Genomic DNA, 144,179 nt, shown 5'->3' on the forward strand with positions numbered 1-144,179 from the left:
CTCAATCTTGTTATTTTCTTGCAATCCAAAGCATCATGATCCTTGTTGGTTATAAATCTTTAAGTTTTCTCTTTCAACTTATCACTCCATCCTCAAACCCTAAGTTCTTTGTTGAACCAACAACCATAGCCTTAGCTCATGAATTCAACTTAAAGCCATCTTCTTTGTTCATGGAGGAACCACATCTGGCACAAGATCAAACTTCCACTTCCAACATAACCAAAACCCTAACTTCTTGAGAGGAGAAATAAAGAAACCAAACTTAAACCAAGCTTCCTTAAGCTCAAGAGATCACAAGGAAACATAGTATAAAAGCTTACCATGGAAGGATGAAACTTTAAGAAAGATTGGTGGAGAAGAAGGAAGGAGGTGGCGTGAGAGAAGAGAAGAGAGAAGGAAGAAAATTCTATCCAACATAGAGAGAGAAAGATAAGAAGGAAATGAGATATTTTATGCCCAACACAAATAAATATCCTTTCCACATGAAATTACAATTATGCCCTTGCCTCAAGCGTGTTTAAAACGACTCCGATACTTTTCCCGTATAAAGCTGACATCTCATAAAATATTATCCATTAACTTACTTTCCATGAATTTAATTCCTCAGGCACGATCAACGGGTAATATACCGATACTGACAAGCAGGATATTACATGTTTACTCAAGCTGGTAATATACAATTCTCTCCTCATTTATACATCACTAATGTTTTGTATTCTCCGAATTTCAAAGTCAGCCTTATCTATGTTTCTATATTGTATCAATCTTTATCTTGCACAGTTCAGCTTTCACTTACAAATGTGTTGTAAAGGATCTGAAAACCTAGCAGATGATTGGTTCGGGGTGAACATTGTGATGGTCTTTAAGAAGTGCAAATCTCATCTCATGTTCATGTCAGTTAACATGTTTTTACTTTGCTTAGTCCTTGTAGTAAATCCATCAATATACCTTGTAAATCTAAGAATATTAATTCTAGTACTACTTTTTGTTTTTTGACTAAGAAGTATCTAGCGGTATATTTGGTCCAAAATTTGAACCAATTACACCAACTTTTAACTTATTTTTGCTTAATATCAAATCCTGCAATCTGTGTAATGAAACATTAGATTCCCTATGTTTGAACTTTGATGGGATTGTGCCAGTAAAGTTGTTGAAATTGAAAGCAAGACACAGAAGAGAAGTGCAGTTGAATATGCAGTCACAATGCCTCCAATCAGGCTTTCCAGTTTCTTAATGCAGTAGAGAATTTTCAACAATAATTAATTGAGTATAAGTTGCAAAGATTGTGCTGAGCATAAGCATACCAAGTTGAAAATTTTGTGCAATCATTAAACTTGCATATGTAATAAAATTGAATTTACTTCCTGTTGATTCAAGCCATAAATTAGTAGCATCCATCTAACTACTTTAGAAGAAAAATTCAGACAAATTGCATTCCTTTGATCCTTGCACAATGATCTTCCATTGAAAAACAGAAAATAGCGAAGTTCAACATAAAATATAAAATATGTCAGTGTATACTCGAATTTATTGTTTGTAAGAACTTTCTATGGTTACAAGTTGATGAAGGAAAAGGTAGTAGATTATAATACAGTAAAAGAATTGAATTTTGATATCTGACACAACTAAAAAGAAAGAAAAAAAATCTCATTCCAATTAATTTGATAAGATCTGGACATCAGGATCAAAAAAAATTCATGTAGGCAAGTCACTGTTGCAAACCAATGATATGATCCAAAAAAATCATATTTGGTCAATTACCGAAAGAGCCTCGGGACTGTTTTCTTAAAGGCTTTTCCCTCAAGCTTTAGTCGTCTATATGCTTCTCTCAGATGTGTTGGCCGAATCGGTCCAGATTCCCTCCTTTCCTTCATAATTGTTCTAGCTGCAAAAATAATAACTTTGACTAATGGAAACAATGCACTGCAACAATTTTACCTTGGAAACACTATGTGCAGGAGTATTTACTATCCTATAATCATTTGCGGTTTTCTAATTCTAATTTATTTATTTTAAAAGAAAGCGTGTCATGTTTGTAAAGGGAAACTATAAATTAATCTACCTGTTTCCACAACTTCACCCACAAACATTTTTGCAATCCCTGATACTACAATCGTAATTGGCTGAGAGACTGTCTGGGTCCCAATGATGTTTGCTAATACCTGCTTTGAGGCAACGAAGAGAGAATAGGAAACTTGTGAGCAATCTTATCACACCATAACGTAAATTATTCATGCAAATTGAAGTGTAAAAATGGGAATCTGCAATCTACTGTAGAAGCACATGAGTTCAAAAGCAGCATCAATGCACAAACTAACTTGACAGAAACCATGGTTGACTAATATACAAGGAGAACGCGTGAATAAATTTAGCTTAAGCAAATATATGCAATGGGAAAAAACCATGGGATCCCTACCATATAAATAACCGATCATGTGGACGCAAAAAACTGTATTCTGTTTTCCAAAACCAGAGAAGATCCAAAACGAATTGTAGCTCTTTATAAATAATCTGAACTCAACATTTAAAAATTTCATATTTGACAGAGTTATGCGTCTACGATGGTATAGGGATCATTCGAGTCCTGACATTATAATTAATTTTTGCTCTAATCAGTTTGGGAGAAAAGAAAACAGAATGTTGAAGGTCAATTCATGATTTCATGTTGAAGGACACAGTATCAGCCTAGCCGAGCATCAAGTAATAAAGAGATTAAACATGAAATCACCTAATAATGTGTTTGTTTTATATTCTGGGAAGAAGTTGTTCACTGATTTATTTTCAATTTCCCACAACAGAATGTAAATAAAACAAACACATAGGACTTTTCCACAGTGAGCAAGTAACTTTAGAGTTTAAAGTAATATTGATCATTGATGAATAATCAATGATTGATATTATTGGCCCCATCATAACAAATCAATATAACAATCAATGCTTTTATCACTTTACTATCCTCATGGCCAAAATCAAAACAACCAGGTCTTAAAGACAATTGTTAGTTTCATTAGTTTCCTCTAAGAACCATCGAACCTGAAAGCTCTTTTATTTAAAACTCATTCTCTAACCTCAAAAACTCAAATATACACAATGAACATTTAATCCACTCAACAAAACCAAGCTAAACCTGAACTATTAACACCAATTATTCTACAGCCCTATATCTGATACATAGTATGTGTGCATTTACATCGGTGTTGTCAATTGCGAATCACGGAAATAGTGATTCATTCAATTTCCACTACGCAATAGTGCTATAGCAACCTATAGCCTCTATTTCACAATATTTTGGACTAAATAGTGTATTTTGGAACAATTGTAATTTGTTCAAATTCCGGTAAGCAATAGCTCTATAGCTGCTATTAAGCAACACTTATTTACATTGACGTCGCGGTTTCCATTCTTTCTCTGTTACTTGCATTTTATCTTCATTTCTACTTATTGATTTTAATCAAAAAAAATCACTTTCTTGCTTATATGCTCTTTCTATCTGATACACCATCATCTTTAACCTGCATCGTTCGTTTACATTGTTTTATGTTTTGATAAGATGCATATTATTATTTACAATATGTTGGCTTCCTTTTATCATTTTTAATGCTATCTTATTTATTTGGTTTGATTTTTATAAGCTGTCTAATACTACTACTAACTAAGTTCTTTAGACATTTTCCTAATTGCCAATGCTGGTGCATCTAGACGAGGAATAAGTATAATATTATAATTTATATGAACTTTTAACTCTGGTTTTAATTCAAAACGGTTACTAATATGTTGCAACTTTTGCTGTAGAATGATGACAATAACCCTTCAAATGGCTATGAAAAGTTTTAGCTGTTGTACTATGAATATAATCTAAGAACTTCAGTAATTTTTACTTTTCATACATCATATCACTTACTTTATATAGCATTGTTTCTTAACTATTTTCCACAGTCATATGAAAGGTTTCCAGGTTTGTTAGCAAGGGAATATTTTTAAGGGTTTGCAGCATTACAGTGCTAAGTGGCAACCAAATACAAAATCACATAGATAAGACAGAGGTAGAAAAAATTGTTTCAAATTGTGGTCCGCAACCATAATTACGACCACAATATTGTTGTTGCGGTAACCTTCACAACAACATTGTACCGCAAGTGTAGTGTTATCTTCAATCACGTGTATGGCTGCATCGTAACTGCATAACACGGTTTCGGCCATGTTGGTTCGAACCTTCTCACCAAAAATTAAAATTTAGAACCCCAAATCCCAATTTGTTTTAGATCTAATAAAAAAATCTTTACTCTAACGGTCTCTCAAATTGTGTATCTCAAGCACCTCCTAATCGGTATCTACAGGGGAAATTGAGACTCTGCTATGGTGGGTAAGGTGGTGCCACTTTAAACAGTGTCATGGCACGACGGTGACAATTTATATTGTTAGTAAAAATTTAAAATTATTTAACACAGCAACAGCTGCAATGCACAATGCACGTCGCAGCAACTACAATGATCGAAATTGCCACGACCGAAACCGCAATTTAAAACCATGATTATATAAGAAAAAACAAAATAGTAAAAGTGAACAAAAGATAATAAACTTACCCGTGTCATTTTCGCTTTTTGGAATACAGCCCTACGAAATGACTCATAACGACTCATTTGTTCATCAGTGAATGGTGACAGAATAGAACTACGTATCAACAAGAAAAAAAAACAACAAAAAAATTAGGGTTTGTAATATGATAAGAAAAATAACATGAAATTGAAGAAAATAATGAAATTAGTGACAAACTGCATCTTAGCCATTTTGTGAGGATCACCAACAGCACGAAACTTAGCGAGTTCAACATCCATATTATCTTCATCTTCTTCTTCATCTTCTTCATCATCTTTATTACTATTATTATTCTTGGTGTTATTAGTAACAAACTGCATCTTAGCCATTTTGTGAGGATCACCAACAGCACAAAACTTAGCGAGTTCAACATCCATATTATCTTCATCTTCTTCTTCATCTTCTTCATCATCTTTATTACTATTATTATTCTTGGTGTTATTTGAGATTGAGTTTTTCACGTGAACGTGTTGTTGTTCATGATGGATGTGAGAGGGTAGTGAAATCAAGGAATTGGAATTTGGGTTTACGGGTTCTGGTTTGGTTTCGATTGGAGAATCTGGTGGTGATTCTTCGAATGCAGCTTCCAATGGATCCATTGATTGCTTCATTCTTGATCTTGATCGATTCTGTTGGAAAGTTGTTATTGGAAGTGAAACTCTCGCTGGGGTATATCTATACATACATAATAATAAAAGCAAGGTTAGTTCTTTGGCAAGTTTGCCATTTGTCAACAAATGAGAGTCTTTACTATTTTTAAAGTTGCTATTAATAGTAACATTTCCTTAATTATGTTTTAATTATTTATTTATTTTATTTGTTAAGTATGAATTAATTAAATAAATATTTAAATTAATTTAATCAGAGTTTCAATGTTATATGGAGGATTCAAACCGGGAGAGGATCCTCTCCAGTAAAATTACCTCCTGTTTTCTCCTGTGAAATAATCTTGGCCATTCATTCCTTTTAATGACACCTTAACACATCTTAGCCCTTCATTCATTTTTTTTTTGGACAAGTTCGTTCATTTCTCTATTTCGTTTCTTTTCATTCGTTTCATTCCTTCCTCACAGCCATTCCTTCACGATCTTTTCATAAACCCATCTCAACCTACTTTCCTCCCAAACCCATCTCAAAAGCAGCGACACAATAGTAGTGACGGTGGAGAAGTGTGGTGACACCGGCGCACCACAGCGGAGGTTGTCCTTCCTTCTCTATTTTCCATCTTCCTTCAACTTCAAAATCCTTCTTTCATTATGTTGTGCGGGGACGGCGGCGGCGTACCACGACGGTGGATTACATGATTATGTACTGACAGTGAATACTAATTTGAATTTTATTTCAATTCCAATCATTTGAATGGATTACATGATTATAGTGATAATTTGAAAAAAAATCTTAATTTGATTACAATGATTACAGAATACTAAATTTCAATTCAAGTCATTGTTCTCATTATTTTTTGTTTGAATTGTTTATGATGAGATTGGTGAATTGGTGAATTTGAGTATTTGGATTTGTCCCTTATTGCTATTGTTTTCTTTGCCTGAGTTTTCCCAGGTTGAACAAATTGAAGGTTTTTTATATTTACAACTCTAACTTAATTGGTGAAATATCTTAAAGAATTGTATGTGCTGTTATGGAAGAAGATGAAGTTGTTTCTATAATTTCCACATAAGCCAGAACGTGAAAAGGAAGAAAAATGAAAATGACACATTAAAATGAATGAAGGGCTAAGATTTGTTAAGGTGTCATTAAAAGGAATGAATGGCTAAGATTGTTTCACAGGAGAAAACAGGAGGTAATTTTACTGGAGAGGATCATCTCCCGATTGAAACCGGTGTTGGGTTAAAATTGTTGTTTTCAAGAATGAGTCAACTTTTTTTTTGACAAACAAGAATGAGTCAACTTGAAAAAAATGCTGATATTGAACCTTCACGATGCATGCAATGTTCAACATCTCAGTTCTCCCACTGAATGCTTCCTTTTTCCCATGTGCTTATATATTTTCTAACGGGAATGTTCAACCTTTCAAATCAGGTATTCCTCATTCTTTCTCCATTTTCTTTTATCTTATCTTATTTTCATCTTCATCATTTTCTTTTACTTATGCTTTCTTCTCATTATTTGCTTTTGCTATTTTTTTTTATTAGTTTAATTTATAGGTGAGCATATTTCAAATTGTGAAATTTTTCATTGCTGTTGGTATTATCGTGAGTCATGGTTTGTCTCTTCTTCTTCTCTCAGTTTCTTTCCTTCTCTCAATATTTTTCCCTAAATGTAACATTAAACCAAGAAGAAGAACCGTTATTTTTCCTTTTTTTTTTAACAGCAAATTTTATTGAAGAATGCTAGATCCTGAACAGGACAAAACGAACATGACAGCAAATTTTATGAGTGAGACCTCCTTTAATTTTTTCTACAAATGCTTCACTGACTCTATGCCTATTATGCTTTGTTCTTATTTTTTCTTGGTTTACTGATTTGATTGTTGCCAAAGACATGAATTTTTTACGTTATAAATCTAACTAGATGATTGCCTCCCATCTTCACTGACTCTATCCTTGCATGATTTTTTTAATGGTGTGGTCTGATTTTTTAATGAGGGGTAACCTTGGCGCAACTGGTAAAGTTGTTGTCATGTGACTGAAAGGTCACGGGTTCAAGTCCTGGAAACAGCCTCTTGTGTAAAACAGGGTAAGGCTGCGTACAATACACCAAATGGTGGGACCCCTTCCCGGACCCTGCATATGCGGGAGCTCTAGTGCACCGGGTTGCCCTTTTTTAAATTAGTTGTTTCAAAATTACTTGGATTAGGGGTATGAAGGGTGAATATAGAGTTTGAATTTGCAAGGCTATATAGAATGTCACACTGTTTTTAGGTTTTACGGACGTGGGGTTTCAAAAGTATGAAATAAAAATGAAGTGTTTTGATAATTGCTTATATGGAAAGATTGTGTATTCAGATTAATATTCTTCATGAATGTTCAATTATATTGGTGATATCTAAGTATGATATTATAGGTCATTCAAATTTACTTTCACAAGGAAAGCAAAAAAATTACTACCGTTAAATCAGACCTTCCAATTGATTAGGCCCAACTCTGAATTTTGGCAGTGATTGTTCGGTTTTGGTCATAATTTGATGATATAGTTTTGCCTTTTTTTTTTTTTTTTATAGAAGTCTTGCCTAATTAAAATTTGTTGTTTATGGTTAATTCATTTTGTGTATGTTCTTTTTTTTTTTTTTTGGGGTATAATATTTTGTGTATGTTCTTTTTCCTGTTTATGGCAGCCGAGCATTTTTGACAAAGATTTGGCTTCTATGCATTGTTACCACGAGAATCCGTTCTTAGCAAACATTTGGAAATTGAAGTAAGATTATGGTATAGTTGGATTGGTTCATCATGTGCAACTTTAGTTTTCTTTTCAACATGTGTATATAGTGTACAATTCTCTTTTTTTTTTCTTCGTAAAAACGGCTTAATTCAATTGAAATGGAGCCTTGGTAAAATGTAATTTCACATGTTTTCATCTTCGTTTTTTGTATATCTTCTTCTATCGTTGTAACTTCATCTGTCTTTTATTTTCCAGATACTTTTTTAATTTTTCTGATGGGGTATGTTTTGTTTTGACCGTTTGGTCTAATATGCTTGGTACTTTCTGAGAAAAAAATTCTTTTTTTTTTTAGCAAAGATAAAAAAATTTCTTGATGATAGGAGTTTTTGACAATGTGGAGGAAACGCGAAACAAATTTATTGATCATATTGAAGCTTGAAAATTAATCATGTAAAAACCCAATCACATTTTCAACGTGTGATAAGAATTTATACACTTCATTTGGTCACACACAAAATGTAAACATGTTGGAACTTCCAAGTTAGTTTAATTTTAATTTTACTTTGAACGAAATTAGTTTTAAATTTTGTTTTTGGTAGTGTTACAAAGTAACGAGGCAAAAAAAAAAGAAAAAAGAGGGAGATGAAAAACTAAGTTCCAAGCTTATCTCTGAGAATGAGAGATTCCATATCAGGCGGAGGACAGTTCCAACTATCAGAGCACCTTGCATGTGATCCTTCCTTAGCCATAAAATCTGCACACATATTTTGTTCCCTAAGAACATGCACCAATGTTGTATTAACATTTCCATGTAAAGCATCTCTAATATGAAGGATGACAATAGCATAAGTGTGTAAGGTATGATCACGACCATCAATAATCAGGTCAACTGCTTCCAAACAATCACTCTCACAAATAATTTTGACATAGCCTTTTAGACTACAAAAATCAAGACCTATCTGGATAGCACGTAACTCCGCTAGTAACACATCACCTCCAGCTTCATAGTGAGAAAAACCAGCTATCCAATCTCCATTGTGGTTGCGGACAACACCACCAGCACCTAAACAACCCAAATCTTCTAGAAAACTACCATCAATATTGAGTTTAAGTGTACCTTCCGGAGGGGGGATCCAATGAGCTAAGAGGCGTGATGAGTGTGGGTCCAAACCAAGATTGGGATAGTAATAAATGCATTCATCATGTAACAAAAAGGTCTTTTGCACCACATCTTGAATACGCCAATGTTGATCCTCAAAAATAGTATTGTTTCTCCAACACCAAGCATACCATACTCCTGTAATAAACAAAAGGGTTAATTATGTTTTTGGTCCCTACAAAATGGCGACCTTGTAAGTTTAGTCCTTACTTAATTTTAATAGCATTTTTAATCCCTACAAAAAATTTCTGCACTCAATATTAGTCCTTACTCAATCCAAATTTGTTTAATTTATGCTTAAACTCTTAAGTTTTTCAACAATTTTTTACAGGCGTGTTAAGAACGTTATTAAAAGGTCCTCCGAAAAAAATATCGCAAAAATTTGATTTCTACGTCCATATTTTTGTTACTTATATCTTAAACTTTTGTCGTTTTAAAAAATTCATATTTAATTTATTTCATGTTAAAAAATTATAGATTTTAGTAAATGAACCGTTCATAGTGTTCTAAACTTGTATAAAAAGAATCGTTAAAAAATTTAAGAGTTTAAGGATAATTAAACAAAATTTATTTTAGCAGGGACTAAAATTATAAGTAATTTTTTTTTTGTAGGGATTAAAAATGCTATTAAAATTAAGTAAGGACTAAACTGACAAGGTTGCAATTTTGTAGGGACCAAAAACATAATTAACCCTAAACAAAATAGCGGAAGTACTCTTTGTCATCTCATGAAGCCAAACTTTAACATCAAATTCAGAGAAAAAATTATTATAGCGCCCCATATTCAAGCGGAGCCAGAGCTCTCTAGAGTGCGGACAATCACGTAAACAGTGAAGAATATCCTCTATGGGTGAAGAGCAATGGGTGCAGCTTGGAGAAGCTACCATGTTGCAATGATGCCGACGGGCATTAATAGGGAGGGCATTATGAAAACAAAGCCATAGAGAGTGCTGAAGTTTTGCTGCTACTTTAAGGCGCCAAAGGCAATTCATGTTACAATTCACATTCCAATTTCTATTTTGTTGAAGAAGCCAATAGTATCCACTCGAGCAAATATATTCACCTTTCTTTGCATGTCTCCAAGTCCACGCAGCTGATGAATATATTGAACAATATCGGTTGGTATCATAGTGGCAAGACCTTGCAAGTTCCACCTACCTTCCTCCCACACATCCTTCAAACACATAACTGAATCACTGATGTTAACAAATGAGACCAATTGACAGAGGGGGCCGAGTTGTGTCCAGTCAATATTCCAAATCGATGAGTCTCCTGAGCCTACACGAAAACTATATCCTGCAGTAAAATTTGTAATGACATGTTGAATACCGCACCAAGAGATTGATGATTTATTATGTTTCTTATTTATCCATAAAGACGTGTTGCCCATGTATTTATGGGAAAGAACTTTCACCCATAATTTATCTTTATTATGAAGCATGTTCCACACTAACTTCCCAAGCAGAACTAAATTAGTAAGTCTAGCTTCACGAATACCTAGGCCACCAAAGCGCTTAGGAGTTGTAACCATATTCCAATTAACATAAATTAGTTTTAAATTTATGCTACTTATGTATGGCCCGATTATTTTCCTCTCAGAGAGGCTGCTGAAGAAGTTACATACATAAGTGATGTGCAGAGATTTGTTGCAATGGGACTAAATAAAAGGAGTGAAGAATTCTTTCGACGCAGTATATGCAACCCAAGGGAGAGTGTTCCCTTCAGGAAGAAAAAAAAAAGGAGACAATAGTTTAAATAAAGTTTGACAAGAATATAATGACCATGTAATTTACGAAATTTTCCCTAAAATACTATGTAATCTAATAATTTATTTATAAATTTTTATAATGTATGTTTCTTTCTTTTTGAGCAATTATAATGTATGTTTCAACAATAAAGCAAATGTTATATTTTTGAGGGGAACATTAAAGTATTATTATTGTAAAAAAAAAAGTATTATTAAATTCCCCTAAATCATTAACCGTATTATCATATTTTATTCCGTGCATTGCATTTTTTTAAGGGAGCATTTCATCTTTTAACTGTTGTTTTTTTATGGGTCTTCTAAACTTTTGTTATTGTTCCTATTAAATTTATTTAGATATAGGATGAAGTTTATAAATCCTCTTATTTTTGTGTTATTTTTCATGATCTCAATGTTTTATTTCAAATTTAACACATTTTGAAATATACTACCTCCGTCCCTAATTATAAGACCCTTTTGAGAAAATTTTTTGTCCCTTTTTATAAGACCCCTTTGCTATTTCCAACTACATTAATTATTTCTTTACATACATGCCCCTATTTATTATACATCTTTTTCTTCAATCAGCAATAAATAACATGTTGAAAACATAAACCAACTCTCTCTCATAAAGGATAAAATTGTAAAAACAATAGTAATTACAAACATATTTAATACAAATATCCATTATCCTAATTCTCGTTATTTTTTCAAAAGGGCCCTATAATTAGGGACGGAGGTAGTATAAACCATGTAGTAGGATATAAACCATAAAGTATTTTATTTTTAATTTTAATTTAGAAACAATTTTCCCCGTGCGGTCCTGGGTATACACACTAGTGTGTGTGTCTATATATATATATATATATATATATATATATATATATATATATATATATATATATATATATATATATATATATATATATATATATATATATATATGTTGTGCGTGGCTTCTTAGGTAAGGCACTTGTATCGGAATCCTGCTCTTTACCCAAACAGTATTGCTCAGTCCCAAAGTAAATTACCTATATACACTTACGCATGTTAACTCACGCCACGCAAGTTAACATGCGTTAGTTATAACGGTAACGCAACTTAAGTTGCGCAGCGTAACTTAAGTTGCGCAGCGTTACTTAAGTTGGTTATCACCAACACAGCAACACAGAACCTCCATTTTCAACTTTTCCAAAAACGAAAATTTCACCCCCAAATCCAAATTTCACCATTCTTGCGCCATTCAAACCGAATTTCTTCCACAATATCAAGTAAGTGATTATTATACTACTTCTTTGCATTATTTTGGTTGAAATTTCGAATTTTAGTAGAAAATTAACATTTTTAGGTTTTTAAAAAAATTGTCTTGCATGTTAAAGATTATGGTTGTTAGTGATGATTTAACTTAGGAATTGTTGTTTAGATGTTGTTTAGAGTACAATGTGGTAGTTTAGCGTTTTGAAAATGCTAGATTACATAGTTGTTTGAAAAATGCACGCTACATGTTCGGTGAAATGTCTCAATGATAATTTTTTTGGTTTTATTGGATTGTTAATGATGTAATTAGTTAGAGTTATGTTTGTTAAAGTTGAGTATAGTTAATTTGACTGCAATGTGGTAGTTTATGGATTCAAATGACACTATCGACATTATAGTGTTGTTGTTGTATTGTTAAAGATTACACGTATGTTGCTGTCGAAATTATGTGAAAATGTGTTAAATATTTTTTGATTTTTGTGCAGATATGTCTGAGCAGGAGAGGCCTGATAGGCTTAGGTTAGGGAGGATGGCCCCTACTAGTAGTGCATGTAGGGAGAAGCAAGCACTACACCCTCCGGAGGGTCGAGGTCGAGGGAGAGTGGGGGCCACGAGTCTTGCTACTGTTGATGCTGCGGGGGCATCGACGTCACAGACGAGTGCATCCCAGCTTGTGGACCCGCCACAGTATCAGCATCAGTTTCAGGAGCTGGCTTATCAGGACCAGCATTATCAGGAGCAGGCTGGATTTCAGCCGGATTATCACTATCAAGAGGGGTATGAGTATCAATATCAGTTTCAGGAGGGGTATCAGCCCGAGCATCAGTTTGTCGACCCTCCTCCGCATCAGCATCCTGAGCAGCAGCATGCAGAGCCAGTTATGGAGGACGAGGATGGGGGCTTTCTAAGGGGGGCCTTACGAGTTGTCACTTTTACCGGACTTCGGTAAACACGTGGCATGCAAGCTTTGGAACGATAAAAGAGTAAGTATAATTTGCTTTATTTAATTTAATGATATTTTACTATTATGTGAAGTTTATTTTACGTATAATGTAGAATATTTATAGTTTATTATTTCATGTTTGTTTTACGTATAATATATATAGTTTATTCTACGTATAATATTCTACGTATAATATATTCTACGTATTTTTATTTATGAAGTTTATTTCATGTTTAATGATATTCTACGTATAATATTCTACGTATAACATATATATAATATTCTACGTATTTTTATTTATGAAGTTTATTTCATGTTTAATGATATTCTACGTATAATATTTTACGTATAATATATATATAATTTATTATTTCATGTTTATTTTACGTAGAATATTTATAGTTTATTATTTCGTGTTTATTTTACGTAGAATATTTATAGTTTATTATTTCATGTTTATTTAACATATTTAATTATATTTTTGTTGTATTTCAGTTGCAACCGGGTCGTAAGATGAAAGGCATCTCTCACGGGAGGAAACTGAAGCTTTCTTCCCTGTCCCTTCCAATGCCGGCAGATGCTAACCCTTGGTTCTGGGAACCGGTTGATAGATCGGGTCTAAGGCCCCTCCTTCTGACTGGGTACGACAACATCTCCCACGGTTTAGTGTGTGCCATGGCTGAGAGATGGCATCAGGAGACCAGCAGCTTCCATCTGCCTGTTGGGGAGATGACCATCACACTGGATGATGTTGCTTGTCTCCTAGGCATCCCCGAGGAGGATTTAGATCATGACGCAGCTATGGATATGCTGGTGACCCACCTGTTGTTTCCGGTGGAGGCTGCGGTTGGCTATGTGACTGATTTTGGTGCATCTGTCTCTTACACGGCCCTGAAAGACCAGTATGACTACCTGTTGAATAGGTGCAACCATTTGCTGGGGGAGGATTTATCAGAGGAGGAGGAGCAGGAGCTGAGTTGTATTAGGCCCGCCTGTATGAAGGCGTTTTTGTTGCTCTTGCTTGGCTACACCCTTTTTGCCGGCAAGAAAAGCAAAACCATTAGTCTGATGTGGATGCTTGCCATTCGGGATTTGGCTAACATAGGCACGTGGTCATGGGGCGTGATGGGACTTGCTTTCTTGTATGAGCAGCTGAATCTTACCTCAGACGCAAATGTTGGCTTAGTTGGTGGTTACATGAGCTTGCTTGTGGTAATATATTTTTTCTTCTTTTTTTAAGTTAAAAATAAATGTATAGTTTCTTGTATGACATGTATATATTTTGTCTCTTTGTGTTTGCTGGGATGGGTTGTAGCTCACTTCAAACATGTGGTTCCGAGGTCCAAATATGCAGATTACGACCGGGAGAACCCCTATTTGGGTAGATGGAAACCTCAAAGGGGGTTTGCTGATGCTGGCCACTTCAGAGGCTTGCTGGACTCAATGGAGCATTGTCATGTCACCTGGAGGCCGTACGAGCACCGACGAGACGTGACGCCTTTTCATGACATGTGCTGGTACTCCGGATGGATCATGGCAGGCAGTCAGAGGATGGTGCGTCACTTGTCGGAGCTGGTGCTGAGGCAATACAGACATGTTCAGAGGGTTCCCCGACATCCTGCTGATGTTATGCCTCTTGCCCCAGCAGATGTGGCTGATGCCTTCTTGGAGTTTGCTCTGCATGTCGTTCCCCACCAGCGGAGGGGTCGCCAGGTCCTGGACGACAAGCCTTGGAAGCATTCGGATAGGTACGTTAGGTGGTTTTACCGTGTGTCCCATCCTCTCATCGTCAACCCTGCTCCAGAGCCTGATATTGTCATGCCGAGACCTGTATACCAGGATATTCTTGTTGACCAGGAGTGGGCCAGACATCCTCCCGATCCATTGCAGGTCATCGGCAGCATGAGAGAGAGAGAGTGGAGCATGCGATGGGGATTCCAGAGGTGGTTTCTAATCCACTCTTCTTTGGCATTTTGGAGGGCCTCCGTACCGACTATAGCGTGTTTGAGCAGCAGCCGGTTTCGAGGAGGATGTCTAGGAGTCCACAGGAGGACCAGTAGTTTCTTATTTTAGGACTACATTTTATGACTTTTTTGGATATTTGTAGTATTTTCTCGACTTTTTGGTATTCACATTTACCTGGTTGTATCATATTTACATTTGCGCGGTTGCGCCTCTTTATGACATTTGCGTTAATTTTCGTTAAAATTGCATTTCTAAATTATTATTGAATGAATGCATGTTCTCTAAATTAAGAGTTTTGGTTGAATCAATGAATGCATGTACTGTAAACAGGGAATGAAGGAACAAAACAGTAGCTAGTGCCACTGTCATTCTGTTCTGGTGCCACTGTCATTCTCTTCTGCTACCAGCATTGCACCAGCAGCAGCGTGAGTTAAGTCACGCTAGTCTTAATATTGGCGTGAGTTAAGTTGCGTGACTAGGCATTGGCTTGCGTGAGTTAAGTTGCGTGACTAGCAGTACACCAGCAGCAGCGTGAATTAAGTCACGCAACAGATCCTAGGCATGGGCTTGCTCTGAACCATGGGCTTGCACTAGCGTGACTAAAGACACGTAGCGTAACTTAAGTCACGTGAAACTTTGTACTAGCGTAACTTAAGTCACGCTACGTGACTTAAGTTACGTAAGGTTTGTACTTGCGCATGTTAAGCTGCGTAGGGTCATATAGGTAATTTACTTTGGGACTGAGCAATATTGTTTGGGTAAAGAGCAAGATTCCGAATTCTTGTCTTTTACCCAAACAGTTTCGCTCATTCCCAAAGTAAAAGTCGAAAATGCCCCTACGCAACTTAACTTGCGCTAGTGCATTCTTTACGTATGTTAAGTCACGTTACGTGACTTAACATGCGTCAGTGTATCACGAACGTGACTTAAGTCACGCCCAACTACAACACTAGCGCAAGTTAACTTGAGTACGTTGGGTAGAAATTGATTTTATTCTATACTAATTCATTATTATTCGAAATTATAAAATAAATGCAAAAATAAATAAAATCGAAATTAATAAAATAAATGCAAAAATAGATACAAATATTAAATAGAACTCTCATTTTATTAATATTATTCAAATATTACAATAAGCAATACAAATATTTATTCCAATTAACTAACATACTTAATATTTATTTTGACCCTCTTCGGTATATGCCAATAGCTCTTGGGGGAAATAGTGATCCATCCTGTTGGGGAAAACGACATCCAGACCCCTTGAGGTAAATTTATATTTGGTTCCTTTTATACCCCCATGATGATTCTTTTTACCCACGGTAAAAAGATTTTGGGAGTAAAAGGAAGCAAATCGAAATTTACCTTAAGGGATGATGCCCTTTTCCCCAACCTAATGGACCACTATTTCCCCCAAAAGTCATCGGCATTTACCTAAGGGGGCTTAGAGACTAAAGAAGCCTAGAGACTAAAGAAGAAAATAAAAAGAAGAGAAATAGGGGGAGAGATAATGTGAGGAAAAGAGGATGGTTGGGAGGGTATTTATATGTGGTTTAAGGTCCAAAAACGTGTGAAAGACTAAAAAAAAACGTGTAAAAAACAATCAAAACCATTGATCACCGTCCAAGAAACGTTTGTGCTTCAGTTTTTAGCACCGGCCAACTTGCGCAAGTTAACTTGCGCACAGCTTATAAGGTGTGTGACTTAACATGCGTACAGTTTATAAGGTGCGTGACTTAAGTTGAGCATACCTTATAAGGTGCGTGACTTAAGTCACGCTAGTTAAGTAACGTTAGTTAAGTGCGCATACCTGTCGGAGAAAATTCGAATAAATATTCCGAGAGCGTGAATTCGAATAAATATTGCGATAGCGTGAATTCAAATAAATATTGCGATGGCGTGAATTTGAATAAATATTGCGTATCGAATAAGTAAATTATAATAAGTACACAACATTAATTCAAATAAAAATGGCGTATTGAATAAATAAATTCGATAAGTACACAACATTAATTCTTAGACAATTTTATTTAGATATAATTTCATCTACGTTACATTACATTGTGGTATCATTACATTACATTACGTAAAAGACATGTACGTCAACTATCATTACATTACATTAGGAAATGTACCTTCCAACTACAACAATTATCTTACCTCTGAATGGGGTCAATTCAAACTAGCTAAAAAGCAGGACTCCGGCATTCGTCCAGAAGTGTTATTGTTCCATTCCAAATGTTAAATTCTTATTGGTCTTGATTTTAAATGATAGTATCTAAGTGCCAACGGAATGAGGTCCAGACCTTGACACTTCGATACCATCATTTAAACGAAGCCAACAAGAAATTAACATTTAAAATGGAACAAAAACACTCCCGGGCGAATGCCGGTGTCCTGCCATTTAACTAGTTTGAATTACCCCATCCAGAGGAAGACAATTGTTGTAGTTGGAATGTGCATTCCAACTACAACAAATGTCTTACCTCTGATGGGGAAAATTCAAACTTGCCAAACAACAGGACTCAAGCATTTCGCTCAGCGTTCATGCTTTCCTTTGAAAAGAATAAAAAAATTTTAGGCTTGATTTAGATGAATGTATTCCAGTGCCACCGAAATGAGGTCCATTCCTTGACACTTAATACCTTCATCTAAACCAGCCAAACAAAAATTTAATCTTTTCAAAGGAAAAACATGAACGTTGAGCGAAATGCTTGAGTCCTCGCCGTTTGGCAAGTTTGAATTACCCCATTTCAGAGGTAAGACAAATGTTGTAGTTGGAATGCACCTTACCCTAACTAATGACGATCTTCTGGCGGAATCAAGTTGTTGATGATATCTTCAGTTGATCTCAGCAACGTCACCCGCATATCGATCCACTGGAACTTGGTGTGCTCCCAAAACATGCTCGTCACGTTTTCGTCGTTCTTTAACTCCACCCAAGTGAATGATACTCTCCCCTCGTCGAGCTTTGGACGTTTATACAGAATATTTTGCACCCTCCTTGTGTCTCTGGGGTTGACTCCTTGGTTGAATTCATTTAGTTGATCCTTGAGACCTCTTAACGTTACATCAAGGCAACGAACCTTCAACCTCTGAGTTTCTCCGCCGTTGAATTGTGCATGAACGTTGATCCACCCGACTATTCTCAAATCTACACAATTACAAATTAAACACAATCAATGAAAAACTCATTCAAACATTTCATCAAACACTTTGAGTGCAAATTATACATAAACCCTAAAAATGATAACTACAACATAAACATGCAAAGATCTAAATAATTAAGCAATATTACTCATTTGCATGTAACATTGTATCATATATTGCAAAAAACAAAATAACCAAAATTTAAACAAACCCTAAATCTAAAAAAATATAATCTAAGTGTAAAAAATCTAACATAATCATGCAAACATCTAAACATCATAACAATTAAGCACTATAAGTCAATTCTAACATTTCTTGCAAAAAAAATTAAAATTTTAACAAAACAATAAACCTAAAAAATTCTAGATTAAGTGAAATTTTTTATCATAACAACATAGTTTAAGTGAAAGCTTACTTGTTCTTGTTGTTGTAGTGTTGTTTGATTTGAAGTTGAAGGAATTTTGGAGTTGGGTAATTTGAGAGAAAATTGAGATTTGTGTGTGTTGTTTGATGAAAATGAGGCAGAATGAGGTTCTGCTTGGGCTAATAACATCACGCAACGCAACTTAAGTCACGCAGCGTGACTTAAGTTGCGTTAACATTACAACTAGCGTAAGTTAACTTACGTAACGCATGTTAACATACGTATGGGTATATTTGTATTTTACTTTGGGAGTGAGCAAAACTATTTGGGTAAAGAGCAGGATTCTTCCTTGTATCGTTCACAAGTGGGCCTACTGAGTCAAAAATAAGTAGGTCTTCAGTAGAATGAGATGATAGCTTCTTTTCACACCCCTTCCATCTCTCTTTTCTTTTCATACTAGTGAGCGTTAATCATAAAAGGATCTGTATGATTTTTTTTTTGTCAAGTAGTTGAGGTTTAAATTTCGACCACTGCATGTTGAAATGCATTGTCCTTACTAATTGAAGTATTCTCGGTGACATATGATATGGATTTTCAAAACGCTTTTTTTTTTTTTTTAGAAAAAAAGGATATTTTGTTAAATTTGAACATAGGGAAAAACCAATAAATTGTTTGGTAAAAATATGGACTGTTATGATCCAATTTCACGACTCTAATATGAAAAACTTGCTAATTTCCTTAAATCTACTTTTGTATGTATCACAACAATTATAGAATCTTTAAAATTGTATTGTAAAATTATAGAATTCTTGAATCTAATTTTGTATGTATCACAACGATTAAAGAACAATCATCTTTAAAATATCTTTTTTTACGGTTAATTTAAATTAATAAACACCATTTTATTTTATTTTATTTTGACAAAAGACATCATTTATTTGACCTTTACAATATTAAATAAGAAATAAAGAGATGAGTGTTCTTTCGGTCGCCATAAATACACAGACGGTTAGGGAAATAACTTACGAACAACATTTTGTGTGTTTTTTTTTTTGGATAACAAGAGGGTCTTAGCCGGAAAAAAGAGAGAACTACCGCTTAAGCGGGTAGTTGAAATACCAATAAAGTAAGCTTAAAATAACAAATTAATTTAAGCAGGACAATGCTCATATAACATCAAACAAAAACCTTCATCCCATGCCATATTCGCCAATGCATCGGCACATTTGTTTGCTTCACAAATTCCAAATCTTGATCTCCCACACCAACTCCAACAATCTTCTAATATTTTGCAATAAGCTCCAACCATCCACAATTCCTCCTTCCCCTAAAGCAAGTTTCGAAGCTACTACCCAAGAATCAATAAGAAGCTCCATTTTATGAAAACCACACAATCTAGCCAACTTCAAATCTTCAAACACCCTCCAAAACTCTGCTACATATGCACCACAAGCTCTCAACCTCTTCGAATAAGGGGTTTTGGGTTGATAACTCTCGAATATTGTTTTTTTGAGATAAAGAACAAATTAAGGGGTAAAAAGAGCAATCATATAGACTCAACAAACTATTAAAAAAGGCCCAAAACCTTTTGAGAAACTAGGCCCAAACTAACAAATTAATACGCGCGGGACACATGAAACAGAACTGTTGAAAATTGAAATGTGGCGGTAACTCTCATTCAAAGCATTTGTCGCATTGCGTAACAGAACAACACAACAATGGAAGATTCAGGAGCGATTCTCTCTCACATTTCATCTCTCAAGGAAATGCTCGATCAGGTACCTATTCTTCTCTTCGATTCAATCTTTCTTCCTCTTCATTCATTCTTCAATCTTGATTCTTGATAATAATTTCATTATTACTGATCAATTAGGTCAATGAAGAAATTGAATCTCATATTCAGGTCACACGCGAGATCGAATCCAGCATCGTCAAATGCGAAGAGATGGAGAATCATTTTGCAACTAAGGAAGCTGAATTGATCGGAATCTGTGGCGTTCTGCAGTTTGACACTGTTGGATTTGTAACTGTCACTGGTTAGAATTATTCACTTCGCATTTCATCTTCATAGTTTACCTTATATCATTGATTGTTCTGATTTGTTAATTAATTTGTGAGTTTATAGCAATATTAGATTAGTTCGAGGAATGCGTTTCAGATTATTGATCAAATTTTTGGATTATCAATCTAAATTTCTGATTTAAAATTAAGTAAGCTAATGTATATTATCCTTTATAGCAGCAAAACTTCTAATGAAATCATGTCCAACACCAACACAACACTAACACTGACACGTATAATTACATTTAATTATGCTTTTTTTCTTCAAATTATTATCGGTGTCGATGTGTCAGTGTTGTGTGTCTCTGTGTCAGAGCTTCATAGATATTATCTGAATGGAATGGAATGAAACAATGCTAAACCAACAATTTGATCTGTTAAATTGATTAATTAGTATTTTTATTTTTGTGTTAATTAATATATTAGGTTTTATTATTTGCTTACTTTTTAATAGCGTGGCATTTGAATTTTTAAGTATTTGATGCGCTTTTCATTTTAAAAACAGATTAAAATTAACTTTAAGAAAAATGTAATTGAGTAAATAGTATTTGCAACTTTTTGGATACTAAGAAGCAAACACAGCTTTTGTTTAAGCATGACAGGGGTTTTACAGAAAAAAGATTGTTTACTGAAATTTGGATTGTTATATCAAGGTTTTTGATGTCTTTATGATCGCATAGAAGTATATTTAACAATTATTCTCTGTAATATCGTGGATCATGTCATGATCGCAATTTAAAACTTTGCCCACGTAGAATTGCTTGAAAACATGGTTTTTGGATGATGCAGACCAAGTCAAATTGCATAAGTTCTTCTTTCTCAGGGACGGATGCACGTCGGCACTTGTGCAGGCTCATGCCCCCACTTTGTTTTTGATTTTCTTGGTACCCTTGCTATTCATGGTTCTTCACCAACAGTCCAACAGTAATATATGTGCAGTAATAATTATCAATAGGGTATAGTATCTCACTAAAACTAATGTGTTTGAGTTTTATTACCAATAAGCATATGCTTTTCTTTAATCTATTTTTATATCTGGTTACTTTTACGTTTTTCAACCTGTTATATTTATATTTCTTCAACATTTTGACAAATAACCAACTTGGTTTGGAAAATCTGAAAATGTCTTTAAATTTGAAGAAATCAGCATATGGAGAAAACTTGGCTAAAAGCTTGTGTGTCTAATAGGTTTCCTTGCAAAGATTAATCACTACTATGCGGCCGTGAATTCTTTTTAGTTTTTACATGTAACATAGTTATAAGAAAATATGAAGCTAGCTTATTTAACAATTAATTGTTCGGCGATTTTTTTATACTGTTTTGCTTATGGGCTGTATTACATTTTTTTCTCCATATTATAGCTGGTTTCAGGGAATCAGTGAGTACTTTGGAGAAGGAGTTGTGTTGTCTTAAAAACAAGAGGGACGATATGGTTAACAGAATGGATGAAAAACGGTATTCAAAGATTCTTTATTATCTCTGATTTTGTTTTAGACTTCACTACAAGTTAAATTTGCAACTGCTGGAATTATTTTTTGGGCTCCAGCAATCTCTAAAGAAAATAATACTGTGCAGTAAGAACTATCCATTTTTAACTTTTTGTTTGGCTTTAAGTTTGCCATATGTAGTATGCATTTATGTTATGGTACTTGCATAATAAGATGAAAAAAACTGTACCTGGGCATTCACATGTGATTAGGTCGTATGGGATGGGATATTTTGTTATATATAAGAATTACTATTTATCAATAGTGCGAGGATAGCTCCAAAGAACCTAAAGTTGGCCAAATATAATAATGATAGTACTCTCTCAATCTCATTTTAAATGATCTAATTTGAAAATGTGAAGTATTCACGTAACATATTTTGACAATATTTTTCTACTAATATATAAAGACAAATGGTAGCATATAAGATGTTGGATTTGTCTTGATGAATATTTTCAAAATATCAAATTTTTATAATTTTTTCTAATTGATTATTAAAGATATTTAAGATGTTGGATGGAGGGAGGTATTTTTGGTTAGTTCTCATGTCTCATTGTTTCTCATATGGCTACATGTTAAATGTCACCATAAAACAAACGTAAATATATTGTTGTGTTTCTGTTTGAACATGTGTCACTGTATTGTTTTTCTATTCAAATAGAAAAGGAAACAGTGTATGTTAGGAAAATAGCAAAAGATACTCCAACTCAGATATATGAATTTATCTCTATATTCTAATGTCACTGTAATGTACCTTAATTATGTAACATTTCAATGTTGCATCCTAATTTGATGACCGATTGATTTGTTTCCAAGCAGGGAAGAATTTACTGCACACTGCCTAGAATTTCAAAGAGAAATTGACAATAGAGAAAATTGTAAAGTGAGGACTTTGTTGGCAGAGAAATATTCACTTGAAAAGGAAATTCAACTCTTGGATGAGAAGAATTGTGTTTTGAAAAATTCGGTTTTGGCATTTGTAGAGGAAATTCTTGAAGATCTTCATAATTCAAACTCAGGTAATAATCTATGTATACAAGGAAGTAGGTTTTTCATGCTAGTTATTACTTCTATGTTTATATTATTGCACCATGCTAGTTATTACTTCTATGTTTATATTATTATTGCACCAAACCAAATAAGGATTAACATATATATAGAAGTTAGAGAAGTTAATGCTGCAGCCTAACCTTTCTATGCACTTCCCCAAACCCCCTACTGCAGCATTAGAAGCTGAGATCCAGAGCAAGAACTGGGAGAATGAGAGATTACTTAAAGATATCAATGAATTGAAGACTACAATGTTTTCAGCAATTGGGAGCAGTGATAATATACTGTAAATTCCTTTCTTTAAACAAAAGTTAATTCATAGTTCTGAAGTATGGTTTGTCAACTTTGCCAAATTTGGTAATTAATTAAGATGGTACATTATTTGTAAATTTGCAGTGATCAGTGTATTGTAGTTTTCATGTTCTGATGAAGTAGTAAGAATGGCAAATGAGTGTCAGAGAGCTAGTCCTTTTGGTTGATAAATAATTAGCATAGCTATGGTATCATCTGTCATATTCATCCCTGTGAAATTAAATTTGACCAGTTATATAGTACATGAAGAATCGTGACTAGCAAGGAAAATGTTAACTTCACATAATCCCAGGCGCAAGCCAAAGGAAAGACAGATTCTATTAGAAAAAATCTAAATATTCGGAAAAATCCAAGCTCCACTTAGAGGATATAAAAGGTTTGATATCATTTATCTATAAGTTGGTTTTAGGAGGATGAGTTACACCAAAGAAAATTAGAGTCTCTTAACTAAATTTTAAGATTAGAAAATATTTTTTTTTGTTGTAGTTTTTTAAAGTCAATATCAAGTTAGTTTTTTACACTTAAAAGGTATTAGATCAAACTTTATTGTTCATCAATGTATGGCCAAGGTTTTTTTTTTATGTGTGGCTTATGTTATATCTACGAAGTTTCCACCACTGTTTAGCGGTGAATAATCTCTAACAGAGATCCTGTTGGAGACTTAAAGTGGGTTCTCTCCTCCCATCTGACTTTTTTTTCATAAGCAATAATCAAGAATCGAACCCCTAACAACTTATGTATTAAGACTTCTATTAAAAAAAAACTAAACATTCGGAAAAATCCAAGTTCCTCTTGGAGGATACAAAAGTTTTGATATCATTTATTTATAAGTTGGTTTTGGGAGGATGAGTTAGACCCAAAGAGAAGTATGGTCTCTTTGTTAAATTTTAAGATTAGATGAGATCTTTTTGTAGATTTTTAATGTCAATATCAACATAGTTTTTTACACTTAAAAAGGTTAATAATATTATATCAAACTTTATCTTTCATCAATGTATGACCAAGATTTTTATTTTATTTTTTATGCGTGGCTTATTAGGTTATAAGTATGAAATTTCCACCGTAGATTAGCGGTGAATAATCTCTGTTGGAGATTTTATTGTGTACCTAAAGTGAGTTCTCTTCTCCTAACTGACTTTTCTCCACACGCAGTAGTCAGGAATTGAACCTCTAACAACTTGTTTATAGGGTTTAAATTTCTTACCATTATGATTAATTCATTTTTTTTTACAAACTGATTAATTCATTGTTGGTACCAAGAGTTTTGCTTGACCATTCACAAAAGTAAATGATATATTAAATTCATCAAAATAATTTCATCACAATGTTTGTTACAACATCTAGTCCATTGAAATGAACATGATATTTTCATTTATTTTTTTTTTACGGATTTTAGTTTTTATCTATGATTGTGATTTTGTTATTAGTAAAGATCTAATTTTAGTGTTGATTGTTGAAACGTTATTTATAGTAGACCATTCAAGATTATGTACAAAAATTTGTAACATAAAAATTGGTTCAACAATGTAAACAATTTTCAAAATAAATGATAAATTTTGACAACAAAAAAAAAGAAGATAAAATGATATGTTAAAACTTCAAATTATATTAAAGGACCTCTTATATGTCCTCGTGACTCGTGAGTATAGCTCAATTGATATGGACAATGCATAAAATATGCAAGGTCCGGGGTTCAAACCCCAGCCACCACCAAAAAAGAACCTCTTATAGTTGTCAATATGTCAATATAAAAAAGATTTGACGATAGTTTGTAAAGAGATACTTTTCATTAAAAAATCATTTTTGTAAAAATAAGTTAAGTCCAATATAATAGCATAGCTCCATCAAATTATCTATGCATTGAGTTTATAAAGATAAATCTCTTATAAAGTCAATAATTACAAGTAAATTGGGACTGTACATGAGGAAATGTTTTGTAAAATATCTGTTTCACATTAGAAAGAGATAACTCTTATAAAAGATTGCATAGTAATAATGAGTTAATTGCATTACAAAAACCATATAACTTGGAGTGGATGAAGGAGCTTGCATGCTGTTGCTCCATTGGTTTACAGGTGTAAATAACTGCAACTGGGTCCCTCAAAAATAGTTAAGTTTTAATGTCAATAATTACTAAATTTTCTCTTCTTCGTGGAGGTATATGTGTATGATCATTCCAAGCAACAAGCTCTTTTGTAGTGATGCAGCTTTTCACGTTTGGTTACAGTTGGCAATACAGGACTAGACTACCTCACATGTGGGTGTGGCCATAGACTATGGTCAAAATAAAGCTAGACTATTCATTTCATTTGCTTATTTTGAATTTGTACGATGATATAATGACAAACAAGAAAGTGTTTAACATCGTTCGTACCTAAAAAAGGCTCTCTCTTTTCATTTTCTAGGTCTTAATGGGACAAAAGTGCTCATTTTTGGTAGGGGTCTGGCTTCATTCAATTCCTTCCACAATCTTGCTTATTGAAACTATACACGCAATACATGTGGTGTCACTATCAATTCTTGTTTGGGACCCATATATGATAGGGTTTCTTGAATGACTTCACCTTCGGTTCAATATACTAGCGGTACCAAACAAAACTGGTGTTTTTTGGTGTGAATATGGTTTGATAATTGAACTCATTCATCAAAATTGTTAGGTTATATGGACCATTGGCCAGTCTTTGATTCTAAATTACAAGCATAAAGCACCTAAACATGATTGTCGTACAATACATACATCTAAACTCTTTTTTTTTTGATGACACACATACATCTAAACTCATACTTTAACTGTAATTGCACTTAGACCAGAGGTTGGCCCGGTGGTGGCGTAGGTTTAGGATCTCAAAGTGTATTTCTCTCTATATATTTCATGTTTGAATTTGTCTGAGCTAACAATTTATGTGTTGAATCAGTCTATACAAGTTTTGACCTGATTTCAATTGGTCTTTCAACCAGTAGACGGTGTAGTTGATCCTTTGAATTAGTCAATTCTTAAACCGAATATATCAACTTCAAAAAAAAAAAGACTTGCAGTTGCTAAGTTTGATATTGTTGTAGTTTGATATTGTTGTAGTTTTGATGTTATTTCCTTGTCTTATTATGGCTTTGCTATCCAAAAGTAGATGTGCTCCTTAAAAGTTGAAAAGTAGATGGGTTCTTTAAAAGTTGTTTAACTTATGTTTTTCTATCCAATATGAGCCTTAATTTTACCCACACTTAATATACCAACAATATTTTTCTCAAGTACGAGGTAATTTAATTAAGGGACTAGTTATGTAATTTAGCCAATAGTTTACTATTTTTGCTTATAAAAATAGTTTTCAAACCATTCCTACTATCCTATATCTAACTTATTTCTAATACTAATAACAATGTTAAGAAAAATTGCCAACCCTAATTCTACTACTCTTTGGCGCCAAAGATGCTTTGTTGTTATTGGTCCACATGATTTTGTAACTCACCTATTTACTAAATATTTCCATTTACGTATATTAATTCTTATATTTATTATGTAACTCACAATTTGAGCTTTGTAACTTTCCACTATCTATTCTTACATCTTTCAACTACATCTGGCTGTTTTTTGTACGATTTATTTATCTACAAGTAGTGCTAACTCATTCATTTAAAAAAATGAAAAAAAAAATAAATAAACGGTCGGTTACATTCCTATTCATATGTAAATAACAATTAATTATTGTTTGTACAAAAAAACAATTAATTATTGTAACTCCTTTTATTTTTATACCATCACTATAGGATGTGTCCCTTTACATTCCTCCACGTAAAACCTAAAAAAATGTTAGGCTTTAAATCATCTTAATTCCCTTATTTCCCTTTCACGTATATAACCAACACTAATCTCTCATACTCCTTTTTTACTCATTATATGTTGCATTTGATCATTTTCCTCCTGATCTTTTGGCTTTACCACCAGGTTTGTTGTTGATGTCAATGACACAAAGTAAGCTATTTTCTACGTTTTTTTAACCATGTTATTCAAGTGTTCTAATCTTATTGTATAATCTTTACTTTCACAGGCTGGGAGTAGTTAAAAACAAAGGTACGCATACCTTTGTGGATGATTTCTCTAATATGCTAATTGATGAGAAGGTATTGGTTGTTCCTCTTAAATTGACCATATGGTTAGGTTATGTAATTATCTATACTTATCCTCTTTCATTTGTATTGCTCAGTTTATTCTCTTATATGAATATGATGTTGTTTAAGAAATTAAGAAATTTCTTAGTTGTTTCAAGTGTTTATTTCTAATATTTTTCTCTATGATTCTAAGAACTCCAACTCAATACACATGAAGGTTACAAAGGAAATAAATAGGAAATCAAAGTAGAATGCATTTAGATTTGTACCAAAATAATCTCATGGTCAAGTAATGTAATTTCCTACTTCTTATGAATTGAATTGAGCGATGACAACTTATGTTAGTCTTAACATAATTCGTTGCAAGTGGATTTATCATGTAACATAATTTTCTACTTATTATGAAGTTAATTGAGTGATGACACACTAATCTCTCATACTCGTTTTTTACTCATTATATGTTGCATTTGATCATTTTCCTCCTGATCTTTTGGCTTTACCACCAGGTTTGTTGTTGATGTCAATGACACAAAGTAAGCTATTTTCTACGTTTTTTTAACCATGTTATTCAAGTGTTCTAATCTTATTGTATAATCTTTACTTTCACAGGCTGGGAGTAGTTAAAAACAAAGGTACGCATACCTTTGTGGATGATTTCTCTAATATGCTAATTGATGTGAAGGTATTGGTTGTTCCAATTAAATTGACCATATGGTTAGGTTATGTAATTATCTATACTTATCCTCTTTCATTTGTATTGCTCAGTTTATTCTCTTATATGAATATGATGTTGTTTAAGAAATTAAGAAATTTCTTAGTTGTTTCAAGTGTTTATTTCTAATATTTTTCTCTATGATTCTAAGAACTCCAACTCAATACACATGAAGGCCACAAAGGAAATAAATAGGAAATCAAAGTAGAATGCATTTAGATTTGTACCAAAATAATCTCATGGTCAAGTAATGTAATTTCCTACTTCTTATGAATTGAATTGAGCGATGACAACTTATGTTAGTCTTAACATAATTCGTTGCAAGTGGATTTATCATGTAACATAATTTTCTACTTATTATGAAGTTAATTGAGTGATGACACACTAATCTCTCATACTCGTTTTTTACTCATTATATGTTGCATTTGATCATTTTCCTCCTGATCTTTTGGCTTTACCACCAGGTTTGTTGTGAAGGTGAGAAAAACACAAGAAGGGGGGGTTGAATTGTGTTTTTAAAAATTCTTCGTTTCTCCTAAACAACTGAATACACTGATCAGAAGCTAGGTGAGACAGCTTCTGAAGTGATAATCAGAATCTAAATGCAGCGAAAAAAACAGAGAGAGAGAAGAAGAATGACACAAGGCAATTATACTGGTTCCTTCCACAATCCGGAAGTAGTCCAGTCCCCCTTGCACTTCCAAGGAGATTTCACTAAGAGTAATATCTGATTACAATTGCTCAAGCACACAAGCAAGAGACTTCCTTTGCTCAAGCACACAAGCAAGAGACTTCCTTTGCTCAAGCACACAAGCAAGAGACTTCCTAACTAAACAAAATTACACAGAAAATTGTTTAAGGTTGAACACTTGATATACAATCAGAGGTGCTCACAATACAAATCAGATACAGACTCAATGGACTTAAGAATTTCTAAGATATGACTATAAGACACAGAAATTCTAAGTGAATGCAGAACAATTTCAGCAGAGGTTTGGCACTTGTAAAAATGTTGTGAGTCTTTCGTTCAGCGTTCTTGCATTACCAAAACTCTAAGTCTTCACTCCTTTATATAGAGGTGTGAAAGAGACGTTGTGAAATTGCCAGCACACCAAAGAGTCGTTGTTGAAGCTTGATCTTTCACCAATGATATATTGCCTGATTTGGTTGTTGTCCTATGAAGAACAAATTTGAAATCCATTCCTTATCCAAAGGAACATCTATGCAGGCGAAGCTATATTCTGGAGCTGTTTTCTTGTCTTGTAGCGTGGACACAAAACAGAGTAGTGGAGAACGTGGTTGTACAATTCGTACAAAGTACAATGTCAACGCTTTCGTCCAAATTGCAAGCACAAGCCTTCAAACACCTTTGAAATGACCGTTGCAAAATTCCACTAATCCTTTGTTTGTGTTTTCGAATCCAATAGACAGCTTTTGCAATGTAGATTCTTCAATTCTTGAATCTTTTGCAAATCCAGTTGAGATTCAGCTTCTGGTGAAATGGCTTCTGATGAGGCAGCTTCTGATGATGCAGCTTCTGATGATATGACTTCTGCAGCTTCTGATGATGCAGCTTCTGATGATATGACTTCTGGACTTCTTGTCTTCAGGACCACTATTCTTACTTCAGAAGCGTCTTAACGTCAGGAGCACTATTCTTACTTCAGAAGCGACTTAACTTCAGGAGCACTTTTTCTTCTTTAGTAACAAGTTGCCTTCAGGAGCGTCTAAGCTTCAAATCTTTGTTGTTTCCTTTGCTCTTTATTTGCTCATTCAGAACCAATGATGATGTAACTTTGTAATTATGGTCCTGTACACTTGAACAAATATTAGCTAGTCCAATTTACAATTTTTAATACCTTGTTATCATCAAAACTCTTTAAGGTTTATTGTTAAACACATTTTGTTCCAACAATCTCCCCCTTTTTGATGATGACAAACAATAGTATTTAAAAATTGATCAATTGTTGTTAATCTAATTAACAAGTTGACTTTGGGGTTCTGAGGTTTGTAAGCTCAGAGTCTGAGGTTTGTAAGCTCAAACTCCCCCTGAGTCTGATAGTCTTTAAGGTGAGGTTTGTAAGCTCCCCCTAAGTTCTATCCAGGTTAATTAAATTCATTTTTCGCACAATAAAAATATCAGAGCTTTAAAAAATTGAATCATTGGAAGAATTAACTTATAGATAAGAAGAATGGTTCAATTAATTTTACTTGAATTTTGATACTCCTTCGTTCGTTCATAGCTTATACCAATAAGGTAAAAAAAAACTGATAGAAGTTTTTCAAAAAATTCAAATGCCATTAATGGGGCTCAGAGCCTTTAAATACTTGTCACATATACTCCCCCTTTTGTCATTATCAAAAAAAAATTGAAATAAATGTAAGCATAAAAGACAAAAGAAATATGAGAAAAACTCAAATAGAGAGAGTATAATAGTAAATTAACTAAATAAATTAGAGCAAAGTATATGAACATGAATATCCAATTATCAGAAGCAGCTAATCAGTCAGAACCAGTAAGCATTCAGAAGCAAAGAGAAATAAAACAAGATGGTTTCAGAAGCAAGGACTAAGAATTTAAAACAAACAACAAACAAAAATAACACAAATGTGTGCAACTAAGGGTTGGTTTGATGTTGTTTCTTCATCTTCTCCATTTCTTCAATTTTCTTCTGCAACAGTTCTTCAAGCTGTTGTTGCCTCTGGAGAAGAGCATGTTCCCTTTCCTTAGCCTCTTGCTGCTGCTGTGCCATCTGTTTCTTCAGAAGCTTACACAACCTTGCTTCTCTGGTCAAGTAGGCCGTTTCTGAGAAGAAAGGCTGGTTTGCCAGGAGCAGTGTAGAACTTCTTACTCTGAGACTCTGATTCAGATTTTCCATTAGCCTTCTGACTGAGGCTTGCTTGACTCTGATGCATTTAGCCTTGATCTCTTCAATAAGCTCAGCTGCCCGGTTCTGAAGTGATGCCCAGGAGTCTTCATATGCACTTGTGAGATCAATTGTCCTTCTTTGATCCACCAGATTATGCATTTGACTCAGGATTGTGAGAAGCTCAGCATTGATATATCCAGATTCCAGGATGTTTGTGGGTGGATGTTCAAGGGTTTCAAGATCAGAATCACTGATTTCCAAGTCTTGAACAGGGTTAGGAACTGGAATGGTAAAGTGTGTTTGTGTGTTTGAAGATGAAGGCTGGTCAGAGGCAATGTGAGTGATAGAGGTTGAGGCTTGAACATTGACTAGAGAGATGTCAACATCCATGGGAGTTGGTTCTGGGGAGTGTTCAGGTACATGTTGAAAGTCAGTTTCAGATGGTGGTTGTTGTGGTGAAGTTGATGTTTGAATGTTGAGTTGGGGGTCAATGGTAGCTATTGGTGATTGTGGGGGTGTTGTGGGTTTATGTGGTTCAGGTGTTTGTTGATGGGGGTTTTCTGAAACAACATTTTCAGAAGCAGCTGCTTCTGGAGTTGTTTCAGAGGCCTTTTCTGAGGTAAACTCAACATTTTCTGGAGGAATCATGTTGAGAGGTTGAATGTTAAGGGGTTGAGGGTTAAGGCGAAAGATAGTATCAATGACTCTTTCTCTCTGCTCAGCCAGTTCAGCCAACTTCTCATTAATTATGTGACCAACTGGTTCATAAGTAGTTGACTGAGAGGGCTTTTTGTTGGTTTTGGTTGATGTTGACTGGTTTTTTAATGGTTTTTGAAAAAGTTGGGCTAAGGGTATATCATCATCAGAATCATCAGAATCTGATAATGGTGTGGATGCGGAATCTGATGATATATTAATTACCTTCTCTGGTTCAGGATCAGAATCCTCTTTATCAGACTCACTGGTCATCAGCAACAGTTGCTTGGCTTCTGAAACTACAGACTCTTGTAGTTCAGCAGCAATTTCCAAGACCTTTTCAGCTGCTGCCTTCTTCTCTTGTAACTCTTTTAACTCCAAATCAGAAGCAGCTTGAGCTGTCAAGGTGATATGAGGAAAATCCTTGGTCCTCCTCAAGGCTGGCTTCCTCTTTCTTTTTGGTATAGCAGGTTGATCAAGAGAAATGCCAACATCCATGATCAACCTGGAATCCATGTCTCCAATATCTTCTTCAATTGATGGTACTGAAGAACCACCAATCTTGAGCTTGTCAGAAGCAACTTTTGCCTTCTTGACAGACTTTTCAACGTCCAGGTATTCTTCTGCAGACAATTTCCTCTTAGCTCTTCTGCCTTTTGCCAGAGGCACAGTACCTCCAAACATTTCCTCAGGTACTTCATCCAACCTGATGACTTTGTTGGTTGCCTCATAATGATCTTTGATGTACCTCATCTGCACTTCAATAGGATCCTTTTTGCAGATGGGTGGAAATTCTCTCATAAGATCAGATACAACAAGAGATTCACTTAAATCAGTTTGAAGTTTGGTGACTTCACTGATTAGCTTCATATTCAAGAGAGTATGAGCATTAATGAATTTTCCAGTTTTTGTGTCAAATAGTTGATCTGTGAAGCCTTGAGATTGACTGAGACTGTCCAAGACACCTCCTTGATAGAATATCTCTGATAGGAGTCTTCCATAAGGAACCCAGGGTTTATCCAGTAGCTGACTCTGTTTCAGACACTCTACCAAGTGCTTGAACATGTATTTGGGCACATTCACCTTTTCCTTCTTGATGAAGTGCTGGAGAAGGACCTTCTGAGCAAGATTTGGTTTCACACAGTCACCACATGGAAACAGGTTCTCATTCTGAATCTTCAGAAGCATCTTAGTTTCCATGCTCAATTCAGCATATTTCTTCTCCTTCTCAGAATTGTATATCACCAAGTTGGCTTGCTTTTTCCAAATGCGTTTTTCAGCAGCATCTGAAAGATCAATTCCAGAGTAGTATCCAGAAGCTGCAACCTTAAGAACATACTCTATGTGCCATTGTGCAATTCTTACTGGAATACCACAGATGCTAGACCTGATTTCATCTTCAACAAATGGCGCAAGACCCATTTCTTCTCTTGTTTTCCCTTCTAATTCAGGATACATTAACACCATCTGACTTTCCTCAGCTAAGGATGCCGCTTTGTTGTAAAATTTTGCTCTTACCCAGAAGTGTCTAACCAGAGCTTCGTATGTTGGTCCATTCAACATTTTGAAGTAATGCATGAGTCCTTGCTCTTCAAAGTAGCTTCTGATCCAACACTTATGAAAATCCAGAGAATCAAAATCCACTGGATTCTCTATCTGAACTTGCAAATCCCATTCTTCCAATTTCATGCTTCTTCCTCTGTAGTCATATTCAGGGACCATTCGTGAAGTAGATACTGAATCTTCTCGTTGCGAACTTGATGATGCCATTTGATGATTGACGAAGATTTGAAGAAGATGAAGATTTTAGGGTTCTAAGGTTGAGAGAATGCGCTTACTTCGCAAGAGGTTTGAGAGCAAATGTGTTTGTTGTGAGTGAGTAGTGTGTGAATTGACAAAGTGTTAAAAGTAAAACGATTGCAATTCAAAAGAGACAAACAAACATAACATTAATGACAAAATTGGGGGCGCGTGAAAAGTACTTTCAAAGCTATTAAATCATCATTGCCCTTTTTAGTTATACACCAACACATACAGGCCACGTAAGAAGTTCACAGAGTAACTACCAAGTTAGTGGGCCAGAAGTTACTTTTTAAAAGGTAACCTCCAACGTTTCCACTAATTCAACTATTCAGAAGCAACAAATCCAGCTTCTGGACTTCAGATGCTGACGTCATCATCAGAAGCGAGTTTTCCTCAGAACCTCAATAAAGAGCTTCTGATGGACTACCGCTTCTGAACTAACTTCAGAACCTAAAATCCTATTCAGGAGCAAGCAAGCATTTAATCAGATACAAAGTGCATGTTCAAATTTTTCTTTATAAAATCAAATCTTTCAACAGTTAAAGGCTTAGTAAATATATCAGCCCATTGATTTTCAGTATCAATGAATTGTATATCTAAAATTCCTTTTTGAACATAATCTCTGATAAAATGGTGTTTGATTTCAATGTGCTTAGCTCTTGAATGCAAAATTGGATTTTTAGACAAACAAATAGCAGCAGTATTATCACAATAAATGGGAATACTGTTAGCAGTTATCTGATAATCTTCCAACTGATGTTTCATCCAAAGTAGTTGTGTACAACAACTTGCAGCTGAAATGTATTCTGCTTCTGCTGTAGACATAGCAATAGTTGTTTGTCTTTTGCTAGCCCAGGATATAAGATTATCACCCAGAAATTGACAATTGCCACTGGTTGACTTTCTTTCAACCCTATCACCAGCATAATCAGCATCACAGAATCCAATTAGCTTATAATCTAAGGATTTCCTATAAAGGAGTCCAAGATTAGTTGTTCCCTTCAAATACCTGAAGATTCTCTTGACAGCAGTCATATGAGATTCTCTAGGATCTGATTGGAATCTTGCACACAAGCATACACTGAATAAAATATCTGGCCTAGATGCAGTGAGGTATAACAAAGAACCAATCATACCTCTATACAGCTTCTGATCTACTTTAGCTCCTTCATCTTCTTTGCTTAAGGTGCACGTAGGGTGCATTGGAGTGTTCATCACTTTACAATCTTCAAGTTTGAACTTCTTCAGAAGCTCCTTTGTGTACTTTGATTGATGAACATAGACTCCATCTTTGCATTGATTGATTTGAATGCCAAGGAAGAACTTCAGCTCTCCCATCATGCTCATTTCAAATTCATCCTGCATTAACTCAGAAAATTCCTTGCAAAGAGATGCATTAGTAGAACCAAATATTATATCATCAACATATATTTGCACAACAAGAATATCTTTCCCAAGGGTCCTTCTGAAGAGTGTAGTATCAACCTGTCCTCTTTTAAAATCATTCTTGATTAAGAAATTACTTAGTCTATCATACCAAGCTCTGGGAGCTTGTTTCAAGCCATATAGTGATTTCTTCAGTTTAAAAACATGGTCAGGATATTTAATATCCTCAAATCCAGGAGGTTGCTTGACATACACTTCTTCTTCTATGACACCATTTAGAAATGCACTCTTGACATCCATTTGATATAATATTATGTCATGATTAACTGCATAGGAAAGAAGTAACCTGATTGCTTCCAATCTTGCAACTGGAGCAAAAGTTTCAGTGTAATCAATGCCTTCTTGTTGACTATACCCTTGTGCAACAAGCCTGGCTTTGTTTCTTGTTACTTCACCTTGCTCATTCAGCTTGTTTCTGAATACCCATTTTGTTCCAATAATGTTCTTGTGCTGAGGTTTGGGTACCAGATCCCACACATCATTTCTTTGAAATTGATTCAACTCTTCTTGCATAGCTAGGATCTATCCATCATCTGAAAGTGCTTCATCAACTGTTGTAGGTTCAATCATTGAGATTAGTCCAATCATTGACTCTTCTTGTCTGAAATGTGATCTTGTTCTTCTTGGACTATCTTTGTTTCCAATGATTAGCTCCTCAGGATGTGAAGACTTGTGTTTGAATGTGTTTCTGGGAGGATCTTCTTGATGTGAGCCATCTTGTGCTTCATCAGAAGCAGGTTCATCTTGCGCTTCTGATGTGGGTTCAGCTTCTGGACTATCTTCAGATTCAGCTATCTGATCAGGTTCTGGAGTAGCTTCAGGAACCTGTATCTCTGCAGAACTTTCACCTTGCTTTGAAGTTTTATCTTCAAGCTCCTTGTCATCAAATTTAACGTGCATAGATTCTTCGACACAAAGTGTTTCTGAATTATACACTCTGTATGCCTTTGACCTTTCAGAGTAACCTAAAAAGATTCCTCTTTGGGCCTTGGCATCAAATTTCTTTAGGTAGAGCTTGTTGTTCAGAATGTAACATGTACATCCAAATTGATGAAAGTAAGAGATATTGGGTTTTCTTCCTTTAAAGAGTTCATATGCTGTTTTCTCCAAAATAGGTCTAATATAGATCCTGTTTTGAACATAGCATGCTGTATTCACTGCTTTTGCCCAAAAATGTTTTGGTAAATTGTTTTCATGGATCATGGTTCTGGCCATTTCTTGTAAAGTTCTATTCTTTCTCTCTACAACCCCATTTTGTTGTGGTGTTCTAGGAGAAGAGAATTCATGGAAAATTCCATGTTTTTCACAAAAAGCTTCAAATGGCTCATTTTCAAATTCTCCACCATGATCACTTCTGATTTTCAAAATTTTTGATTCTTTTTCAGATTGAATTTGAGTGCAGAAGCTACTGAATACATCACACGCAACATCTTTACTCTTTATGAATTTCACCCAAGTCCATCTGCTGTAATCATCAACAATGACTAATCCATATCTACTTCCATATAAGGATGCAGTACTCACTGGTCCAAATAAATCAATATGGAGTAATTCTAAAGGTCTTGAGGTTGAAACAATGTCTTTGGTTTTAAAAGATGATTTCACAATTTTCCCTCTCTGACATGCACCACAGAGTGCATCTGAATGATAGTCAATGTCTGGTAGCCCTTTCACAAGTTGTAACTTACTAAGCTTAGAGATTAACCTCCAGTTAGCATGTCCCAACCTTCTGTGCCACATCCATTTCTTATCATTCACTGATAGTAGGCAAATCACTTTCTGATCAGCCAGTTCAGAAAAATTGATTTTATAGACATTGTCAACTCTCTTTCCCTTGAACACAATGGATTTGTCTTCCTTGTTGATTACTGTACAGTTGGGTTTTTCAAAAAGCACATCATAACCATTATCACAAAATTGACTAATGCTCAAAAGGTTATGTTCAAGACCATCTACCAACCATACATTATTAATTGAGGTAGAGGAATTACCAATAGTTCCTGTACCTATGATCTTGCCTGACTGGTTGCCTCCAAATTTCACATTTCCTCCCTCTTTCATTGTTAGGCTGAGGAACATGGACTTGTCTCCTGTCATGTGTCTTGAGCAACCGCTGTCTAGGTATCATGCTCTTTGCTTTGGCACTGCTCTTAGACATACCTGCATCATTGACATTTTTAGATTTAGGTACCCATTGTTCTATGGGTCCTGGAAGGTTAGTACTTAAGGCTTTACTCTTCACTTCTTGTACCTTGTGCTGTGAGTTGGGTTGCTTCTGATTAACCATCTCCTTAGGTTTTGGTACTTCAGAAGCAGTAACTGTCTTCTTCTGAAACTTAGACTTCAGAACCCCAGATTTTGGTTTCACCAGACTCTGAGGAATAGGTTCTGATCTTTTCAGGATCCTAACCTTTGAAGTCTTGGAATCATATTTGATCATAGCCTTTGACTTAGAGTTCTTTGGCTTTGAAATAATCTTAGCCTTAGAACTAGAAGCTTCAGGTTCTGATTGAACAACAGTTTCCAACTCAGCCCCTTCTGGTACAAAGAATGTTTTCAGACCTTCCTTGATGCATTCACAACAAGACTTTAGATTGGTTTTCTCAAGTTTCACCTCTGGAAAACCAATTCCTCTGCCATTGTTCTTGTAAATGCTATAAATCATAGAAGCTACTCTGCTTCTGTCAATGCCAGATATAATGAAATCTTCAAGAGCAATTTCATGATTACTTAAAGGTTTTTCATTACACTTTTCTTGTAGCTTCTGACATAAGAACCTGAGCTGATCTTCATATGTTTTACACATGAAGTCAAAACCCCTAAGTCCTTGTTCAGAAGCTTTCAGATCCAATAGAGTTGATTTTTGCTGTTGTACCAAATCAGCATATTTTTCTTTTAAATCCTTCAACTCATTGGTTCTTACTTCAAAATGTGTAAGAAGTTCTTTAAGTGACTCAACAAGTTCATCTCTGGGAATTTTGGAATATACCTCGTTTTCATCTTCTGAGTCTGAATCTGATCCAGCTTCTGAAGTTGCTGTTGCTACCAACCCAACAGCTACCTTTGCATCTTCATCAGCTTCCTCTTTATCAGATCCAGATTCACTACCCAAATCATCCCAGGTTGCCATTAAACTCTGCTTAATCTGCTTCTTGAATTTGCTTGGTTTGAATGTAGACCTCTTTGATTTGTCCTTTGACTTTTCTCTTTGAAGATCAGGGCATTCAGCAATGAAGTGTCCAGGCTTCTTACAGTTGAAGCATCCCTTCTGATCTTCTTTCCTTGAGCTTCTGGAGTTACCCCTTTTGGCGAGAAACTTTCTGTTCTTCTTGGCCAGATATTGAAGTCTGTTTGAGAGCATGGCCATTTCAGCAGCATCTGGTTCAGAATCTGAACTTGACTGTTCTTCCTCTTCAGATTCAACCACTCTGAGAGCTTTTGATGACTTGCCTTTGGATGGAAGAGCTATTGATTTTCTCTTCTTAGTAGACTCATGTTCATTAAGACTTAACTCATGAACTTTGAGAGAACTAACAAGATCTTCGACACTTAAAGTGTTTAAATCTTTAGCTTCCTCAATGGCAGTCACCTTCGGTCTCCATCTGGCAGGTAAGCTTCTGAGAATCTTGCTTACATGATCAGAAGCAACATAGCTCTTCTTTAGAATCTGTAGCCCAGAAACTAAGGTTTGAAACCTTGAGTACATCTCCTCAATAGTTTCATCATCCTTCATCTTGAATAACTCATACTGATGTACAAGCAGAAGAGCCTTTGCTTCTTTGACCTTCTTGCTCCCTTCATAATTTGAACAGAGAGAAGCAAACATAGCTTTAGCAGTGGATTTGTCACTCATTTTCATGTACTCTGCTTTGGGTATGGCAGTGACAAGAGCTCCTCTGATAATATGATGCTTCTTGTAGAGTTTCCTCAGTTCTGGAGTATGTTTCTTTCTATCCACAGCAGCTCCTTCTTCATCAAGGACTAAATCACCAACACCATCTTCCAGAATATCCCATAATTCTTCATCTAGGCTCATGATGTAACTGTAAAAATTGGTCTTCCACCAAGAGAACTCTTCAGCATCTCCATTGAACTTTGGAACTTTTCCAACACTGGTTTTCTTACTATCACTATAATCATGTGAGACATTTTTATAGCTAGTATCACTAGAACCAGAACCATTAGGAGGAGGAGTAGTCATGTTTTTCTCAGATCTTTGACTGTTGCACGGTTAAGTGTTACACAACAGACCAGGGCTCTGATACCAATTGAAGGTGAGAAAAACACAAGAAGGGGGGGTTGAATTGTGTTTTTAAAAATTCTTCGTTTCTCCTAAACAATTGAATACACTGATCAGAAGATAGGTGAGACAGCTTCTGAAGTGATAATCAGAATCTAAATGCAGCGAAAAAAACAGAGAGAGAGAAGAAGAACGACACAAGGCAATTATACTGGTTCCTTCCACAATCCGGAAGTAGTACAGTCCCCCTTGCACTTCCAAGGAGATTTCACTAAGAGTAATATCTGATTACAATTGCTCAAGCACACAAGCAAGAGACTTCCTTTGCTCAAGCACACAAGCAAGAGACTTCCTTTGCTCAAGCACACAAGCAAGAGACTTCCTAACTAAACAAAATTACACAGAAAATTGTTTAAGGTTGAACACTTGATATACAATCAGAGGTGCCCACAATACAAATCAGATACAGACTCAATGGACTTAAGAATTTCTAAGATATGACTATAAGACACAGAAATTCTAAGTGAATGCAGAACAATTTCAGCAGAGGTTTGGCACTTGTAAAAATGTTGTGAGTCTTTCGTTCAGCGTTCTTGCATTACCAAAACTCTAAGTCTTCACTCCTTTATATAGAGGTGTGAAAGAGACGTTGTGAAATTGCCAGCACACCAAAGAGTCGTTGTTGAAGCTTGATCTTTCACCAATGATATATTGCCTGATTTGGTTGTTGTCCTATGAAGAACAAATTTGAAATCCATTCCTTATCCAAAGGAACATCTATGCAGGCGAAGCTGTATTCTGGAGCTGTTTTCTTGTCTTGTAGCGTGGACACAAAACAGAGTAGTGGAGAACGTGGTTGTACAATTTGTACAAAGTACAATGTCAACGCTTTCGTCCAAATTGCAAGCACAAGCCTTCAAACACCTTTGAAATGACCGTTGCAAAATTCCACTAATCCTTTGTTTGTGTTTTCGAATCCAATAGACAGCTTTTGCAATGTAGATTCTTCAATTCTTGAATCTTTTGCAAATCCAGTTGAGATTCAGCTTCTGGTGAAATGGCTTCTGATGAGGCAGCTTCTGATGATGCAGCTTCTGATGATATGACTTCTGCAGCTTCTGATGATGCAACTTCTGATGATATGACTTCTGGACTTCTTGTCTTCAGGACCACTATTCTTACTTCAGAAGCGTCTTAACGTCAGGAGCACTATTCTTACTTCAGAAGCGACTTAACTTCAGGAGCATTTTTTCTTCTTTAGTAACAAGTTGCCTTTAGGAGCGTCTAAGCTTCAAATCTTTGTTGTTTCCTTTGCTCTTTATTTGCTCATTCAGAACCAATGATGATGTAACTTTGTAATTATGGTCCTGTACACTTGAACAAATATTAGCTAGTCCAATTTACAATTTTTAATACCTTGTTATCATCAAAACTCTTTAAGGTTCATTGTTAAACACATTTTGTTCCAACATGTTGTTGATGTCAATGACACAAAGTAAGCTATTTTCTACGTTTTTTTAACCATGTTATTCAAGTGTTCTAATCTTATTGTATAATCTTTACTTTCACAGGCTGGGAGTAGTTAAAAACAAAGGTACACATACCTTTGTGGATGATTTCTCTAATATGCTAATTGATGTGAAGGTATTGGTTGTTCCTCTGAAATTGACCATATGGTTAGGTTATGTAATTATCTATACTTATCCTCTTTCATTTGTATTGCTCAGTTTATTCTCTTATATGAATATGATGTTGTTTAAGAAATTAAGAAATTTCTTAGTTGTTTCAAGTGTTTATTTCTAATATTTTTCTCTATGATTCTAAGAACTCCAACTCAATACACATGAAGGCCACAAAGGAAATAAATAGGAAATCAAAGTAGAATGCATTTAGATTTGTACCAAAATAATCTCATGGTCAAGTAATGTAATTTCCTACTTCTTATGAATTGAATTGAGCGATGACAACTTATGTTAGTCTTAACATAATTCGTTGCAAGTGGATTTATCATGTAACATAATTTTCTACTTATTATGAAGTTAATTGAGTGATGACACACTAATCTCTCATACTCGTTTTTTACTCATTATATGTTGCATTTGATCATTTTCCTCCTGATCTTTTGGCTTTACCACCAGGTTTGTTGTTGATGTCAATGACACAAAGTAAGCTATTTTCTACGTTTTTTTAACCATGTTATTCAAGTGTTCTAATCTTATTGTATAATCTTTACTTTCACAGGCTGGGAGTAGTTAAAAACAAAGGTACGCATACCTTTGTGGATGATTTCTCTAATATGCTAATTGATGTGAAGGTATTGGTTGTTCCTCTGAAATTGACCATATGGTTAGGTTATGTAATTATCTATACTTATCCTCTTTCATTTGTATTGCTCAGTTTATTCTCTTATATGAATATGATGTTGTTTAAGAAATTTAGAAATTTCTTAGTTGTTTCAAGTGTTTATTTCTAATATTTTTCTCTATGATTCTAAGAACTCCAACTCAATACACATGAAGGCCACAAAGGAAATAAATAGGAAATCAAAGTAGAATGCATTTAGATTTGTACCAAAATAATCTCATGGTCAAGTAATGTAATTTCCTACTTCTTATGAATTGAATTGAGCGATGACAACTTATGTTAGTCTTAACATAATTCGTTGCAAGTGGATTTATCATGTAACATAATTTTCTACTTATTCTGAAGTTAATTGAGTGATGACAACTTATATTAGTCTAACATAAATCGTTACATGCGGATTTCTTTATTTATATATATTGCGCCTTCTACAAGAGGAATCACATTTTGTATTTTTTTTAAAATTGGCAAAGACTTATTTAAAGAACTCCGATCCAAGCACAAGATGTTCCCAAATAATAGTGACGACAACTTATATTAATCTAACATAAATTTTTGCATGTAGATCTCTCTCTCTCTCTCTCTCTCTCTCTCTCTCTCTCTCTCTCTCTCTCTCTCTCTCTCTATATATATATATATATATATATATATATATATATATTGCTACTCACAAGTTGTTTTTTAATCATCAAATATATTTTAAAAGAACTCAAATCCAAAAACAAGATGTACCCGATTAAGAGATAAAGATATAAAAAAATATACTCTAGCAGGAAAAATAAAAAAACTCACATAATCAAAATAAGAAAGCTACTAAGTAACAAAAATAAGGAGATGGTGTGACGACAATTGAACAATTGTAGTTTTTTTTTTTTTTGGGAATTTTCAGGTGTGAATCACATATTCTATTATAAAAAAGAAAGATGTCAAACCACATTTGATTATAAGTTAAGTTTTTGAATAACAAAGCCAGTCATAAGCATAGTTCATATGATCCGAGAGAAAGACAAAGAAAAATTGACAAAGTTGCCTCACGGTGGAGTGGCTGTCCGAGAATACATTAGTCATGCTATTATTGGCCATTGAACAATGCATTCATTATATGCAATTTCTTGCAAGCTTCATTTTTTATCTATTGATGTTATGGTGTAACAAATTTGTGAAACTAATGTTTTAATTTGTCACAAGTGAATCTAAACTTATTTCACAAGACCGGTCCTAATATTTTTTTCTTCAAGGGAGACTGGTCCTAATATATGTGACTATCTTTTATGTTTGGTCATGTATGTATTGGTAAAATATTTCTGAAACAACTATTATCGCAAAACTCAAACTAATTTTTTTTTCTTGCAAGCTTCATTTTTTCTCTATTGATGTTAATAGGTAACTCCATGAAGTCCATCACATTTATTTTCATATATTATTTTTCAATGTAAATGACCCGTACGGTAGCACGGGTAAACGGTCTAGTTGATGTTTAAGCATAAAAACATCTAACAAATAACTTAGCTGACCTTTAAAGACTAAAAATATAACAAAAACTTAAAAAATATAAAACGAACAAAAAGCACAAGTGATCCTCAAATGATTAATGAGTTTCAATTTGTGATTAATTATTCGAAAGAACCCCACTTTAAATATTGATTGAAACTTTTTGCCGGTCTTTAATATAACTTTTATTCTCTTAATCGAATTCTAGATCATCAATGACTGGCAAAAAATATTATTGAAAACCAAAGATCTAAACAAAAAAGATTATTGTTTGCTTTAAATCAATGGCCTTAATTCACGTAGCACATTCCTTTTTTTTTAGAGGACGACATTCCCCACACACACACACACACACACACACACACACACACATATATATATATATATATATATATATATATAGGGTTATGATAGAAGACACCTTTTGTGAAGGTGTCTTTTATCAAGTTACTCTATGAGCATTTGTGAAAAGACACCAACTTACTTTTATGAAGGTGTCTTTTAACAAAGTTATAACTAAAAAGTGAAAATCACACCTTAAGGTGTGACTTGATAAAAGACACCACCAAAGGGTGGCTTGTAACAAACCCATATATATATATATATATATATATAGGGTTATGTTACAAGCCACCTTCTTAAAAAGTAGTGTGGTGTCTTTTATCAAGTCACACCTCAAGGTGTGATTTTCACTTTTTTAGTTATAACTTTGATAAAAGACACCTTCATAAAAAGTAGTTGGTGTCTTTTAACAAATGCTCATAGAGTAACTTGATAAAAGACACCTTCACAAAATGTGTCTTCTATCATAACCCATATATATATATATATATGATATAGATGTGATAACGTGCGCACGTCAATTATGACTGTTATCATGAAATAAATTGACTCGTTTTATATTACATTCCACATATACTTATAGCTGTAACTTGTATGTGATAACGTACGCACGTCATTGCCACTGGCTAGTAATGGCTCCTCCTAATGCATGGGATCCAAGTGATAGAAGGAAAATAACAAGAAGCTCCCTCACAGCCAAGGAAGTTGTGTGTGGTTTAAAAATTTGAAATGCTACACATAGAAGCAACAACAATAAAGGTGTCTTCCAACTCAGAGCCAGTGACTAGGAATGGCAAAACACACCAATCCGGCAATCCACTTCACCCACTCATTAATATTTTGGTTTTTTTCTTTGAAAAAATGTAGGTAACTTACCCATCACCCAATAGAAATTAGCCACATAAATAAATTTATAAGTTGAGTAAAAATTAGTTTGTGTATACCAGTTGTAAATTTACTCATGTCATTAATGTTCGTTTGTTAAGAACACATGATCAAGATTTTCTTTCGGCTATGATAATTGATGAAGATGTTTTCCCAATTTATCATAAGGTGTGTCTGGACTCTGGATGCAAGAAACTTTCAAGCTTATAATATACATGTATGATTTTGTTAGGGATTTTTCTTCTTTTAATATTTCAGGTGGACGAGATTAATTAATGTGGAGAAAGAGGCGTTTGTGAAGATTGACACTTAAGCCAGAAGACGTTTTAGTGTATGAGTGGGTAGGAGGAAAATATGCATGTGTGAACTGACAGATGTTTTTCCACTTGTGAAATTGATGACTTGGGCTTTTATTATGGGACAAGCAGCTTCAAGCAAAAGTGGTCAAACATGAGAAAATATATTTTGACAACCAACATGTTTTTATATCGTTTATGTTTGACACTTTTGACCTTTTAGTATAAGAAGTTGTTGGTTTCACAAAAAGTTCAAAGGATCATGCCTAATGTTCTCGTGAGCCTAATTCAGTTGGTATGGACAATGCATAAAATATGCAGGTCCGGGGTTCAAACCCTGGCCACAAAAAAAAAAAAAAAAAAAGATCATGCATAACAATGTTGTATCTCCCTTTTAAGACTATGAATGTAATATTTAAGATAATTAATTTTACCATAACAAGATCAACGACATAACTTATTATCTTTTTGCTTTACATGCACGTGTAAATACTCATTCAAATAAACTTTTTATGAATTAATTTTTTTAAAAATGCAATCTCAACCTCACTTTATATTAGTAAAGAGGACGAGGCAAGCCAACTAAATGTATATGATTGAATCTGAGAGAGTCTATCACCGTCAAATTATCAAGCTATTTATATTGGATAATTGAATTTAACTAATCAAATGTCAGATCAAACTCGTATAATTTATTTTATAAACAAATTGAAAATATAGTCCAACTATTTGAATGAGTCCAGAAAAATAACCTTATATATATATTTAACCTTTTATATTTCTATGGATCCAAATATTCAACTAGAAAAACTTTTGAGTGTTCAATAGTTTGTTTTTGGAAGTTAGCGAGATCTATTGAAATCCATTAGTTCAGAGTTCCATATAAATGGTTTGGCATTTAAATTGGGAATTAGTTCTCTACATATATACATGTAGGGCTTCACTTGATCTTATGTTCCCTTTTTTTCTAATTTACAAAACACTTTTTTATTTTGAATGATAATTTACTAAACACTTGTCCCCCTTTTACATATGCAGCTGGTCAATTCTAGTAATCTTAAATATGTCAAATAAAAAGGGGCCACATACTTCACCAAATAAAGGGGGCCACATATCTAGAATGACCAAATATATTCAAGTCATCACTAGTACATAGAGACATATGGGCATGCAGAGTATATGATGGGGAGCATATTTTAGAACTAACTATGAAAAATAGTTCATTTTGCGTAAAGATACTTTGGTAACAATTTATAAGTGTCAATTTGTTCATTTCAAAAGCACTTGCAATACTCTTAGACCTCTCGTTTAATGTCACGATAAGATGAGAGAAAAACGATAGGATGACTATAATATATCTCATATTTCAATCTAGGGTTTTATAATCAAGTTAGATATTATAACTTAATATTGAATTTTATCATATTCTCCATATTTAGTTAAAATCCATATCATTGATATGAGTAGGGTTAATCCATCCAGATATGGTAAGAATTTTATTTTAGTCATTTTACTTAATAAAATATAATTTAAATTATTAAAAAAATTATTGAAATGTAAATGTAAATATAAACTTTAACTAAATGAATATTATATTTAAAAAATATTTTTTCAATGAACCAAGAGTAGGAAAAACATCAAGGGGAGAGTGAGACATCCCAACTAGGTTGAATCCTCCCAAAAGCCTCTGCCCCATAACAATTAATCATGTACTTATCCTCCCACATGTGATTGACTCCAGAATGTCATGTTGGGTCAAACCAAAACCCCTAAAATACCAAACAAAACTGGAAAATTAAAAGAAGAAAACATCCTAAGGAAAACGATAATTTGATGATCTTCTATTTATTTGTTGGATTGTCATAATACATGATTTATATTATTCAATAGGATCTGAGTTATATTTAATTTACATTGGTTTCATACTTAATTCTTTTCAAACTAGGAAGTGACACCCTGGAATTTGAATTGATCTTAGGTAAGAGTTTATAGATTGACAACTTGCTTTAACCAAAATCGTTGCATAAGTGCTTTGTTTAAGGGTTGTAAAGAAATTAAGGATTCTCAGTATGATGGTTAGGTTCTAAGACATTTGTGTGAGTGTATGTCCTGATCCTATGAGCAAAATGACATTCAGACGTCTACTGTGTTTTACGAGTATAACTCCCTTAAATAGTTGAGGACCAACGTGACATTCTGGAGTCAATCACACGTGGGAGGATAAGTCCATGGTTAATTGTTATGGAGTAACCAAACATCTAGAGGGCTGAAAATCTCTGACCCACGAGGTTAACCATTGTTATATCCTTAGATCATATTTGGTACAGGGCATGTATTAATCCAACAAAAAGGTACACCCTCTGGTCACTATTATAAGCAAAAATTTACATTTCACATTCATTCAATTAATGATATATATGGTCTTTATTATAGACCACATACAACATTTAATGAATGAATCTAAAATGTTAATTTTTGCTTATATTAGTGACCGGAGGGTGTATATGTTATTCAAAGAATCCTAATTGTTGTTGTTAAAACATATTAATCAAATCTATTTACTTTTCACTGAAATTTTGCAAACTTCCCCCAATTTATAGCTTTTAAATATAAGTTTAGTAAATTGTCTAGTAAAAAACAACAATCAATGTCGAGATGATATACTTACTGTTATATTATTTGGAACGATTTTATGCACTTGCTAATTTTATCATCATATAGCTATCAAATGCTTTGATAGTCAAATTCCTCGAGAATATATATAAGAAATAACCAACAAAGTGATTTTTATGAAAGTATAGCACCATATGTTAATATATTGGTTATTCAAAATGTAATGTATATATTTTACTTTCATGCATCTGGTTTAGATAGCTCTTGAATAACCTTAGTATTTTAATTTATCCTTAACCATTTTATGGTTAAATCCTTTTGTAATGAATGCTATAGTTGTAATATGAATTATAAAATGTATTTGTTAATTTTTGGTAGATCGTGTTTTGTGTTTACTCTTGTTTGTGTCTTTAATTCCACTATTGTGTTTGAATTTTTTCTTTAATGTTTTTTATTTTGCTCTTCTTACATTTATATAAGAATGTCCACTCCCATCTCTTCATGATGAGCATAAAGTGGTATTTGTCCCCTCCCCTTTATTTTTCTCAATGAAAGTAGGTATTTGTGTCGAGAAAAAAGTCTAAAAAAATAGAGTTTTAGATCTCGATTTATATCACTACTATACATTCTTTTTCCTAAGAGAACACCTAACAACTTTTGGTTGCAAAACTCATTGACATAAAACACTTGGAATGCTTAGAATGTCTTTATGAGACTTAGGAGCTCTTATAGCTCCTGCTTAATGAACAAAACATGCATAATCATTACAAGAAAAATGACATTGCGCGGCAATTATAAGTTAAAGCGGCAACAATTCCAAATCCAATCGTCGATATTTTGCATCTGCAATGGTTGTAGATCATATGTCGCAAACCAACTTCATGATATGGTTCTGTAAACCGTCGTTCCAACCGTCACAATTATCAATATCTTTTCCTTTCAATTCTTTATGCACTTGGACGTTAATTTGTCCGTAAGTGAAATTTTGTTCGAGAGTAGTAACTAAGTATTAGGCTCTATTTAGATAAACAACAAAGTTAACTGCTTTTAATATAATTGTTTATGTATAAGATGTATCTATGATAAAAGATAAAATAAAGTCGAATTGTTTCCATAGAAACTGATAGCATTAACCAAGAGGAAGTAAATCGGGATAACGGATAACAGAAGATGCTAAAGTGAAGGGATTACGTTACTATCCGATAACAAAAAGATTAGCACAATAATTACTAATAATAGGAAAAGCAGTTTATTTTTGTTTGTTATGCTAAGAGTAATAATAGGGTATTTAGTTTCATATTTTATGTATAAATAATGCCTTAGAGATTTAGAAAGACATTAAGAATTATTTAGTGAAGAAATTTGGAGTTTGGTACTGACTCGAAGAGTGCAATTTATTTATATCGTATCAGAAACTATAAATTATTTTCATAAACTAACATGTCATAAAAATATCTTTGTGCCTGTAGGTAAAAATATTTATGCCCTAGATAAATACATTATGAAAACACGACTTCTAGCTTTCTCCATTCTGTACAATGAGAATCTCCCGTAACTTATTGGAGATAAGATTGAAAGCCCTGAACATCCTTGTTGGAAAGTAATAATATAATAAATTTACAAGGTTGAAAAAAAAAACAAAAAAATGAAAAAGAAGAGATAGAGAAAGGAGAGAGATAGAGAGAGTAGTATATTGTATGGTTTTAAACATTCCTTTCTTTTATATTATTGTAGCTTGGCAGAAGTAATGGGACCCAAAGTGTATCTCTTTGGTGACATCTCATATGATCCACCACAAACCCCACGTTTGGTTTCTGCTTTAGAGACCAAGGAAAGCCAAGAGCATAGGACCACCACAAACCCCTTTTATTGCTTTATTATATATAATCATCACCTCATGTTGAAACTATATTGCATTTGCATAATATTAAAGCACCCTCAAAAAAGTGATATATAGTTTTTGTGTTAGAAAGCTTAAAGAGAGAAACATTAATGGCCTATAAAGTACACAACATGGAGCAAAGAGGAAACAAGCAAAATTCTAAGATGAAGATAGAAAGTGAGACTATTAGAGTATCTAAAGGAAGAGTAGTGGGAAAAAGAATTGGTGCACTTCTTAAGGAAGGAAGAGGAAGGTTTTATATACTTAGAAGATGTGTTATAATGCTTATTTGCTCCTAAGATTAATATTAGTAAGTACTACTATTTATGTGTAAGTTTTGTTATTAGTTATATAGAGGACAGCACTATTGGACTATTATGTCACCCAAGTATTTGCACTATTGTATATTAATTACTTTATTCTAAAAAGAAGAGAAGTTATTATAATTGATGGTAGTTGATATAAAAGCTCTGCAAGGGAATTATTTTATTTTATTTTCGTTAAAATTTCTTCATATGATTATCAATTATTATAAAAACAAAAATTGAGCATAATATCTTACTCATTAACGTGTTTCATATATGGTGGCTAGGATTTCTTTCCATTATATATATAGGATTTAATAACATTTGAAAACTGTTATTAAATCATGTTATAATGTTACCATTTGAATGTAGTAACCTTTAGTAAGTGTTAGATAAAACGTAACCTAAGTTATTACAATGTTTTTGGAGCACTTTCGAAATTAGTAGTAAAACTTTTAATACTTATGAGAAGAAGTGAAAATAGAATGAGGGAATGCCAAGACGAACTAAATTGTATTAAGAGAAAGAGTCGTTGATTCTCATATTTTTAGAAGATGTGATATGAAAAGATAAACGAGATCGATAGTGAAATGAATGAAGGAACGCCAAGACGATTTAAATTTGTATTAAGAGAAAGAGTTGTTGATTCTCCTATTTTTAAAAGATGTGATGTGAAAAGATAAACAAGATAGTGATACGACCAAAATTATAGACTCGCTGTTTTATATTTAGCACATAAATGGGCATACAAATGAGTGGGAGAAATTGTTTTATCTTTCTAAATTTCTTTTATTTAAAACTCTTCACGTTTTTTTTATTATTTTAAATATTATTATTTAGATAGTGCCAGTTATAAATTCAGAATTCAATCAATGAAGGTTGACTCATTTCGTAAAGAGTTGACTCATATGCAAGGTCGTGGGTTCAATTCTTGTCACCGATATGAGAACATATTTAGTGGATGATATATAAGTATATTTGTAAGAGTTCGATGAACCTGGAGGTCTGTCTTGACTATGGTGAGCTCCCAGAACCCAAACACCTAAACTTTTTTTTCTTCCCATAAAACATAAATAAATTCAGAAGTCATGAACTCAAATTAGCTTGATTTGTTAATAGAAGTAACAAGCATCGTCTCTTAATCTAAACAATCCTTTTCTCATTATGAAAAGTTTCATGTCCCAAACATTATTTTATGTAAATTATTTACAATTATTAATACTTTTTCTTTATTAAAATTTTAATAACAGTGTACAACACTACTTCGAAAAGAAAATAAAAAAACAGGGATAGCACTTGTCATAAGTGTCTTTCTTCTTTCTCTTTCACAATATTTTATTGTTTCTTTGTACACTTGTGATATTGTGGTTGACCAATGTCACCAACCAGAATGTCACCCAAGTATTATCCAAAAAAACAGTGTACAACATAAAACAGCTGAAACATTTGTTTTTTTTTTTTTTGACAAGAACCTGAAACATTTGTTAATTCTATAAGAAAAATAATGAATAATACATAGCGATAATAATTTCTGAAAAAAATACAGAACGCTAATATGTTAAAAAAGTAAACAATTATTCATACTTTAGGTAATTTCTTATCACTCCCCCACTACTTCTCCCCCACCATATAGATATTTCGAATTCTATCTTTCCAATGGGTAAAATCAGGAAGAAGAAAAAAAAGAAAATGAAAAAAACCACGTTTTTCGGATATTAAAATCCGAAAAGTAGGTTCAGGAGCAATCGAAGGGTGTGATAAGAAATTCATAATTTATTCTACCTATTCATGTGGCCCAACCCACTCATTTATTTTAAGAAAAAACCTGGCACACCTAAAAAATAAGAAAAATTACTCTCCTCACATATGAAATTGCTCATTTTAAAACCGGTTCAATCACTTTTTAAGTCGGTTCAACCGATCTTAAATGTGTATGCCACTTATATAAGGGAATGAGCAAAAATAAAAGGGAGAAGGGCAATTTTCAAAAATAAGATTATCTATTCTACTTGTCTTCCATAAGACTTCGGATTTCAGTTGGGTGAGATTGACTCTTGATGATATTGATGTCTTTAGTGTATTTTAGATGAGAGAGAATAATAGATAAATAATTGAAATAATAGGTGAGAGAAAATGATTGGTTAAAAGAGAGAAATGAAAAAAAAACTCCAAAATCCAATCACACTCAAATAAAACTGACTTCTTCCTCCAATATAAAGTAATGGAACTGATTCTTTGATATACAAAATCATTATTTGACTGACTCAAATCTGTTGTGTAAAATTGATTTATTTTTTTTATTAAAAAAAAGAAAGAAAGAGCAAACTGAGCTTGCAAAGGCAACACCATGAGACAGAAGGATCCAAATCTGTTGTGCCAAATTGAATTTTAGAGGTTTTATGCAATTCAGATTCTAAAATCCGAACTGCATAGGGCGAGTGAGAACCTCATAGGATAGAAAAAGAAACAGTCAATTGATTATGTTCCCATTACTGAATCAAGAATTTTGCTCTCCACCCAGCACGTTTTGCTCGCACCCTGCAGCCATGCCAAAAATACCCTTGCGCAAGTTAACTAGCGCAAGTGTAAACTATGCGTTAGTTAACTAACGTTGCGTCACTTAAGATGCGCAAGTGTAAAACACTGCGTGAGTTAACTCACGCAAGTATTAAACAATCACGCTGGGATTGTTGTTGTCATCATAGGTGCATAAAAACAAAAGAACAAACTAGCCTTTTATATTATAATATGTTATCCCTTTCATACTATAATGTTGTGGTGTATTACAAGTCTTGCTGTCACATTTTTTATGCAAGAAAATTGATTCTCCCATACATGTGGCTTTCAATTATAGATTTGCATGCCAGCTCTTTTGATTCATGCATTTAATATTCATTGGCATGGTATTTAATATTCATTAGATGCTTTATCCACTACAAAGCCATGAATGCAAGAAACATGTGCCTAAGATGACAACAACAATTCCAACTTGATTGTTTTAAACTGGCGTGAGTTAACTCACGCGGGTAGTAACACCTGCGTGAGTTAACTCATGCTGCGTGACTTAAGTCATGCAGGGGTATTTTCGGAATGGCTGCAGGGTGCGAGCGAAAAGTGCTGGGTGTAGAGCAAAAATCCTGAATCAACGCATGACATGCACCCTACTTGGAAAAGGCCTGAGCTCTTCATTTTTGCCATAACCCAAATGAACATTCTAAACAATTATGTATGCAGCCAGCCATTGCTTACACTCTACAAGGATAGCTTACACTCTACCAGGATATAAAAATACACATGTAGGAATATCACACTAACTAGTATATCTTTGTGAACATAGTCAACAAACATATGAAATGTTACATTTTTAATACAACATTCCAGATTACAGAACAACTGTACTCAATAATTGTATGACGAACTCCAATAGGGATTCTTTAATCAGATAAAAGTATATGTGAAGAATTTATTGTTTGTTTCTGTTCCTTATTGAATAATGACTCCTGGCAAGTAAATAGAAGAGGGCCTGTGAAGAGGTATAAAGGACCTGAACCAAGGCTAGCTTCATTTCTTCACTGACTTTCATCCAAGGTACCCACCAGGCATTTTTCCAGTAAGAATTCCGCGTTAACCCAAGCATGGTATTTATCTGATAAAGAGATTAAGGAACTAGCTGCGAGAAATCATTCAAGAACATAAACTATGTGAAGTACTATGTGAAGTGTGGGGAATGGATGACAAAACCCAGGGAATCTAAGCAACAACTGAATCATGGACATAAAATTGTAATAAGTGACATATCCACCAACTGCAAGTACTTTGAAACAAATTTAGAATTTTTTTATGTTGAACATCATATGTGAGGCATAACAGACTCTGTAATCTTATAAATATGATCCCAACTTCCAAGCATTTTGGGAAACTAAGATCACTATCTCCACTTAACAAACACATTTTAAGTAGGCACATTGATCTCTGGAAATTGTGCAAATTTCACCTTCAATTTCTAAATAATACAAATTTGGGTCATAATTCCAATTCCTCACATGGAACATAACTAAGACTTGAGAAAACATGCTAGAAGTGTTGAATTTGTGATCCTGTTTGTCTAAATCAGGTGATTCTGTGTGTCTAAATCAGACTACACTCACCTCTATTTTTTTATTCTAACACTTCCTCCCAAGCTAAAGCTTAGTAAGATTTCAGCTTGTTACAACCGGTTGATGGAATGTAGAGAAAAGAGAAACAGCAGGGCTGTATCTGGAAAGTTGTGGTGCAACCGGAGGTGATTGTAGCAAAGACAAAAGTGTTCATCGGAGGATTCCGAAGGTGGTTATGAATATGAATCTATGATGGTTTTTAGGAATATGTCTCACCGGAGAAGGCGCAACTGGTTGTTTGTCTAGACATTGTCTATAGAGACAGAGCACACCTTGTTTGTGTTAATAAACCAATAAGTTAATGCTAAAATCAATTGCAATGACGGCTTATTAAACATAATTGATATGACAAATTTCTAATTGATTTTAACACTTCCACTCAAGCTATAACATACTATGCTTTACGTTTGTTACAAACAAAAAGTGTTAAAATCAATTAGAAATCAAATGTTACGATTTGTCATATCAATTATGTTTAATTAGCATTAATTGTAACTGATTTTAACATTAATTGTAACTGATTATATTTCTATTATAAGTATGAACAGAGGGTGTGCTTGGTCTAGACACACAACCATTCACACAGATCTACAATCTTTACATGGTATCAGAGCATGGTTCAGATTTTGCGAGCTTTCGTACCACTGTCGGCTGCCACTGAATTTTTTTCTAGGATGTTTCTGTAAATATTTTAGATCTATGTGAAGGTTGTTTGTCTAGAATCTCTAGATAGAACGCCTTGTTTGTGTATATAATAGAAATAGAATTAGTTACGATTAATGCTAAAATCAATTGCAATTAATCCTAAGTAAACATGACAAATCATAACATTTGATTTTTAATTGATTTTAACACTTTCCTCAACCAAAAGTTTATTATGTTTGCCATATAAAAAAAAATGTGTAACTGCAATTGTTACAAAAAATGTGTCATATCAAAAAATGTGTTGCAAAAAAAAAAATGTTAAAATCAATTAGAAATCAAATGTTACTATTTGTCATATAATTATGTTTAATTAGTATTAACTGCAATTGATTTAAGCATTCATTGTAATTGATTCTATTTCTATTACAAACATAAACAATGTGTGTTGTGTCTGACAAACACCCATTCACACAGATCTACAATCCTTACAGAAACTTCTTAGAAAAAATTAATTGGCGGCTGGCAGCACAACTTGCCACGAGCAGCTTCCTAGAAACTTCCTGGTGTACAATCCATTTCTATTACAAACATAAACAGGGTGTGTTGTGTCAATGATCGCCACTAGTCACATGATCAATACCTGATCTGGTAACATGTTGAATTTGTGATTCTGTGTCTAAGTCATACTACACTCACCTCTATAAATAATATAGCACATAGAAGAAATACAATAAATACTAATTGATACGACCTGCAAGTTCTAATCCTAATCAATTTAAATCCTAATATAAATATCAGGAATTGATTCTTTGATTCTAACAAGATGCATTTATCTAGCTCAACTAGCACATCCAATGCAATCTATGCACAGAGAGTTGTTCATAGAGATTGACATATGGATGAGTAGAGATACGAAAAGCTAAATATTCAATGGTAACATTAACTTGATAGAAACAAACAAATGAAGTAGGCTCACAAACTTAAATAATACAGTACGGAATAACAAAAAGGATACTGAATAGAGATGTGCAATCTTTTCCCACTGCCTTCATCAACATATCAACACCTGATTTTTCCCCAACAGGAAATGCATATATAATTTTAATGAAAACAGTAACAAGAGCAATACAATGTCATATATGAACTTGAAGATTGAGTTGATAGTTTTACCTCCAGGGTGAAACGTCATATATGGTGATATATTGTAGACACGGCCTTTCAATACAGTCCACATTTCACCTTCTGTTTTGTGCTTTCTAACTTCATCCATAGAAATTAGTCTCCTGTTCGACTGTCCTTTTAGACCTGGATCAACATACATGATGTTAATAAATTGCATTACCTCTTATTCTTAAAAATTGTAATGACACAAACTATTAAGTTCACAGAAACAAGTGATAATAAAAAACTTTACATATACTGTTTCCAACATAACAAAACAAGTACAAGTGCAAGTAACCTCTGATATATAGTTATGTACATATAAATGGTCTACAACTTTCTGGTCAGACAAAGGAGTACATTATAGTAATATACTATAATTTAGAAATAACTTGAACATGTGAAGAAGAAAATAAGATTTGTTTTTCTTTCAAAAGAAAGCTAACATTTATAAGGAAGAGTGGAGAGAAAAACACTTCCAATTGAGTGACTAGCAGAGCTTGAAACCAAAAGTAGGGAGAGCACATCCGTTAATTGAAGTGAAAAGAAAAAAGAATGGAATTAAGGGGCGGGAGAAGAAACAGGGAACACAAAAGTCAAAAGTAGAGAAATGAAAATCACACAGCAAAGGACATCGCATTCAAGGCACTAGGGTGAAATCAACCTTGGAAAGAAATATCCAAAAAAATATTTAAAAAGTGAGGGGAGCCCGAGCTCTGCTACGTTAAAACTAAGATTAAGATCAACCATTCAATTCCAGAGGCCAAATTTGGAGCAGAGAGCAAGGTAGTAAAAATCAGGATTTTACGTATAATCCGTAAGGGGAACATAACAACATAGTTGCATAATTCTCAAACATAGCTAAAACTAGACTCAAAAACAACTAAATAAAACTAAAGTCAGCACCTACATGATGCACTTAAACTAGTCTCGAACAACTAACCAGGAAGTCTCACGAGTTACTAAAACGGGTCATCTTGTTAACCCGAGTTACTGAAATGGGTTTCTCTGACCCACGATTTGAAAACGTTCCATCTTTCCTAACCCTAGAGTGCGCCGTCGCGACTTCTACCACTGCAACCAGAATGGCAGAATCCACTCGAAGATCGTGGATTTTACGATTAACGGAAGCGATTATATAGGATTTCATTTCACTGATTTAGGATTCTGGGTGTGGTCATGATCCTTCAAGGCAACACTAATCGTAAAATCGTAGGATCATACGATTAAAATCCTGATTTTGACTACCATGATTGAGAGTAAGTGTTATAAAATACATAACAGATAGCTTTTGCCAACAATTGGGATTAGATATTATTAGAACTTGGAGGTCATATCAACTTTAGTAATGGTATCATACTATCATAAGCATTGGAAATTGGAATTGCAAGTTTGTCCAAAAACTGATACATGCCACACATATTCATTTTTCAACTATAATAATCAACCAGTAGCTCTTAACTCTTTCAAGTATTGTCAACAATATGGTCAACAGAATTAGATGATTTTTTTTTAATAAAACAATATGGTCAACAGAATAACAGCACCTGCAAGGTCAGGATGAGTTCGAGTAAGCTTGAGCCAATCCATTTGACTATAACCCTTTTCAAAAGGAACTTTGGCCCGAACCGTTGGCTTTTTAACAGAACTCTTCTGTTCTGACAACTTCTGAGGCGAATCCTTAGCATCACTCTTGGTTGATTCGCTTGCTGTGCTAATTACACTGAAAGACAAAGAACCAATTGTACCCTCCTTTTTAGAGTTTGAAGAATCATTTGATAAACCATCCTTCCATAAGATACCACCATTATTGTTGTTACTACTGCTTGCATTTGAGGATTCTTCCTTTATGGAAATATCCGCGATTTCTGAAACAAGCTTGTTTGTTTCCACCGCAGGTGTACTCACCTACAAAGTCATTTTAAATTAGAAGAGCACATGGTTTTAGTTTGCAAAACCTATGAAGCACGAACACTCCTCGGATTAGGCGTGTCGTGTCTGACACATATAATTACATTGAATCATGTGATTTTCTCAAATTATTAGCAGTGTCACGTGTCACCGTCTGTGTCTAGTGTCCGTATCCATGCTTCATAGATAAAAACAATACATAATTCTAAATTATATCAAAGGATTTAAAGCTACATAAGTTACATACCGTATGTAGTGTGAATTAGTCTTATATTAATATCCAATGAAAATCTATTGTTTTTATACATCACCTAAAGTTTACTTTTGCAAGTGTAATTTGAAATTGATCAAATAACATAGAAAAACAGAAGTATCTTTAGTGCAAGAGTAAAACTGATTTACACCAACAAAATATACTAAGTAAACTCTATGACTCTATTTGGATAAACATCTTAATTAAGCGCTTATAGCATAAACACTCATCACATAAGTTCTTGTGTATAAGAAAGATACTCCTTAAACTATGATGTCTAAGCTACGATGCCCGGACACTCCTCGGGTGTCCTGATGTCGGACAGGTGTCGGTGTCGGACATCGACGTCGATACGACACCTATGATTACACTGAATTATGTCATTTTCTCAAATTATTACCGGTGTCGGTGTGTCCGTGTCGGTGTCCGTGTCTAAGATATTTCTACATCAAATTACACTTCCTGAACAAGTGAATGAGGGTAATAAAATGGAAATGAAAAAAGAGAGGTATGATACCTGACAAAAAGTGAAGTCATTATCACTATCCATTTGAAACAACAGCGATGAATAGGAAGAGGATCGGTGATAATAGTGGCGGAATCGCACGATTTCTGGCGATCTTTGAAGTACGATTGAAATTATTATTCGCGAATTGCGATTTTGTTACTCTCTGCTGTTTCGTGCCAACTAAAGGTCTCTGTCGTGTGAATTTCTGTCTGCCGCGAACAGCTTGTGCGTTTTCTTTTACCCTTTCCCCTAAAATTTGTTTGACCAATGTTTTAGATTGGACTTTTACAAAGGCTATTACTTTTCTCACTTGTGCTTTTCTCCCGTACGTCCAATTTATTTTAAATAAATTACACAATTTTTCCTTGAATTAAAACCTCTTCATTCTTAGGTTGAAATATACTCTCCTTCCATCTTATGCAAAACATATTAGAAAATATTTCACTCTCCATCCCTGAAAGAAGCTTGAGTTACATTTCTCACCACTTCATATGTTAAAATCTACGATTTCCTCCCTTGATAAGTTTTCTTTTATTTATAGTAATTTATCAACAAGATGAGGAAACTTGAAGTTAGGGTTTGAACTTGAGCAAGATGATGTTGAAGCTTGTTAGATGATGCAAATATCATGTGAGTTCTTAGATAGAACCTACCTATGGGTTTATGTGCTTAATTTTGCAAGGAAAACATGATTTGAGTTAAGTCTAGAAAAATAAGATTTTTATACCCTAGCCTTTGATCTTGCTTTGTTCATGTTAAAACTACCATGAAATATGTTTAATAATGTCAATATATGTATCTGGATGTTCATAGTGCATTGCAGGATCGAATTTGACGAGTTTTGGGTCAAAATTGCAAAATCAGCACCACAGGCCCGAAGAAACTGGCTATTAGCGAAATAATTTCGCTAATAGCGAAATTTGCCAGAAAAATCACGCCCCAGGGTCACTAATAGCGAACCCTTCTGTTTTGGCCAACATGCTTTTTGGCTTGTTGGCTTAATGTAGGGTCGGTTGTGCGTTCCGAAGCTTTTTTTTCATCGTTTTACAACTTTATGACCGCAAAACAACATCTAGGCAATGCGCATAACATCAAACGATTCTTAAAAATGAAAATCATGGTAATCTTAACATGTATGGCAAGAAAGGCACAAGAGAGTTTAAGCCGATTTATTCGGGTAGAGATGAACTAAGAAAGAGAAAGAATATAGAGCCTCGACATAGCTTGTCGAGAACTAGAAAGTTAAGCAAGAATCCTATGTAGGATAAGACGCGATGTAATTCACTTCGCATATGATTTAGAATGATATAGCAAGCAAGATAAGCCGTGGATTGATTAGTTAGTCTCTCCACTAAGATTAAGTATGAGCAAGTATGAGTTTACCGCTAATCGGTTCGATCAAGGTTCCGAGGTAAACAAGCAAGCATGAAAAGGTTTAACCTTCATGAACGACAAGACCATGACTAATATAATGTAGGTGGCATGTCTCTTGCTATCCACGCCAGGAGGATACAAGGTGTAACACCCTATTTCTAATAAGCGGTAAAACGCGCGAATACATCAGACATATTCTAGAAATAGATGCTACGTCTTCGAATAAACCACAAAACATACATGCATAAAGATCATGTTTACACAATATAGCAGCAGAACATACATATAATTCATAAAACATCTCCAAATATCAACATGATACAATTGTATCCTCCAAATCTCGAATAACAAAATATCTCAACAACTCCGAAATACATAGTCAAAATAAAACAACACGCAAGAACTATCCTAGATCAGAGCCCTAATCTAGACACTTGCATGAAAAAGAGGAACTCCACTCCTCGGCATCATCAAGCAAACAACTACTCCACTCCTCGGCATCATCAAGCAAACAACTAAGCATCCTGCACTCCATCTACCCGTCCATACAGAAAGGTAGGTGGTAAACCACTGAGGGTTAGCATTACATCATCATAATCCACGAAAAACATATATCATGAACATTGGAAATGAAAGAATATATTCAAGAATAACAGTCCATATATATATTCACAAGTATCCACATCACATGCATATTATTCTTTACCATCATTCCAAGTTCATCTCAACAAGTGTATCATACACATATCTCAAATTCACCTTGTCAATCAACAATTAACCCTCAATAATTCAATCCACAAATTACAGTTAGCAAATCAATCATCAAACACATTGCAATGCAATTCAATCCACCAACAGTTTATGCAATGATTCTAGACTCATCTAGATGCATGTGGTACCAATCACCTTCAGGTCGTCACCTTCGATGCAACAAAAACATCGTACTCACCTCAATTGGATATAAAATCGCCACCATCAGTCTTGGATATAAAATCCACCACCATCAGTCATGAATGCATGAACATATGACTCAACTACAAATGCATATGTTCACACAAACAATAATCACCTCACCATCACCAATACTTGTATATATGCAATCATCAACAATTCACCACCAATTTAACATATATACAATCACCAACAACATCAAAAATCACACAACAGGAAGTTGTCACATAAATACACCACCAATCATCTTCACATGACATATAACAATTCACCATAAAGGATTCACAATCAATTGGTTCTCAAAAGTCATCTTTAGTCAAGTTCGTCTCTCAAAATCACAACATTAAATTAATTGAACATTTAAGTCAAAACCAAGTAAACAAGCTCAATTGCCTATGCCTTGTATTCTCACAACCCACATGTGTGTGCAGTAGAGGTTACATAAGCATTTCATCGGCCAAATACGACGAATTCATAAAAATCACAAAGTTCGTCTCAATTATCATTTTTCAAAGAACTTCCCAATTTCTAAGTAAAACAAGTAGATTCACTACATCACAGTTTAACCACCTTAGTTGCACTCTTAAAAATCAAGTTTCAAAGATTAAAAACATTCCACAAGGATTGGGTCGACTTAGAACTAGTTATGCGGGATTTTCGACAAAACGTTTCAAGAGTATTCTCCCCATAACTTGCAAACCAAAAATCGTATTCAAGTCAAACCAACGCCCTTAGAAAGATAAAAATATTATCTACAATTTTCATGTTTGTACCAAAAACCAGTTCACGACTGAAACGAGCGGAAAAGATGCGAGAGTGCAAAATAGGAACCCTGTCCTGTGACAACTCGCCACTGCGAGTAGGGCTACTCGCCACTGCGAGTTAGCAGTTACTCACTGTTGCGAGTAAGCTTGCTCGCAGCTGCGAGTTATGACAGTTCAGTCTCGGGAAAAAGAGCCATTTTCACCCCAAAACCCCAATTTTGACTCCCCAATGCCCAAATTTGATCCCAAGGTTCATCCAAACATTTCTAAACATGAAAAGACACACAAATGCATATCAAATTTGTCCCAAAACATTCTCTAAACAAAAATCATCATTTGACCCATTTTCCATCAAACTTCAAAAACAACACAAGTTCATAGCAAACTTCATCAATTATGATTACCCAATGTTTTAATCATCAACAACAACACCTCTCAACAACAACAGCAACTAAACATCATGAATTCATCAACAATTCATCACAACAACACTTCATATCATCATTTTTGGACAAAAATACAAAGCACACATATAACCACAACTTAAGCATGTAATTTCATCATCAACAACTCAATTAACATTTAATCCACATACCCAAACATTGCATCAAAACATGTACACGAATTTACAAGCAATTAGGTTCAATTCAACAATTTCACAAAATGGGTAAAAAGAAAAAGATATGAATTATGGTTGAAATCTAACCCTCTTACCTCTAACACCAAGATTTTCTAACCCAAGCTTCAATTTAGCTCCTAGATGATGAATCCCCTCTTTGCCTTCTAACCCTTGTTGTTCTTCTCTCTAGCCTCTATCTCTTCTATTCTCAAATGAAATGAAATGAATAATGTTGTAAAACCTAATTTCACCAACAATTAGAGTTTATATATATGCTCTACTCAATTGGGCTTATCTCTCAAACCTTAATGGGTCTAAACCATTTCTATTCTAACACCCAAAATGTTACTACCACTTAACGGTAAATTATAACACTAACGGTCACTTAATGGTAATTAAAATAATTACTACACCCTCTCTAGTAACTTGGTAAAATAATACTCTTACTAAGCACTAAAATATCCTCCAACAAAATTACAAAATTACCCCTGCTCTCAAAATGACCAAAATGCCCCTAAGTCCAAAATGACTAAAATACCCTTCTACACCGAATTCTACACTTCCCAACCAAAAATACACACAGAGGCAAATAATCACATATAACACACATAAATAAATAATAAAATAAAACTAGCGAAAATCGGGCTGTTACACAAGGGGTTCTCATGATGGGAACGGTTCAAGCCGCAAGGGACCCGCATGTCATTGAGTAATCAAGATGTAGGTGTTCGTGTCTCTTGTTATCCACGTCAGGGGGATACGAGAGGTTCTCGACCCAAGGGGAACGATTCAAGTCGTAAGGGACCCGCACGACATTGAGGGAGTCCGATGTACCCTTGCTAGGTTTTCATCGATCATGTTTGGATTGTACTCGGGGTTACTCCACCCGGGGCTCTCCATAAAATGAATCAAGATAATGACTATTTGTTCAACGCTAACATAATGAATGAACTTATGCACGACCATGTATGTTATGATTATGATTCCATGCACGACTATGATTATGATCACGAATTAACTCGTGTACGGCTATGTTAAGAACAGGAGCACAAGATGCTATTAGACAAGCACAAGTTATGTATAGAGCAAGTAAAGAATGTAATACCGACGACGATCTTAGGTTTCCCCTAATCGTCCGGTTTAGAATCGTGTCATGACTATGTTATGCTTAGGCCTCGATACGTATAGCGTATTCTTGGCAATGCGGTTTTAGTTTTCCCCTTGACCGCCATGACATGTATATGAAGTGAAGCCTATAACAAGTTAAGATGAGCCTACGACGGATCTTGTATGCACGACCGTCTAGGAAAGCATGACCACACACGTATAATCAACCGTCAGGTTGTATTGTAGACACGTGGTGACCGTAGGTTTCCCCGAGGTTACCTATAGCCTAGGATTAGGTGGAACTCACTGAGACATTATGTCTCATCCCAATCCTTATTTGTTTCAGATAAACAGGTTGGAAGGCAAGCTAGTAGCCGATTGGATGTTTCAACAAGTGATCGTTCGTACCCGCAACAGGATGTTATGGATATTCAAGGACGTATTTATTATACTTTAGAAAAGATGGGTTGTATTATCATTGTACGAATGCATGATGTTGTATAAATTATTCATTCGAAGTTGTATTGTTGTAAATTTTTAATGTATCCAGTACTAAACTAATACACATGCTAGACTTTCTAGATACGTCTAGTATGTGTGTTACATGGGTCCAAATGTAATAAATGTGGTACATGCCATGTTATTTCGTTTTCAAATGGTTTATTTTCTCCCCCTAGTGTTGGAAATTTTGTTTCATCAAAATGACAATCAGCAAATCTTGCCTGAAAAACATCACTTGTTAAAGGTTCATGATATCTAATAATTGATGGTGATTCATACCCCACATATATTCCTAACCTTCTTTGAGGTCCCATTTTTCTTCTTTGTGGTGGAGCTATTGGTACATATACTGCACAACCAAAAATCTTTAAATGAGAGATATTTGGTTCCTTACCAATTGCAAGTTGATAAGATTATGATCAGCACTTGGCCTTAGACGTATGAGTGTTGCAGCATGTAAAATTGCATGACCCCAATAGGTCCAAATACTTTTCGATTTTTAAGAGAATTTAATTCAGTATTTACTGCATCTTTCCAATTTTTCCAATCATGTCTATATTGACATTCATTAACAGTTCTAGGTTCGGGATCATCATTTTGATTTGTAATTTCACATGCAATGGAGAATGAAAATATTTCATCAATATTTAAGTCTTTTCGGCTCCACAAATTTTCCGTATTAACATAATTAATTGAAATCTCGAGATCATTCTTGTTTTCAGTTTCATTATCAATGATCTCATTATCATCATCTTGTGCTTTTTCGAGAGCACACTTTTCATTTTCCGATTTATCATTATCTAGTGTCTTTTCAAGATCACTTTCAATCATATTCACCTTTTCTGTTCCTTTTCTTTTTCGGGGATTTTTGTCTTTGGAACCTATAGGTTGGCCACGCTTTAAGCGTGCCTTAGATGTACTTGTTACATCATTTAGTTTCGAAATCTCAATCCGAGCTGGGACATTTACAACTGGTACATGTGACTTTGTCATTTTTTTTAAATCAGTAAATGAATCTGGAAGTTGATTTGCTAAATCTTGTAAGTGTACTATTTTCTTTACATTTTCTTCCCATGATTTATTATATGGGTCCAAATGTAATAAATGTGGTACATGCCATGTTATTTCATTTTCAAATGGTTTATTTTCTCCCCCTAGTGTTGGAAATTTTGTTTCATCAAAATGACAATCAACAAATCTTGCCTAAAAAACATCACTTGTTAAAGGTTCAAGATATCTAATAATTGATGGTGCTTCATACCGCACATATATTCCTAACCTTCTTTGAGGTCTCATTTTTGTTCTTTGTGGTGGAGCTATTGGTACATATACTGCACAACCAAAAATCCTTAAATGAGAGATATTTGGTTCCTTACCAATTGCAAGTTGATAAGAGGTATGTTTATGATCAGCACTTGGCCTTAGACGTATGAGTGCTGCAGCATGTAAAATTGCATGACCCCAAACTGTAACTGGTAGCTTAGTTCTCATTATTAAAGGTCTAGCAATATATTGAAGACGTTTGATTAATGACTCAGCTAAACCATTTTGTGTATGTACATGAGGAACAAGATATTCAACAGTAATTCCAATTGACATGCAATAATTATTAAATGATTCAGATCAAAATTCACCAACATTGTTAAGTCTAATTTTCTTTATAGTATAATCAGGAAATTGCAGCTTTATTTCACTGTTACACCTGTTTTAAAAAATAAGTACCAAAATACCACTCTTTTCAAATCAAGTACCAAAGTACCACTCTTTTTGTGATTGAGAAGTGGTGGGCCACGTGAATGGCTAGAAAGAGGGTAGTTGATTTTGTCTTTTTATGTAATATTTCTTTTTGTTTTTGTTTTCATTTAGTGTTTTAGTTTTTCTTCTTTCTTTGTTTTTTTTTATTACTTGTTCTAATTTATTTTTCTTTTTCTTTTTCTTCCTTTAATTTAACTATAAATAAATGATTGATTAATTAAACTAAATATTTAAATTATTAATTCAAATTTAATTAAACATTAATTATTTAATTAATTATATTTCAATTAAGCTCAAATTATTAAGTCTATGTTGGCGTTATCTCATTTATATTTCAATCAACCAATTATATTTTGAATTCCTCTGACGAGGATGATGACGTCAACATTATTTTATCTAAATCTCAGTCAGCCAATCAAATTCAAATTACGAATTGCGCTAACGTCAGCGCATACATCAACATTATCTTATCCAAATCTCAGGCAACCAATCAAACCCAAATTACGGATTACACTGAGGAAAGCGCTTACGTCAACGTTATCTTATCCAAATTTTAGTCAACCAATCTGATTGCATCTACAGATTACGCTGACGTCATCATTATCTTAATCAAATCCAATATAAATAAATGTCATCCTCCCTCATTCACCACACATCTGAACTCATCATCATCATCATCATCTACACTAAAAACTATCTTACGAAATCCATCCCATAGTCATGCCTCCAACAGAGTTTTTGTCCAATTATATTACGACGGCAATGTTCAAAGGACAGACACAGAAGGTGTTGTATTTTCATGCAATAATACATCATTGTTTAAAGTGAAGAAAAGCATCAAATTGGCATTCGTTTCTTTGACCCTCCCTTACACTTTCGTAATCTGACCTCCAACGACACAGAACATGTTGAAGATGAATTTGTCCACTCTATGTCCCGAAACCAATCTTACCTTATTCCAGAACCTGGCAACTTACAAGAGGGAATGAAATTACCTACGAAAGAAATTGCAATACGGTGCATAAAAGAATACCATATGAATAAGGCCCCAGACTTTATAGTTGAACACTCTCATACCACTAGATGGGTTGTCCGTTGTTCCAACGAAAATTGTATGTGGAGATGTAGAGTTATACTTAGCAAGAAATCACATGTCTAGAAGATCACAAAACTGCATGGTCCACGTACTTGTGCATCATCAATGGTTTCACAAGATCACCGACAACTCTCCTCAGCTTTCATTTGCCAAAGCATCCTACAAATGGTAAAGCAGGATTCTACAATCTCAGTTCCACTTCTCATTGCACACATACGATCAAAGTACACATATGCTACTTTTTACAGGAAAGCATGGATTGCAAAACAAAAGGCTATAGAGATGATTTACGGGAACTGGGAGGATTCTTACGCGGAACTTCCAAGGTGGCTCTTTGCTTTCCAAACTTATCTTCCAGGAACTATTACTGATATTGAAACGGTGCCTTTTATTAAGGATGGATATGTTGTTCTGGGGAAGGCTACTTTCAAACGTCTTTTTGGAGTTTCAAACCATGCATCGAAGGATTTGCTTACTGTAAGCCAATTGTTTCAGTTGATGGAACATGGTTGTATGGCAAGTATTGTGGGACATTACTAATTGCAATGGCTCAGGATGGGAGGAACAATACCATTCCGTTAGCATACGCCATTGTTTAGGGTGAGACATCCGATGCATGGTTTTTCTTCCTTCAGCACTTGCGATTGTGGGTCACACCCCAACCCGATCTGTGCTTGATTTCTGATAGACTCGAGTCAATCAAAAGTGTTGTTAGGCATCTAAACAATAACTGGCATCATGCCTTCTGCATTCGACACATAGCGCAAAACTTCATGAGGACTTTCAAGAACACAGAGATGAAAAAAAGTAACCAATATGGGTTAGTATTTTTCTTATATACAGTCGCGCATGTATAATTTATATTATGAAGTCCTAAACAACGTTAATTTTTGTGCCTTCAGGATACTCAATGACTCAACCAAGAATCACACACTACAGGAATAAAATCAGGGATTGGTTTGATGATGTTGTGAAATGGGTCGACGATATTCCAACGAAACAATGGCTACAAGCACATGATGAAGGGAGACGTTGGGGGCACATGACAACTAACATTTCTGAGTGTGTGAACAATGTACTAAGAGGGGTGCACAATCTTCCAATCAGTCTAATTGTTCAGGAAACCTATTACAGGTCTACTGAACTTTTTGTAAAGAGAGGGAGTGAGGCCCGAGCAATGATGGCATCTGGTAAAATTTACTCAGATAAAGTCATGGATAATCTTGCCAAAGAACGAGCAATATCAAACACTCATCAAGTCTACATTCACAATCGGGGATAAAGTATTTTTAGTGTCCAAGAGTTAGTCCGTCCACCAAGCGGCCGACCAACAGGCACATTCATGGTAGACCTTGACAAAGAATGGTGTGATTGTGGTGAATTTCAGGCATTACATTATCCTTGCTCACATATTATAGCCGCTTGTTCGAAAATTCACCATGACTTCATGATGTATGTGTCTCCCTGTTACACATTACAATATGTTTACAACGTTTACCAAGAGGAGTTTCAACCAGTTTGTCATCAATCCTATTGGCCAGAGTATAATGGAATTGAATTGTGTCACAATCCAATCATGTGGAGGGATCCAAAAGGTCGTCCACAGTCTGCTCGAATTCGTACTGAAATGGATCAAAGAGAGAGTAGTAGACACTCAAAGAGATGTAGTATCTGCCGAAATGAGGGACACAACAAGAAAAAATGTCCTAACAATACTAATGTTTCTGAAAGAAATTGATTTGTTGTTATATATCAATTTCGTCTTTTAATAAGTAGTGTATTGGAAGGTCAAATTAATGTAATCTATAATATATTTTAGAGTAAATTACACTCCCCTCCCTTCAAAGATGATTGAAGTACACTCCTCTCCCCTCTTATGTTAAAATATACACTCCCCTCCCTTGAAAAGTAAATTTAAACTCCTCTCCCTTACACGATGCTTGAATTACAACCCCTCCCATAATAATTAAATATGCACTACACTTTAATCTATTTTAACATAAATAAATATGTTTATGATATATATTAATTTTGAACCACCATTTAAGAAAAATTAATTAACTTCTTTATAATTTAAATGTCGATGATAATTAAATTTAAATATTTTGCTATTGATTTTATAATTTAGATTATAAAATTAACTTTTAGATAACCCTGCTTTATTGTCTTTAGTAATTTTTCACATATTTTAATTTTATTTTGGGTTGTTTCATATTTTTTAATAGGGTTTAAAACTGCATTTTAATGAAATTGTAAATAAGAAATAGCGAAAAATATGTATTCAATTTTTTATTATATTAAAATAGACCCGCGATACTATTTTTTTCGAAGTGTGTTAGATTATTATTTTTTTGCTAGATTATTATAAATAAATAAAAAATATTGAGGGAGTAAAATGTAGATTTTAACATAAGAGGGGCGAGAAATGTAATTGAAGCTTCTTTTAAGGGAGGGGAGTGAAAAGTTTTCTAATATGTTTTGAATAAGAGGGGAGGGGAGTGTATATTTTAGCATAAGAGAGGAGAGGAGAGTGTAATTCAAGCATCTTTGAGAGGAGATGAGTGTAATTTACTCTATATTTTATGTGCCAAATTTTATTTTACATTTTTCTTTAATATCATTAATTAAATAACTAACTATTTAATTAAAATCTAGTTTAATTAATTAATCAATTAAGTAGAATAATATAATAACACTAAAAAAAAGTAGAATAGTATAATAAAAAATATATAGTTACCGTAAAAACTAAAAAAAAGAAAGATATTAGAACACGTAATAAACAAAAACACAAAGAAGGAAGAAAAACTAAAACTAAATGAAAACAAAAACAAAAAGAAATTTTACACAAAAAGACAAAACCAACTAATTCTCCTCATTATTTACCCTCTTTCTAGCCATTCACGTGTCCTATCAATTCTCAATCACAAAAAGAGTGGTACTTTGGTACTTGATTTGAAAAGAGTGGTATTTTGGTACTTATTTTTTAAAACAGGTGTAACAGTGAAAAAAAGCCGGAAATTGCGCCCTTAGTTTAATTATTTGTGCAATAAATTTTGCAAATGTCATATCACGACTTGACAGTAGCAGACATATGACCATCTACTTGATGCATCAATTAATACCATAAAGTACCTAAATGGTCCTGACGGTGGATGGATAGGTCCACATATATCTCCTTGGATTCTTTCAAGAAATGCAGGTGATTCTGTCTGAATCTTGCCTGGTGAATGTTTTGTTATTAATTTGCCAAGAGAACAAGCTTCACATGGTCTATCTTCTCTTGTAAGCTTTAAACCTTTCAATGGATGACCATGGGTACCTTCAACTATTTTACGCATCATTGTTGAAACAGGGTGACCTAAGCGGTCATGCCATAAAGTCATAGTTTTAGGATCTTCTTTTACCACTAAATTACATTCAATTTCATGTATATGTGTATAATGTAATACAGAAGGCAATTTTGGTTGTTTTTCTAAAATTTGCTTCTTTCCCAAAATATTAGTAGTAATTTTAATGTATTTCATATTACCTTCGGTTGTAATTTCAGTATCATATCCTTGACTAAATATGTCATTAAAACTCAACCAGTTTCTCTTTGATTTCGGAGAGTATAGAGCATTATTAATGACAAACTTTGTCCCATTTGGTAACATGAACATAGCATTACCTGTTCCTTCAATTAAATCTGCAGGACCTGAGATTGTGTTTATTACACCTTTAGTAGAAAATATTTTGGTGAAATATTTCTTACTTTTGAGGATCGTATGGGTAGTTCCACTGTCTGGAATGCAAATGTCTTTGCCATGATCCATTTCTAACCTTCTTAAAATAAAAATAAGATTAAAGAAAGAGAAAGAGTAAAGCAAAACAACATATTTAAAAATATTATTTTATATAGACCATGAAAATATTACGTATTACACAAGTCACGCAACATGCAAATTCTTAATTAAGTATATATTAAAAATATAAAAGTAATTCAAGCACAACACACATTATTCAAATACATATATATTTTAAGTAATTAATTAATCCATATTAATTTCGCCTCCAACGAAATCAGCAGCCTCAAGGCAGGTAGTATCATCCTTGGGTTCAATTTCATTAAAATTTACTTCCTTTTCCTTTCCATCTACAGATGCCTTGTATCTTTTACACAGATACTCTGGTGTCCTACATGCTTTAGATCAATGACCTTTCTTTCCGCATCTATAACAAAGATCATCATTATTTCTAGAGGGACCTTCTTGGATGTATTTACCCTTACCTTGATGATTCTTGTTGGTTTGGTCATTTTTGGGAGGCCTATAATTCATATAACCTCGTCCACGGTCTCCACCACGAAAATGGTTTCGACCATGATTTCTGCCTCGACCACGACCACCAAAACGAGCATGAACACCACGTCCTTTTTGGCGACAATAACCACCACGCCCTTGATTAAAAGTTGTGGCATTTATTTCAGGATATGCCATTGTTCCTGTAGGACGCGACTGATGATTTTTTATGAGGAGCTCGTTATTTTGTTCAGCCACTAGAAGGGCTGCAACCAAATCAGAGTACTCAGTAAATCCCCTCAGTCTATATTGTTGTTTCAACAACACCTGAGATGCATGGAAAGTTGAGAATGTTTTCTCCAACTTTTCCTCTTCAGTTATAATTACGCCACAAAATTCTAATTGTGCTATAATTTGGTGCATGGCAGAGTTATATGCAACACCACTTTTATAATCTTGGAACCTTAATTTGTTCCATTGATCCATCAACGAGGGCTGTAAGACTTTCCTCTGATGCCCAAATCTTGCCTTAAGCTTGTCCCACAAGATCTTGGGATCCTTTGCATTCGAGTACTCTATTTGTAATCCATCATCAAGGTGGTGTTTGATTATCCTATTTACTTTCAACTTTTTCTTTGCCAATTCCTCTGGGACATCTCCCAAATCGTCTCCTTCAAGAATTCTGTCGAGTCCCTCACATGCAAGATACTCAATTAAGATGTTGTTCCAAGCTATGTAGTTGTCTCCAGTTATGTTTGAAATTTTGAATTGATGCTTAACATTCGACATGATTATATCTAAAATACAGAAGAGCATAATCAACATTTAATATATATACTATGACGAAAATAAAAATATCATTTTATTTAATAGCAACGATTACAAAAACATGATAATATTTTAATCTAAGTCTCTACCAAAACAAAAAGTAACCACACAAGCTAAGCCCAGTAATGGTAAAACGCTAATTATAACTAATCCTACAAAATCTTTTCCTAATTCTTCATTATGGGTGAAACTGATGAAGAACAAAATAACAACAAGTAGAGTGATGCATAGAAGAAAGATTTTAGTCATTTTGAAAGTATGGGTAAATATTTTGAGATGTGAAAATTATGAATGAAGGTGAGGTATTTATAGAGTGAATTTTGTAAAAATGGCCGTTACTGTTACCGTTAATTTCATTATTCATGACCGTTGATTTTACTGTTCATGACCGTTGGATAACGAGAAAAATATTTTAAGTGTTAAATATCATCTAGCTGTTATGACACACAAGTAGTAGAGAAAATTATAAGATAGCATGTATGGTGAATGAATACATATGATACTCACATTAAATTTTATTTAATTATTTATTTATTTTTAATAATATCTCATTAATCAATATTATAGATGGGGTTTTAGACCTCCATTAAGCATGAAAGTAAAATTAGATTAGATGGGGTTTTAGACCTCCATTAAGTACACAAGTGAGATGAGGTTTTAAACCTCCATTAGGAATAAAAGTTAGTATCACTACTCGAAATTATCTTTCGTGATAATATAGTATATATGGGGTTTTAGACCACCACTTAAAATAATAATATCCATACTTATTATAGATCACTTGATAGGCTGCCATTTTTCTATAATAAGAGGTAAAATAATAATAATAATAATAATAGCCACTCTAGTTATAAATCGCTTGATGGATTATCAGTTTTCTATAACCGGGGCAGATAATAATAATATTAATATGATTAAGATAAATGATATACATAGCAATATTAAGTAATGATATTAAAGTGATGAGTATAGATAACATACCTAGCAGTAGTGTAAACTTCTGGTAGAAACGATCGTGCTGATAACGTGTTAAAGATTTATATATTTAAATACTTATTTTATGATATTAGTGAACTAATAAGATGATATAAAATACTACTTTAATTTATAATACTTCAAATAATATATACACTAGGATTTATCAAACTAAGGAAATCAATAGAGAAGGAAGTAGGATGATATATTTGGATTTCTCATAATGGTGTGTATTTTACATGAACTAAAATGTGGTATTTATACTACTAAATTTACCACTATTGCATGTGTGAAATTATTTGTTTTACTATTATACTTTGGCATTTACCTAGGTAATAGGTAATTATCACTTACTATTGTAAGTTGACAATTTGGATAGATATTTCAACCTAAATAGTAAAAACTATACTCCCTCCGTCCCGGAATATCTGACCCATTTTCTAAAAAAAAGTGTCCCAAAATAACTGAGTCATTTCAATTTTCAATACAACTTTCATCATTCCCAATACAATATAACTCTAATTAATTACTTTCATCATTCCCAATACAATATATTCCATTTTCCCCTTTATTTATATATTTTTCTTAATCTGTGTGAAAAACCAAACTGGCTCAGATAAAACGGGACGAAGGGAGTAATCATTATGTTTATATAATTTATTATAACAGAATTGGGTATGATATTAATATTTAGTTTTTTAATTTTTGTAGTGATGACGACATGTCATCTTATATTATTTTTAGCATGTTTTTAAGTTAGTTTTAATCTAGAATAGAAGAGTATTAAACAATTGCTAATGGTTTTCGGGATATTTGTAATGTTTTCTATATTGAGTCATGTAATTCAAGTTTTTCTCGAAACATAGCAATTATAGGGTGTTTCGATGTAATTCAAGAATAAATCATGCATATGGGTAAAGCAAAACATTTGAAGACTTGTGAAGACATTGGGAGGACAATGAATGAAGATTCAAGAGGCCTAGGAAGAGATTATAAAAGGAAGAGATTTTGTTCCCAAGTCTCAAGACATCTTATATGGAAGCAAACACCCAAAAGACGAAGAAACAAGCAATTTCACACCAGGAAGCAGCACCCATGCGCCTAGGGCATGGCAACATGGCAAAATATGCCTATGCGTCAAGCCATGCGCCTGGGGCATGCTGGGAGAGGGTCATAACTGGTTTTTTTCTTCCACTTTTTAAGCGGTTAAAGCTCAGTTTTTCAACCCAAACCTAGTTGGAAACTTTCCTATAAATACCAAGCCTCTCACTCATTATTTCTCATTAAGAACAAAGCGGTTTAAGAGGAAGGCAAGCACTTGTAGCTTCAAGGGATGAGTCTCTCTCCTCACTCTAAGTTTCTAGGGTATGTTTTATTTCTTTTGTAATTTGTCTTTAGTTACCATGAGTAACTAACCCTTTTTAGGCTAGGGTTCTAAGATGAACCTCTATTATGTTTGTTCGATTATTTGATTTAAGTTCTTTATTCATTTATTTTTCGAATCCTATTTAATTTTACTATTGCGTAAGATTTGTCTCCTCTAAAGCAAACAACCGTGAGATAATGGTACTTAGGAAGGTGACATACCTAATATTGGTGAAAACCTAACCGAATCAGGAAGTATGTAAGATAATGATTAAAGGTAATCAGGGAAACACGTTGACTTCATTACTTAAATATGCATAGTAACTTTGTTCTTATTTCATCCTTGGTAAGGTAGACGAGATATGGTTGTCCGTTTGTAGAACTTCCGAGATGGAGAATATGTTGATGCCCTTTTAAGATTCAATAGACGAGAGTACCTTTATGTCATCAACTCACTGTTATGAGAAAATATTATTAATGCTCAAATACGATGTCGGATGCTTCACATGCTTCTCCTGGGGTGATTGGAGAGCACACTTAGTGGCCCTCTCCTCCTAATGATGGCCTTTCCATAGGGGCGGCTCCATCTAATGGGTGGTAAACTCCCTAATTGAAAATGTTTTAGACTTTGTTTTGAGTCGAGAGAAAAGAGCTATCCGTTAGATGGAGCCGCCCCTATGGAAAGGCCACCATTAGGAGGAGAGGGCTATCAACGAGATGGAGCTAGTTCTCGATTCACCCATTTTGATTATTTTTACTAAATTGAGTTGACTATACTTTAAAAACATTTTGTTTTGAGTCGAGAGAAAAGAGCTATCCGTTAGATGGAGCCGCCCCTATGGAAAGGCCGCCATTAGGAGGAGAGGGCTATCAACGAGATGGAGCTAGTTCTCGATTCACCCATTTTGTTTATTTACTAAATGGAGTTTTCTATATTTTATTAAGATTTTCGGCAATATATTTTTAAAGCTTTATTTTGATTTTCATGTCTTTATGATGTTGGATTTTCGTTGAGGTATACCCGTTGGTTTGGAAATATTTACAACATGTGGATTTTCATGCGTATAAACGGTTGCGGGTTATAATAATTTTATACGGCTACTAGATTTGTAAATTAACATTAGATTTTGAGAAATGTAAATAATTGCCCTTGTGTGTTTCCCTTCTAGTCGGTGGTGGTTGTTTTCTCTCACTAAGTCCTTGTGGCTTACTCTTTCATTTTCTATTTTTTTCAGATTCCCAAGCTGCAAAGTAGAAAGCTACTAGTAGACTTGAGGTTCATCTTTGTCACTCTTTGTGGTAGGTTTCCTTGATGAATGTCTCTTTTGTTTATGTAAATATTCAATCATTGTATCTGCAGCTATATGGAGTTTAGAGTGTCTTATTTTGAGTTGAACACTTATGTAAAAATTGTCCTTTTTGAGCTTCTGGATAATGGAACAGGTTTATGGACAGGATTTAAATCTTGGAAACGTTAAAAATACAGGGGATACTCCGTCCAAAATTTCTGTAAATATTATTTTGAAGAAAATAGTTATCTGTAAATTATTTATGTCATTTGTCGAGTTTGGTCGTTAGGCTTGCCGGACTAAAATGTATAAGTCTGTGCGCCGGTCACGATTCTGGTTCTTGGGCCGTGACACTTTAGGACACTGAGAATTTAGGAATCTAAATATTTGTTGTTGATTCAAATACCTCTGAGAAAGTAAGAACATATTAAAATGATATTTGAACAATCATTTTGTGACAACTTTTGTAACAACTTTTTTTCTTATACTCACATTATTTTCTTGCTTTCTCTCTCTATTGCCTTGGTTTTTGTGTCAATCCATACATTTCTTTGTATATTTTGGTTGTCCAATTAGTTGTCTTAAGAAGTTGTTGTTCAAATAACATTTCTCAGGAACATACGTACCTTTACGCGCGTTAGTGTATATTCCTACACGACTAACAACCCTAAACACTTAATCGCGTAGAAACTCTGGTGTAAGGTTGCAACTGATAGTTGGGAGGCAATGAACCCAAACCTCTGAGATAGTAAGACCCCGCACGTACAATCTCGTGTGATTAGTAGGTGCAATTTGACAGTTGGTAGGTAATAAAACCCCATGAACTCATCACTTAGATAGAAGACGTTGAAAATTGAATAATGCCTGACCATTGAATAATTTCAACAAATGAATAGAGGGGATTCAAAGAATCCTTACCACCACTAACAATATGCAATCAAAAACCAGGTTAACTCCTAATTGCAATCAGACTAAATTGCAAAACCCTCCATTTATCTTTTAATTTATTGTTATTATTTTCCTGTTTCTAAATAAGTAACGTGAATTGCCTAGTTGAAACGACAATCCTTGTGCATACCATACTCTACTTACATTTTATTAATTGGTAAAAGATTTGGTACCTTTGCCTAAATTCGACCATCAAGTTTTTGGCGCCGTTGTTGGGGATTGTTGATATTTTCGACAAGGTGATTTAAATTACTGATTCGTAATTTTTATTTATTTATTTATTTATGTATTCCAAAAACCAATATATATATATATATATATATAAATTTCCGATTGACTCTGTCTTACTAAGAACTTTGTTAAGTTTGTTTCATTCGTGATACCATAACATCTATTCTACCGCTAGATCCACACATAGACAAAACTAAACGAACACTTCAAAAAGGAGACTGAATTACAAGAGAAATGACAAATCAAACAGAGATCATCCCAATTCATGACTATGCATCAGACGAGTCAGAAATAGGAGACGAAAATCCTCGCATAACTCAAAGAGACTATGTGAGGCTGGATAACTTCGATGAAGTATCTATTGGGTTCCAACCGGCAAACCCTGTGGTGTTCGACATCAAGAGCAGCGTGATGATTAATTTGAAATCTAACCAATTTTCAGCTAAGGAATCGGAAGATTGCAATTCTCACTTGATGCATTTTCTGGCTTCCTGCAGCACCATCAATCCACCAGGGGTATCATAATCAGACAAGTGACTTAGGGTGTTTGGATATTCTCTAACCGGATGGACAAATGATAAACTTGACATATTATCAAGAGTCCCTCAAGAGTCTCACAAGCAACACAACAAGTTTATCATCTATATAGACAGTATATAATAAGCCATTGAAATCAAAAGGAGAAACCCACAAGTTTATCATGTTTTTTAGGGAATCGAATAAGAATATAAACAAACAAGAAATCCAAAATCGAACAACATACTTAAGTGGTTTTTCAGAATCGAACAAGCTCGTACCTAGGTTTTTCACTTCCATGATTTCCAGCCATGAGTTTGAATTCTAGTTCCAATCACCAATTCTCAGTGCCAATCGAGTTCCAATCACAAATTTCTCCAAATCATGTTCCAATTGACCAAACCCTAATTCATTTCCCCCAAATTGTGTTACAGAGAAAGAGTTTGATGAGGAATAAGAAGATGAAGACTAGGGCAAAACAGTCATTTCACGCATGGGCTTTCTCAATAAGGGCAAAATTTTTCATCCATGTCTGTTTTGCTAGCGTGGCATCGCTCATACCCAGTCACCCCTAGACACATAGGCACTACATCGCTAATGACTCTCCACCTCTGCAAGAAAATAAAATCCCACACCCTGTTTAAAATTATTGGACTGGGCTTATAGTACAAAGTTTTGAAAATTGATATGCAATAAACAAAAAATCTGAGCTTGTCTTTTAAAGCTAAAACCATCTCCCTATGATACAGAAAATCTTGAATTTCCTTTCTCACTCTCTTATCAATTATTTATTTTGAAGAACTCTCTAATCAATTATTATTTCCTCTTCTACAGAAAATCTCTAATCACCTCACTGCTATAAATAAATTCAACCCTAATCCCCTCTCTCATTTTACATCTCTCGTTCACTATATCGATTTCGGTTGGTGTTTTTCTTATTCTCTCATATTTATTGTAACACCCTATTTCTATTACAACGATAAAACACACGAATATAACAATATTCAAGAAATAGACGCTACGTCTAACACAAAAAATCCAAAATCCAAACATACATGTATATATAATATATCAACAGTCGTAGCGGAACAAAACATATAACTCCTCAAATACATACCATGGTCAAAATATACCCACATACAAATCCTCCAAGTCCTAAACACATGGACAATAAAGCCAAATCAACAACAGACATAAGACACTAAAGCCTAATCAGAGCCTGTCCTAGACTCTAAGACACGACAGCGGAGAAAGCTCCCGCCATCCAAACATCCACCAAGCAAACTCACCAAGCAACTAATCCTGCACAGCGTCTACCCATCCATACAGACAGGTAGGCGGCAAAAACCACTGGGGGTAAGCATTACATTAATCATAATCAATAAACAATAATTAACATAATTAATTCACTTTAATTCTCAATTAGATTACATGAACAATTAACTCCCATGAATACATTCATGAAACAACTCAAATATTACAACTAACATTTATCCACACATTCATCACTAACCACATCATTCACATGCCACAATAACATGATTATACTATGTAGTGCGCCTAGACTTGACACGTATATGCATGTGGTACCAAATCTCCTCAAGGTCGTCACCCATGATGCAACAAAAACATCATATGTAAGAGAACACCTCCTCTCTTACAAATCACCTATGTAAAAGTACACCTCCTCTTTTACATTTCACATATGACTCGATATGATTATGATACATGGACATACAACAACGACCCAATAATGCACAACTTCACCACAACAACGACAATGTAAAAGTACACCTCCAATTACATTGACTATTTCAACAACATTGCATTATCAAGTATACATGTCCACACATTCAACAATCACCATTTACATAAGAGTCATCATCACACACATCAATATCTCTTTACCAAATATCAAAACATTTCCACATACTTTTCATAAACCAAGTATAATGGAACAACACATCATATCATGATAAACATCATATTCATCGTCCACAATCATCCACATATCATCAATTAATCATATAAAATCATTCACGAAGGATTTACAAGGTACTTGGTTCAAAGGAACCGTTTTCAACAAAGTTCGTCTATCGGTATCTTATTTCCAAAATAATTGAAGTTATTGAACCAAACCAAGTAAACAAGATTCAATGCCTCAACTAAAAATACCTCTAGGTCACATGTGAGTGCAGTAGAGAATACTTTGGCGTTTCACCGACCAAATGTGATGAAATCATAAAAGAATCACAAAGTTCGTCTCACCGAAACATTTTTCAAGAAATTCCCCATTTTCCAAGCAAAACAAGTTAGACCCAACACATCACAGTTTGAAAACCATAATTGAACTTATAGAACCCAAGTTTGAAAGTAGGAAACAGTCCACAAGGTTTGGGTTGGCTTAAAAGTGGCTTAAATGCGGAGTTTTCGTAAAATTTCTCTAAGACATCCTTAGAGTGTTTTCCTCATAACTTAAAATCCAAGAATCATTTTCAAGCCAAACCAACGCCATTAGAAAGATAACAAGATTATCTACAACTTCCATGTTTACACCAAAAACCAAATCAAAACAGAAACGAGGGAAAAAGATGCAAGAACGCGAAACAGGGGGGGTGCTGCCCTGTGTAACTCGCCGTTGCGAGTAACTTTACTCGCGAGGCGAGTAAGCTCCAGGGAGCCCTCCTTGCTCGCTTCCAACTCGCCTCGCGAGCGCGGTGGCGAGTTGTGACAGTAAGCTCTCGGGAAAACTTCCATTTTCACCCCAAAACCCCAATTTTGACTTCCCAATGTCCAAATTTGATCCCAAGGCTTGTCCAAACATTTCCAAACATGAAAAGACACACAAATTGATATAAAATTTGACCCAAAACATTCTCCTAACAAAATTCACCATTTGACACATTTTCATAAAACTTCAAAAATAACAACACAATCATCACAAGCTCAAAGATCAAGATCACCAAAGGTTCCATTCATCAACAACAACACCTCACAACATCAACAACAACTAATCATGAATTCATCACAATTCATCAACAACATCTCATATCAACAATTTTTGGGTAAAACACAAAGCATACATATGTACATGATTTAAGCTTGCAATTTCATCATCAACAACTCAATTAACATTCAATTTACATACCCAAACATTGCATCACAACATAAGCACGAATTTTACAATTAATTTCACAATTACTCAATTATTCAAATAAGCACTTATGTAAGAAATTAGGGTAGAAGCTACAACTAAGTGATTATGACCAAAGACTAACCCCCTTACCTTAATTCTTCACAAACTCAAGCTAGGGCTTCACTTTAGCTCCAATCCCCTTGAATTCTACCTCCCTTTAGCTCTCTCTAGCTTTCCTCCTTCAAACCCTTTCTCTTCTCTTGTCTCTATCTCTTCCCAAATGGCAAAATGTTGGTAAAACCCTATTTCTCTACTAACACTAGTGTTTAAATAGGCTTTACTTAATTGGGCTCAACTCACAATCCTTAATGGGCCTAACCCAATTCTATTCTAACCCAAAATGTTATTACTCACTTAACGGTAAAATGTAATAATAACGGTCAACTACCGGTAATAAATAAATTACTACACTCTCTAGTAACTTAGTAAAATAATACCACTAAGAATCAAAAATAATCCTCAACAAAATTACAAAATTACCCCTACTCACAAAAATGACCAAAATGCCCCTAAGTCCAAAATGACTAAAATACTCTTTAACGCCGAATTCTACAAATCCAAACCTAAAATACACACAAAGGCAAATAATCACATATGAGCACATATCACACATAAACAATTAAATAAAATAAATCTATCGAAAATCGGGCTGTTACATTTATCTTCTGCTATTCAATATTTTCTGGTTTTTTTGTTCAAATTGATTGATTTTTTTTTTATTCTCTTTATATATTTAGGTTAACGAAAGACTTGAACGAGTGACCAGAAGTGCTTGTAAAACCAACACAAGGAAAAGGTGTGCTTATCTGCTTTATGAAATAGATTTTGGTTTTGATTTTTATTTTGGTAGATTTTAGTACCATATCACTGTGAGATTCATTTACTATTTTTGGAACCTGATTAGTGCGGTTGATTTAGGAATTCTTAACCTGATTGATGGCACGTCGGTGTCCGACACGACATGTGATTTTTACCTGGATATTTTGGTGTCGTTATAGTATCCGGTGTTTGTATTAGTGTTTCATTGTTCTTAACAATTTATTGTTTAACTTAATCTGTGTTCATGCGAACTATCTATGAAAAGTTTAGAAACTTGTCATCTTTTTTATGTTAATGTGTTCTTCTTATTACAAGAGTGTAAATAATGGTTTATATATATATATATATATATATATATATATATATATATATATATATATATATATATATATATATATATATATATATATAGGGTTTTGTTACAAGCCACCCTTTGGTGGTGTCTTTTAACAAGTCACACCTTAAAGTGTGATTTTCACTTTTTAGTTATAACTTTGCTAAAAGACACCTTCATAAAAGTAAGTTGGTGTCTTTTCGCAAATGCTCATAGAGTAACTTGATAAAAGAGACCTTCATAAAAGGTGTCTTCTATCATAACCCATATATATATATATATATATATATATATATATATATATATATATATATATATATTTAATATTTTTGCTTTCGGTTGTTTGTATTGAACACAACGTTAACTTTGTGTTGATGTGTATTATGTACTCTCTATCAAAAGTGTTAACTTTGCAAACTTGTCATCTTTTCTATGCTGTTGTGCGCATGTTATTACAAGAATGAGAGGATAATATTAGGTTATGTTTGAATATACAATTTATTTGCAGCTCAAAGCATAAGCGTTTATGTATAAACTATTTCTATAACAAAAGATAAAGTAAAGTTAATATTTTTTTTTTTTGCATAAGCTATAACCTATTTTTATAAGCTATTTTGTAGAATTTTTTAAAATAAGATCAAAACAACTTATGAACTTGTCATAAGTTGTTTTCATAAGTTTTCCCAAATAGTCGCACAAAATTCATGTAAGTAGATAAACTCAAATTATCCATCCAAACAGGTCCATAATCTCTTTCGGTTATGCTAGTATTTTGCTTTCTGTTGTTTGTTTGACCTATATTTGTGTTTAGATGATTAATATACACACACACATTGATCCATTGTATTTGTATTTAGGCGATTCATATATACTCACATCCATGTATCTGTTGTTTGGTTTTCCTTTGTCTCACTGAGCTACGCCAATATACACACGTATTGATCCCATCAGGTATTAGGCTTTGTATAAGAAAATAATTTAATGCTCTTTTAGATCTATCATCTATGTATAGGACTGTTTCTTACAGTTTTCTCTTTCTATCTAGGATATATTCTTTTTTTTTTTCCTTTAGAAATCATAACTATGTTTACAGTTTTGAACTAGGAAAACATGCATATAAATTTTATAGATAACACTCTTTAGTTTGTTGAAAAATGCTACATGATGTTGGCAACCAACACATGGTCAATACTTTTTAATTCCCATTATATGTAGAATTGAATATATCCCATACTTAATTCTGCCGGTTATAATTAATTGTAGCATCTAAGTGTTGGTTATTTGAATTTTTTCTCATAATTATTTAATACTTATCCATTATTGAATACATAATTATTTATCTGTTATATAGGGTGACATGGAAGGAGATTCAAGACATTGGTCAATGGGTGCTATGCAATCTGCATTTTTTATGGTACAAACTTTTAGTATTTTTTTGTTTTCAAATATTGATCAAATTATTATTAAAATTACAATGATAATTATGACAATTTGATGATATTTTATTGGATGTCAGTGTAAAACAATTTTACACTGTCATCGCATATCCCGTGCACCCTTCTACAAATGGGATGATATTTACCAAGTTCCTAATATTGATTATAATTATGTATGAAATAATTCATTTTGTCTTAATATATTGTCTTTTAATCATAACAATTGTATCAATATGGTCTAAGAAAATTGACATCAATCATCAATTATAAATATTTTTTTTTTTTGAAATAACATCAATTATAAATAATATGACCAGTTCAATATAATTTTTTTTTATTTTTATTAGGCAAAAGTACTCTTGTCTTAGAGAATGTTACTAGCCAAAACCGATGGGGTAATACACGATTTTTACATTTTACTATAGTTTCTCTTAAATGTATTGGCAAACCAGGATTGTGGAACGAAAGTAGCTAAGAAGCTTAGCAAGATTGCTTCCTCTTGGATGGAGTTTCTAAAGTTTTGTTCATCAGAGCTACACAGTGTTGAATTTGCAATTTTTTCATCTCTAAGTCACTTAATATTATTGTTTATTTTGGGTCGTGCTTATCATCAAATCTTCTTAAGAAAAGATTCAAACACATTACTACTAAGCTTGTGGAAGGCATCTACTAATCTATTTTGGCCAAGTATATTGAATGCTATGTTCATTGTCAACATTGTGTATGCATTTGCCTATAGAGTGCCGTTGGTTCAACCTCCAGCCTTACGTGTGCCCGTTACGATAATGCTATCGCTTAATCTTCTATATGGCTTATCGATTTGGGTAGTCGCAGCGTCAATGTTCGATGTCCTTGTCTTCTCCTTTAAAATGAATGGCATCTTGTTTGTGTCTCTATGGATTCCTGGTTTTACCTTCCTTTATTTTGTTTTTACCATGTTTGTGTTTTTTTTTTATATGGAGTTGCACAAAACAAAATTGAGCATTTTATCATTTTCATATAGATCAATTACTTTGTTACAGTTTAACAGTTTAATATGGATTTGCACCATCACATAAACGATCCTCTCTAATTGATATGCGTCACTTGGAATGAGGGGAAATTTTTGTCACTCGCTTTTACCACAATTCATTCACCAGTATAGTGAAATGTTGTGAGTTACAAGTGTTCTTGTTTCCTCATTATAAATAATGGAACCTCAACTATTCTGGTTTAGGGTTTGCGATGTAGTTTGGATCAAATTTGTTGTGACAAGGGAGGGGTGAGTTAGAAGATCCACATTGTTAGAACAATCTCTGTCGTGAAATTATTTTTAGTCCTGTAAAAATTTTCATCAATTTTTGGTCCTTGCAATTAAGTAAAATCATGTGTATCTTTCGAAATTTTATATTATTTTTTTGTGGTTGTATTTAGTATGTTATTGAAATCTCTCTTGCAAAAATTTCACTTTTTTTTAACAAGTGATTAGTTAAATATGAATTTTTAATTTTTTAGCTTTTAAAAATTCATATTTAATCCATATCTTGTTAAAAAATTCAAATTTTTTGTAGAAGAGGTTGTTATAATATTATAAACATCTCTATAAAAATTCATTCAAAAATGTGAATATACACATGGTTTAATATAAAAACAGGGACCATAAGTGGCGGTAGATAATTTTGTAGGAACCAAAAATTGATGAAAATTTTTATAGGGACTAAAACATAAAATTTGAAAATTTTGTAGGGATCAAAAACATAATTAATCATATTTTAATTGTATCAATGTTTGATAGGGGATATGTGTGTCTTGCTTAAAGAGAAAAAGGGTAGAAACAAATGAGATGACTCATTTGTAAAAAAAAAAAAAAAAAATGAGATGACTCATATTTCACTTTCATTTTCATACGGACGCAAATGAATTGGAGGGAACCGATATAATCTTTTTTTTTTTTCTTTCCTATTTTATTTGGAAGCCTTCCAATCACATGGCAGAGTTCAAAATGGTTTCTATCTTTACTAAATCTTTTTATCTTCCCATTTCAATGTGATAATATTCATCATTTTTCACGTGTACATGTTTATACTTTATAGTACACCATGGTTTTTACATATGTCGTTCATAGGACTTTCAAAATATTCAAATAGATCAGTTAGTATTCCATTTTTAAATTAGATGTCGATATTTGTTCTCTTTGTATTTTGTTTATTTATTCCTACCATGTATGTATTTGCTATCTTACCGTTTTTCTTATTATTTCGATCTTTTTTAAGAGAATTATAACAAATATTTTACAATCAATATTATAGGTTTATGTAAGTGTGTTCTTCAAAAATTAATTTCCCAAATCATCGTTTCTTTGAAGTTCAAAATTTAAAATTATTTTATCTCATGATTTGGTTATTGCATTCCTTAACCACACTAACAGTTCTTTAAATTATGGACATTTTGTCGACATTATACATTGTTTGATCAATTTTTTTAACAGGATAACGCTAATAGGACGGAGCTGGGGCTTCTTGACAGCTATTTTAACCAAGTGTTAGATGAGATTCTTGATGATAGAATTTTATTCCCCCCTTGAATATGGTTGTGTAAGAAACATGTGGTTTGTGTAAACTGAGAGCAGAAGTAGAAGAAAAAGATGAAGGGAAAAGAGAAGTTCAGAGAAACAATGTTCTTATGCTTTTATTCTATCTATAGTTTTTCTACCGTTTTCTATTTTTTTAAGGACAATAGTCATTTTAATCCCTCAATATGTTTCGAGTAGCAACAATAGTTCTTCAATGTAGTATCGAAATTCTCTAAAATTGTCTCCCAACCCATACGAACATCTTAACCTCCTAAGCACAAATACAAAACCCATGCATCATAATCCTTCAACTTATAACTAGCACCAATCTAACTTCGAGGTTGCCACCCTAACGTCTAACTCCTCACTTCGAGGATCAAAACACTCTTTCTGAAATGGCACCACATGTGAAACATCTTAGAGGAGTATGAATGTGTCCTCCACTTGATTCTTTCCCACCCGGGCAGCCTCTTGTTGAAATTTCTATCCTTTCTTATCAGCCGGGACCTCATAGGGCCTATTATGCTTCTGATTCTTACCATCCTTCTCCCAAGCGCTCTTGTAGTGAGCGGATTCTCACTCGGCTATCCTCCTCTAACCACCCTTTCATGCACCTTCAGGAGTTAGATACACTATTAAAGGGATCAGGCACTGACAGTGTCTACACACATGCCGCCTACGAGGACTCGACAAAATTATAAAACTTAGGTCCGATAGACCGGCCTGCTCTGATACCAACTATGTAACACCCTAAACCCCGACGTTGATTTATTAAATAATAAGAATATATTTAAATAAGAGAATGTTACAAAACTCGTCATCTGTCTTGTAATAAAACAAAAGTAAGTAATAATTAAGCAGCGGAAATAAATTCAACATTTCTCATAAAAGGAAGAATTTGATCCTCAACATTAATCGTAGAAATAACATAAAATTTCACAAAACCTAAACTTCATGGGAAATAAGAATTCAACGTACTACTTTTGATACAATAATTTATGTTTTGCCTCTCCAACAAGCCAGCCCTAGTTTTCTCTCTCTAAGTTTTCTCTTACAGTTTCTTCATTGAGGGGTGATTTTGGGTCAATTCTTGACCTGAAATCACCCCTCTTCATCTTTTTCTCTCTATTTCAATCTAAATAAGTGATTTTCACATAGATCTAGGTTTTTTTCTTTGTGATTTCATCATCCAAGTGTGGTGGTTTGTTGTTCGTCGTCTAATGCTGCGTTGTTTGATTTCCCGTCTTCGTGCGGTGTTCATTTGATTCATATTGAAAGATCGATTATTCAATCAAAGATTAGAGCGTCAACGTTGCAGATCCGGAGGCCATGGATATTCCGGTCACTTTAATTTTATCATATATTTTTGTAGGCATTATACTGTTATATGCTATTAACTAGGATGCTGTGAGTTTGTTCGTAGATTCATCCTTTACGTTTTTAGCGGTGTTGAATGATGTAATCTCTCGATTTGAATGAATGAATAGCATTTTGTTTTTGTCAAAAAAAAAAATTCAACGTTTTCTTTCCAAAAAAAAAAAGAATTCAATGTTTAACACCAACTCTAGTGTTACAAATCAGAACACGTGTTTATTCGACAACTTAAAATCATTAGGTAATAACAACATAAGTAAATCCCTATCGCCACCTTTTAAGCGTCCTGCAAACTAGAGCTCCTCGTCCTAAGAATTTCTAACCCAAAAATACAGACATCATGAATACAACAACAAACAAAGGGGGTAAAAATATACATCATAATATTTGTTGGGACATGTGAATAGTAAAATAAACCGTCAGAACATCATTAGTCGTCATTCATAAATAAACTCAATTTACTTCATATCAATCAGGGTAGTGTTAACTTGTGCCCTTAGGGAACATGTTAAGAAACCTAAAAAAAAGAAACTTTTTCTAAAATTTTGTGCATTTAAATGATTAAAAAGTTAAATATTAAATGCAATGCACACATTTCAACAAGTTTTTTCTATATTTAAATCATTAACTTGTGCCTTGAGGGCACAAGTTAACATTTCCCAATCATAAATCATCAACACATTATCATTGCCACATTGTTAGAAATGTTAGCGTTGAACAAACAATATTATCTGAGTTGATTTTACGGAATAAACCCAGGTGGAGTAACCCCGGAATTTATTCCACTGCTAATCGATAATAATTCCAATTGGCGGAAACCCAACTGACGGGGATACAGGACTCCTCTGATTATCGTGGGGTCATCCTCACGGATAGTGCTCGTTCCAACTGGCGGGAACCTTTTGTATCCTAACTGGCGAGGATAGCAAAAGCCACGGCCTATAACTCATTTAATGTCATAACTCATAAAGAGACTTAAATTCTCGTCTCTATCTGAAAAGTGTCAAAAATAACTATGTTTCTGTAATGTTAATTTTGTTACAATAATATTATAGAAATCTCTTACTACTTTACTTAGAAAACCAACCCAACATCTTCATAAATAATACTTTAAAGCCCTAAATTATAATCTAAGAATGCTCACTATGAAATGTAACCGCAACCATTATGTGCTAGAGCATTTATAATCATAAAGTACTAATGCTTATAATTAAACATATAACTCATGGAACTGTACATTGTACTAGTTTTGAACCAAGTATAGCATCTAAGAATTGTACTGTTGATGTTTGTGATTGCTGGATGTTGTTGTTTCGGTTTGATTTCATGCGGAATTGCCGTTTGAAATTACAGGTACAAACATGCCAAAATGGCTGGAAAAAGAATTGCATACTGCATTGCTTCTGTTTACTGGTGTGAACGGCAGTTAACTGCCGCCGGTTTCTTGAGCGGCTGTTAACGGCCGCTGGGGGCTATTAGGTAATTTACATGTGTCAATAGGAAGTATTCAATGTCAGAAAAGCAATTTTCTAGCTATAATATGTTGGGTTAATTTACAACCCAATAAATCTTCTGTTTTGAGATACAACCCATATATATTTATCTCTTTGTAAAAAAATAAAACTCACAAATATATATATTTTTATATTTTTTATACGAATAAAGCACACTTATGTTTTTTTTAAGCCTGCACACTTGTGTTATATATACTAGCGGAATGACGGGCACGGTAGTGCCCGTCTGTCCGCTCTTTCTACTGTGCTAAACCATGTGATTATTTTATTATGTTTGTTTCTATAATTTTGATTTAGGGTAAATACAGACTTTGGTCCCTTAACTTATTTTTGCGTTTCATTTTGGTCCCTTAACTTTAAACTGTCTCAATTTGGTCCCTTAAGTATCTCTCCGTTTATCAAAGTGGTCCCTTCCGTTAGTTTTCCGTTATGTTTAATAAAAAAATTAGCTGTGGTACACGTGTCATTTTGTCATTTGTTGAGAACTTTTTTTCTTTTTTTTGTTATTTTCTTCATCTTCAGCTTCAAACCATTCCTTCATCTTCTTCCTCTTCTATTCGTCTCTCCCTCAACAGAAAGGACCCAACATGAACAGAAAAACTCATATAAAAATCTATTCTTTTGTTAATACATACAATCCTTCATCTTCTTTCTTAAAAAAAATGAAGAACACAACATGAACACAGACAGAAAAACTCAAAAAAAAAAAGAAAAAAAAATCACAAACATCAAATTTTAAGATCCCATAAACTATATCAACCAAGAAACATCACTTTCACTTCAAAAACATAAATGTTTAATCAAAAATAATCATCAAGCTTCATCAAAAACCCATTAAATCAACAACAATCAACAACAACAGTGGTATTTTCCGGCGAGCAATAATCCTTCCGTTAGCAAAATTCTGTCGAAATTTTCAAGTTGCTTCCTTAATAACCCATTAAATCAACAACAATCAACACCAAAATCTTCAAATCACTAACATCATCACCGAGCACTTCCTTAATAACCCTCTTCACGAAATCAGGTTCTGGATTATTCTTTACAGCCATCGTCATTGCCGTCGCCGCCTCATCAGACCCATCAACCTTCTCTGTGTCCTTCGCTTCTGCGGTGTTCAAAGTCGGAGACTTTTCGTCAATTGGGGTGATTTCCGGCGAGTTTTGAATGATGGGTTTGTGAGGGAGGGTTTCGTTGTGGGAGAAAGCGTTAGGGTTGAAAGTGTAGAAGATGAGGTCGCCGGCTACCGATTGAGTGAAGGGAATCGTTTGGGGAGGTGGCGTTGATTTCGTCCTTTCTGTTGAGGGAGAGACGAATAGAAGAGGAAGAAGATGACGGAATGGTTTGAGAAACTCGTGTACCACATTTAACATGAATCAGGAACTTCATGAATCAGGAATGGTTTGAGAAATTATTTGAGAAATTGTGAATTTGAGTTGTTGAAAGGAACATGAATCAGGAACTTCAATTTTTAGGGAAGATGAAGAAAATAAAAAAAAATAAAAAAAATTCTCAACAAATGACAAAATGACACGTGTACCACATTTAATTTTTTTTATTAAACATAACGGAAAACTAACGGAAGGGACCACTTTGGTAAACGGAGAGATACTTAAGGGACCAAATTGAGACAGTTTAAAGTTAAAGGACCAAAATGAAACGTAAAAATAAGTTAAGGGACCAAAGTCTGTATTTACCCTTTGATTTATAAATAATTTTGTAATATGCCTTAACAATATATTTCTATTTAAAGTAGCAAACCATAACAATGAACCAATATTTTATCGGTGGTGAGACCAAAAAAATGAATACAAGTCTAACCTATGAATTGGTCGATACGATTGGAAAAAATTAATTTCGTAGAGTCGATATGATTATGTATTTCGGTTATGGTGATCTTATTATTATGTGATCACTTGAATTGTTTCAATAATAATAATTTACGTGATTTTCCCCATAACTTTTAATTATGTATTTCTATTGTTTCATTGTATCTGTTATGTTTTTTTAACTGCAAATAAAGATTGTTACAATTTTTCTAACAAACCAATATTTTTCTTTAAAAAAAAAAACAGAGAAATATTTTGTTTACCTAGAATTAATGCAACAAACTTTATGCAAATTGTCAACACAAAAAATAGGGTACATGGTTCACACAAAAATTAGAGAGAACCTAAAAACTCCAATCGCGGATAATTTCTAAACATTAATTCCAACCTATCCCAATAAACCAAATAGAATGGCTTTCTCTATACCACTGGATGATTTTATTTAATAATCGTGGATAAGTTCTTAGAGGTTTTTGTATAAGGGGTTTGATTTATTTTCTTTGTTGTAGCTGCTGTTAGGCCTGTTAACAGTGGTTGCTGTGCATGTAGTTGACTACTCAAAATAAATAACACTATGAAAGAAAGCAATTGAAGAGTGAAACGCAGATTCATCGCTCAAACTCGAAATTACTATCAAACTATTGTTACGTAAACAATTTGAATCATAATCACTTATAAACCAGCAAAGTCAAATAATCCATAAAATTAATCGACTTTGATTAGTTGTAACATGAAAGAAAAAGAAAAAAACTTATAGGTTAATTCTAAATTCTGATGCAGAGGGATAAGAGAGGTTAAGAAAAACTAAACAATGCGGGAACGAACTATGAACTGTGAGAACCCTACTTATTAATATTTAATATAGTGCTAACAAATCTTTTTCTAAAATATTTTGAGTCTTAATATTTCTTATAATTCTCTTTCCTGAAGACCTAAACAGCTCAATTGCTTTCACCATTCTTCTTGATATTAATTGGAGAGGGTGAAAATAAGTGATGGAGCTACAAAGAGGGAGACCGATAACAAATGGGAAAGGGTGAAAATCAGTGACAGAGCTACAATGAGAGTGACAACCTGAAACCCAACATGTAGAAGGAGATTATGTGGTCGAACAGACACAATAATCACATGGGCTATTTAATGAATAATTTATGGCTTCTAGATGAAATGATATGGACGATCAGGATTTGGTGTCAATGGATAGGATACACCCACTAATTTTTATTAAGATGTGTTTTAGTAAAGATATAACTAAAAAGTTGTTAAATACACCTTAAAGTGAATGTTGCTAAAACACTCCTTCTAAAAAATAAGTGGGTGTATGTTAGCAACTTTTATAGGCATTTGCTAGAATACACCCACTTATTTTTTAGAATGTGTATTTTAGCAAGTTATAACTAAAAAGTAGTTAAAAACACCCTACGGTGTAGCTTGCTAAAACACTCCCACATAAAAACTAGTGGGTGTCTTTTAGCAATTCACACCTCAAGGTGTGATTTCCACTCTTTAGTTATAACTTTGCTAAAAGACACCTTCATAAAAGGTGTCTTCTAGCAAAACCCACACACACACACACACATATATACATACATACATACATACATATACATATATATATATATATATATATATATATATATATATATATATATATATAATGATATTAAATTAAGTGTCAACAAGTGCCCCGGGGCACTCTTTAAGCATCTTAAATTAAGTAATTATTATTTAAAAAAACTGAAACTTTTTCAATTTCCAATTTAGTCACAGGACACTAGTTAACATTTCCCTTAAATTAAATAGGGAAAAAGATACAAAAGTAAAATTAATTGGAACATGTTGTTGCTAAGAATTTTAGTGTATGGTATGAACTTGTTAGTGTTTTTTTTAAGGGGTGAATTTTATTGTATTGAGACCGAGTTATATAATCGAGTCATCTGGTTTAATCCGATTTAGTCACGCGGTTCGACCAATAACCTTGTGGTTCAACCAGTGACCCAGTACTCTGACCGTTTCGGTTTTTAAAATTATGGTTTAGTTAGAATAGAGTTGAATCGAGTGTGTTGTTGTTATTGGCTGTATTTTGCGTTAGAGTTTATTCACTTGTATTCACTGGATCAAGTTTTATGTCCCCCTAATTTTTATGTATTTTCTTTTCCTTTTTAAAATAATATATATGAGAACTTGACAAATGTAGGCTCAGAGTGGGGCGACAACTTTGTTGAGATGTCCTCTATTCCATACATATCATTTTGCTCTTAATTTAGCAAAAAAAAAAAAAGGTTAATTAAGTTTTTAGTCCCTATAAATATTCATAGTTTTGTTTTTAGTCCCTACAAAATAAAATCATACTTTTTAGTCCTTGTGACATTTTCCTTAAGCATTTTAGGGACCAAAAATGTTATGGAAATTTTTGACAGGGACTAAAAATGCTGATGGAAAAATTTTATAGGGACTAAAAATGTTGATGAAAAATTTTATAGGGACTAAAATGTGTGATTTTATTTTATAGGGACTAAAAACAAATTCTGAATATTTAAAGGGACCATTTACTTAATTAACCCAAAAACAATGATTCTTTGACTTGTGCCTTAAGTGCAAGACCCAAGTTAACATTTTCCTTAAATGCTACTACCTCCATTCCGAGTCAAAATCTTCTCCATTTTGTATCCTCTCCATTTCTCCATTTGGAGAGATATAGACTCAAATTTTTTTTTTGGAAAAATTAAAAAATAATTAATGATGGTGGGACTCATTTGATGACAGGATCCACCTTCTATTTTATGTGTCTATCTCGGGTTAAGATCCTCTCAATTTATAATTTTGTCCATTTGTTGCAATTTGGAGAGAGATAGACACAGCAAAAATAATGATGGTGGGATCCACTTAGTGATAGGACCCACGACTTATTTTTTTGTGTCCATCTCTCTCCAAATTGCAACAAATGGAGAAAGTTATAAATCGAGAGGATTTTTACCGGTCTATCTCTCTCCAAATTGTGTACTTCCATTTATATTATCAAATGGAGAGGATCCTAACCCCTCCATTCCTCATCATAAGACCCTTTTGAAAAAAAATTGTCCATTTTAATAAGGGTAATGTTTCACATCACGAGAAATCAATTCACAACAACATCACGAGCGTATGCTGAGATTTAATTGCTTGACTTAATATTCGTGAGTCATTTGGGATGAAATCTCTCGCTATAAATAACACTACCCTTTTATAAGATGTTATCGGAGTCGATTCGATGAAAATCAATAGAAAAATATCATATTCATCAAAACGATTCTAACATCTTATATGATGTTTTTTATCTTTGTATATTAGTAGAAAAATATGGTAAAAATATGTGAGGTCAATAATACACATTGTCAAATAGGTCATCTATTATCTATTAAAAATTGTACCAATACATTTTCCAAAAGATTGAATTCAATTTTTTTTAATAAATACTCCCTGCGTTTCAAAATGAGTGTCGCTTTAGCCAATTGCACACAGATTAAGGAATGCAATAAATTAGTCAAATTTCATAGCAATTTTTCCAAATTATCCTAAATCAACTATTGATTTGTTTTTCATTAAATAAAAAAATAATACTTTGGAAGTAGTGTAACATAATATTAATTGAAGGGTACAATTGACAAGAAAAAGTTATTATTGCATTGGAAACTGAAAATGACATTCATTTTGAAACAATTTTTTTTGGCTAAAACGACACTCATTTTAAAACGGATGGAGTCCTTGCTATTAATGATTCACGTGTGTATCTTGGATTTCGTGCTTTGTTCATTCGTGGTCTGCACTCTGCAGCATACTTCCAATAATGAAAAATTGAAGCAGTTCCAAAAACGGGGGTTGGAGTTTAGCTATTACTCCCTCCGTTTTCAAATGAGTGTCGTTTTAGCCAATTGCACATAGATTAAGGAATGGAATAAAGTAGTCAAATGTCATAGCAATTTTACCAAATTATCCTAATCAACTATTGGTTTGTTTTTCATTAAAGAAAAAAATAATAATTTGGAAGTAGTGTAACATAGTATTAATTGAAGGGTACAATTGAAAAGAAAAAGTTATTATTGCATGGGAAATGTAAAGTGACATTCATTTTAAAACAATTTTTTTTTGGCTAAAGCGACACTCATTTTAAAACGGAGGGAATATTAGTTTTCTGTCGACCTGTACCTTAAGATAGATGTTAAAGAATCTAAAAATAAAATGCTCCGTATCCTTTAAGTTTTGTGTATTTAATTTATTACAATTTTTTTGAGGGAAATTTATTTATTACAAATTTGAAAATTAAATTAAATTCACAATTTTCAATAAATTATTCTTTCAAAAAAATGTCAATAAATTATTATTCACTCCTTTTGAAAATAAGTGACTTTTGTTGACCGTTGTACACATGTCAATGCACATTGTTGATCTTTATTTAATTATATATTAGTAAAAATAATAAAAATTGAATATTTTGAAAATATTCAGTTAGATGAATTCAACATCTTACATGCTACAATTTTTCTTTATATATTAGTAAAAAAAATATATTCATAGTTTGTTATAAGAACTGTGCACATGGTCTAATAAATCACTTATTTTGAGACGGATGTAGGTTGCGTTTGACCTAACTTTTTTAAAGCATACAAGTTACTTTAAACTTACAGTTAAAAATAACAATTTAAAAGATTGTAACACCCATACTAGACGTATCTAGAAAGTCTAGCATGTGTATTAGTTTAGTACTGGATACATTAAAATTTACAACAATAAATCTTCGAATGAATAATTTATACAACATCATGCATTCGTACAATAATAATACAACTCATCTTTTCTTTAGTATAATAAAAACATCCTTGAATATCCATAACATCCGGCTGCGAGTACGAACGATCACTTGTTGAAACATCCATTCGGCTACTAGCTTGCCATCCAACCTGTTTATCTGAAACAAATAAGGACTGGGATGAGACATAATCTCTCAGTGAGTCCCCCTAAATCCTAGGCTATAGGTAACCTCAGGGGAAACCTACGGTCACCACGTGTCTACAATACAACCTGACGGTTGATTATACGTGTGTGGTCATGTTTTCCTAGACGGTAGTGCATGCTAGACCCGTCATGGGTTTATTTTACTTGTCATAGGTCTTGCTAAAATAATTCGTGTCATGGCGGTCGAGGGGAACCTAAAACCGCATTGCCAAGAATACGCTCTACGTATCGAGACCTAGGCATTACATAATCATGACACGATCCTAAACCGGACGATTTGGGGAAACCTAAGATCGTCATCGGTATTATATTCTTTCTTGTTTTATACTTAACTTGTACTTGTCTATTAGCATCTCGTGCTCTTGCTCTTAACATAATCGTACATGAAATTGTCATACCCCAATTTTTGACCTAAGATATCACTGACACGCGTCGTTTAACCCTGAGTAGTCTCCGACTTTTCAGTAAAAAATTCGGCAGAGAGGTATTTTAAAATACCTCATGTTTTGTCCGAGTCGGGCCCTCTGTTACCGTAAATCCGCAAGTGCACGGGTTTACCGTAGTAGTAATAAAGAGAGAGTATCGATCCACAGGGAGTTATTTAAATTCCAATCAAAAGTAGTAAAGGTTAGGGAGAAATCGATAATTAGGGTTTCAAGGTAATCTAAACGACGGTTGAGAACAATAGCTAAAGGCAACCTAGGGATTATTGGTTCATCCTATGGTTGACCTAACATCCTAATCCTAATCCTTGTTTATGTGAATCCTAGTTTCTAAGGACGAATCTCTCTAAAGCCTATCCCCTTCTTCGTTCGATATTCGGGGAGTGTGTCTCTCAAGGTGTTAGACCTATTCTCATGGCTAACTCCTATATTAAGATCCTTGATTGTACGAGATTCTATAAGTCCCAAGGTTCACTAGGCTATTCTCATGCTTCGCAATCCTTGTCTAAATTCACTTGTTCGGTTATTAAGACTTCTTCGTTCGATTCATCACCTTAATAACTAGGGTAACGAATTAACAAGTACTAACCCTCCGCGTTCGCATCCAAAGTTTGGTACTTGTTAATATCGTTGTGAAGAACGGTGAATTTAGATAAGAAAAGTAGGGTTACATAAACTAGGGTTTCGGATTAGGATTGTTGGATCAAGCCATAGGACTCTCCCAACAATCCCAAGGTCTAAGGGAATTACTCACTCATGGTTGGTGTTGCCATGAATGAATAAGAAGAAAACAATAAGAACAATTGAATAAAAACGAGAACTTTTATTGAGAAATAGTATTCTGTCACAATACAATATTCAGAATTCAAGATGATAAAACAAGGAGAACAAGCTCTCTATTTATAGCCTACTAATGACTTAAGCCCTAAGAAATAACTGAAGGAATATTCTCTGAAGATCCATGGGCTTTATCGTCAAAGCAGGCTGCGTAGAAAACCGCTGTTCGGAGCAAAAAACAGCTAAAAGGGATGCTGGCAATCGCGCACGGCCGTGCGCCTTGCAGGCGTGGGCCGTGCGCCCTTCACTGACTTGGGGGAGCGAATTCTGATTTCTTCAAGTGCATATTTCGGTCCCAAATCTTGGAAATCTCCTATTTTTGTGCTCCAAATCCCTTTTCTTTAGCTCCAAGCCTTGCAAATCATATATTTGATCCTGAAATATAATATTGGATTCTTTGAAGTAAAAAGCTCTTAAATATAAATAAAAACACATAGAATCTAATTAAATCTAAATAGAATTAAACTAAATAACTTAATTAAAATACGTAATAAATCTACTTATCAAACTCCCCCATACTTGAATCTTTGCTTGTCCTCAAGCAAAAGGCATAGACATAGCAGCATAGAAAACATTTAAGTATATGACAAAATTAAAACACATGTTCCCTCCAAGGCCTTGTCCTAAGCATACACTAATCACAACCTCAAGAGCCCCTTATGATTCCTATTCAACCCAACAAGAGAAACTAAGTGAGTGTGTGTGTGTAGTGCCCTTTGCTCCTGTATAAACAGGTATTATGAGGAAACAGGTTCTAACCCCAACAGTACATCGACCGAGAAAAACCTCATTTTCATTCCATATAAGCAAGGTGGGGATTAAGTTTAAGTTGGTTCAATTTTAAATTGTGGACCATATTTTTCTTTTCTTTTGGTCTCTTTTGGGGCTACAGATGCCCAGGGGATATCACCTTTTCATAGGAAGTCGGAGAGGGACTCACTCCTTCCTCCACTACTCCGGCAATCACCCTAAGTAGTGCTGTAGTTTGTAACTTCTTTCATAAAATTTTCTTTTTCTTTTCTTTCTATTTTTTTTCAGAAGTTTGTAGAAGCTATACAATCACTAAGGAGGTACCATCCTTCGCGTAGGAGTTGTTCGAGTACACAATCCTTCCCTCCATGCTCCGGCGGTGTTCTCAACTTAGTGAAAAAGTGAAAATCATGCTTCCCCCCATATTATTTCAACGTTAAATAAAGTTAATTAAATTTCCCCACACAAGCTTATACTACTTTTACTCCTAGAGACTTTAAAGGGTCCATGTACCATTAAACTTAGAACGTGGTCCTTAAAATACCTATTCATACACTTACTCAAAGGATGCACTGTGAATTTTCTCATTGGAGAAGTTTTGTTCACCTAGAATCAATGTGGGTCTATTGGAAAAACTTAAGGCAACAAGAAGCTATTTTCATGTACACAACAAGAACATTATCTAGCCTATATTGGAAGAGAACTTAACAAAAGATTATGTCATATTTAACAATTAAAACAAGAAAACTATCTAGCCGCTTACATGCCTTTCGCAATAAAACAAAACAAAAGATAAAAATTCAAGGGAGTTTGAAACACTACGACTCTTACTACCTAGACACTTTATTGGCTCCCCCCCATACTTGGGAGAAGCATTGTCCTCAATGCATAAAGAAAACAAGAAATTAAAAGGAAGAGAGGAAGAGAAGAGAAGAGAAAGGAAGAGGAAAGATCACATTTTTATTGGTTCCCCGGCGGAGGATATCGGGCGTTGAGATATTCTTGCATTGCTAGAAGAGCATTATGGGTCTCCTCACGCCTTTGGTTTATTCTTTGCACCTCCTCTTGCATACCGGAGAACTCTTCACCAAATTGTTGTTGATTGGTGTTGATCTTTTGGAGCTCACTTTGCATCCAATTCCATTGCTCTTCATCCATTTGTGTTCTGGCTTCATTAGGCAAGTCAGCACCTTCTTCACTTGCATCTTCATCATCTTCGGGTACCTGAGGATTAACAACATACAACAAATTTCCTGCCACCTTTATGTCGGTGCGGGCAGGGTTAGGCAATATAATCAATGTTTCTCCTCGGCTGCCTCGAAACTCAAAGGTCCCTATATCGGTTTCATTTCGGATAAAGTTCATTTGCACAAGATCGTGCTTGCTCAAAGTGTTGTCTCCCTCTATCCTATTGAGTCCTGCATGTCTTACCCCAAACTTATTTGCTATGCATGTTATAATACCACCGGCAACAATCACACTATCACTCTTGGTGATAGAGGATAAGTGATCAAGTAAGTAGTAGCATGTGTTCACGGGGTGATTATTAAGTGCAGCCCAAAGAATGAAGAGCTCGGGTGCTCTAACTCTATGTAAGTGCGTCCTACCGAAGATAGTGCATCCCATAATTCTTTGAAAGTAACGAAGGACAGGGTTTTGGATAGCACTAGCTTTGTTGGACCTAGCAACGTAGTTATTCAAGCCTGTGATTGTGGTCCAAAAGGCTTCAGGGTCATAGTTCACGGGTTTTGAGTATTGACTATTTGAATCATGGATGAGCCCCGCATCGGCGAAACCCATGGTTTGGCAAAAGTAATCAAAAGTCATGTCATAGTCAGTACCTAAAAACCGAAACGAGACCTTATGTTGGGGGTAGTCCGACTTTGTCTTATCTTTTATGAAGCAAAATGAACTTAAAAACTCATAGACAAGGTTTTCATACCCCGGGTAAGTTCTCATCAAGCCGGACCATCCTAGGTTTTCAATTAACGATTCTACTTGCTCTTTTATACCTAGGTCCAACATAGCAAAGAAACAAGGATAACGATTCGGAAATAAAGGTCGAGAGAGAAGTTTGTTATACCTTTTTCTTTGCTCGGAGTTCTTAAATTTGATGCCATGGAACCTTGGTGATGCTTCCTTCCCTTGCTTGCTTGAAGACATTTTTGACCGAGTTTTTGTGATGGGTATACGTTGGAAGTAAGGTTTTTGAGTGGTTGGTTGGATTTGGTTGGAAAATTTGTGGTTTTTGGTTTAGGTTAATGGGGTATACGAAAATTGGGGTTAATGGATTGGATGGATGGAAATTGATTTTGTTTGGGTGTTTGTTTTTGGAATTGATTTTGGATTGGTTTGGGTGAAAGTTTTGTGTGAATTGGTGGAGTTTTGATGGAGATGTGTGAGGTTTAAGGTTGAGGAAAAATGGAGGTTTAGAGAGAGAAGTTGGATGAGAGAGGTTTTTGTGTGGTTTGAATGGGAAGAAGATGAAAAATTGATGTTTATGGGAGGGGAAAGTCGCGCACGGCCGTGCGCCTTGGAGGCGTGGGCCGTGCGGACCTTGCTGTTTTGGCTGGGCAATTTTTTTCAAAAAAATCGCGCACGCCCACGCGCATTGAGGCGTGGGCAGTGCGCCTGTTTCTGGTCCTCTGGGTCAAATTTTTTTCAAGTTTTCTATATCATATCGGACATGTACCTACAAAACAAGTAAAAACAACACAAAACAAACGAAAACAAAGCGGTAAAAATAGGTGGGTTGCCTCCCACGAAGCGCTCTTTTCACGTCATTAGCTTGACGATAAGAGGGGACTCTCAGATAGGATCGAACACAACATTTTGTGTGGTTGATGCTAGGTAGCGTTCTCTCATCTCATACTCAGCCTTGATGGAGGAAGGAGAGATTTCCTTCAGGTGGTTTCCTGATTCAAACTCCATCCTCTCATTATTCATATGAAACACGATCCTACCATTCAACGCATCAATAAAAGCACCTGAGACCACAAGGAAAGGAAAACCAAAAAGGATTGGAAATTGGGGGTCTTCCTTCGCATTAACTACCATAAAATCAACCGGTATGATAGTGCCTCCAATTTTTACCGGAAGATTTGAAACATAGCCAGCTGGGTCAACGGTGGAATGGTCAAACAATACTAAGGTATGCTCCGCCGGTTCTAATTTTCCTACCCCAATTTTCTTAAAGAGAGATAGGGGCATTAGATTTACGCTAACCCCTAGATCACACCTAGCGTTTTTTTATACTTTCCTTCCCTATGGTGCAAGGGATGGAAAAACTACCGGGATAACGGTATTCTGGGGTTGATCTCTCTAGAAAAATGTCGCCACTCTCCTTAGGTGATGCCAGCGTCTCCTTATCCTCTTTGCGTCCTTTAGACAAAATATTTTTCAAAAAAATTTGCATAAAGAGGAATTCGGGACAAGGCCTCAACGAATGGGATTTTGGCACATATTTCTCTCATTATCTCAATGAACCTTTGGAGTTGTGCTTTCTTACTGTGCTTGGCTAGTCCTTGTGGGGAAGGGTTCATCTTTCTACTAAACTTTAGGGTCATAGGGTTTTTGCTTTCTACCCTAAAGAAAGCACAAGCCTAACAGCATTCACGTGGCTCTTTTGATTAGTCTCAAGTTGGCCTGGGAGGGCTCTAGAGACTTGAGAGGATGAAGAGACTTGTTGGTTCAATTGGGAGATCTGAGTCTCCAACATTTTGCTGTGTGTGGCAATAGAATCTACCCTATAGGAGAGTGTGGAGAGGGATTCCTTCAGAAGTTCGGTTTGTTGCTTGAACTCTTGGTTTAGTTTTTCTTGTCCTAGGACAAAATTTTCTATCATGAGTTCCAACTTAGATTTCTGGGGTGCCCTTTGGTTGGTACCGTAGCTAGGCGGTGTTGCTTGTTGCCCAAAAGAGTTTCTGTTGTAAAAGTTTTGCCCTTGCCTAATACCTTGGTATTGGGCGTAGTTCATTTGCTCTTGGGTGAAAGCAACACCTCCCAGCTGGCACTCATTGCCACTATGACCAACGATTCCACATAACTCACAAGAAGGAGAAGGAGAAACAGCATTAACATTCATTTTATCAAGTTGAAGGGTTAGTGACTCTACCTTAGCAGCCAAATCATCATAAGAAGAGACTTCATGCACACCTGTTTCCTTCTTTGATGATGCTCCAGCAGTGTTGACCCTTTCGTTTGTCCACTGGTAATGATTTTGGGCCATATCCTCTATCAGCGCATAGGCGTCGGCATAATTTTTATTCATGATTGCTCCACCTGCAGCTGCATCAACGGTTAGTTTGGTATTATACAAAAGACCGTTGTAAAAGGTGTGGATTATGAGCCACTGTTCTAGACCATGGTGAGGACAAACTCTCAACATCTCCTTATAGCGTTCCCAAGCTTCATATAAAGACTCTCCATCCCTTTGGTTAAACCTAGTTATTTGGTCCCTCATTCTCGCGGTTTTGGAGGGTGGAAAGAATCTAGCAAGGAAGGCTTGTCGCATTTTGTCCCATGAGGATATGGAACCCCTTTCTAGGGAGTGGAACCAAGCACTCGCTCTATCTCGAAGGGAGAAAGGGAAAAGGTGTAGCCTGACGGCTTCTTGGTTGGCTTTAATGGTTCCACTAAGCCTAAGGAAAGTAGAGATGTGTAGATTGGGATCCTCAGCGGGGGATCCCGAGGATTGGTTTTGCTGCACAAGGTTTAAAAGTGCAGGCTTGATCTCAAAGTTGTTCCCTTCGACGGGTGGATAAACTATGATAGCCGTCGGCTCTTCCGTTGAAGGAGTAACGTACTCCTTGAGGGTATGATTGTCTGCCATGGCTGCAAGCTATCAGAAAGTCAAAAAGAACAAGAAGAAATCGATTAGAGGAAATAAAGACAAGAGGAAAGTAAATACAGAAAGAAAACCTAACCGTCACCAAAGTTGATCGGAATTTGGTCAACTCCCCGGCAACGGCGCCAAAAACTTGTTACCATAAATCCGCAAGTGCACGGGTTTACCGTAGTAGTAATAAAGAGAGAGTATCGATCCACAGGGAGTTATTTAAATTCCAATCAAAAGTAGTAAAGGTTAGGGAGAAATCGATAATTAGGGTTTCAAGGTAATCTAAACGACGGTTGAGAACAATAGCTAAAGGCAACCTAGGGATTATTGGTTCATCCTATGGTTGACCTAACATCCTAATCCTAATCCTTGTTTATGTGAATCCTAGTTTCTAAGGACGAATCTCTCTAAAGCCTATCCCCTTCTTCGTTCGATATCCGGGGAGTGTGTCTCTCAAGGTGTTAGACCTATTCTCATGGCTAACTCCTATATTAAGATCCTTGATTGTACGAGATTCTATAAGTCCCAAGGTTCACTAGGCTATTCTCATGCTTCGCAATCCTTGTCTAAATTCACTTGTTCGGTTATTAAGACTTCTTCGTTCGATTCATCACCTTAATAACTAGGGTAACGAATTAACAAGTACTAACCCTCCGCGTTCGCATCCAAAGTTTGGTACTTGTTAATATCGTTGTGAAGAACGGTGAATTTAGATAAGAAAAGTAGGGTTACATAAACTAGGGTTTCGGATTAGGATTGTTGGATCAAGCCATAGGACTCTCCCAACAATCCCAAGGTCTAAGGGAATTACTCACTCATGGTTGGTGTTGCCATGAATGAATAAGAAGAAAACAATAAGAACAATTGAATAAAAACGAGAACTTTTATTGAGAAATAGTATTCTGTCACAATACAATATTCAGAATTCAAGATGATAAAACAAGGAGAACAAGCTCTCTATTTATAGCCTACTAATGACTTAAGCCCTAAGAAATAACTGAAGGAATATTCTCTGAAGATCCATGGGCTTTATCGTCAAAGCAGGCTGCGTAGAAAACCGCTGTTCGGAGCAAAAAGCAGCTAAAAGGGATGCTGGCAATCGCGCACGGCCGTGCGCCTTGCAGGCGTGGGCCGTGCGCCCTTCACTGACTTGGGGGAGCGAATTCTGATTTCTTCAAGTGCATATTTCGGTCCCAAATCTTGGAAATCTCCTATTTTTGTGCTCCAAATCCCTTTTCTTTAGCTCCAAGCCTTGCAAATCATATATTTGATCCTGAAATATAATATTGGATTCTTTGAAGTAAAAAGCTCTTAAATATAAATAAAAACACATAGAATCTAATTAAATCTAAATAGAATTAAACTAAATAACTTAATTAAAATACGTAATAAATCTACTTATCACCCTCTTCTCTCAATTTTCTTTTTTAACTTAATTTTAGTTTCCATCTTTTATTTAATTTCTTTTTAATTAATCAAACTCTAATTTTCTTTTTTTAGTTTTTTTTCTTAAGTCATTTTTTTCTTTTACTTTTATTTTCTTTGCGTCACTTTAAGTGTCAAAATAAGTCCAAATTTTTATTTTCTTTTTTCATTTGTTTATTAATTTGAGGATAAAATCCAAAAAACAATGTTCATCTCTTTGTATTTAATTTTTACCTTTCATTTTATTTATTTATTTTCATTATTAAGTGTTTAAGTCAAAAAAATAGTCCAGGTTCAATCCAAACACGGTCTGTCACGTCCAAATCCAGTTCACGCCTCAATCCAAATCCAGAATGGTTACGCGCTTTCACTTTTCTCCTCCTCAAGCTACTGATTTTCTGCTCCATCTTAACAAACCCTAACCTCAAATCCTTTACTATAAATTGAACCTACAGCACACAAGTTCAGGGGGGGCCAAATTCATCAGAAACGCACAATTTCACAAACAGAATTAATCAAACTCAATTTCAACATCAGTGCCGATCCAAACACAAGAACACATACGAACCACAACCTCCTCTGGAACCCACGCACAAGTCATCACCCAAACCTCACACATCAAAACCTATTTGTACAACCATCGCAGCATCATCAATTCGTATCTCTCAACCGACACCAATCCAAAACAGACAGCAATCAAACCGAACTGTCCCTAGCAACACAAAACTAACAGCATCATATAACAAGACTGTCATCACCGCGCAACACAAGAACACGCAGTCAACAACAACCCGCATAGCAAGTCACGAATCCAAAGGCAGATCCAAACTGTTTCCATCATACGCCACAAACGCGAACCGCACTGGTGCTCCCAACAACTTTGCATCGAACAAAACATCAAAGAGGTAGTATTTTCTTAACTCTTTAGATCTAGGGATTTACAATTGCCGGTTAGAAGTCTTAAGGTTGGAATAAGATAGAGGGGAACAAAAGGTTTAAAAAAGCGATTTTTTTTTTGGAAAAAGGGACGTTTTTACGTCCGACACGGTGGCGCCGCCACCCTGGCCGGCCAACCACCGCGCTGGAAGTTGAGCGGCTGTCGAAGAAGAAGGCAGAGTAAATTAAGAGAGAAGAGAGAGACTAGGACGAAGAGAGAGAAGGAGGGTTTGTAAATGAAAGAAAAACCGGCCTGACCCCTATTTATACACTCCATGAACCGGTTCGGTTCTGCTAAGCCGAACCAGGCTTGAACCGAGCCGGTTTAAGCCCAACTCCCCATTCCCATTATCTTTAAGCCCAACACTTTCTGAGGCCCAGTTTGCTTATTCTCCAATCCCTGCACCCTCTTTATCTACTGTTAATACCCCCCTGCATTCATATTTTCACTATATCTTGTTTAAATTTTTCTCATGCATTTTTACCTCTTATTGCATTTCAAATTTGCTGCATTTTAGGTATCTTATTTTTATTTGTTACTTTTCATTTTTATTGTTAGCGTCATAAATTATCGTTGTTTATTTTCGAGTAATTAGAATGTATAAATTAGGCTTAAATGTAATTCATTCATGCATTTTCTAGTTTAGTTTGATCATTTCGCATTTTTAATTTATTATATCATTTATTTTACAGCAAGGGTATTAGAATGTAAATTTAGGCGTTAATGTAAATTTATCATGCATGTTTATTTTCCGCAGACCATAGAATGTATAATAGGCTTAATGTAATAGTTCTAGGTATGCGTGCGTGCGTGTGTGCCCTTTATTTTCTCTCTAGTTTAGGTTAAAGGATTTTGTGGTGATCCAACATCACCACAAAATACCTACGCTTTTATCTTTTCACGCTCCGTTAGTGTTAATTTTAGTTTAGTTATTATTCAAAAAACACAAAAACATGCAAATAGTACAAAAATCACAAAAATATTTTTTAAATAAACCTTGATCCTAAATCAAGTGACCGTCTTTTTATTTTCCTTTCTTAATCAAATATCAATCAATTTAATTTATTTTGAGTCCATTTTCTTTAATATTAAAAAACACAAACAAATACTCTTTGTCGCGTTGGCTTTCCTTCATTTTAAAACCTTTTCAAAAACATTAAAAAACACTCAACCAATCAAACGTCAATTTCTACCACGAACTACGTGATTTTGATCCCTCACGGGTACGTAGGCAAAGGACTTGTACTTCCAAATCAATAAAATGTAGATAATTAGGTCTTCCTTTTTTTAAAATCATTTAAAATTCTTTTTTTCAAAATAAGCAAATTATAACACATTATTTAAATAAAACAAAGAGGTTCCCGTAGAGTACTACAAACATAAAGGGTGTTAATACCTTCCCTTTATGTAACTAACCCCGAACCCAAAATCTTTTCAATATGGGGTAGTTTGAATTTCTTCCCTTTTTCTTAAAAATAAAAATGTTCGGTCGTGAAATAAATTAGTGAGTCAATAGCTAATCAAATAGCCTTGATCTCCAAAAAATGACGTGACAGAAATCATTCATGATCATAATCATAGTCGTGCATGGAATCATATTTATAACATACATGGTCGTGCATAAGTTCATTCATTATGTTAGCATTGAACAAACAGTCATTATCTTAATTCATTTTACGGAGAGCCCCGGGTGGAGTAACCCTGAGAACAATCCCATACATGATCGATGAAACCTAGCAAGGGTACATCGGACTCCCTCGGTGTCGTGCGGGTCCCTTACAGCTTGAATCGTTCCCCTTGGATCGAGAACCTCTCGTATCCCCCTGACGTGGAGAACAAGAGACACGAACACCTACATCTTGATTACTCAGTGACATGCGGGTCCCTTGTGGCTTGAATCGTTCCCATCATGAGAACCCCTTGTATCCCCCTGGCGTGGATAACAAGAGACATGCCACCTACATTAATAATAGTCATGGTCTTGTCGTTCATAAAAGTTAAACCTATTCTTGATTACTTGTTTACCTCGGAACCTTGATCGATCCGATTAGCGGTAAACTCATACTTGTTCATTCTTGTACATTCTTAATCTTAGCGGAGAGAATAACTAATCAATCCATGGCTTAACATACTTGCTATAACATACTTGATCATATGCGAAGAGAATATACTTCGCGTCTTATCCTACATAGGATTCTTGCTTAACTTTCTAGTTCTCGACAAGCTATGTTGAGGTTCTATATTCTTTCCCATGCTTAATGAATAACTTGCTACCCGTTTCATGACATGATTCTCTCATTTACCATGCCTTACTAATATGCTTAATACTTGCTTCATTATCAAAAGAGTCTTGTTTTCAAAGAGTATCATTTAGGACCTTGGTTTGAGGGGTTTACTTTTATAAAAGATTGCACAAGAAAATCCGGTATGAAAAACACCGAATCTGCTTGAAACGAGCAAGCAGTGCCATAACACACCACTTGCTCGCCTAGGCGAGTAAATTCATGTGGGAGGCGAGCAGCTGCTCGCCATGGCGAGTTGGGGGCGAGCAGGAGCCCCTATTCTGCCTTCTAGCTCGCCTAGCGAGCTATTTACTCGCTGTGGCGAGTTATGACAGTCCAACACTTGTAAAAATGGTGTTTTTGGCTCAAAAACCTCAAAACCAAGTGTCCCTAAGCATATTTGAACATATTTGATCATAGAATACTTGTAAAACACTCATATGGCAAGTATTAACATGATTAGTAAGCATGGCAAGAAAAGGGGCAACTAAACTCATACATAAAACCCTAAAATCATCATAGTTTTCATACTTTCCACATAAGACATAAACACGATCCCAAAGGGGTAGGAAAACTATCTATGGAACTCACCTAAACAAGATTTGCACTTGATCCCCAAGCTTCCAAGCATCAACACTACTTCACATCATAAAACCCTAGCTTGCTTCCAAAGCTCCAAGAATCACAATCCATACTCATAACACTTCTTTGACCAAGGGAAAACCATAACATATGCAAGCTCTAGCTTCCTTTTTACCAAACAACAAACCCTAACCTTTGAATCTCTTCTAAAGACGAGAAGAATTGGAAATAGACTTACCCCAAGCTACCAATCTCTTGTAGGATGATAGAGGAACCAAACTTGATCACGATTCTTTGATGAAGAAGACTTGATGAATTGGTGGAGTAAGGAGAGAAAGAGAGGGCCGATGGTTAGAGATAAGGGAGAGCACATCTCTTTTCTCTAACCTAGAGAGAGAAAGAAGATAAGAAAGTGAGATATTTTGGTCCATACCCAAATAAATATCCTTGGCACGTGCAATTACCAATTTGCCCTTGCCTTAAACGTGTCAAATCCGACTCTGATACTTAACCCGCATTAAGTTGTTATCACATAATAAATATTCCGTCAAAATTTCTTTCCGTAATTTAAATCCTCTGGCACGATCGAGTGGTAATATTCCTATACTGACAGGCGGGATATTACATTATACCCCCCTTAAAGAAATTTCGTCCTCGAAATTTAGAGATCATCCACCAATCACCGCGACTAAAATCCGTCTCCTTTGGTTCCATTCCTAAAATCTGATCATTCCCCACTCCAAGGAGTTCTAACATACTTTCCTCCTCAAAACATGTATCTCATCCTCATTCTTTATCCGCATAAACGGATATAGTTTCTTAAATCTTAAAATCCTTTTCGGAATTGAACGTTCTACTAAACCATCATGGTTGAAACTTGCACTTACTACATGTGTACCGATTATCTTGGAACCACACTTTATCTACTTAGCATAGCCATGTATCTAAGTAACCTTTCATTCTCTAAAACACTCAGGATTTGCCTTTAGACTGGGGTCCTACCGGAAACCAGGTTTGCCCTGCAGTGCTCACTTGCATTTAAAACATCTTATCATGTAATCACATAGTTCATACATCATCTTACTGTACTTTGAGACACATGCCTCTTACTTAAGTTACTCATCTAGACGATTCCACGAATTTCTTATCTCTTTTCAGAGCTTTAGGAAATCTTCTGATCTCATTGCGATCTCATTGCACCAGAATTAATGGGTAACTCATATAGCTTGACATGGAGAAGTGAAATCAAAATTCTGATTCATCTGACAATCTATTAACCAGTGTCATGGTTCACATGCTCTTGAAATTTTCTACTAAGTCCATTTGCACTTGCATTAAACACTCTTAATACATATCTGTGCATCCCATATGATATTAGTATCACACGAACATTGTTGTTTCCATAACGTTTGCATACTTTCAAGTGTCGCTTCTTGATAAATGATAACGATACGTGTTCCAACACCTTGCTTTAAGAAATTTTTCTAAACTTTGGTACACGGGTTCTTGGAACGAATAGATATATAACTTAAAAAGAATTATCATTTCAAAGCTGAATCTGTAATGGTACTACAGAACCACAGGACGAGTCTCTATATTTTTAAAAAGATTTTACGACTCGCCTCAAACTCGTTTATAACAAGTTGGTCCTGAAATTTGTACGTCTTAAGTGAGTTTACTCGACTACGACGTACCTCATCACTTTTGATAATGTAAAATTCCATGTTTTTAAAATAAGCATCATTCCCAAGTTCCTTATTAACTATCTCAACTGTAAAGGTTATAAAATCATGATTCATCATATCTTAATAAGTATCGTTTCACTCAACAAATATTGCATACGAGAGTATGAACCTCGGTGCACAAAACTCAAGAATTGCATCTCCTTTCATGATAACTTGCTTAACTTCAAGGGCGGGTTCTTCCCTTCTTAACTGATATACATACTTCAGACACACATTAATATATAACATAATCCATAGAAGATCCTTAACCCACTTGACGTTAACTTGTTCCTCTTATTCAGGAACACTAAACTTGAATCTTCAAAATATCTTACCCGGACATTGCTCGAGGGTTACTACCTTTTCCAAATACCGGTCATCGTACTTGTTGCTTTAATCAATACTTTGAGTCACACGAGGGAACCTTCTGATTCTTACATGTATTCATTATCACCAATTTAAGTACCTCATTACTTCATATGTAGCGACTCTAGTCTTCCTTGTCTTACTTAAATGAAGAGACATCCTTTATACTTTTACCTTAATCATCACTGACTGTATGAGCACCAATACTTACTTATTCTGTCGAGAACTCTGTCGCGTCATTTTTCGAAGATCAAGGCAATTTGATGAGCTTTTGACTCACTTGATTATTTCACGACCGAACATTCTTATTTTTATTAAGAAAAGGGGAAGAAAGTTCCAACTACCCCATATTTTGAAAAGATTTAGGGTTCGGGGGTTAGTTACATAAAGCGAAGGTATTAGCACCCTTTATGTTCGTAGTACTCTACGGGAACATGTTGGTCTTATTTAAATAATGTGCTATAACTTACTTGTTTTTTTGAAAAAAGAATTTGAAATGATAAAAGAAAGGAGCCCTAGTTTATCTACATTTTATTGATTTGGAAAGACAAATGTCCTTTGCCTACGTACCCGTGAGGGATCAAAATCACGTAGTTCGTGGTAAAAATTTACGTTTGATTGGTTGAGTGTTTTTTATTAGTTTGAAAAAGGTTTTAAAATGAAAAGCCAAGTGGCAAAATGAATTTGTTTGTATTTTTTATATTAAAGAAAAAAAAAGACTCAAAGTAGAATTTAAATTGATTAATGTTTGATTAAGAAAATAAAATGGAAAAAAAGACGATCACTTAATTTAGGATCAAGGTTTATTTAGAAAATATTTTTGTGTTTTTGAACTATTTGCATGTTTTTGTTGTTTTTGAATGATAATGATTAAACTAAAATTAAAACTAATGGAGCGAGAAAATAAAGATTAGGTATTTTGTGGTGACGTTGGATCACCACAAAAACCTTTACCCTAAGCTAGAAATAAAATAAAAGGCATACACACACATGCACCCATGCACCTAAACTATTACATTAAGCTTATGATACATGCTATAGTCTGCGGAAAAATAAATATGCATGACAATAAACCTTAACTAAAGATGTATTTACATTAAACCTAATATACATTCTAAAGTCCGACAAAAATACATAAGTTAATATGCAAAATGATGAAACTAAACTAAAATGCATGAATGATTTACATCAAAGCCTAATATACAAACTAAATTCATTTGCAAAAATAAATAAAAGACGAAAAGTAAAAAAACAAAATAATGCAATAAACCTAAACTAATAAAATGTGTATGAAATAAATAAAATGCAAGGTAAATTAAATATGCGTGCAAGAGTAAGTAAAATGAACTAAATGCAGGAAAGGGGGCGCATGAATTAAAAAAGGGGGTGCAGAAAATAAAATGAAGGAATTGGGCTTAAAAGGGACAACAGATACGTGTTGGGCTCAGGCTAAAACGAACCGGGTCGGTTCTGGTTCTGTTAAAGGAACGGGTCTGGGCCATGGGTTTAAGAGGTTTGATACGGGTCGTCTGATCGATCAGACAGCCTGGATTTGATCATAAGCGAGGCTTTGATGGCCACTGGATCAAACAAAAGATCAAGGAGGCGAGGGTGCATGTTGATGCGGTGCACCCACGCGCACAGGAACCAAAGGGGGGTATAAATTGGCTGTAGGTTTAGAAAAGCCTCATTTCTTATTTGTTTTCTCTCTCTAGCTTCCTAATCTCTATCGTTCTCTCTCTATCTGCTATATATTTCATCTTCTCCGATGGAGAAGTGGCCGGTCGGAGCAAACTCTGGTGCGGTGGCTGGCGAGCTATCGCGGCAGCGGCGCCGCACCAAAGCAAAAAAGCTCCCTTTTTTTAAAATTTTCCTTGCTGTTTTAAACCGGTTCACTTCCCTCACTTCTTTTTCACCTAAACTTTTCAAAATGAATTCAATGAACCCTAGATCCAGAGAAACAGAATAGTGAAGAATACTACCTTTTCTTTTTGAAATGGAACCGGCTTGAGTGCGTGAATCCCGATTCGGTTTGCTTGTGACCGCTTGCTTCGATGAGACCTCGTGTTGTGTGGCCGTTGTGTCTCTAGCCGGATCGGTTGTGTGGCTCCGAGCTAATGTTGTTTCTGGATTCGGATATTGAGAGGATGATTCGGATAAGCTTGTGTTCTTTTTCGTTGGTTGATTTTTATGAATCGAAAATTGGTTTCTTCACTGATGTTTCTTGTAGGTTTTGGGTCGTGAGTGTGTATTGGTCCTATGTGTGTTTGTGTTAAACTGTTGTATGGTTGTGTTGTTGTCTGAGTCGACGGTTGTGGACGAATTGATTTTGGTTTTGCTGGATTCGTGACTGGCTTGTGTTGTATGGGTCGATGTGGTTTATGCGTGTAAAAGTTGGTTTCTGATGTCTAAGGTCTTGATGAATTGGCTGTGAAATTGTTGTGAAAGTTGTATCCGGAATTCGTATTGTTATTTCGCAGGTTTTTTTGTTGAATTTTCGGCCTCCCTTTACTTGTGATTCTGCGGGTGTTATATATAGTGCTCGAATTAGGGTTCGAAAAGAACCTGAATCCCCCTGACTTGTGGAGAAGGAAAATGCATCTCTTGCTGAATTTTGGAACTGAAACGCGTGGTGAAGTGGATTTGAATGGCGTGATACTTGACAACAGTTGTTATGAACTTGGACTCTTTTTGGATTTTTAACAAATAGTAATAATAAAAATGAAAAATAAATAATAAAAAATGAAATATGCAGACTTGACCTTTGGACTTACCTAAAAAAGTAATTAATAAAATAAAATAAAAAAGACATAATGACTAATAATAAAAAGAACTAAAATTTAAAATTAGTTAATTAATTAAAAAAAAGATGGAAATAAAGGTTAAAAAATAAAAATAGAGAGAAGAGGGCCCGACTTGGAACCAAATATGAGGTATTTTAAAATACCATTCTGCCGAAATTTTCACTGAAAAGTCAGATAGATTAAGGTCACGTGACGCGTGTCAATGGGACCTTAGGTCAAAAATTGGGGTATGACAGATGCCCGTATTTAAGTTTCTTCGTCTGGAGATTTGAAGATGGAATCTTTGATTCGATCGGACCGAAGAGACTTAAATACAAAGTACACCAATTTTGGACCTAAGATGCTATGAATGCTCGTGAAATGCTTATGAATGTAGGACGACAAATATGACTTGACTGAGATGAGAAACAACGACGAGATACCCAAATTCGTTGAAGAAAAAGGGATCCGACTCCGCTAGGGGGAATGTAGTTTCACGGGGGAAAATGATTGTCCAGTATCGTGTTGATAACTGATATGAAGATAAATGAAAGGAAACAAAATCTTGAACATACGCTGGGAATTTTGAAATGTATTTGTAAACTGATGGTTTGTAGAAACTGACATTTGAAGTTAAATTTTATTGGTGACACCTCTTGAACAGATATACTGGGGATGACACTTTTGAAAGGGTTCAAGTTGTCCTTTTGTCGGAAACTAGCCACTTGAAATTGATTGAAGGTAGACTCAAGTTGTCCTTTTGTCGGAACTAGCCACTTGAAGTTGATTGATTTGACTCAAGTTGTCCTTTTGTCGGAACTAGCCACTTGAAACTGATTGATTTGACTCAAGTTGTCCTTTTGTCGGAACTAGCCACTTGAAATCGATTGAAGGTAGACTCAAGTTGTCCTTTTGTCGAAACTAGCCACTTGAAATTGATTAGTGATGTCTCTGGAACATATAAACTGGGGACGACACCATTGAAATTGATTTGATTAGTGACATCTCTGGAACAGATAAACTGGGGATGACACTTTCGAGAAGATAAAATGTGATTTCAACCTGTTCATTGGTTCGAACTGACCGTCTGAAACATGATGAAAGGTAATCGCAAGCGGTCCGTTGTTTTGGACTGGCGGCTTGAAACAAGATAAAAAGTAAAGTCAAGTGGTCCTTTGTTAGGACTGGCAGCTTGAAACAAGATAAACTCAAGCGGTCCGTTGTTTAGGACTGGCAGCTTGAGACAAGAGAAAGTAGCAAACTCAAGCGGTCCGTTGTTTAGGACTGGCAGCTTGAAACAAGATGAACATTCGCGAGAATCCACTCGGCTTTTGCGAGAATCCACTCGGCTTTTGATAAGGTTTGCGAGAATCCACTCGGCTTTTGCGAGAATCCACTCGGCTTGGTGAACATATGCGAGAATCCACTCAGCTTTTGCGAGAACCCACTCGGCTTTTGCGAGAATCCACTCGGCTTTTGCGAGAATCCACTCGGCTTTTGATAAAAGTTTGTCGGGAACCACCGGGCTTGGTAAGAGTTCGCCGGAATCACCGGGATTATAACGAGTGACATCTCTGGACCATACACACTGGGGATGACACTTTTGAAATTGAAATTGATCCGCGACTTCTCTAGAACAGATAAACTGGAGACGACACCATTGAAATTGAAATTGAAATGGAAATTGATTAGTGACATCACTGGAACAGCTAACACTGGGGATGACACTTTTTATAAGACAAGAATTTTTCGCAAGCTATTCGCTTGACACACAGGTAACAAAAGAGGCTTGCAAGCTATTCGCTTGACACAAAGGTAACAAAAGATATTTGCAAGCTATTCGCTTGACACTCACGATGACAAAAGAGGGTTGCAAGCTATTCGCTTGACACATAGGTAACAAAAGAGGTTTGCAAGCTATTCGCTTGACACCAAGATAACAGTAGAGGTTTGCAAGCTATTCACTTGACACCAAGGTAACAAAATAGGTTTGCAGGCTATTCGCTTGACGCACCATGAGTGAAGATCGAACTGAAGGGATACGACAAAACAAGACTATGGGTGACTGATGCAACCATGTATGAATTGATATTGCGTATATGTTGTGTATATATGAATGTATGAATATGTGAAAGTATTAATGTATGAATGTATGATTGTATGAATGTATGAATGTGATTTGTACGACTATAAAAACTGCATATGACAGATGACTTGATGAAACGAGACAAGATAGGTAAGATAGGAGACTGATTGACATCGCAGTACAAACACTCGGCAAACTTTCTTGGAGATGAAATTATTGTGCACAAATTGAGCCGTTGATGGGGTGAAGCCTGGCACAAGCTGGCAACTGATGCTTCCTGGGGAGAAAGCCCATTCTTGATCAAAAGTCTGGAAGAAGTCGCCATTTGTAAAATGGCACAGAGTGTTCTTCAACTGGTACGCCTCTGCTGTCATATTTTTTGTATATATTTTTTGAAAATCCCTAACTTTTGCCTGGACCGCCCTTTCAGGTTTTCAGCCCACCGGGAGTATATTCCTTTTTTATGCCCCTAATTTTTTCCTGGACCCCCCTTTCGGGTTTTCAGTCCACCGGGACGCTTTTTATTGCCTAAGCCGCCTTTTCAGGTTTTCGACTTAGAGAGCTTTGATTTTGATTTTTTTTATATTTTTTGTACTCTTGGATTGTGACAGCATCTTGCTCAAAGCAGAGGTCTTCTCCATAATGCTTAGCCATGTTTCTCTTCCGGAGTGTAACCGTTCTCGAGGCGGATGCTGATGTATGCTTCATCTACTCACGAGTTCAAAGAGAGTGTGCTTGTTGTTCACACTTTTCAAAAGATGTAAAAAAAAAGTTTTGTATTTTGAAATTTTTTGCTTCAAGTATTGCCATAAAAAATAGAAGAAATTTTGCAAACAGAATAAACGGGAGTTCCAAATAAATGGGCACAGGCTCAAATTTGATTAATTGAGTGGTGGCGTACCAATGGCGTGGCCCCACGGATCTTTGAAAAATTTGGAAAATGGTAAATATAGTGGAAGGTACATTGAACACAATAACCGTTATACTCCCTGACAACTTTGAATGCCCCTGTTCCGAGTCTTTGATCTGTAGATGCTTCGAATCGGAGGTCTTTTGATAACTGGATGCCCCAATAGGACTGTGCTAGCTGATGCAGATACTTGTCATGATCCTTAACTTTTGCATAGATCGCCCTTTTGGGTTTCAATCTATCAGGATAATATATATATTGTCTCTAATTTTTGCCTGGACCTCCCTTTCGGGTTTTCAGTCCACCAAGACGCTCATTTTTGCCTAAGCCGCCTTTTCAGGTTGCGACTTATCGAGCTTTTATTTTTTGACAGAGTATTTCTTGACTGCACCGGCATTCATAGGATATGTGTGTTTGTCACCATCCGTAGTCACAAAAGTCATTGCACATGGGCCTTCATAGTTAGGCGTCCACTTGCCCTGGAGTCCGAATGGAAAGTAGTACAAAGTTCCCTTCTTGAAATTAATGGGGACGAACTTTTTTGTTAGAAGCTCGTTTCAAGCCTCTTTTGATATATTTGTACAAGGTCGTCATGCATTTAAATTTGATCAAGCTTGGACTTTAGCAGAACTCCTATTGACGGGACTTCGACCTCCACGAGAAGCACGACCTCCATCGGTGTTCAAGGCTATTTGATTAGCTTTTGACTCACTTGATCATTTCACGACCGAACATTCTTATTTTTTTAAGAAAAGGGGAAGAAAGTTCAAACTACCCCATATTTTGAAAAGATTTAGGGTTCGGAGGTTAGTTACATAAAGGGAAGGTATTAGCACCCTTTATGTTCGTAGTACTCTACGGGAACCTCTTGGTCTTATTTAAATAATGTGCTATAACTTACTTGTTTTTTTGAAAAAAGAATTTGAAATGATAAAAGAAAGGAGACCTAGTTTATCTACATTTTATTGATTTGGAAAGACAAATGTCCTTTGCCTACGTACCCGTGAGGAATCAAAATCACGTAGTTCGTGGTAAAAATTGACGTTTGATTGGTTGAGTGTTTTTTATTAGTTTGAAAAAGGTTTTAAAATGAAAAGCCAAGTGGCAAAATGAATTTGTTTGTATTTTTTATATTAAAGAAAAAAAAAGACTCAAAGTAGAATTTAGATTGATTAATGTTTGATTAAGAAAATAAAATGGAAAAAAAGACGGTCACTTGATTTAGGATCAAGGTTTCTTTAGAAAATATTTTTGTGTTTTTGAACTATTTGCATGTTTTTGTTGTTTTTGAATGATAATGATTAAACTAAAATTAAAACTAACGGAGCGAGAAAATAAAGCGTAGGTATTTTGTGGTGACGTTGGATCACCACAAAAACCTTTACCCTAAGCTAGAAATAAAATAAAAGGCATACACACACAGGCACCCATGCACCTAAACTATTACATTAAGCCTATGATACATGTTATAGTCTGCAGAAAAATAAATATGCATGACAATAAACCTTAACTAAAGATGTATTTACATTAAACCTAATATACATTCTAAAGTCCGACAAAAATAAATAAGTTAATATGCAAAATGATGAAACTAAACTAAAATGCATGAATGATTTACATCAAAGCCTAATATACAAACTAAATTCATTTGCAAAAATAAATAAAAGGCAAAAAGTAAAAAAACAGACTAATGTAATAAACCTAAACTAATAAAATGTGTATGAAATAAATAAAATGCAAGGTAAATTAAATATGCGTGCAAGAGTAAGTAAAATGAACTAAATGCAGGAAAGGGGCGCAGGAATTAAAAAAGGGGGGTGCAGAAAATAAAATGAAGGAATTGGGCTTAAAAGGGAGAGCAGATACGTGTTGGGCTCAGGCTAAAACGAACCGGGTCGGTTCTGGTTCTGTTAAAGGAACGGGTCTGGGCCATGGGTTTAAGAGGTTTGATACGGGCCGTCTGATCGATCAGACGGTCTGGATTTGATCAGAAGCGAGGCTTTAATGGCCACTGGATCAAACAAAAGATCAAGGAGGCGAGGGTGCATGTTGATGTGGTGCACCCACGCGCACAAGAACCAAAGGGGGGTATAAATTGGCTGTAGGTTTAGAAAAGCTGTATTTCTTATTTGTTTTCTCTCGCTAGCTTCCTAATCTCTCTCGGTCTCTCTTTATCTGCTTTTTCTTTCATATTCTCCGATGGAGAAGTGGCCGGTCGGATAAAACTCCGGTGCGGTGGCTGGCGAGCTATCGCGGCGCCGCCGCCGCACCGGAGACAAAAAGCTCCTTTTTTTTAAAATTTTCCTTGCTGTTTTAAACCGGTTCACTTCCCTCACTTCTTTTTCACTCAAACTTTTCAAAATGAATTCAATGAACCCTAGATCTAGAGAAACAGAATAGTGAAGAATACTACCTTTTCTTTTTGAAATGGAACCGGCTTGAGTGCGTGAATCCCGATTCGGTTTGCTTGTGACCGCTTGCTTCGATGAGGCCTCGTGTTGTGTGGCCGTTGTGTCTCTGGCCGGATCGGTTGTGTGGCTCCGAGCTGATGTTGTTTCTGGATTCGGATATTGAGAGGATGATTCAGATAAGCTTGTGTTCTTTTTCGTTGGTTGATTGTTATGAATTGAAAATTGGTTTCTTCACTGATGTTTCTTGTAGGTTTTGGGTCGTGAGTGTGTATTGGTCCTATGTGTGTTTGTGTTAAACTGTTGTATGGTTGTGTTGTTGTCTGAATCGACGGTTGTGGACGAATTGATTTTGGTTTTGCTGGATTCGTGACTGGCTTGTGTTGTATGGGTCGATGTGGTTTATAAGTGTAAAAGTTGGTTTCTGATGTCTGAGGTCTTGATGAATTGGCTGTGAAATTGTTGTGAAAGTTGTATCTGAAATTCGTATTGTTAATTCGCAGGTTTTTTTGTTGAATTTTCGGCCTCCCTTTACTTGTGATTCTGCGGGTGTTATATATAGTGCTCGAATTAGGGTTCGAAAAGAACCTGAATCCCCCTGACTTGTGGAGAAGGAAAATGTATCTCTTGCTGAATTTTGGAACTGAAACGCGTGGTGAACTGGATTTGAATGGCGTGATACTTGACAGCAGTTGTTATGAACTTGGACTCTTTTTGGATTTTTAACAAATAGTAATAATAAAAATGAAAAATAAATAATAAAAAATGAAATATGCAGACTTGACCATTGGACTTATCTAAAAAAGTAATTAATAAAATAAAAAAGACATAATGACTAATAATAAAAAGAACTAAAATTTAAAATTAGTTAATTAATTAAAAAAAGATGAAAATAAAGGTTAAAAAATAAAAATAGAGAGAAGAGGGCCCGACTTGGAACCAAATATGAGGTATTTTAAAATACCTCTCTGCCGAAATTTTCACTGAAAAGTCAGATCGATTAGGGTCACGTGACGCGTGTCAGTGGGACCTTAGGTCAAAAATTGGGGTATGACAGATGCCCCAATTTAAGTTTCTTCGTCTGGAGATTTGAAGATGGAATCTTTGAGTCGATCGGACCGAAGAGACTTAAATACAAAGTACACCAATTTTGGACCTAAGATGCTATGAATGCTCGTGAAATGCTTATGAATGTAGGACGACAAATATGACTTGACTGAGACGAGAAACAATGATGAGATACCCAAATTCATTGAAGAAAAAGGGATCCGACTCCGCTAGGGGGAATGTAGTTTCACTGGGGAAAATGATTGTCCACTATCGTGTTGAGAACTGATATGAAGACAAATGAAAGGAAACAAAATCTTGAACATACGCTGGGAATTTTGAAATGTATTTGTAAACTGATGGTTTGTAGAAACTGACATTTGAAGTTAAATTTGATTGGTGACACCTCTTGAACAAATATACTGGGGATGACACTTTTGAAAGGGTTCAAGTTGTCCTTTTGTCAGAAACTAGCCACTTGAAATTGATTGAAGGTAGACTCAAGTTGTCCTTTTGTCGGAACTAGCCACTTGAAGTTGATTGATTTGACTCAAGTTGTCCTTTTGTCGGAACTAGCCACTTGAAACTGATTGATTTGACTCAAGTTGTCCTTTTGTCGGAACTAGCCAGTTGAAATCGATTGAAGGTAGGGGTGTTCATGGTTCTAAACTGCATTGGAACTGAACCACATTAATGGATACAATTCAGTTTTGAAAACCACTTTAAAAAAAACTGGTTAATTTTTCAAACCAGTTCCAGTTCGGTTTAGAACCGGTTCAGAACCGGTTTACAGTTTTGAACCGGTTTATTAATTTCGAACCGGTTTACAGTTTTAAACCAATTTATTTATTCAGATTTTTTTTTGTTTTCGTTGGAATATAAGCTCTGTGTCTCTTTCTCGACAAAAAAAACTGGTTTATAATAATTGCTTTTTCCAATTTCGCTTTTCAATCATAATTGCTTTTTTTGTTTCACAATCGCTTTTCCAACTCTGCTTTTCTATCATAATCGCTTACCCAACTCTGCTTTTCTATCATAATCGCTTTTCCAACGCCGATTTTTACCAAACCTGAGCTTCTCTCAGATATCTCTTCGCTCTCACCTCCAATTCCCACTTCCTTCTCTCATAATCGCTTTTCCAACATTGCTTTTGGACGCCGATTATTTCCATGTATTCCGTAATTAATGCATCAATTCTTTTATTTGTATTGAATTTAATTGAAATTGGATGAGAAATTTCAGGAATTCTGCATTTGGGAATTAGCGTATTTCCGATTGTGTTGACTTCAATTGAAATTGAAATAAGGAATCGTAACAGTAAGGAAATTTTCAATTGCTTCTTGAAGTTTTCTTCACAATTGTTTATGAGATTAAGCTGAAGATTTTGAGCTCTTTGATTGAGATTTTTTTATTTTAAATCTTGATTTTGATTTTTTTTTGTTTTTTTTTTGTTGTTGGTTAATTTAATTGTTTGAGATTAAGCAGAAGATTTTCGTTCTCTTTGATTGAGATTTTTTTTTTTTAAATCTTGATTTTGATTTTTTTTGTTGGTTAATTATGGGTCAAATAAACATATTGTACATTTTTACTTATTTTGGTTAAAAAAGGTTCATAAATACAAACCAGTTCTGAACCGGTCGGTTTTAAACTGAACTGAAACTGGTTTTAAAAAGTGGTTCAGTTCAAAACTGTATAAAGCAGTTCAGTTTAAGTTATGGTTCAATGCAGTTCGGTTCATACTTTGGTTCAGTTAACTGAATTATTTGAACACCCCTAATTGAAGGTAGACTCAAGTTGTCCTTTTGTCGGAACTAGCCACTTGAAATTGATTAGTGACGTCTCTGGAACATATAAACTGGGAACGACACCATTGAAATTGATTTGATTAGTGACATCTCTGGAACAGATAAACTGGGGATGACAGTTTTGAGAAGATAAAATGTGATTTCAAATTGTTCATTGGTTCGAACTGACCGTCTGAAACATGATGAAAGGTAAACGCAAGCGGTCCGTTGTTTGGACTGGCGGCTTGAAACAAGATAAAAAGTAAACTCAAGCGGTCCGTTGTTAGGACTGGTAGCTTGAAACAAGATAAACTCAAGCGGTCCGTTGTTAAGGACTGGCAGCTTGAGACAAGAGAAAGTAGCAAACTAAAGCCGTCCGTTGTTTAGGAATGGCAGCTTGAAACAAGATGAACATTAGCGAGAATCCACTCGGCTTTTGCGAGAATCCACTAGGCTTTTGATAAGGTTTGCGAGAATCCACTCGGCTTTTGCGAGAATCCACTCGGCTTGGTGAACATATGCGAGAATCCACTCGGCTTTTGAGAGAATCCACTCGGCTTTTGCAAGAATCCACTCGGCTTTTGATAAAAGTTTGCCTGGAACCACCGGGCTTGATAAGAGTTCGCCGGAATCCACCAGGCTTATAACGAGTGACATCTCTGGACCAGGCACAATGGGGATGACACTTTTGAAATTGAAATTGATCGGCGACTTCTCTAGAACAGATTAACTGGGGACGATACCATTGAAATTGAAATTGATTAGTGACATCACTGGAACAGCTAACGCTGGGGATGACACTTTTTATAAGACAAGAATTTTTCGCAAGCTATTCGCTTGACACACAGGTAACAAAAGAGGCTTGCAAGCTATTCGCTTGACACAAAGGTAACAAAAGATATTTGCAAGCTATTCGCTTGACACTTACGATGACAAAAGAGGGTTGCAAGCTATTCGCTTGACACATAGGTAACAAAAGAGGTTTGCAAGCTATTCGCTTGACACCAAGATAACAGTAGAGGTTTTCAAGCTATTCGCTCTACACCAAGGTAACAAAATAGGTTTGCAAGCTATTCGCTTGACGCACCATGAGTGAAGATCGAACTGAAGGGATACGACAAAACAAGACTATGGGTGACTGATGCAACCATGTATGAATTGATATTGTGTATATGTTGTGTATATATGAATGTATGAATATGTGAAAGTATTAATGTATGATTGTATGAATGTATGAATGTGATTTGTACGACTATATAATCTGCATATGACAGATGACTTTATGAAACGAGACAAGATAGGTAAGATAGGAGACGGATTGACATCGTAGTACAAACACTCGGCAAACTTTCTTGGAGATGAAATTATTGTGAACAAATTGAGCAGTTGATGGGGTGAAGCCTGGCACAAGCTGGCAACTGATGCTTCCTTGGGAGAAAGCCCGTTCTTGATCAAAAGTCTGGAAGAAGTCACCATTTGTAAACCAGCACAGAGTGTTCTTCAACTGGTACGCCTCAGCTGTCATGTTTTTTGTATATATTTTTTGAAAATCGCTAACTTTTGCCTGGACCTCCCTTTCAGGTTTTCAGCCCACCGGGAGTATATTCTTTTTTTATGCCCCTAATTTTTGCTTGGACCGCCCTTTCGGGTTTTCAGTCCACCGGGACGCTCTTTATTGCCTAAGCCGCCTTTTCAGGTTTTCGACTTAGCGAGCTTTGATTTTGATTTTTTTTATATTTTTTTTTACTCTTGGATTGTGACAGCATCTTGCTCAAAGCAGAGGTCTTCTCCATAATGCTTAGCCATGTTTCTCTTCCGGAGTGTAACCGTTCTCGAGGCGGATGCTGATGTACGCTTCATCTACTCACGAGTTCAAAGAGAGCGTGCTTGTTGTTCACACTTTTCAAAAGATGTAAAAAAAAAAAGTTTTGTATTTTGAAATTTTTTGCTTCAAGTATTGCCATCAAAAATAGAAGAAATTTTGCAAACAGAATAAACGGGAGTTCCAAATAAATGGGCACAGGCTCAAATTTGATTAATTGAGTGGTGGCCTACCAATGGCATGGCCCCACGGATCTTTGAAAAATTTGGAAAATGGTAAATATAATGGAAGGTACATTGAACACAATAACAGTTATACTCCCTGACAACTTTGAATGCCCCTGTTCCGAGTCTTTGATCTGTAGATGCTTCAAATCGGAGGTCTTTTATAACTGGATGCCCCAATAGGACTGTGCTGGCTGATGCAGTTACTTGTCATGATCCTTAACTTTTGCATAGATCGCCCTTTTGGGTTTCAATCTATCAGGATAATAATATATATATATTTTTTTGTCTCTAATTTTTGCCTGGACCGCCCTTTCGGGTTTTCAGTCCACCAAGACGCTCATTTTTGCCTAAGCCGCCTTTTCAGGTTGCGACTTATTGAGCTTTTATTTTTTGACAGAGTATTTCTTGACTGCACTGGCATCCATAGGATGTGTGTGTTTGTCACCATCCGTAGTCACAAAAGTCATTGCACATAAGCCTTCATAGTTAGGCGTCCACTTGCCCTGGAGTCTGAATGGAAAGTAGTACAAAGTTCCCATCTTGAAATTCATGGGGACGAACCTTTTTGTTAGAAGCTCGTTTCAAGCCTCTTTTGATATATTTGTACAAGGTCGTCATGCATTTAAATTTGATCAAGCTTGGACATTAGCAGAACTCCTATTGACGGGACTTCGACCTCCACGGGAAGCACGACCTCCATCAGGGGATCAAGGCTATTTGATTAGCTTTTGACTCACTTGATTATTTCACGACCGAACATTCTTATTTTTTTAAGAAAAGGGGAAGAAAGTTCAAACTACCCCATATTTTGAAAAGATTTAGGGTTCGGGGGTTAGTTACATAAAGGGAAGGCATTAGCACCCTTTATGATACATGCTATAGTCTGTGGAAAAATAAATATGCATGACAATAAACCTTAACTAAAGATGTATTTATATTAAACCTAATATACATTCTAAAGTCCGACAAAAATAAATAAGTTAATATGCAAAAGGATGAAACTAAACTAAAATGCATGAATGATTTACATCAAAGCCTAATATACAAACTAAATTCATTTGCAAAAATAAATAAAAGACGAAAAGTAAAAAAACAGAATAATGCAATAAACCTAAACTAATAAAATGTGTATGAAATAAATAAAATGGAAGGTAAATTAAATATGCGTGCAAGAGTAAGTAAAATGACTAAATGCAGAAAAGGGGGCGCATGAATTAAAAAAGGGGGGTGCAGAAAATAAAATGAAGGAATTGGGCTTAAAAGGGACAGCAGATACGTGTTGGGCTCAGGCTAAAACAAACCGGGTCGGTTCAGGTTCTGTTAAAGGAACGGGTTTGGGCCATGGGTTTAAGAGGTTTGATACGGGCCGTCTGATCGATCAGACGGCCTGGATTTGATCAGAAGCGAGGCTTTGATGGCCATTGGATCAAACAAAAGATCAAGGAGGCGAGGGTGCATGTTGATGCGGTGCACCCACGTGCACATGAACCAAAGGGGGGTATAAATTGGCTGTAGGTTTAGAAAAGCCTCATTTCTTATTTGTTTTCTCTCTCTAGCTTCCTAATCTCTCTCGGTCTCTCTCTATCTGTTATATCTTTCATCTTCTCCGATGGAGAAGTGGCCGGTCGGAGCAAACTCCGGTGCGGTGATCGGCGAGCTATCGCGGCGGCGCCGCCGCACCGGAGCCAAAAAGCTCCCTTTTTTAAAAAAATTTCCTTGCTGTTTTAAACCGGTTCACTTCCCTCACTTCTTTTTCACTCAAACTTTTCAAAATGAATTCAATAAACCCTAGATCTAGAGAAACATAATAGTGAAGAATACTACCTTTTCTTTTTGAAATGGAATCGGCTTGAGTGTGTGAATCCCGATTCGGTTTGCTTGTGATCGCTTGCTTCGATGAGGCCTCGTGTTGTGTGGCCATTGTGTCTCTGGCCGGATCGGTTGTGTGGCTCCGAGCTGATGTTGTTTCTAGATTCGGATATTGAGAGGATGATTCGGATAAGCTTGTGTTCTTTTTCGTTGGTTGATTGTTATGAATCGAAAAATGGTTTCTTCACTGATGTTTCTTGTAGGTTTTGGGTCGTGAGCGTATATTGGTCCTATGTGTGTTTGTGTTAAACTGTTGTATGGTTGTGTTGTTGTCTGAATCGACGGTTGTGGACGAATTGATTTTGGTTTCGCTGGATTCGTGACTGGCTTGTGTTGTATGGGTCGATGTGGTTTATGCGTGTAAAAGTTGGTTTTTGATGTCCGAGGTCTTGTTGAATTGGCTGTGAAATTGTTGTGAAAGTTGTATCTGGAATTCGTATTGTTATTTCGCAGGTTTTTTTGTTGAATTTTCGGCCTCCCTTTACTTGTGATTCTGCGGGTGTTATATATAGTGCTCGGATTAGGGTTCGAAAAGAACCTGAATCCCCCTGACTTGTGGAGAAGGAAAATGCATCTCTTGCTGAATTTTGTAACTGAAACGCGTGGTGAACTGGATTTGAATGGCGTGATACTTGACAACAGTTGTTTTGAACTTCGACTCTTTTTGGATTTTTAACAAATAGTAATAATAAAAATGAAAAATAAATAATAAAAAATGAAATATGCAAACTTGACCTTTGGACTTATCTAAAAAAGTAATTAATAAAATAAAATAAAAAAGGCATAATGACTAATAATAAAAAGAACTAAAATTTAAAATTAGTTAATTAATTAAAAAAAAGATGGAAATAAAGGTTGATGACATGCTGTCATTACGTAATTTTTAGGACTTATTGTGACATTTTGATAGAGTTCTGATGCAATTTAAGCTGTTTTGGAGTGCAAAATGATGAAAAACTGGTGTGCTGCCAAGAAGAATCGCGCTGCTCCAATTTACAGCCTTGCCGCGATTTTGGTTGAAAAATTCACTATGTTCTGTAAAGGCAAAATCGTGGCGCGGCTAAAAAGTGGCGCGGCGCGATTTTGTGCTGGCAGTTTGTTATTTGCCTATAAATACTGCACTCTTTGGTGAGAACAAGAGTTACGATTTTGGAGAGCAAAGTGCGATTTTGAGACATCGGAGACGGCTAGAAGGGCGATTTCTTCAACCTTTTACCAATTCATGTATGTTTTAATTATTTCATTGATTATGCTATTTGTAAACTCGATTATGAGTAGCTAAATTTCTTAGAGATTAGATCCGAGATGAATCTTTGTAACCCAAATTGACACATGTTGCTGTGAAACTCTATTTTGTTTATGAATTCAATTCTAGTTTATTCAATTCAATTGTTCTTAATGCTTTTTATATCTTGATCACATATAACTTGATTTTGTGAGAATGAATGACCACTGACCATGGCTTTCAACTTAGACCTAATTGAATTGTTCTAATAAACAGGGTTAGTCTAGGAATAGATAATCGTTTGTTAGTGATAATAGGTTAACGTTCGGTAAAACCTTCGAGAATTATTAGACCACCTAAGGAATTAGGGGCTGTAGTTTAAGAAGAGGGTCCTAACTCAAGGGATTGATTAGGGCTATTTTGTTAATCATCGTAAATTAGAAGAGGATTCATAACAAATAGGTGCAGTAGTTCAATTAGGGGAACTTAGAGGATTCGACGGATCTGATCTCATCTCTCCCCATATTTTCTTAACAAATCTTTATTTTCTGTTTCTTGATTTAATTAAAATCAAATCAAATCTACTGCCTAGTGGCAAAACAAAATAAATTTTATACTTCCTATTTTTATAACGCAATTGAATTATTGAAGTTAAAAACAGTCCTCGTGGGATCGATATTTTTACTACTTCGATAGTATTTGGTGCACTTGTCAAACGTCTATCAAGTTTTTGGCGCCGTTGCCGGGGACTGTTGATTTATTTCAACAAGGCAATTACGTTATAATTTAGGATTTTTGTCTTTTATATTTTTGTATATATATATATTAAAAAAAATATTATGCTCTTTGTTTTCTTCTCATTGTACTGTGCTATTGAAAAGTTTATCCAAGTTTTGCAGCTATGATAGACAGGGTACTCCTCTATGACACATAAGAGATTGCTAAGTTGCAGTATGAAAAATATATGCTATCTTTTAAGATAAAAATTTTGGACAACAAAATCTCGAGTTGTGTTCATCATGAGGCAAATCAACCAGGTAGTGATGGTGAAGGGAAGAAAGAGGTGATCAACATCGATTACAATACTCAACTTCAGAATATTTTAGATGATTTCTTGGTGTCAAATCAAGTTTCATTTGAGAAGTTTGATGTTCAGTGTGGTGATCTTGTTGAAAAAGCACATGAGTCTCAGAGGAAGCTGGTTCAGATGGAGATTGAGTGTCAAAAGGTTGTGGTGGAAGAAAATCCAAAAGTGAGGAGTGCTGACATTTTCCCGAAGTCTGAACAAACAGGGGTTAAGGAAATCACTCGTGTGCAAATGGATGCATGTCCTTCTCTAATGTGGGAGAGCTTAAATTCCAAAGGTTTAACTGTGAGCACGTGGGAGCATATACTTTTTTATGCCAAGTTCATGGATTTCCTGCCTAACAAGAGGAAGAAGAAGGGTGATGTGTTCTTTCTGACATATTTGCCACCCTAACAGTGGTTGAAGCGTCAAGCTCAATGACGTAAAAGAAAGCGCTTGGTGGGAGGCAACCCACTAGATTTAATTTCAGGTAGTATTTATTTTTATTGTTTTCAATATAAAAAAAATATTTTCAACAACGAAACACAAAACAGGCAGGAATTTTTCTTTCAAAGTTTTAGTGTGCAAGCCCTGCCAAGAAGATTGTGATACAATACTGATGTTGTGTCACAATCTCCTCTTCAAAAACTCTTGTTTCTTAAAAGTGGAAGTCCAAGAAAAAATTGAAAACTTTAAAATTTTTTATTATGTCTTCAAAGTCGCGTTACGATTGTCAAATCATAATACGATTTTGAAGTAAAACTGCCTGGACTTGACCGCTTAAATTGTATTACGATTGGGGGATCGTGGTATGATTTCAGAAAATTTTTGCACCCCTTTCTGCCTCAGCCAAATTGCGTCACGGTGGTGACAATCGTGATACGATCCTTGTGATAATTTGAAAAAGGTAACGGTTACAAACTGTCATCGCACCACGATTTCCCAATCGTAACGCGATTTTGCCAGAGCCTATTAAAGAACTAGCAGTTTCAGCATAAACCTCTTTCCATTTTCCTAGTTACTCTGCCCAATTTTCTCCAGGAACCCTAACCCATGAAAATCAACCCTTTTTCGTCAATTTTTCATCTCCTTAGCATATCCCAACACCAATTCATCCAACATTCTTCATCTTCATCCATTTCAATTAACCAAAACAACCTACCCTTTTTCACACACTCTCAAACTTTCACACAAATGGCACCCAAACCACAAAATGTTTCAAAACCACAAACTAGACAACAAACCAAGCCTAAGACAACTACCACCCAACCTTCATCTAGCCAAAACAAACGCAAAAGAAACGTTGTCCCACCATCAAATGTTAACCGGTTTATTTCTGATGACGCAAGAGAATGGTTCGATTATTGCAAGAGTTTGACGGTGATTTGCATACTCCTACTGTTCAGCCTATCACAGACAAGACCATGGATGTCTTTATGAAGAAGTATGAGGAGTTTATGAGGAAGAAAGGTGGTGCACATGAAGCACCCCCACAGCAGCAGCCATCTCAATTGGAGATAGGAGAAGGTAGTCAACATGGTTCTTATCCGCCGGTTCATCCTATGGTTCTGGAATACATGTTTACTTCTGCTATTTGGATGAATGAGACCTCTGATCTTATGTGGGTAAACCGTCCTAGGTTTTCCACTGAGTTTGTTGCAGAGGCACAGATGCATAAGAGGCCGATCACTGTCTCTTTCGAGAGATTTGACAAATCCCGCCAGCCTTATTTGATGGGTTACCTGAGACTGGTGGTGATGAGGATGTGGACATGGGACTGGACCACTGAGGGTTCAACTTTGCTTGTTTTAGTGTTTTCGTTGTACTTTTCTTTTTAGTACTTTGTTATTGTTTCGTACTGTTTTTATATTCTTGTATTGTCAAAGTCCGTTGAACTTGTTATTCCCCGTATTGTGATGAATCTGCACTTGTTTATTATTGACGAATTTGTTTGTTAGTTGACTCTTTATAGTTTAGTAACAGTTGTTTGATGAAACGGTATTCCAAAAGTTCTAAAGGAGGGGTGACTTGATTCAAAGGCGAAGTGTATGGCGTTGCTAGGTAGTCACATACTCCCAGAAATCTCAGCCATAAGGTTCATTGCCAAATTTTGTTTTTCAATTTACTTATATTTAGATTAGTTTTCCATGCAACTACATTTCTAGAACTTGCATTGTTTCTCTATTATTGATTGGTCTTTGTTAATTACACACTGAGGCAAAAGTGCTTGGTCCTGTGAGCCTTTTTGAAGCCTACCCTGTTTTAATTTTTTGAATTTATCCTTTCTTAACCAATTGTGAGCCGGTAGGATTAGAACTTTTTGTTCGGTGACAAACTACATTACAAGCCTAGAGACTTTTAGGACTTGTCCCTTAATGTATTTTCTGAGTTAAGGCATTGTAGAATGTTGCTAAAGATTAAGTTTGGGGTTGCTATTGGAATTTGCAACCAACTAAGTTTGGGGTGGGGGTACTAGAGAATAAGAGAACAAAAATGAAAGAAATATGAAATTGTCATGCAAAATATACACAAAAATGGTGTATCAAAAAAAAAATGAAATTGAATGCTGAAAAAGGGACAAAACATTGAAAATCCGAGTAACTTCAAACTCGATTGTCCCTAAATGTTAAAAATATTCTCTAGTACCTTTGCATTGATTGTTATTCCACAAGGTGAATGATTAAAGGATTGAATTTTGTGCTTTAACTTCCGTAGGAATGCCTAACTCAAATTTTGTGTAGCCTACTTATCCAAATATATCCCACATTTCACCTAAGCCCCGTTATAACCCTAAAGACCTCAAAAGTGTGTAATGATATTGACTTTGATTGATGTTTAGAAACTTTTCAAGCGTATGGTAATATGTAGACCTGCATGTCGACTGGTAGAACCCTATTTCAATTTGATGCGAGGAGTTGTGAATTGGTGGATGCGAAGGAGAATGAACTTTTGGGTACTATCATTTTGTCAGGTAACTGTTGTTTTACTGTCGTTTGTCACTGTTGCAAGCAAATTCCTTGAGGACAAGGAATGGTTTAAGTTTGGGGTTGTGATGACATGCTGTCATTACGTAATTTTTAGGACTTATTGTGACATTTTGATAGAGTTCTGATGCAATTTAAGCTGTTTTGGAGTGCAAAATGATGAAAAACTGGTGTGCTGCCAAGAAGAATCGCGATGCTCCAATTTACAGCCTTGCCGCGATTTTGGTTGAAAAATTCACTATGTTCTGTAAAGGCAAAATCGTGGCGCGGCTAAAAAGTGGCGCGGCGCGATTTTGTGCTGGCAGTTTGTTATTTGCCTATAAATATTGCACTCTTTGGTGAGAACAAGAGTTACGATTTTGGAGAGCAAAGTGCGATTTTGAGACATCGGAGACGGCTAGAAGGGCGATTTCTTCAACCTTTTACCAATTCATGTATGTTTTAATTATTTCATTGATTATGCTATTTGTAAACTCGATTATGAGTAGCTAAATCTCTTAGAGATTAGATCCGAGATGAATCTTTGTAACCCTAATTGACACATGTTGCTGTGAAACTCTATTTTGTTTATGAATTCAATTCTAGTTTATTCAATTCAATTGTTCTTAATGCTTTTTATATCTTGATCACATATAACTTGATTTTGTGAGAATGAATGACCACTGACCATGGCTTTCAACTTAGACCTAATTGAATTGTTCTAATAAACAGGGTTAGTTTAGGAATAGATAATCGTTTGTTAGTGATAATAGGTTAACGTTCGGTAAAACCTTCGAGAATTATTAGACCACCTAAGGAATTAGGGGCTGTAGTTTAAGAAGAGGGTCCTAACTCAAGGGATTGATTAGGGCTATTTTGTTAATCATCGTAAATTAGAAGGGGATTCATAACAAATAGGTGCAGTAGACCAATTAGGGGAACTTAGAGGATTCGACGGATCTGATCTCATCTCTCCCCATATTTTCTTAACAAATCTTTATTTTCTGTTTCTTGATTTAATTAAAATCAAATCAAATCTACTGCCTAGTGGCAAAACAAAATAAATTTTATACTACCTATTTTTATAACGCAATTGAATTATTGAAGTTAAAAACAGTCCTCGTGGGATCGATATTTTTACTACTTCGATAGTATTTGGTGCACTTGCCAAACGTCTATCAAAGGTTAAAAAATAAAAATAGAGAGAAGAGGGCCGGACTTGGAACCAAATATGAGGTATTTTAAAATACCTCTCTGCCGAAATTTTCACTGAAAAGTCAGATCGATTAGGTCACGTGACGCGTGTTAGTGGGACCTTAGGTCAAAAATTGGGGTATGACAAACTCCTTGCTTGACTTATGATGCTTCTTGCTAAATTCGTGTTACCGACCAAACATTCTTCACGAAGATTCCGGCATACCAAAATTCCGTGTTTCGTGGTTATCGATTAACTTCCGTGGCGCTACTCTGATTCCTACCGGTTGGCTTTAACCAATATACTATTCCGTTGAGACGAGTGAAACCTCACATTCCTTCTATCATTTCATTAGTATGTTCTTGAACTCTTCTCAATACTTTCTATGTTGCAATCAACTCTGCAATATTGCTCTATCTTTTGCTTGTAAGATCAACTTACAATAAACTTATTGCATACTCATAATACTTTACTGGGGAATAGACCTTACGTTCTTGTTAGTTAGGTTTACCTGCTGATGTATACATATCATACTTGAACTTGTTTCCAAGTAAATCTCAAACTCCCATTGAAGACTCGTCTTGCACTTGAATATACCTTCCTCAAACATCTAACCTTGTACCTTAGTATCTTCGCATACTATATTTTGCTCAATCATACTAATGCTTGCTCTTTGATTTCTCTTTTAAAGAAAACTTCATAATTTAGCACACGGGTCATTGTCGTCAATGATTTTCCACTATAAATATTTGTATATATACTGAATCTAGGCCCTATTCGTTACTCTAAAATCATAGAACGAGTTGATAACACATGTGTGCCATCAAATCCTAGTTCTAGCGATTTTAGCTCACTCTAAGCAAGTCGTAACAGACCGGTACCTACAAAACTTTCATTTTGATTTCAAAATGTCAACTTCAATCACCCATATGCACATATCTTTCCAAAATCATATAAACTTTATGATTCAACATCATAACGAGCATTAGCAAGTCAATCAAGCAAAATATAGGTTCAAAGGATACTCATAATTCCACAGAAATACGAGAACCTTGTGATTTAATATAACTCTGCACCACTTTAACTTCTTACTTCATGCCTTCACATCTGTGACGTCCATTCTAAATACCGGAACCTCTAAACTCTTAGTCTAAGTTCCTTTTTGACTCTTGATACATTAACTTCCAAAGTTACCTTAAACCGAATCGATTTCGTTAAGGATTGTCCATGCCTTTTTCCTTTGAAAACCCTAGGATGTGATATGCTTTCGTTACTTGATGTCATAAAAAGGTTTTTGTTGCATAAAAGATTGTGAAGACATTTTCCTAATAGTCAAAGTCAAAGCAAACCCTAGAGACGAACTGACAGTTTCCGGAAAAGCAGAAAATTTCGCTCCAGGTTCACTATTGGTGAGCTTCTTCAACTCAATTTTCCGGAAAACTTTCTTTGCATAACTTTTTTTTTATTCTCAAGTGTCCAATGCACATCATTCATTCCTAACATCGTGAAATATTCTATAACGCATGCATGGCAAACGTCAACCTATTTCGATACAATTCTCGGCACGTCAGAAATTAATGCCTTAATCCTGATAGCATAAAACTTTCACTTAAATCCTTAACTTCTATCACATAACGCCATTCCTGAGAGTCTACTAGTTCCGTCAACATACATTGTCTTCTTTCCATCTCGCAGTCTTGCACTTGCGTTACGGAATACAATCCCTTTCTTTACATTGCCTTACTTTCCCGGAGGATTCATACTTCTACTTGCTTAGTTCACCGGCCCCTACCGGCACGATCAACTTCTTACTAATACTCATTCCGAGTTCTTACTTCTGAATTCACACTCTTCAGTGCATCTTCATCACGTACTTCATTCCTCATGAGTTCTTACTAATCGTCGAATGCTAAATTGAGTTGATCAGGCTCAACTAACATCAACAACTAGAACATTTACCCGGAACCCAATGGTCCCTCTACCTTTGTTGTAATTTAATGACCCAAGGCACGATCTGAATCGACCTGCTCTGATACCAAATGTAACACCCATACTAGACGTATCTAGAAAGTCTAGCATGTGTATTAGTTTAGTACTGGATACATTAAAATTTACAACAATAAATCTTCGAATGAATAATTTATACAACATCATGCGTTCGTACAATAATAATACAACTCATCTTTTCTTTAGTATAATAAAAACATCCTTGAATATCCATAACATCCGGCTGCTGATAGAGCCAAACCGCAAGTGCACGGTCTATCGAAGTAATAGTAGTAAAAGAGAGTATCATTCCGCTAGGGAGTTGTTCAATTTAACTAACCTTTAAAGAATGATTAGAGGAGAAGAAAAGAGATTATAAAGTTGGAGGTTCAGTTGTTGAAAGTAAATAACAATTAATAAAAAGAGCCTTGGGATCATTGGTTCATCATAATAACAAGTCCTACACTAGCCAAGACTTTAACTTCTAATTTCATGTTTTACACCTAATTTCTAAAGACCGGTTTCCCTTTAGCCCCTCACCTTTCCGATCAAGTCCGGTGAGAGTTTACCCCTAGCAACCAAGCCTATTTCGCTGACTTGATTACTAGAAGAAGCTTATAAGGATTGAAACTACACATGTCTCTAGAATTGCAAAGACTATTTCACTGCCTTTGCAATTCTTGTCTAAATTCACTTGTTCCAATATCAAAGCTCCGCTTTCGCATTATGAATTGATATTTGAGATGATGGATTAACAATTATCAAACCCTCCACTTTTGTTTCCACATTTTGATAATGGTTAATTCATGTTAAAACGGTGAATTTAGATTAGAAGTTAGAGTCACATGAAATTAGGGTTAAAGTTTGGTTCGATTAGGATTATGTCATTAGACTTATCCAACAATCCCAAGACAAGAGAAGTCTACTCACTCATGTTCGTCGTAGACATGGGGGATAAGAGAGAAAGCATAAAATAAATTGCAAGAAAGTAAAGGAATAAAAAGATGAACTTTATTAAGAAGACAATTGTCACTATTGAATTCCAAGAATAAAGATGAATATTTGTGATGGAGAGCTACTCTATTTATAGCTTACATTCGACTTAAAATCTAAGCAATTACAAGGACTTTTCAGTAAAACTAAAACAGAGTAACTTGGGGCCAAAGCAAAAGCAGCAAAAGGCACTCTGGAGGGTGGCACGACCGTGCCACATGTTGGCACGGGCCGTGCCAAGCTTCTGACTTGGGGGAATGTATTTTTGTTCCCGAATCTTTCGTATTCTTGCTCCAAATCGGCTCCAGACTCCTTTCTTTTGCTCCAAGACTCCTTCCATCCAATATTCATTCCTGAAATATAAAATATGCAATTGAAGTAAAAAGATTCAAAAAGGAAATAATATTTAAATAAAATCAAATCAAATCTAAATAAAACTAAACTAAATAATACATAAAAATAGACTAAATATTGACTCATCAGCTGCGAGTACGAACGATCACTTGTTGAAACATCCATTCGGCTACTAGCTTGCCATCCAACCTGTTTATCTGAAACAAATAAGGATTGGGATGAGACATAATGTCTCAGTGAGTCCCCCTAAATCCTAGGCTATAGGTAACCTCAGGGTAAACCTACGGTCACCACGTGTCTACAATACAACCTGATGATTGATTATACGTGTGTGGTCATGTTTTCCTAGACGGTAGTGCATGCTAGACCCGTCATGGGTTTATCTTACTTGTCATAGGTCTTGCTAAAATCATTTGTGTCATGGCGGTCGAGGGGAACCTAAAACTGCATTGCCAAGAATACGCTCTACGTATCGAGGCCTAGGCATTACATAATCATGACACGATCCTAAACCGGACGATTAGGGTAAACCTAAGATCGTCATCGGTATTATATTCTTTCTTGTTCTATACTTAACTTGTACTTGTCTATTAGCATCTCGTGCTCTTGCTCTTAACATAATCGTACATGAGTTCATTCGTGATCATAATCATAGTCGTGCATCGAATCATATTTATAACATACATGGTCGTGCATAAGTTCATTCATTATGTTAGCGTTGAACAAACAGTCATTATCTTGATTCATTTTACGGAGAGCCCCGGGTGGAGTAACCCCGAGAACAATCATATACATGACCGATGAAACCTAGCAAGGGTACATCAGACTCCCTCGGTGTCGTGCGGGTCCCTTACGGCTTGAATCGTTCCCCTTGGATCGAGAACCTCTCGTATCCCCCTGACGTGGATAACAAGAGACACGAACACCTACATCTTGATTACTCAGTGACATGTGGGTCCCTTGCGGCTTGAACCGTTCCCATCATGAGAACCCCTTGTATCCCCCTGGCGTGGATAACAAGAGACATCCCACCTACATTAATAATAGTAATGGTCTTTTCGTTCATAAAAGTAAAACCTATTCTTGCTTACTTGTTTACCTCGGAACCTTGATCGATCCGATTAGCGGTAAACTCATACTTGTTCATTCTTGTACATTCTTAACCTTAGCAGAGAGAATAACTAATCAATCCATGGCTTAACATACTTGCTATAACATACTTGATCATATGCAAAGAGTATATTATAACTTGCTACCTAATATGTCGAGGTTCTATACTCTTTCCCATGCTTAATGAATAACTTGCTACCTGTTTCATGACATGATTCTCTCATTTACCATGCCTTACTAATATGCTTAATACTTGCTTCATTATCAAAAGAGTCTTGTTTTCAAAGAGTATCATTTAGGACCTTGGTTTGAGGGGTTTACTTTTATAAAAGATTGCACAAGAAAATCCGGTACGAAAAACACCGAATCTGCCTGAAACGAGCAAGCAGTGCAGAACACACCACTTGCTCGCCTAGGCGAGTAAATTCATGTGGGAGGCGAGCAGCTGCTCGCCGTGGCGAGTTGGGGGCGAGCAGGACCCCCTGTTCTGCTTCTAGCTCGCCTAGCGAGCTATTTACTCGTTGTGGCGAGTTATGACAGTCCAGCACTTGTAAAAATGGTGTTTTTGGCTCAAAAACCTCAAAACCAAGTGTCCCTAAGCATATTTGAACATATTTGATCATAGAATACTTGTAAAACACTCATATGGCAAGTATTAACATGATTAGTAAGCATGGCAAGAAAAGGGACAACTAAACTCATACATAAAACCCTAAAATCATCATAGTTTTCATACTTTCCACATAAGACATAAACATGATCCCAAAGGGGTAGGAAAACTATATATGGAACTCACCTAAACAAGATTTGCACTTGATCCCCAAGCTTCCAAGCATCAACACTACTTCACATCATGAAACCCTAGCTTGCTTCCAAAGCTCCAAGAATCACAATCCATACTCATAACACTTCTTTGACCAAGGGAAAACCATAACATATGCAAGCTCTAGCTTCCTTTTTACCAAACAACAAACCCTAACCTTTGAATCTCATCTAAAGAGGAGAATTGGAAATAGACTTACCCTAAGCTACCAATCTCTTGTAGGATGATAGAGGAACCAAACTTGATCATGATTCTTTGATGAAGAAGACTTGATGAATTGGTGGAGTAAGGAGAGAAAGAGAGGGCCGATGGTTAGAGAGAAGGGAGAGCACAACTCTTTTCTCTAACCTAGAGAGAGAAAGAAGATAAGAAAGTGAGATATTTTGGTCCATACCCAAATAAATATCCTTGGCACGTGCAATTACTAATTTGCCCTTGCCTTAAACGTGTCAAATACGACTCTGATACTTAACCCGCATTAAGATGTTATCACATAATAAATATTCCGTCAAACTTTCTTTCTGTAATTTAAATCCTCTGGCACGATCGACTGGTAATATTTCGATACTGACAGGCGAGATATTACAAAGATAAAGTTTAGGTTATTTGGTAAACATTGTTTTTTTATTTCAATTTTTGTTTTTTAAAGTGTTTGATAATATTTTCAAGGCCAAATACCACGTTTGGTCCTTTTAGTTTGACAGAATTTTCAAGTTAGTCCTTTAAATTTCGAATGTTTCAATTAGGTCCTTTTAGTTTGACATAATTCCCAAGTTAGTCCTTTAAGTTTTAAAAGTTTCAAATAGGTCCTTTTAGTTGATAAACTATTTCACTGTTACCCCTGCTGTCAGTTAATAATTAACTGATGCTGATGTAGTCGTTAAGTTGTTGACTTCGATCCAAACGCTGCCTTTTAAAAGTTCCAGGGTGTCAAAACGTTACGTTTAATCGTTACAAATGATCGTTCTAGCACTATAAAATGTAGCGTTTTGACACCCTCGAGCTTTTAAAAGGCATCATTTTGATCCAAGTCAACAACTTAACGGCTACATCAACATTAGTTAAACGGAGACTGACAACAGGAGTAACGGTGAAATAGTTTATCAACTAAAAGGACCTATTTGAAACTTTCAAAACTTAAAGGGCTAACTTGAGAATTCTGTCAAACTAAAAGGACCAAAAGTGGTATTTAGCCTATTTTCAAATAAAATCAATTTATTTTAACAAGCTCAGATTTTATTATAAATCATTATAAATATTTAAAAAATGAATGAGATTTATAAAATTCATCCTTTATCATATTAAATATTTTTTTATGATATTCAATAAATGATAACTTTTTTGATTTTTTTTTTGTTTTGGATAAAAACATCTTGTTATGATTTAACAGTTAAATATCAAATAATGAGAGAAAAATTCTTTTAAAACTATATATTTCATAAAATTTAGAGGCCTGAATAAATAATTGTTGATTAAATATATAAATATGAACCTTTAAATTTAATTCATATTTTTTCTTTGAAAGAGCGCATAATCAAGTGTGATATAGTTAAAGAAATAATATTTACGAACCAATATATCATTTGTCAATAAAAAAGGTATCAGTATAGCAATTAACCAAAATATTTGTAAATAAAAAACCAAAAATTGATACATAGCCATTGCCCCCTCAAAAAAATAAAACATAAAAATACACATAACCAATTGGAGAGCATATGACGTTAGCAATTGGAGAGTACATGAGGTTAGCACTTGGAGAGCATATGACGTCAGCAGTAGGAGAGCATAGGACGTTAGCATTTTTTTTGGTTTAGTAGCCCAGTGGTTAGAACTCACACAATTAAATATGGAGAAGTGAGGTGTCTGGAGTTTGAACCTCGGAGCTCACGCAATTCTTGATTAAAAATTTTGTGATGAGCATTACCGTGATAAAATATTTTGAGAAATTTAGTTACAATTTTGTTTGATAATGTGGAAATTAATTTTGAGAAATTTGGTTACTGTTTTGTTTTTATTATAGGAAAATTTGGTTACCAACTTGTGATGTGTTGCATTATCCATTATTGAGGAATTTTCTTACAACTTTTTTTTTTCTTGAAAAATTATTTCATAGTTATCCAAAACTTTGTTACAAACCATTACCGTAATTAATAATTTAAAAAATAAATAAATTAAATTTTGTGAAATGACTGTTATGCACATAAAATTAAGGAGATCATGAGTTTTAATAAGGACAATTATGAAATTTTTCAGTACTTCAATTTTTATATATTGTTAGTAGATATTTTGAGAAATTTAGTTACAATTTTTTTTGATATTGTAGAAATTAATTTTGAGAAATTTGGTTACTGTTTTGTTTTTATTATAGGAAAATTTGGTTACCAACTTGTGATTTGTTGCATTATCCATTATTGAGAAATTTTGTTACAACTTTTTTTTTCTCGAAAAATTATTTCATAATTATCCAAAACTTTGTTACAAACCATTATCTGTAATTAATAATTTAAAAAACAAATAAATTAAATTTTGTGAAATGACTGTTATGTAAAATTAAGGAGATCATGAGTTTTAATAAGGACAATTATGAAATTTTGCAGTACTTCAATTTTTATATATTGTTAGTAGATTTTTATTTTATATGCTAAACATTGTTCATTGTTTTCACCGCACCCGTTACAGATTTTATGTACTTATATCTGCATAAACAAATTTTTATATATATATATGAGAAAATCGATATGATAAAATTTTGGAAACTCATCACTATTTTCAAAATAAATTTTTATTTTATATTTAAAACACCGTTAAATATTTAAACCGCACTCGTTGAGGATTAAATTTTTATTTTATATTTAAAACACCGTTAAATATTTAAACCGCACTCGTTGAGGATATTATATGCTTATATATGCAGAAGAAAATTTTTATATACCGATATTGTAACAGCCCTGCAGGGTGGGTCCCACATGCACACCTCGGTGGCACCGGCCTCGCCTTATGACCCCCGACACTATTACTCACAAGCTTAATCACTACCCCCTCCCCCCCCCCCCCCCCCCAATCGAACCTAGTACCTGGGGATAAGTACTAGTTCAATGCATTCCCACTACCAATTGAGCTACTAGCTCAATTGGTAGTGGGAATGCATTGAAGTAGTACTTTAACAACCCCAGGTACTATGTTCGATTCCCACGGAAGGCAAAAACACTATTAATCACTACCCCCCTATAGTAGTGTTTTAAGCTTGTGAGTAACAGTGCCGGGCGATACAGTGCCTAGCTGGGACCCACCTGGGCTGTTACAAAAAAGGCGCCTTTTTTTGTAACAGCCCAGGTGGGTTAGCTCAATTGGTAGTGGGAATGCATTGAAGTAGTACTTAACCCCAGGTACTAATCACTACCCCCCTATAGTAGTGTTTTAAGCTTGTGAGTAACAGTGCCGGGCGATACAGTGCCTAGCTGGGACCCACCTGGGCTGTTACAAAAAAGGCGCCTTTTTTTTAACAGCCCAGGTGGGTTAGCTCAATTGGTAGTGGGAATGCATTGAAGTAGTACTTAACCCCAGGTACTATGTTCGATTCCCACGGAAGGCAAAAACACTACCATAGGGGGATAGTGATTAAGCTTGTGAGTAACAGTGCCGGGGGTACAGTGCCTAGCCGGGACACACCTGGGCTGTTACAGATATATGATAGTCGATATGATAAAATTTTGAAAACTCATGACTATTTTCAAAATATATCAACATTAACGTGGTGTTTCTATTGATTAAATTTTTATTTTTTATGCAAAACACCGTTCAATGTTTGCACCATTCCCATTACAAATTTTAAAGTTTATATTTGCAGCAAAAAAAATTATATACACATATCAGAAAGTCGATATGATAAAATTTTGGAAACTCATGACTATTTTCAAAATATCAATATTAATGTAGTGTGTTTATTAAATAAATTTTTATTTTATATATTTAAAACACCGTTAAGTATTTAAACCGCACTCGATGAGAATTTTATATGCTTATATATGCAAAAGAGACTTTTTATGTACCGATATGTGTTAGTTGATATGATAAAATTTTGAAAACTCAGGACTATTTTAAAAGAGGCAAGATCCGTTGACACTAGGTGTAAGTCAAAAGACTTACACCAAATATATATCGTTAGATCAATTCAATCATACGGTTGACAATAAATCCACGGCTATAGACGAGAAACTCTAACGCATCCAATTACTTCCACACTGTTCTTGGTTTTTTTTTTTTCGAGTACCTTTGCACCGCAATTGACCAAATTAAATGTTTTCTTGTCACTTTTTTAAACTGTGAAGGGTTTGTTATTTAATTGCCAGCCATTAATTTTTCCATTAAATCGATGGTTTTTCCATTTTGTACATATTCTAATTGAAAGAGGGATGAGTCCAGTGTGGTGCTTCAAGCTAGCATTGGGTTATGATGATCATTAATTCAAAGCAGCGGTGGAACAGATTCAATCGTAATAGCCACCGTCCACCGTGGTGCTTGTTTCTATAGATTAAAGTTCGAAGAATTAGGTTCCCACAAAACCAACAAAGAAAACGAGTTGCACGTTTTCCATTGATGATTTAATTTTAATTTGACAGATAGCATATATGGGTCTAGAAGGAGATGCCGAATCTGCTGCAATGTGATTATTAATTTCTTTTGTTGAAATAATTTGAACCCTAGGATTAATTAAAATCAAGGATTGAGATTTGGTGTAAGTCTTTTGACTTACACCTGGTGTCAACGGATCCTGCCTCAATATTAACATTAATGCAATATTTCTATTACACAAATTTTTATTTATATGCAAAACATCATTCAATGTTTTTTGGACGGTTATAAAATTTAGGAGATCATTAGTTTTAATAAGGATGATTATGAAATTTTTGATGGACTTTGATGTTTATATATTATTAGTAGATGTTAGTAGTTTATTCATCATACTCATCAAGTTGATTGATGTATTGGAGAAAAAAACATATATAGGAATATATAGGAAATTGCTTAATAAATTTTGAGAAAATTTGTTACACTTTATCTGAGAAAATTTTGTGATGAGCATTACCGTGATAAATTATTTTGAGAAATTTAGTTACAATTTTGTTTGATAATGTGGAAATTAATTTTGAGAAATTTTGTTACTGTTTTGTTTTTATTATAGGAAAATTTAGTTACCAACACTTGTGATGTGGTGCCGTGATAAATTATTTTGAGAAATTTAGTTACAATTTTGTTTGATAATGTGGAAATTAATTTTGAGAAATTTTGTTACTGTTTTGTTTTTATTATAGGAAAATTTGGTTACATCCACGTCACAAGTTTCTATTGATTAAATTTGGTTACATCCATGCCACATCCTTAGCATATTGGTAAGGATGTTGCATGCAAACCACGAGTCTATTTTTGAATGAAAATAGTATTTTTTTTTTTTTGATAAGCAAGGAACGTAGACAGACATCAAGAGGCATCATTGACATCCCAACTAAGTTGGCATCCCGAGAGACCTCCATCCTAAGCCGCCACGCTATAAAAATTTATTAAAAAAAATAATTTAATTTTATGCAGATATAAAATTTAATTTTTATATTGCTAAGGATGTGGCATGCAAAACACGTGATTGCGCTCTTCTACTAACAATATATAAAAATATATAAAAATCAAAGTACAACAAAATTTCATAACCGTATTTATTAAAACTCATTATCTCCTTAATTTTATGTGCATAACGGTCATTTTATAAAATTTAATTTATTTGTTTTTTAAAAAATTAATTACGGATAATATAACAATAACAATATATATAATAATATAACAATAACAATATATATAACATAACAATATATAAAAATCAAAGTACAACAAAATTTCATAACCGTCCTTATTAAAACTCATTATCTCCTTAATTTTATGTGCATAACGGTCATTTTACAAAATTTAATTTATTTGTTTTTTAAAAAATTAATTACGGATAATGCTCAATAACCAATTTATATAACAATATATTTATATAACAATATATAAAAATATAACAATATATAAAAATATAACAATATATAAAAATCAAAGTACAACAAAATTTCATAACCGTCCTTATTAAAACTCATTATCTCCTTAATTTTATGTGCATAACGGTCATTTTACAAAATTTAATTTATTTGTTTTTAAAAAATTAATTACGGATAATGCTCAATAACCAATTTCCACGGATAACCATATAACAATATATAAAAATCAAAGTACAACAAAATTTCATAACTGTCCTTATTAAAACTCATTATCTCCTTAATTTTATGTGCATAACGGTCATTTTACAAAATTTAATTTATTTGTTTTTAAAAAATTAATTACGGATAATGCTCAATAACCAATTTCCACGGATAACCATGAAACTAATTTATTTGTTTTTAAAAGAATTAACTTTATTTATTTATTTATTTATATAAAAATCAAAGTACAACAAAATTTCATAACCGTCCTTATTAAAACTCATTATCTCCTTAATTTTATGTGCATAACGGTCATTTTACAAAATTTAATTTATTTGTTTTTAAAAAATTAATTACGGATAATGCCCAATAACCAATTTCCACGGATAACCATGAAACTAATTTATTTGTTTTTAAAAGAATTAACTACGGATAATGGTCATATCTATTAACGATATATGTTTGTCAAAACAAAAACAAAAATCTACTAACAGTATATAAAAATCGAAGTACACCGAAATTTCATAATCGTCCTTATTAAAACTCATGATTTGCTTAATGTGGATATTTTAAAAATAGTCTCTAGTTTTCAAAATTCCTTCCTTATCATATAGACTATCACATAAAAATCGTCCTTATCATATCGACTATCACATACTTAAAAAAAATCTTTTGCATATATAAACATATAAAATTCTTAACGAGTGCTGTTTAAATGTTTAAAGGTGTTTTAAATATAAAATAAAAATTTATTTAATAGACACACTTCATTTATGTTGATATTTAGAAAATAGTCATGAGTTTCCAAAATTATATCATATCGACTTTCTCATACATGTATATAAAAATTTGTTTATGCAGATATAAGTACATAAAATCTGCAACGGGTGGGGTGCAAACATTGAACACTATTTTCATATAAAATAAAAACTTATTTAATAAAAAACACTATATTAATTTTGATTTTAAAAATAATTACGTGTTTTCAAAATTTTATCATATCAAATTTCTCATGTATGTATATAAAAATTTATTTTCGCATATATAAGCAAATAAAATTCATAACTAGTATGACTCAACTATTTATCAAATTTTTGTATATATATAACAATATATAAAAATCAAAGTACAACAAAATTTCATAACCGTCCTTATTAAAACTCATTATCTCCTTATGTGCATAACGGTCATTTTACAAAATTTAATTTATTTCTTTTTAAAAAATTAATTACGGATAATGCTCAATAACCAATTTCCACGGATAACCATGAAACTAATTTATTTGTTTTTAAAAGAACTAGTTTAGAGCCCCGGCATTGCCTGGGTCAGATATTAAATAAGTTTGTGTGCACGGATACATGTGTAAGTATATTAAATTGAATTTATTTAAATCTACAATTATAATAATATCTTAAAAATAAAAATAAATGATGAGATGATTGTCCAATGCAAGAATAAAAAGTGTAACAAAATCAATAATGAATTAGTCCAAGTGGTAAGAGTTTTGGGTCCCTTTAAACATGTGGTCATGAGATTGTTTCGTGGCTTATGCGTATGAGAAAAAAATCAATTGAAAGGGAAGAACCCACCTTTGGTGCCCCACCGATTCCTGACGAAGATTGGTCATCTCTAACGATGATGGAATTTGTGAACATATATCATTGTTACCCAAAAACAAAAATAACGAATAAATAGATAAAAGACATATAAATTAACTCCTAAAAAAAATTATACAGCTTCACAATGGTTATAGTTTTATAAAATATTCTATATTCATAGGAAGTTCGTTTAAATTTATGGTTGTTATTAGAAATTAAGATACTTTTTATCTCATAACATATTACATCAATCAATGTAGATTGATATTATTTTTTAATAATAACATATATTGATATTTTGTAACATTGCCGCTTCACACAGTGCATTAAATTTTGATCTCCTAGAATATCACAAACAACAAAAATAAATAAATATTAGCATAGAAATATAATTAAGTCAATGTGAAATCATGTTAGTGAAATTTCACGAAGAAAAAAAACTTGATGCATACTCTATCATCCATAAAAATCACATCGGTTAAATATTCGTGATCTCTTTAAAATTCGATATTCTTCACATTTTAATGGTCTTAATATTGAGTCTTCATATTTTAGATTTAGAGTGTGAATAATGTTATTAAAGTGCCTGTAACACCCATACTAGACGTATCTAGAATGTAACATCCCGCTCGTCAGCTAATGGGAAATTTCATTTGTTAAATGTATCAGAGGACTAAGATTCATGGAAAGAGATTTTGGTGAAGAATGTTAAGTACAACGAAAGATATTAATGAGTAATATCAGTCAAGCATGGGCTTAAGTGTCAGTGTC

At 34.7% G+C, this 144,179-nt stretch overlaps 6 protein-coding genes, 1 non-coding gene and 1 pseudogene across 7 annotated transcripts; 3 read left to right on the forward strand and 5 right to left on the reverse strand.

Annotated features, from left to right (window-relative positions):
- Positions 1–1,494: 1,494 nt before the first annotated feature.
- On the reverse strand, positions 1,495–5,275 carry LOC146929083 (transcription initiation factor TFIID subunit 11-like). The gene is made up of 4 exons (XM_085701165.1): positions 4,774–5,275; positions 4,584–4,671; positions 2,063–2,162; positions 1,495–1,885 (listed from the first exon to the last, which is right to left on the reverse strand). Exons 1-4 carry the CDS (start codon positions 5,205–5,207, stop codon positions 1,758–1,760), a joined length of 750 nt encoding a protein of 249 aa, XP_085557291.1. The 5' UTR covers positions 5,208–5,275; the 3' UTR covers positions 1,495–1,757.
- A 7,307-nt stretch (positions 5,276–12,582) lies between these two features.
- Positions 12,583–14,533, forward strand: LOC146929084 (protein MAINTENANCE OF MERISTEMS-like). The gene is made up of 3 exons (XM_085707210.1): positions 12,583–13,017; positions 13,534–14,250; positions 14,354–14,533. Exons 1-3 carry the CDS (start codon positions 12,583–12,585, stop codon positions 14,531–14,533), a joined length of 1,332 nt encoding a protein of 443 aa, XP_085563336.1.
- A 5,651-nt stretch (positions 14,534–20,184) lies between these two features.
- Positions 20,185–23,621, forward strand: LOC146929085 (uncharacterized). The gene is made up of 5 exons (XM_085701166.1): positions 20,185–20,295; positions 20,391–20,553; positions 21,940–22,033; positions 22,885–23,084; positions 23,290–23,621. Exons 1-5 carry the CDS (start codon positions 20,236–20,238, stop codon positions 23,403–23,405), a joined length of 633 nt encoding a protein of 210 aa, XP_085557292.1. The 5' UTR covers positions 20,185–20,235; the 3' UTR covers positions 23,406–23,621.
- Positions 23,622–52,661: 29,040 nt separating this feature from the next.
- On the reverse strand, positions 52,662–58,324 carry RLF (reduced lateral root formation). The gene is made up of 5 exons (XM_085701167.1): positions 58,118–58,324; positions 56,984–57,344; positions 55,446–55,580; positions 55,291–55,341; positions 52,662–53,119 (listed from the first exon to the last, which is right to left on the reverse strand). The coding sequence occupies exons 1-5, from the start codon at positions 58,148–58,150 to the stop codon at positions 53,043–53,045; spliced, it is 657 nt and encodes a 218-aa protein (XP_085557293.1). The 5' UTR covers positions 58,151–58,324; the 3' UTR covers positions 52,662–53,042.
- A 9,525-nt stretch (positions 58,325–67,849) lies between these two features.
- LOC146929087 (uncharacterized) lies at positions 67,850–70,087 on the reverse strand. Its single transcript, XM_085707211.1, has 3 exons — positions 69,805–70,087; positions 69,408–69,681; positions 67,850–67,946 (listed from the first exon to the last, which is right to left on the reverse strand). The coding sequence occupies exons 1-3, from the start codon at positions 70,085–70,087 to the stop codon at positions 67,850–67,852; spliced, it is 654 nt and encodes a 217-aa protein (XP_085563337.1).
- On the reverse strand, positions 69,867–71,341 carry LOC146929088 (uncharacterized; annotated as a pseudogene).
- Positions 71,342–99,587: 28,246 nt separating this feature from the next.
- Positions 99,588–99,989, reverse strand: LOC146929089 (uncharacterized). Its single transcript, XM_085707212.1, has one exon. It carries the CDS (start codon positions 99,987–99,989, stop codon positions 99,588–99,590), a length of 402 nt encoding a protein of 133 aa, XP_085563338.1.
- Positions 99,990–101,137: 1,148 nt separating this feature from the next.
- LOC146929090 (small nucleolar RNA R71) lies at positions 101,138–101,244 on the forward strand. Its single transcript, XR_015009160.1, has one exon. It is a non-coding gene; the product is annotated as a small nucleolar RNA R71 (small nucleolar RNA).
- The last annotated feature ends 42,935 nt before the right edge of the window (positions 101,245–144,179 follow it).

Source organism: Medicago sativa, chromosome 4 (genome assembly GCF_051527215.1).
Source record: "Medicago sativa cultivar Bolivia chromosome 4, Bolivia_mono, whole genome shotgun sequence".
Taxonomy (NCBI): domain Eukaryota; kingdom Viridiplantae; phylum Streptophyta; class Magnoliopsida; order Fabales; family Fabaceae; genus Medicago; species Medicago sativa.

What these genes read in the sequence shown, in the direction of transcription:
- LOC146929083 (XM_085701165.1), bottom strand. Translation starts at nt 5,207, where the DNA reads ATGAAGCAATCAATGGATCCATTGGAAGCTGCATTCGAAGAATCACCA. An exon ending in CACAAAATGGCTAAGATGCA is followed by an intron (nt 4,672 to 4,773) that starts GTTTGTCACTAA and finishes GTTGATACGTAG; the next exon opens with TTCTATTCTGTCACCATTCA. An exon ending in GGGTGAAGTTGTGGAAACAG is followed by an intron (nt 1,886 to 2,062) that starts GTAGATTAATTT and finishes TTATTTTTGCAG; the next exon opens with CTAGAACAATTATGAAGGAA.
- LOC146929084 (XM_085707210.1), top strand. Translation starts at nt 12,583, where the DNA reads ATGTCTGAGCAGGAGAGGCCTGATAGGCTTAGGTTAGGGAGGATGGCC. An exon ending in TTCTAAGGGGGGCCTTACGA is followed by an intron (nt 13,018 to 13,533) that starts GTTGTCACTTTT and finishes GTTGTATTTCAG; the next exon opens with TTGCAACCGGGTCGTAAGAT. An exon ending in GTTACATGAGCTTGCTTGTG is followed by an intron (nt 14,251 to 14,353) that starts GTAATATATTTT and finishes GATGGGTTGTAG; the next exon opens with CTCACTTCAAACATGTGGTT.
- LOC146929085 (XM_085701166.1), top strand. Translation starts at nt 20,236, where the DNA reads ATGGAAGATTCAGGAGCGATTCTCTCTCACATTTCATCTCTCAAGGAA. An exon ending in TCAAGGAAATGCTCGATCAG is followed by an intron (nt 20,296 to 20,390) that starts GTACCTATTCTT and finishes CTGATCAATTAG; the next exon opens with GTCAATGAAGAAATTGAATC. An exon ending in AACAGAATGGATGAAAAACG is followed by an intron (nt 22,034 to 22,884) that starts GTATTCAAAGAT and finishes GTTTCCAAGCAG; the next exon opens with GGAAGAATTTACTGCACACT.
- RLF (XM_085701167.1), bottom strand. Translation starts at nt 58,150, where the DNA reads ATGGATAGTGATAATGACTTCACTTTTTGTCAG. An exon ending in TATGACGTTTCACCCTGGAG is followed by an intron (nt 55,342 to 55,445) that starts GTAAAACTATCA and finishes GGGAAAAATCAG; the next exon opens with GTGTTGATATGTTGATGAAG. An exon ending in AGATTGCACATCTCTATTCA is followed by an intron (nt 53,120 to 55,290) that starts GTATCCTTTTTG and finishes TCTCTTTATCAG; the next exon opens with ATAAATACCATGCTTGGGTT.
- LOC146929087 (XM_085707211.1), bottom strand. Translation starts at nt 70,087, where the DNA reads ATGGATCATGGCAAAGACATTTGCATTCCAGACAGTGGAACTACCCAT. An exon ending in TACTGAAATTACAACCGAAG is followed by an intron (nt 69,682 to 69,804) that starts GTAATATGAAAT and finishes AATGTAATTTAG; the next exon opens with TGGTAAAAGAAGATCCTAAA. An exon ending in CCACCGTCAGGACCATTTAG is followed by an intron (nt 67,947 to 69,407) that starts GTACTTTATGGT and finishes TCATTTCGGCAG; the next exon opens with ATACTACATCTCTTTGAGTG.
- LOC146929089 (XM_085707212.1), bottom strand. Translation starts at nt 99,989, where the DNA reads ATGCCCCTATCTCTCTTTAAGAAAATTGGGGTAGGAAAATTAGAACCG.